Source organism: Pagrus pagrus, assembly GCF_965226575.1.
Source record: "Pagrus pagrus genome assembly, chromosome: 8".
Classification (NCBI taxonomy): Eukaryota; Metazoa; Chordata; class Actinopteri; order Spariformes; family Sparidae; genus Pagrus; species Pagrus pagrus.
In genome coordinates, this window is record NC_140192.1 from 32230522 (window position 1) to 32374700 (window position 144179).

General features: G+C 41.2%; 4 protein-coding genes and 2 long non-coding RNA genes across 6 annotated transcripts; 3 read left to right on the forward strand and 3 right to left on the reverse strand.

Annotated features, from left to right (window-relative positions):
• Window positions 1–4080: 4080 nt before the first annotated feature.
• On the forward strand, window positions 4081–5447 carry LOC311260850. The gene is made up of 3 exons (XR_014623059.1): window positions 4081–4383; window positions 4530–4712; window positions 4982–5447. It is a non-coding gene; the product is annotated as an uncharacterized lncRNA (long non-coding RNA).
• A 500-nt stretch (window positions 5448–5947) lies between these two features.
• On the reverse strand, window positions 5948–10890 carry LOC311261270 (uncharacterized protein). Its single transcript, XM_084359762.1, has 5 exons — window positions 9371–10890; window positions 8253–9111; window positions 7954–8128; window positions 7653–7803; window positions 5948–6581 (listed from the first exon to the last, which is right to left on the reverse strand). The coding sequence occupies exons 1-5, from the start codon at window positions 10074–10076 to the stop codon at window positions 6487–6489; spliced, it is 1986 nt and encodes a 661-aa protein (XP_084215888.1). The 5' UTR covers window positions 10077–10890; the 3' UTR covers window positions 5948–6486.
• A 3809-nt stretch (window positions 10891–14699) lies between these two features.
• LOC311261257 lies at window positions 14700–15141 on the forward strand. Its single transcript, XR_014623121.1, has 3 exons — window positions 14700–14766; window positions 14859–14939; window positions 15058–15141. It is a non-coding gene; the product is annotated as an uncharacterized lncRNA (long non-coding RNA).
• Window positions 15142–19995: 4854 nt separating this feature from the next.
• Window positions 19996–42686, reverse strand: ppm1f (protein phosphatase, Mg2+/Mn2+ dependent, 1F). The gene is made up of 8 exons (XM_084358851.1): window positions 42359–42686; window positions 40072–40305; window positions 36144–36274; window positions 32155–32357; window positions 31821–32009; window positions 30522–30665; window positions 27034–27127; window positions 19996–22119 (listed from the first exon to the last, which is right to left on the reverse strand). Exons 2-8 carry the CDS (start codon window positions 40233–40235, stop codon window positions 21728–21730), a joined length of 1317 nt encoding a protein of 438 aa, XP_084214977.1. The 5' UTR covers window positions 40236–40305; window positions 42359–42686; the 3' UTR covers window positions 19996–21727.
• Window positions 42687–46713: 4027 nt separating this feature from the next.
• Window positions 46714–102015, reverse strand: top3b (DNA topoisomerase III beta). The gene is made up of 18 exons (XM_084360187.1): window positions 101538–102015; window positions 92330–92461; window positions 88549–88655; window positions 88321–88395; window positions 87291–87487; window positions 85286–85442; window positions 85081–85194; window positions 84000–84090; window positions 82254–82408; window positions 82032–82137; window positions 81007–81153; window positions 80145–80318; window positions 78584–78712; window positions 77467–77616; window positions 76142–76242; window positions 63138–63339; window positions 59761–59948; window positions 46714–47107 (listed from the first exon to the last, which is right to left on the reverse strand). Exons 1-18 carry the CDS (start codon window positions 101605–101607, stop codon window positions 46832–46834), a joined length of 2571 nt encoding a protein of 856 aa, XP_084216313.1. The 5' UTR covers window positions 101608–102015; the 3' UTR covers window positions 46714–46831.
• On the forward strand, window positions 93337–97476 carry LOC311260871 (interleukin-25). Its single transcript, XM_084359134.1, has 3 exons — window positions 93337–93419; window positions 94765–94940; window positions 97035–97476. Exons 1-3 carry the CDS (start codon window positions 93405–93407, stop codon window positions 97261–97263), a joined length of 420 nt encoding a protein of 139 aa, XP_084215260.1. The 5' UTR covers window positions 93337–93404; the 3' UTR covers window positions 97264–97476.
• Window positions 102016–144179: the final 42164 nt, after the last annotated feature.

The window sequence follows — 144179 nt, forward strand, 5'->3', positions numbered from 1 at the left end:
CGGCACTAATGTTACAGGCATACATGCGAATGAACACAGGCCGAGATTCTTCTACCAACACTTACAAAATAAAAACAAAATAAAAAGGGAAGTCTTCGCTCTGTTGGCGGTATCCTTTTTCATGGGGAGCGGAAATACACCTCCTTTTCTTCATCGTACAGGTCACATTACTCATTAAACAAAAGGAGGCGGATTACATTAAATAACTCTGACTGTTACAGGCTCTTCCAGCCAGGTTGAAGACTGTGGCCTAGGCGAAGGTAGAATCCAAACATTTGGGTGCTTCCTTTCAGTAACTGCTTCCAGCAACGCGTTACGATGGGACTGGGACTTAGAGGATAACTACCGTTTTTTACAACCTGGACCTTATTTCTAGCATAAATATGATCATTTACTCACCCAGATAACTTTGGCGTCATTTGGCATCGTTCGGACGAAATTAGATCCAGTGGAGCGCTGCGTATATCCATATAATGTGAGTGATCCAGGCACCGAAGCGCAGCCTCTATGAGCATTATCTGCCACGAAACTAGTTCATTTCACCAATATTTTGTTACGATACGCTAGTGCTATTCCCCTCTGAGTCCGGGCTTGTCTGTTGTCAACATCCGGGGTCTGTAGGTTGACCTACTACCTCTGACCTGGAAGATGAAGAAGTCATCTCCGAGCTGCGCGCGCACCTGCGACAGCTGACTTGTTTACCTGTAGCTGCTACTGCTAGTTTGACCCCGGATGTTGATAACAGCCAACCCCGGACTCAGAGGGGAATAGCACTAGCGTATCGTGACGAAATATTGGTGAAATGAACTAGTTTCGTGGCAGATAATGTGTTATATAGAGGCTGTGTTTCGGTGCCCCGTCACTCGCATTATATGAATATATCGGCGCTACACTGGATCTAATTTCGTCCGAACGACTTCAAATGACACCAAAGTTATCTGGGTTAGTAAATGATCATATATTTTGCTAGAAATAAGGTCCAGGTTGTAAAAAACGGTAGTTATCCTTTAAGATATCTCTGTGCATCAGGCTGTCGCGCTGGAACTGATGGTGCGTTCAGGCACTTTCAAACCTGGGGAAATGTAACAGCCATGTATAACTGACTGGACACCAGGTTTGGCAAACTTTTCCTTTGTTTCCAGGCTTTGTTGGTGCACGGAGGCAGGATATTAGGCTTTGTTTTACATGCAGGCCACTCTATTGTTAGGAACACGTGGTGAGGTCCCAACAACTGCAAATGATAATGTGGATTCACCTTCACATAAATCAATGTCCGTATCCCCTGGGCTGTCCGAGTACTATGTGAATCGAGGGTCGAAGGACAGAGGGTGTCGTCTCTGTACAGATTGTAAAGCCCTCTGAGGCAAACTGTGATTTGTGAATTTGGGCTATACAAATAAAATTTGATTTGATTTGATTTGATTTGTGTGCAGTTAGAAAAGAAGCACTAGTCCGAGAGTAACTTTTAACACGTCTTTACTTCTCTCGCGCATTTCTACAACAACAACATTGCAACACCGCCTGGTGCTTTCTGGCTCTTCGTCTTCAATCATGTAACATCATCAACATAGCTGTGCCACCTAGTGACCTGGAATAGTAATAGCTTTTCAGAACACAACATTTCCCCCTTTCTTAAAAATGTTACTTCTATATGAAATCAAGTGGGGTAACAGCAAAAAGTTTCCAAACACAACTATTAACTGTAGTGATAACCCAGATGTCACTTCACCTATAACAATTAGCAGAACACATTTTTTCTTTTTTTTCAGAACACTACTACTGCAACAGCATATATTTGTCTTCCTATTTTCTGCTTTAAGCACTGTTACTACAACAGATTATAAGTCCCTCTACTCTCAAGTAACATAGTCTTTGAGCCACTCTGGCAGCTTCGCTGGCTCCTGTTTGGTACAGTGTCACTTGGAGCAGGCTCCTCGGGCCTCTGTTCAGCAGCTGGAAGAGTGAAGGTCTCAGGCAACACTGACAGGTGTGAAGCATCCCAAGTCTTCCCATCAGTGAGTGAGTAGCTGTGAGGTCCTTTCTGCCGTATCACTTTATGAGGCTCACTGAACTTGGACCTCCCTTTCTTGACATGCACAGGGTTTCTCACCATGCACAAGGCTTCCTGGGTGTAGCTTAGGAGCCTTGGCATGTCTCTTGGCATCGGTGTATGTTTTCATGTTTAGTTGTTTCTTTTTGACTCTGTCTCTCAGTTCATGGTCTCGAGCAGCTGTGACTTTGGGTTGGACAGAGAGTTTAGTTCTCATCTTTCTTCCATACATGAGCTTGAAGGGTGATATCCCCGTGGTTGCATGTGGTGTAGCTCTATAGACTTGAAGGAATTCAGTGATATGAGCTTTCCATGGAGCTTTCTCTCTCTCTGCAGTAAGGATGCTTTCCTTTAACACCCTATTCAGCCTCTCTATTGCCCCACTTCCTTCTGGATGATAGATCGTGGTCCTGATGTGTTGGATATCTCGTTCTTCCAGAAAAAAGGACAGTTCTGAGGAGGTAAACTGTGGGCCATTATCTGTCAACACAGTTATGGGGTTCCACTTTTGGCTAAACACAGTACTCATGAAGCGAATCAGTGTAGCAGTAGTGCACTGTGGAATAAAACACACTTCTGGCCACTTTGAGTAATAGTCCACAACAATCCTTTCCCCCTCGCCCGGAGCACTGTAAGCGCGCGGATTTAAAGTTTTGATATTAATGCTAAACGAACATGTCATACATTGAGTCATTGCAGCCCATTGACAGGGAGAGGTACGTTAAAAAAATAACTTTGATAGGATCGGATTCTTGTCCGTATCTTATTAAAGAGTGGACGAATGATCCGACTGAATGGCCTGAAGTGTCATTCCCTGACATCTTCTGCTACCTGGTTGAATCACCCGGTAAGAGGCAAAATCATGTTAACTGATGAATTAAACCTCACATAATTTCTATGTCTGACAAGGAAATTAGCACGTTTTAGTGAATTTGTTCACCAAACAATGGTTGTTATTGCTTAATAGCCATCATGAGCTGCATACATATTGGTTATTGACGACTCGGTATATCACGCAGGGATTTACACACGCAGCAGCCTAAAGAACTATCGGTCCCTGGAGGCACACAACTTTTTTTCGAGTGGCTTTGTTGGAGTTGTGCTTCACCATAAACCACCTTCCTCGGATACCTACCTGTTCCGAAGTGATGTAAAGCCGTCCTGGAGGGTGACAGAGAAGCCGCACCAGACGTGGGTCGCAGTTAAGGGAGAGGGTACTATCATCGCTGCCCACTGCAACTGCATGGCAGGGTACGTTTGTGAATGTGTTCATTGATTTGTTTCTCTCTCTCTCTCTCTCTCTCTCTGCATCACCTGGTGATCACCACCTGGTGACATTTCTTTTGGACGGGCAGTAGGCCTATATGTAAAATCTTAGTCCCAATATCTTTAGTGATCTAGAGCTAATGGATATTTTTTTCCTTCCTTTTCAGTCTTGGTGAAAGTTGTTCCCATGTGGCTGCTGTTCTTTTTAAATTAGAGGCTTGTGTCCGCATGGGGATCAACAAAGTGCCATGCACAAGCAAAGCCTGTGAGTGGAACAAGACGTGTGTTAAAAAGATTGAGCCTGCCCTTGTTGCAGAGACAACTTTTTACACAGAGGACAAGGCCTCAAAAAAAGGAAAAGGAAAGCCCCTATCCCAAAAGCCTCTTCATCACAGCAGCAGCAGTTCCTCACTATGCTGGCTGACAGATCACCTGACGCTGTGGTATTAAATAGTTTCATGGATTTTTCCAGGCCTTTTAAGAAGCCATGGTGTTTCAGCCAACATGAGGTGACTGAGGAGGAGATTGAAAATGTGGAGAGAGCAACCATCCTTCAGGCATCCTGTGTGCAATGGCATCAAGAGCGGGTTGGTCGTATTACAGGCTCCATAGCCCACTGTGTCTTAACAGCTACAGAACATCCTAGCAAGTCACTGATCAACACCATATGTGAACAAAGGCACAGGCCAATAATGAAGCCCTGGATTCAGTGGGGGAGACACCATGAGCAAGATGCCATTGGCACTTATCAATATACTCTTGGAGCTGGGAGTCCCACAGCCAACCTGTCCTCCACCATTTACATCTGTGCCCCAGTAGATGCACCACATCAGAACCTGGTCATCAGAAAGGCTGGCTTCCGCATCTGCCAAACTATGCCATACCTGGGGGTTTCATGTGATGGCTATGTTTCCTGTGACTGCTGTGGTGAGGGTGTTATAGAGGCTAAGTGTCCTTACAGGTGGGGGCAAGACACCTCTACTGGGTACCAACAGTGGCTTGAGGACAAAAGAGGACATCTGGAAAGCCTGACAAGCTTAAAGAGGAGCCATGCATATTTCACTCAGGTATTTCAATATTTCACCTGCATATACCTGCACACCTCTAATAAGTCTGCAACATTTTGTGCAATTATCCAAGATAATTATCCACAGATGGCATACTATCTATAATGTAAATATTAGTGTTATGATGATTGCATTGCATTTGATAGGTCCAAATGCAGATGTTTGTTACCAAACGGGTGTATGCAGACTTCATCACTTGGACTCCTCAGACCTGCCTGATATTCAGAGTACAAAGAGATGAGGACTTCATCAGTGGTGCCATTAATGTGATGCAAACATTTTGGTCACAACACATACTCCACAAACTTCAGGAGCTGAAAGATGCACAGGTAGGTGGTTGAATTTCATATCAGTGTAAAAATGGCAACAAATAAGTCACTGTGACTGAGAGTTACATATTTATTTATTTTTATTTATTTACCAATTCATTTTGAAGCATATTATAGCTATTTCATTCAGTATCAACATAGACTAGACTATATGTACAAAATCAAATATCACAAAGCCTATACATTTATTTACAACATGAAAACAGACATACTTTTCAAAGGGGGTGTACTCATTTATGCTAAGCACTGTATATGTTTCTGCTAAGTAGGCAGAACACAGTCCAGTCGAAAGCAGCACAGGGAGTGACCCATCAGGCAACACAAGTGGCAGCAGAACATCAGGCAACAGAGGCAGAGTGACAGGCAACAGAGGCAGAGTGACAGGCAACACAAGTGGCAGCAGAACATCAGGCAACAGAGGCAGAGTGTCAGGCAACAGAGGCAGAGTGACAGGCAACACAAGTGGCAGCAGAACATCAGGCAACAGAGGCAGAGTGTCAGGCAACAGAGGCAGAGTGACAGGCAACAGAGGCAGAGTGACAGGCATCAGAGGCAGAGTGACAGGCAACAGAGGCAGAGTGTCAGGCAACAGAGGCAGAGTGACAGGCAACACAAGTGGCAGCAGAACATCAGGCAACAGAGGCAGAGTGTCAGGCAACAGAGGCAGAGTGACAGGCAACAGAGGCAGAGTGTCAGGCAACAGAGGCAGAGTGACAGGCAACAGAGGCAGAGTGACAGGCAACACAAGTGGCAGCAGAACATCAGGCAACAGGCAGAGTGACAGGCAACAGAGGCAGAGTGACAGGCAACAGAGGCAGAGTGACAGGCATCAGAGGCAGAGTGACAGGCAACAGAGGCAGAGTGACAGGCAACAGAGGCAGAGTGACAGGCATCAGAGGCAGAGTGACAGGCAACAGAGGCAGAGTGTCAGGCAACAGAGGCAGAGTGACAGGCAACAGAGGCAGAGTGTCAGGCATCAGAGGCAGAGTGACAGGCAACAGAGGCAGAGTGACAGGCATCAGAGGCAGAGTGACAGGCATCAGAGGCAGAGTGACAGGCAACAGAGGCAGAGTGACAGGCATCAGAGGCAGAGTGACAGGCATCAGAGGCAGAGTGACAGGCATCAGAGGCAGAGTGACAGGCAACAGAGGCAGAGTGACAGGCATCAGAGGCAGAGTGACAGGCAACAGAGGCAGAGTGACAGGCAACAGAGGCAGAGTGACAGGCATCAGAGGCAGAGTGTCAGGCATCAGAGGCAGAGTGACAGGCATCAGAGGCAGAGTGACAGGCAACAGAGGCAGAGTGTCAGGCAACAGAGGCAGAGTGACAGGCAACAGAGGCAGAGTGTCAGGCAACAGAGGCAGAGTGACAGGCAACAGAGGCAGAGTGTCAGGCAACAGAGGCAGAGTGTCAGGCAACAGAGGCTGAGTGACAGGCAACAGAGGCAGAGTGACAGGCATCAGAGGCAGGGTGACAGGGTGTGCAGCAGCAGAGCAGCACTGAGAGAAGTTCAGGGACCTTTGGAAAGACAAACAACAGGTGGTTTTGATTAGAAAGATCCATTATGTCTCCACTGAAACCTGATAAATGGCACAATTGGAACAATAATGACTTCTTTGTTGTATAAAAAAGTTGCATAAAATATTGTTCTCTGATGCTCATTATTAAATTACTGCACATTGATTTTGTTCTTACTCTCAGATTCTGTAACGGTTGTACATAACACTGCCAGACAAGTTCATTAGTGCTGCACAGACATGCACAATTCTGTCAATCATGGCCTCTTCTCTCTTCTGTCTTTCATCCTGCGCAGAGGAAGTGGGCAATCCAGAATGTGGTACCGGCTCTTCAGGGCACCAATTACTCTCTCTGCAGACCACATATCACATATTTGTTGTTAAAATGCTGTTTATCTACATTGTTATGTTTGAGTTTCACAGGAGTAGCACAGTTGACCGTTATATCATATCATCATTGCATTGTGTCCTATAATTAGTGTTTCTTTTTCATGTTTAAGTGAAGAAAGATCCCTGTTAACTTCCTGTTATCCTGTTCTCTTGATATTGCACTAAATGTGAACAATAGTTCAATGTATTTAAATATAGAATGACATGTTTATAAGATAAAATGTTGTCTTAAAGGATAACTACCACTTTTTACAACCTGGACCTTATTTCTAGCAAAATATATGATCATTTACTCACCCAGATAACTTTGGTGTCAGTTGAAGTCATTCGGACGAAATTAGATCCAGTGTAGCGCCGTATATCCATATAATGCGAGTGACGGGGCAGCGACACACAGCCTCTATATAACACATTATCTGCCACGAAACTAGTTCATTTCACCAATATTTTGTTACGATACGCTAGTGCTATTCCCCTCTGAGTCCGGGCTCGTCTGTTATCAACATCCGGGGTCAAACTAGCAGTAGCAGCTACAGGTCAACAAGCCGGGCTGTCGTGGGTGCGCGCGCAGCTCAGAGACGACATCTTCCAGGTCAGAGGTAGTAGGTCAACCTACAGACCCCGGATGTTGACAATAGACGAGCCCGGACTCAGAGGGGAATAGCACTAGCGTATCGTAACAAAATATTGGTGAAATGAACTAGTTTCGTGGCAGATAATGCGTTATATAGAGGCTGTGCTTCGGTGCCCGGATCACTTGCATTAAATGGATATACGCGGCGCTAGTTATCTGGGTGAGTAAATGATCATATATTTTGCTAGAAATAAGGTCCAGGTTGTAAAAAACGGTAGTTATCCTTTAAGACACCCTACAAAGTAGGGATTACACATGTACCCATTGATGTGATTAATTGAAATCTGAACCATGTCAGCGGCAAGTAGCAACAGTGATTTGATGATGCAGCACACTCTGAATACCAAAAATATTCAAATGTACATACTGTATGAATCTGACTGCTGACTCTATACTTACCAATGTGAATTCTGATGTTCGAAGTCACACGAGAATTTGCAACATCTTCGGCTGACAGTTGTTTTCGGCCCCTCGTGAAAGACGGTGTGATGAGCTGTGCACCCAGAACAGCAAAGTCATCCTTCAAAGTGAAGCCCCTGTCGGCTAAAATCTGAAATAAACATAACAAATACTTAAAAAACACTACTTTACTTCACCAGCAACTCAAAAATGGTAACTATGGGTAAATAATAAACTCACAAATAAGACTTAAATTAGAAGAAAAAAAAACAGTTCATAAAGCATACAGTGAAATTGTTACCTGATCTCCTGCATGGTGGAACTTCTGGGATAAGAAGTCCGAGTTCCTTACAATATGCACATCTGAAGCCCTCCCTCCCCAGCCTTTGGAGAGATATTCGATTGAGCCAGATGGGTGACATGCAATGAAGTACTTCACTGTTGTCCAGTTTTTGTACTTTGAGTAGGTGATAGCTCTGTGAGAAGAGACAGTCTTTAGTAATACTGATCTATACATTGTGTACATATACACAGACAGCCAGGTAAGTATTACAAAACCCCAACATTTTATGCATGCTATCAAAAAGAAAAATATCTCACCTTGTTTTCAGCTTCTTTGAGTGTTCAATTCTGATCTCAAAGCAGTCGATAATGGCAGTCACTCTAGGGTACTGGAAGAGAACCTCTGCTGGTACTGTGCTTCTGATACACTCTCTATCAGGCCATTTAATCAAAAAAGAAATTTTGGCGTACATCAAATCCAACCATCGGGAGAATACATCAAGGAAAGTGCTATGTGCCAGGTCAAATATTCCACACATCAAATCGGTTGAGGGGTTCTGCCGCAGTTTCACCAGAGTCATAAAGAGCTGGTCTTGTGTTGACAGCTTGGATGTTTTCAGTGACTTTACAAACTGTACCAGGTACTGATGAAGAGTGTCAAATACTGTCCATGACAAGCCTGTCATGAGTTTACATTTAGTGTCATTTTCTCTCACAGTGTTTACCGAAAATTTCAACGTCTCCAATTCTCTGATGGCTTCATCTCGCTCCTTCATGGCCTCATCTCTTTCTCTTCTTAAATTATACATTTCTTCATGAAGTTGTTCTCTCTCTAAATCCTGAAGAGGTATGGGAGCTTCTGATGTTGGGGATTCTGGTGCCGGGGCTTCTGGTGCTGGGGTCTCTGATGTTGAGGATTCTGGTGCTGGGGCCTCTGATGTTGAGGATTCTGGGGCTGGGGCCTCTGATGTTGAGGATTCTGGTGCTGGGGCCTCTGATGTTGGGGACTCTGGTGCTGGGGCATCTGATGTTGGGGATTTTGATTGGGCAGACTGAACACCCTCACGCTTCCTCCTTCTCTCCAGCCTCTGAAGTACTGACCTGGGAGACTTTGTCTTTCTATGTGGGAACAGCGAAGGTATGTAGTCTGGGTGGGCTATGTCCTCGTTTTTTAAGCCTAGGGCAAGACAGTTCACAAACGAAATGAGAAGGGGATAGAAAGGGAGATAATGAAATACATTTTAACTGCAGAAAGCTCAGAAGCTACCACCAGTGTTGTTTGCATAGCTGTGTTTTTTTATACTCGTTAGCTTTTGTAACGAGGCAAGGTAGCCTGCATAAGTAGTTAGTTAACTTATATTAAAACTAGTAATTGAACATTCATGTTAACTGCGAAACAATCTAACACTGTTATTATGTGAATAACGTTGTCATACCTGTAACGAAGTGCTGACTACAGACGTACACATGTTTGGATTTTGGATCCCACAGGTGGCCAAACTCATCCTCCTGACGGATCGCTTGAAGCCACCGGGTTCTTCTCCTAGGCTCTGTGCTTCGGTTTGGCAAAATATAAAACTTAAGATGTTGGTTTTTTATCTTATTTGTTGTGCAAAAGGGCACACAGCAGCTCCTGGGCATTGTTGAAACTGGTTTGTTTTCCCCCTCGGCGCGAACCGGATGTGACGTTTTGTGGGCGTTCCCTTGCTTGCCGACTGTATCTATCGTAGGTGGAGGCGGAGCTGTGGTGGTAGGTGGAGGTGAGGCTGTAATGGCAGGCGGAGGTGTAAGGGTTATCTCCCTGACTTTCTGTTCTGCTTTGAGTATCACTCTGTTTCCCATGATGACAATGTCCAGTGCTTTGGTTAAGTCCAACCCCAGCAGTAGTGAACCTGACTCCACAATGTTAAAGGAGACTGGGGCAGATTGTCCATCATGATGTATCTGTGTGTCTAGTATACCCAGCACTGGAATTTTCTGTCTTGAGTATGTCACCAGGGGAATCTTTGCTTTTCTCAGGGACATGTGACTGAATGAGTTTTCATAAACATGAGCTGGCAATATTGAAACTGATGATCCATTATCCACTATCATCTGACATGGCAGCATATTTGGGGATGTGCCTAATTCCACTTCACACATTATTTTCTTCTCCACTGGTGCAGCATCCTGCAGAAATAATACAGTCAGCTCAGGTATAACAACCTCCCCCACTTCATGTTTTTGACATGAGCGACAGACTTTTGCAAAGTGTCCAGTCTTTCCACATGATTTGCATACTTTGTTTGTAGCAGGGCATATTGTAGAATTTGCCAGGTGTTTGTCTGAGTCACATCTGTAACATTTGCGTGTGTGTGCAGACTTTATTTCAGATTTTCCTTGGCCACCTGCGCTGTTGGGACACCCGCCTTCCCTCTTTGGCAGCTTTTTAATCTCCTGGACTGGCGTTTCACTGTTTGAGATTCCACTTGGTTTGCAATCTGTATGGCTTTGAAGTCACACAATGCCAGCATCTCACGTAGAGCGGAGACGTACTGCGCCATTGTTTCATCATGTCTCTGCGCTAGTTGGCGGAACTTATGTCTCTCAGCAATCACCTTTATTTTCTGCACAAAATGCGCTCGCAAGGCAGCTACAGCCTCGGCATATGAGGTACCTGTGTCAGGCAATGTGTAGAAAATCCTCTGTGCTTCAGTACCGACGCTGTGCAGCAGTACAGCTCGTTGTCGGGCCACTCATTTCCTTCCATGTCAATTACAAGCAGGTAATTTTCAAACATTTTTAGCAATGTTTCAAAAGGCATTGCAGGTTCTCCGGGACATTGGAGGAATGTAGGGGGCAAAGGTGTAGTAGCCACGGCCATCCTTGTTGCCAATTTGTTGTGTGCAGTTAGAAAAGAAGCACTAGTCCGAGAGTAACTTTTAACACATCTTTACTTCTCTCGCGCATTTCTACAACAACAACAACATTGCAACACTTCCTGGCTCTTCTTCAATCATGTAACATCATCAACATAGCTGTGCCACCTAGTGACCTGGGGGGTATTCCAGAAAGGAGGTTCAACAAACTCTGAGTCTATCCCTGAACTCTGAGTTGACTCACCCTGTGAAGTGAAACTCTGAGTTTTCAGTTCCAGAACAGCTGATCTGAGTTAGGTAAGTCGACTCTGAGTATGTTAACTCTGAGTTGAGCTCGTGCCTGACGACTAGTAAAAAGCCATCATCAATGGAGCTCCGATACTGTGATTCACCATGGCAACAGGGGAGAAAACAGGAAGCAGACATTTTCTGGGAAAAAAAGCAACACGGCTGCTGCCGTAATAAAAATCACTGACAGAGTGTTAGATGCGGTCTTCTTTTCATTTTGAAGTTAACATCACTTTCTTTTATATTAGCCTTTGAGGAAGTGGTTGAATGTTTTATTTTATTTTAGGCTATTTTATTTCATTTAAATCAGCTGAAAATGAAATATAAAAACAGTCTCACGATGGCTCCTCACTTTGGTTTTATTTCACATATTAAACAAAGTAAAAGTTTATTCAGTGGATATTGTAACTTGTAGTAGCTTTTACCACCAACACACATCTGTGACCTAACATCCTGCTGAATAGACTGTGATGAGTCAGGTCGCTGGGTGACCGGAGGCTGAGGAGCTGGTCCTGAGTCAGCTCGCTGGGTGACCAGAGGCTGAGGGCGTCACACTCCCCCAGGACCCAACATTAGAGGCAGACACACACTTACTGTCTACAGATTGAACTAGAAGTCATTTAATCTTACACTCAATGCGGCGGCAAACTAGAAACACGGACTTTGAAATTACGTTGTTGGAGAAAGTACAATACTACTGATGGTTACTTTTGTAGCTATCTGTGGGAAATACAGAAAGCCAAATGAAATGTGAGCTATTTCTCTTTTTCTGGCTGCTGGAAGGTGATTGATTAACCTGCGAAGTGATTAAAAAAACAAAATAAAAATGCAGAGGATTGTTCAGACCTAAGAGCACGTCAGCGATGACGTGTAGCCTGATATTCGCTGCGCGGCCGGAGAATATAAATGACGGACTGATGAGGAGCGTCTACTGTTCGGTTCAGTCCTCGTCAGGGAGTGAGAGCTCATCTAAATGAATCTAAATTATCCTCCTGGTGTAAAACTATGTGAATTATTTCTGCTTCAACATGATCGGACTGAGAAGGAAAGGACAGCCGCTGTCAGACAGCTCCGTCAGACTCAGGGTTTCTTCAGGTAAACCTGCCAGTGAGCAGGTTAGGTTCACAGAGTCAGTTACCGCAGTAACAGACCCAGAGTTTAAGTTACCTCTCTTTCTGGAACTGTAAACTCAGAGTTTCTCTCATCTCAGGGTTAACAAACTCAGAGTTTTCACAAAACCCGCTTTCTGGAATACCCCCCTGGAATAGTAATAGCTTTCAGAACACAACACTATGCCCACTGTCTGTCATATGTGGCAGAAAGCTAGAATTAACTTGAATTGGATTAGAAGTGGGGGTCTAACACCTCAAGACCAGAGGGATGTAGTGTGAGAATCGTGATGTGTTTTCATATGCACGCATGTGCATGGTTTCAGACTGGTATATTATTCTTTATTTTAAAATTGTAATCCTGTAGGTTATCCCTTTTCTTTTCACTAAATGTATCTATAATCTAAATTTCTGTACCTGCAACAGAATACAGTTTCTTTTTTTGTATACTAGTGACATAATCCTGTTACATATATTCCATTACTCCCAAAGCCTGACTTTATAAACATGCAGTAAGCTACTACGGTGGCCAAGGGAACTCAATGCCCTGTACCTTAAGACACATGCACATGCAAATAGACGAAGGACAACCAAATTAGAAAACATTATTTTTGAAAACACATGCACAGCATTTACAAAACACAATGCAAATACACACAACACAACCAAGTACCACATACCATATAAAGTGGCTTTCAAGAAATTGAAAACAACAATGTAAAAAAAATAACTTGATTATTAGACCATTTATTGGGGTTATAAATATAATATATAAATATGTATATATTGAGTTTATAAAGAAGCCACTCTATAGACTGAAACAATTCTCTGAGCCAAAGCTTCTAGAGAATAAGTGTGTCTGTTTCTTGTAAATAGTCTTACTGAAGGAAAAAGGAAGGGACAAAGAAAGTTAAAGTTACACTGGAAAGTGGAAGCATTGCATCATAATGCACAGCGTCATTGTTTGAGTGTTCTCCAGTGTATGAAGAGATCGATCCCTTGAGCTTTATACCATCAAGACTCCAGACTGAAGAAAGCCACAGTGGAGTGGGAGCCAGAACCTGTCAACAGCCACAACTATGAATTCAGTTGCCATTGTCTTTCTCACCTTCCTGCTGGTCTTCTATGCACAAGGTACTGTGAAAAGTTTAGTGTTGTGTGATTATCTTGTCCTTCCTTCTTGTCAAGACATTACAGTTTACTTGTAATAGAACTGTAAAGCTGCATCTTTGAGCTCATTGTTTCGAAGTCCACAACTCTATTGTTTTGGTTGATTCTCATCACTCTTATCAGTTGTTACTGGCTGTAACAGGCAGCTATTTTCAGGGAAAAAGCTCAGCTAAACCAAATGTACACTACCCGTTTAGAACCATCAGCAGATCGACACAGCTAGTGACTAGCTGGTGAACACAGTGGAGCATCTAGCAGCTAAAAAAACCCAGATATTTTTCTTAGGAGTGGCTGAAGACCAAACCACAGCTAAAAGGGGGAGTGAGTATTGGACTTACAGGTAGGTGCAAACATGATCCCTAATGAATGATAATAATAAAGTTGCTTTTTGTCTGCTGGAGGTGTAAATGGGCAACTGTTTGCTAACATGATCCCATAAAGACTTCATAAAGTAATATGTCACATGTTGTGTTAACAGGTTCTTCCACTGCCTCCTTCAACTGCTTTCATGTAAATATAGGGAATCATAGACTTGATTTGGCAAGTTCTCTATTATAGGTTCAGGTTGACCAAGCAATTTTTAAAAAATTCTGCCACAAAAAGTCTGACCTTGTTTCCCCACAGCTCACTGTTGAGAATTCCTTTCAGCTCAACTGAGTGGGAAATTATAAAATCAATCAATCAATCAATCCTAAACAGAAAAATGGCTCTGTCGAGCGTAATCCAAGACTCTTTGAGCCCAGAGATTCCAAACTGATTAGAAAAGATGTTATTTAAGCACTTCTTAAAGCTGAAATCTTCAATGGGTTAGCTTGCACCACGTCTGAAGTAGGAGCTTGACTGCCTTTCGAGGGTGCAAATTGTGCTGACAAACCAACCAACCAACAAACAAACAAACGGGTGAAAACATAACCTTCTTGGCAGCAGTAGAAAAAAAAAACTAAAACAACAACAATTTTGCATTTAGATATGTAAGAATTATAGAAAACAAATAACACACTAATACCAAGAATAATCATTACATATATTTCCAAATGGAAGAAAGCTTTTTTTGTTTTTTCAATTATCAACAAGACTGTCAGGCTTTATTACATTTTCACTTTATCTTTATCACTGGGCTGCAGTCTGTCAAAGCTGACTTTTAGCTCTATTCACTGTATTAAACAAGTGACAATAGTTCTGACTCCAGAGCAGTCCTGCCTCTGACAAAACATGAATTCATGCTCATCATTCATGCTGACTGATTTAAAAGGTGACAAGATTGTCTATTCTTCCCACAGGTCAATAAAGCAATGGATCTAAGTGCAAATGTTTAAATGGTTATATCGGCAAGGTGAACCCAAAGCTCATTAAGTCAGGGCCAGTCATACACGACCCAAGTATCTTCTGTCCACAAACAGAGATTATGTGAGTAAAGCTTTATTAAACTACATTTCCTAACATTGCATTTTCCTGCATTGTTCAACTTCTCTCTGACAAAGCACTTTCTTCTCTTACAGTATCACAACAACAGCAGACAAGGAGAAATGTGTGAATCCTGAGTCACCATTCGGAAAACTCATTCTAGAAATCAAAAACAGGTAAGATCAGTTGGACAACATGACGTAGTGTTCATGCTCATGCTCTTCAATATCAGGTATTACTGTGAAGGTTTCTGATCTCATTGCTTTTTACTCATTGTGTCATGTGTTGTTCCAGGCATGAGAAGAACGGAGCTGTGAGCACAACAACGGCTGCAAGCTTGACCGGCCTCCACACGACATCCAGGCTGTCAGACCCTCCACCACTGCGCCGAAGAGGATAGACCTGAAACACTGTTGTTGAAATTAAGGCGTTCATCATCATTGCCTTTGTCATGTAAACAGTATAAGTGGCTATAAGTAGTCAAAGTGTCAATGGCCAGTCCTCTGTTTGTTTCCTCTTAAGTTAAGTTGTGTTCACATGTTTGCATATCAAGTCAATCACCTGTATATACTTTTTAAATTCCAAAAATAAAACACACCTGATTGGACTGTCTGTGATTTGTTTGTTTTGGTTCATGCATGTAAAAAAACAAACAAACAACACACACACACACACACACACACACACACACACACACACACACAAACTGACCTTATCTTCACCTAAGCTTACCTTAACCAGCTAATATAATGTAGCATGCAGTCTATATGTTCCATACTGTGTATGGCCAAAAGTATGCAGACGCTAATAAAACATTGGGCATTAAAGGATAACTACCGTTTTTTACAACCTGGACCTTATTTCTGGCAAAATATATGATCATTTACTCACCCAGATAACTTTGGTGTCATTCGGCGTCGTTCGGACGAAATTAGATCCAGTGTAGCGGCGATATATCCATATAATGGGAGAGACGGGGCAGCGACACACAGCCTCTATATAACGCATTATCTGCCACGAAACTAGTTAATTTCATCAATATTTTGTTATGAAATGCTAGCGCTATTAGCCTCTGAGTCCGGGCTCGTCCGTTATCAACATCCGGGGTCAAACTAGCAGTAGCAGCTACAGGTAAACAAGCCGCGCTGTCGCAGGTGCGCGCTAGAGCATGACACGGGAGTGGATTTTCACTCCCGTCCCATCCCACTCCCAGAGAAAAAATCCCATCCCATCCCAATCCTGTAAAATGACCCCCGCTCCCATCCCGCTCCCACTCAAAATTACTCCCACTCCCATCCCACTCCGTTTTTTAGTGGCCGGCCCGGCCGGAAGTCAAAGCACTGCTGGATGTGTAGTTCTAACGCAAGTCAAAATAGTTTTGGCTCACTGAAAGATGACTACAAAAATGGAGGACGTGTCTGTCCTTTTGGTTGTTTAACACGGCTGAAAATCATCGTCTATTAATGGTGTTCCCGCTCCTGCCCGCTCCCGTTGATTTTTATTCCCATCCCGTCCCAATCACGGGATTAATAAAACTTTGACTCCCATCCCGCGGGAATCCCATGGGAATCACGTGACCCGCGGGAATTCCCGAAAAATGTCATGCTCTAGTGCGCGCGCAGCTCAGAGACGACATCTTCCAGGTCAGAGGTAGTAGATCAGCCTACAGACCCCGGATGTTGACAATAGACGAGCCCGGACTCAGAGGCTAATAGCGCTAGCATTTCATAACAAAATATTGATGAAATGAACTAGTTTCGTGGCAGATAATGCGTTATATAGAGGCTGTGTGTCGCTGCCCCGTCTCTCCCATTATATGGATATATCGCCGCTACACTGGATCTAATTTCGTCCGAACGACGCCGAATGACACCAAAGTTATCTGGGTGAGTAAATGACCATATATTTTGCCAGAAATGAGGTCCAGGTTGTAAAAAACGGTAGTTATCCTTTAATCAGCCAAGAGATAAGAACCTAGCTGCAGGGATTTCATTTCTTTCAGGCAGAAGAGCATCAGTAGCTGTGTTTACAATGTGCCTTCATAGACCAGAAATAATCAGGATAATAACCCAATCAGAATAAAACAGTTAGAAGAGACTTGCCTGAAAGGGGTGTTTTAAACCTTTGATAATCTGTTCAAATATTACAACCTAATAACCGTGTAAGCGTTAACAGAATAAATTCTCTCTGGTTGGAATATATATATATATATATATATATATATATATATATATATATATATATTCTGTGCATGTTCACCTCAAATGGGGCTCACATTGGGGGATTTCATTTCTGGGAAGGACAGAAACATGGCAGTAGCAAAACAGAAGTCATTCGTTGGCGATCTGAAAAGATTCAAGGATTTGTGAACGCATTGATGGTCAAAAGGCTCGAAACAAGTTGTTCAAACAAGTGTCTGGAAAGATGAATGAAGCTGGTATCCACAAGACCAGAAACGCAAATATTGTTCCCAGGACACAACGTGGGCCCATCTAAAGAAATTCTATTAACAGGCAGAGCGAATGAATAAATTGTATTTTCTCGATAAAGATCAAGATTAAGATTGTCTTTATTTATCCCACAACGGGGAAATTCACATGTTACAACAGCTCGAGGTGCAGCAGTACAAGTAGAATCAGAAAAATATGCATAGAAATATTAAATAGAAAATAAATAGAAAAAAACACAAGATATTTACAAAAAACAATAAGATATTTACAAAAGGAAACAAGTGGGTGGAAAGTGACTGTTCATGTAGTGCTTGAGTTGAACAGTCTGATGGCTGTGGGGATGAATGATCTGCGGTAGCGCTCCTTCTTACACAGTGGGTATAAGAGTCTGCTGCTGAAAGAGCTGCGCAATGCTTCAACAGTCTGGTTCAGGGGGTGAGAGGTGTTGTCCATGATTGACATCAGCTTGGCTGACATCCTTCTCTCACCCACCATCTCTATGGAGTCCAGTGGACAGTCCAGGACAGAGCTGGCCCTCCTAACCAGTTTGTTCAGTCTCTTCCTGTCCCTGTCTGTGCTGCTACCTCCCCAGCAGACCACTGCATAAAGGAGCGCTGATGCCACCACAGTGTCATAAAATGTTCGTAGTAATGTCCTCTGCACCCCAAAGGACCTCAGTCTCCTCAGCAGATGGAGGTGACCTTGACCCTTCTTGTACAGGGCATCTGTGTTGTCAGTCCAGTCCAGTTTATTGTTTAGGTGAACACCCAGGTATTTGTATTTTGCCACCATCTCTATGTCCAAACCCTGGATGTTCACTGGTGTGATATGTGGTGTCTTCCTCTGGAAGTTGATCACCATCTCCTTTGTTTTACTGATGTTTATATGCAGGTGGTTGCATTCACACAGTTAACAAAGTCGTTGATGACCCCCCTATATTCCTGTTCCTTCCCCTCAGAGCACCGTACCCTGAGGGGCCCCCGTACTGCATAGAAGCACATCTGAGACAGTCCTTGAGTCTCACATACTTTGGTCTGTTGGTGAGAAAGTCTGTGGTCCATGCAGCCAGGTGATGGTCAACTCCCGCCCCTCCACTCCCGTCCAGTGTCGTGCTCACCTGGGGACGGATGTGCCTGAGAATAATCCTCTCCATGGTCTTCATCAGGTGAGAAGTTAAGGCGACGGGGCGGAAGTGGCCAGGCTCCTTGGGGTGCACAGACTTTGGAACTGACACCACACAGGAAGTCTTCCACAGGACAGGGACTCTCTCCAGAGTAAGGCTCAGGTGGAAGATGTGCGTAACCACCTCACAGAGCTGGTCTGCACAGTCCTTTAACACTCTGGAGCTGATGCCATCAGGGCCTGTGGCTTTTCTCACCTTGATCCTCCTCATTTCCATTCTCACCTGCTCAGTTGTCAAGGAGAGGGGGAGATGGGGGGAGTGGGGGATTGTGTGGAGTCATGGGAGAGGGGTGTCGATGAAGAAGACAGGTTAGGGGGGAGAGTGGGGGTTGTTCTGGAGAGGTGTGAAGGGGGGTCAGGGTGGGTTGAGGGGGGAGAGGGGCTGGACTCAAAACGTCAAAAAAAGTCATTTAAAGAATTTGCCCAGTCCTGGTCTCCGATGTCTTGCTCTCTCCCTCCACCCTTTCCATGACCAGATATCTTCTTCAGTCCTCTCCAGACATCCCTGGTGTTGTTCTGCTCCAGCTGCTGCTCCAGCTTCCTCTTGTGGCTGTTTTTGCCCTTCCTTATTTCCTGCCTGACCTCCTTCTGGACTCTCCTCAGTTCCTCTTTGTCTCCTGATCTGAAAGTTGGTTCTTATGCTGCATTCCAGATACATGGGACACCACTCAAAGTTGCAAAGTGGGAAATCTCGCAGCTGTCTCGCGACATTTCACCGAGGCACGCCCCCCTTTTGGTCAGAATATCAACTTTCCAACTCGGTGTACTCTCAGGAGCCCCGAGTCAGCTGTTACATTTCCAGCTGATTAGACACTACACAGCACATGCAACCACTTTGTGCAAGTGTGTACATGCATCTTGTGTTAAGCGCGTCCTCCTCTTAATGTTTGAAATTACTTTATTAATTTGCTTTAATCTCAGTTTTGTTTTTGTTTTTTTATCCCTCCAGGAATCTGTGGTACATTTTGGACTGTTGCGGTCTGAAATACTTGATTTCACAGCAGCTTTTAAAAAAAAAAAAAAAATTAGTAGTGAAAATTGCAAAAATAGTTGCTAATATTTTGCTGTGGATGTGTTTGTCAATGACATTTGTTTGTGTTGTGTCCACCACAACATTGCAAAGCAGTTTACTCCTGCAGTCATGCAGAGCATCAGGGTAGTGCCTTGCACGGTCTTCAGCAGTAACTTTTTTTGGTAAATGAGATGTTTGTGTCATGTCTGCATCTTTACAACCAGAAACAAGCAAGAAAGTCTGGTGACATACCCGCACGGCTCATTGTTTTGCACAAGAGACGGCTAACTTGCAGGAAACCACAACGGTTGTCAAAATTGCAGAAACGTTGTGGTGATCCTACAAAATGGCAAGGTTGCGCAGAATTCACAGGGATTGACTGAATTTGCGTTACAGATCACAATACTGCAACATCCTGGAGGGACTGTTTTACGTTACAACATATTTTCCCACTATAAGTTAGTTTTATGTTCTATAGACCTAAGTAGTAACTGTAACCTTGTGCAAACAAACAAAAAATTAAATCCACATCCTTTTATGAATTCAGATCTATTCACTTTGCTTTAAATAAATAGCACACACATCCTCAACATTTTTATCCTCATTGCTTTAATTTCATCTGTTGATACCAAACATTACACACACATATCTTGTCAGCAAAACAAAATAGTTTTATTACATCGCAATATTTCTACAGCTAATATAAATGTTGTCAATAAGACATGATTAAGAACTGTTAATAAAATATATTTTAAAAAATCAAACACAGGAGTTAGAAATACTGTCAAGAGTTTGTGATCCACATCAATACTCCCTTAGCTCAGCATGCCAAGCTTTTGTATGTAGTTTTGGCAAAGTAGCACTACTTCAAAACAAAAACACTGACCACACTGTTGCCTAAAATTACGGCTCAGAACCAATTGCAAGATTTACTGACTTAATGGAAGTCCTTTCCTGCAAAGTGCACCCTGTAAAATACTGTTAGTGGTCGTAGTGTTTGGCATTAGAGATCAACTGATATCATTTCTTGAAGGCTCATTGGCATTTTTTAGACTGGAGTTAACAGTAGCTTCAATAAGAATTCAATTTCCCTCAGATAGCACTAAAACTATTCACTGCAGCAGAGAATAACAACTTTCCAAGGCATTTCATTGAGCCATCATGACTGTTGAAGGCACAGTTACAGTTGCATCTGAGTGCAATCCACAAAATACATTTAATACTGGTGATGCATTGAGAACATATGGATGAGATGTTATTGATGACAACTTAAGCTTGTCAGCAAAAACTTACACAGAGCAAAAAGACAGGAAAAGTAACAGACTTGTCAGAACAGTACAGAGGTCACGAGGAGGCAAGCTTTTCTGTCTGGCAGAGAGTTCGAAAGCAAAGAAAAGCTGTAATGATTTATTTTACAAGTCAGTAAAGCTAAGTGTAAAATATATCCACTATTGAATACGGTAATTAAAGTACCACTGAATCTATTAAATCCAAACACCTCTACATGTGTATACACGAACTCAGGCTTTCGTCTTTATGCTCTGTATGCGTTCAGTATGTCATTGACTCTACTACTGCAGAAATGTAAAAAATAGATCAATTGCTTCAGTTTACTCATGCCTCTGAAGAATGTGAAAACATTATCACAGCAAAAAAGCATTGATATAGCTGAAAAAAAAAGGCAGGAGTGCTGGTAGAAATGTACTTATTGTGTAAATACATAAGTTGATATACTTATTTTCATGGGTGTAGGAAGCATTTCAAATGTGGGTGGGGCAATCTAATGAGGTTCTGGGGGTTCTCCCCTAGAAAATTAGTAGAGGTAATTTCCTGTATTCTGGTTCCTTTTAACAGGTGGATTCACACATTCATCTAGACAAACTAGCATGAGAAAAATTATGGATACATTTTTGTCCAGATGCATATTGAAAACATTAAAAAGCTAGCGCTAGCAACGTTAGCTAGTGTAACAAATTAGCAACCACTTGAGGGAGCAGACAATTGGAACAACAGCAGTATTGTGGGATGTATGTAATGGTAGTGGGGGATGGAATGCCACATTTAGGGGCTGAATATTATAACACCTTTAATTTGGCCCTGCATCATCTAGTAGACCATTTTAGATGATCTGGTCTAAACACAGTCAAATCAACACTCCTCTAAAGCAGTGACAAACTGTGGCTACACACTGCTGTGTTTATGTGTTTTGTTTGCATCAAATGATGTCTGACAGCACCTGGGGGACAAAAACAGACTGAGAAAGAAATGCTGAGTCAGGCAGTAGCTTGGCACATAGGTGTCGGGGGGCAGACCTCCTCTTTCACTGCTGCAGTGCATCTTGGGAAGTGGAGTCCCGAGTTGCTTGTGCAGGTCCTGTGGTGGAGTCTTGAGCCAGAAGCTGCTCTGGTGGACGCAGGAACACCAGAATAACTGTGATGTTATCACTAGAACCGGCTGCCTTAGCGTGACCTACCAACTGTTGAGCGACTCTCAGTCCAACAGACTGCTCAGACTGTTCCTGCGGAGCGTCTCCCCTGCCCTCTGTGTCACCAGACTGTTGGAGTGCATCCAGGACTAAATGTGGGACCTCTGAAGGTTTGACTGCATCAAAGAAGCCATCGCACGCCAGAAGTATGTAGTCCTCGTCCCCAAACAGCTGGGTTACTGAGCAGTCAGCTTCTCCGGACACATAGGGCTTCTGGTCAAAGTCACCTGGAGGAGTGAGGCAGAATGTGGTCAGCAAATGCAGCTAAACACAGCAGTAACTCCTTACCTGTGGAACACTGTATATTATATGTATCATATTCTATAGACACAGACAATAAAACTGTGGTAAAACCCTGGTATGATGTCGATATGACTGTCTACAGGTATATACAGGACTATTTTTGCCAAGTCTGTGTGCGAGCTGCAGTAAAAATAGGCAAGACTACAGATCTCTAGATGATGCGTTGCTGCAGCTCACGCGCGTGAGCCGCACTACTCACGCAGGCAGTGTGTTCACCACGTTATGCTGACTCAGCCCACGCCTATTTTGTTTATTCACAGGTGAATTATTTGGTTAAAATAAAGATCAATAGTCATCACAGGCAATCTTACTAATCTTACTCCCATGAACCTCATCTGGTTGAAATTAAAGATTAGATTTTCACAGATATATAGGTGCCATAGTACACATTTTTGTACCTTTTATGCCCTTTAGAATATCAAGCTTTTACAACTTGTTCTTCTTTTCTTCATTACAATATTGAGCGTTTTCAGGTACCTCATTTGAACTTCCAGTTTTGACAGTATTACAGATACCTTACAGCTTTTCTAGCAATGATTATTCATCTCTTACCTTCTTAAGCTAATGAAATTCGACTTCAGGATTTTTCAGCAGTGTGGTGCAATGGATTTTCTTCAATTTCAGGCAGTCCATTCACATTTCGCATATTCTTTGATTCTTTTAGAATCACTTCAGCTGACAGCATTCACACTGGTTTTTCAGAGGAAATAGTTTTCTAGTGAGTGAGAATGCCGAGTCTGCATTCACACTATTCTGGAATTTATTGTTCTTCTGGAATGACGCTATCAGCATTACGCTCTCAGAATTGAGAGATCCTGACAGTTCCCAGGGTTAAAAAGAAGTCAGCTGGCTGCAGGGCTTTTTCCTATCATGCCCCCTTCCTCTGGAATAACCTCCCAGCTGACCAAACATAACTTAATTCTCTGATTTAGCCTTAGTCCTTGACTACGATTGCTAGCCTCTTCAGTTGGTCGGTCTCAGTCTCAATGAGTTGCCTATAGTATTGGAATTCACATTGTCCTGCCGACGAATGTGTTTATTCTGATAAACATCGCATTTCTCTAACTTTCCTCCTCCTCCTCCTCCTCCTCCTCCCTTTTCATTCAGGCTCCCTTTTTCTCAATATGGCAAGTTTTTCCTCACTTGAATCAAGGGTTTAAGGAGAGAGGATGTCATTCACTGTACAGTTTGTAAAGCCCACTGAGGCAATGTGATTGTGATTTTGGGCTATATAAATAAAATTGATGTGATCAGTGCTGCTGATGCAGCATTCACACTATTGTTCTTCCCGTTTATTATTATTCTGCCATCTGTAAATTTTTCGAAAAGTCCTCCTTCATACTTTCTCGTACAGAAACCGTTCAAATATCAAACCATTCAGCTCAAGGACATTAGGACTATGATATGCTTTTGGTATTTCTATCTATTATACTTTATGAAATATTCAGCTTTTTCTGCAAATCTTTCCCCATTCAGCCTTATGGGAAATGTTTCAACTTTCTTTCTGTTACTGCTTCAGTATATGTTCAGCTACAGAGACCATTCAACTATTGAAATGTTCAACTGTTTTCCTTTTGCTAACCTTCATACATTTTCAAATATTCAGCTTTTTCAAAAATAATTTTACAATGGAAGCAAATGGAGAAATCTTCATATCATCTTCAAACCCACCCTGCTGCTCCTCTATACTTTGAGCTACAGACACTGTTCAACATTTCAGCAGTTACAAGAACTTTTCAGCACGTATTTCAGCTTTTTACATTTTTTTACAGTTTAGAAATGAACACAGTTTTAGTTTATGTTTTTTTAGCTCGTCTTCAGATTTTATAATGGGTGTGTATTGCAACTTTCAACTACTTTTACTACTTCTCTTACAACTACTTCTACTACTACTACTACTACTACTACTACTACTAATTCTCTTACAACTACTTCTACTACTACTAATTATCTTACAACCACTTCTACTAGTTCTCTTACAACTACTTCTACTACTTCTCTTAAAATTACTTCTACTACTACTTCTACAACTACTACTACTACCAATTCTCTTACAACTACTTCTACTACTTCTTTTAAAACCACTACTATTCCTCTTACAACTATTTCTACTACTACTTCTCTTAAAGTTACTTCTACTACTTCTCTTACAACTACTTCTACTACTACCTCGGGCAGTTATTTTCTGGTATATTCAGTAGTTTTTTCAAAATCACTTGAGCTGCACTTAAGCATTCACACTGTATTTTTGCAGGAAATACAATTTTTCTAGTCATTATTCCCTCTTTCATACGGGCTCACTACTCCTGCATCTTTTGGGCTATAGAAACCATTCACCTATCAAAATGTGTAGCTCGTTAAGGAGATGATGGCTAAGGCTGGTATTTCTGCCTTTTATAATTTTTAAGTTTTTTCTCCAAACTTTTGCCCATTCATTCTTATGGAGAAATCTTCAAATCCTCTTCAAACCATTGCTAATTTGGAAATCTTCTGCTTCTTGATAGATTGAGCTACAGACACCCTTCCAACTTGAAAGCAGTTACAAGACTTTAAAATATTTTTCTTGTTTTTCAGCTTTTAAAAATCTCACATATATTTTTTTTTAATTTGTGCTTATATAATAAGGGATGGGTCGATATCACTTTTTCATGCTCGATACCGATCAGACAACATGTGTCTGCTGATACCGATATCAATCCGATACAGCCTTTCCCCCTCTCTTAAACAACAAAGCTATAGATATTACATGTATGCAAGCACTTTGCTTAACCTAGCCATTTAAAAACATGCTTAAACTGTAGAAACAAATATTCTACTTCTCTAAAGGAAGAAATACATAGACATCATGAATCAGTTTTGCAGTAGTGCTGCTTCTTGTAATTTTGACTTCTTTATGCACAGAACTTTACAGCTTTTACTACTTTTACCACCAATACTATTTACACTACTAGGCTTACTACTACTACTACTACTACTACTACTACTACAGCAATAGGAATTCAAGTTTTAGATTGTTCGGCTTTTAAGCAAAAGGGAGCCCTTCTTCCTTCATCCTGTTATGGCTTTTAAAATTTTTAGCTTTTTTCAACCTACCTGTTCTTCTTTCCTCTTCTTCTACTGTCAAATATCACAACGTTCAGCTCTTTCATGAGAATTCTGCCACTTACACATTTTTTCTTCCCCTTATGCCTTTTCAAATATTGCACTTTTTTCAACTTATTACCGTTATCTCACAGCTTTTTAACTAATGCTTATTCATCTCTCACCTTCTTAAGCTAAAGCAGTTTGACATGAGGGTTTTTCAGTAGTGTAATGCAATGCATTATAGTTTTATGACATTTCAGGCAATTATTGTTCACATTTCTCCCTTTTAAGCTTGTTTCAATCTCAGTCAGCACTCACATTGTATGATCTGCATACTGTGAGAAGCTGATTTCCTTTTCCAGCAAGACTAGTAACTGGTTTGCTGACCATGACATTACTGTGCTTGATTGGCGAGCCAACTCGCCTAACCTGAACCCCATAAAGAATCTATGGGGTATTGTCAAGAGGAAGATAAGCGACACCAGACCCAGCAAAACAGACGAGCAGAATGTTCTTTGTAGCATGGCCTCTTCTTGTGAGTGATTATGATTGAGAACAGCTGATGACTTTTCTGGGCCCATTTTAAAAGGGCTTGTTTGACACACCCACTAGACACAGCCACAAATACTACAATGGGAAAGTCTAAGGAGCTCAGCATTGATCTGAAAGAGTGCATTATTGATTTGAACAATTCAGCAAAGTCCCTTGGAGCCATTTCAAAGCAGTTACAGGTCCCAAGATCAACTGTACAAACAACTGTTTGTAAATACTGTATATCTGTACACTTACAATAAGTTGCTAAAAATCAAGACTCAAGACTGTGTTGGTAAAAATAAAACAAACTGTCCCTAGTCTGGCAGCTAGAGAATTTAACACACAGTGGGTGGAGCAGCCTGAAATAAGACGCTATGTTGGTTGGCTTGGTATTTGAATTGAACTCAGAGCTCTTAAAAAGGGACAGAAATTTCATTTAATATAATTTATTTTGAAGGCATCTCTGAAGTAAATCTAATTAGACGTTAGTCAAACTGTAAGGGAGGTTTCCAGTATATTCCTCAAAAAAGAAAGCTATGTTTTCAGTAAGTCTCTCCTTATAGAAGTTAGATAGGGGTATTTTACTATTTCATTCATCTAGTAGCTACAATATGATAAAACTCAAGCATGAGCATGAGCACGAGCACAAGCACAAGCTTTCTGAATATACCCCACAGTTCACTATAAATAGCTCTAAACATGCCCCCAATTACCTGGTTTGCATAAAAAGAAAGGCCAGCGTTTAGTTTAGTGTTGATGAGAAATGTTAGAAGCAAAGAAGTTGAATAACAGGAAGTGTAATCTTGCAGACCGTGAACAGAACCTCTGTTAAATAGCAGTAAAAGTCTAGTCTAAAAATGGCAGCAACCTGTGCTTTAAAAAAAATAAATGTAAAAATCGAGAATCAAATCGAACCGTGACCTAAGAATCGAAAATTGAATCGAATCGAGGATTTGGAGAATCGTGACAGCCCTAATTTTTATACATTCAGAAATCTGTTTGGAAAGTGGCGGTGTGAAAGATATGTATCAGCACGCACGGTCACACCGCCCATAGACTTTTATACATTTGGAGACCTGCGTGGAAAGTGGGATACGTACATTGTTTGTGTCAATGCATGGTTTATACATTTGGCCCCTTAGTGTATTCAGCCCACAAAAACAACAGGAATGCCACACAAATGCATTTTGCGCTGTTCTTGTTGCTCGTAATTAACTCACCTATAGCTCTGGATACAGCATAGGTTCCATTAACACGCCAGCATCCCATGAAGGTGATACAGCCACCAAGGTCCTCAATTCTCTGTTTCTCATCCTGTACAGTGGAGGACAAAAGAGACCTTACCATTTTTTATATGCAGTAATTTTTTAAAACTATCTTCACTGTTAGGTGAATTCTAACTCCACATGTGCCATGTAGCCGTCATTGGTCATGTACAGATGCTCAAATTTATCAACTGTTTAACGGGGTAAAGTTTGACCACCGGGAAGTGCTGAAGGAAACAACATGAAGTCTTTAAAATGAAAAGGGTAATTCCTTTATGCCGTGTTCAGACGAAACGCGAAGAGGCAGCTCCTTATTTGTCCTGTCTTGGTGAGAGTAGATGTGTTATTGTACATCTCTGGGTGTCCACAAATGGCCATGATTAGTGATGATCTCCTCCATTGTTGTTCATGAATGTCCAGATAATCAGCAACATTAACATCATGACTTCAGCGTGAGCTCCAACAGTGATAGGGTTTGGCGACACAGCTCCATGCGAAAAAAATTTCAAATCACACCCATTATAAAATCTGAAGAGGAGCTAAAAACCCATAAAACTAAAACTGTAATATTTCAAAAACTATAAAAGACTTTAAAAATCTGAATGCAAGTTTAATAGTTCAAAGTATTGTAAACTGTTTAAAGTTTAAATGACACCTGTAGCTCAAACTATGAAGATGCAGAAGCATTACAAAGTAGCATGGGTTTGAAGAATTTGGAGATTTCTCCATTTCTCCTACTCCTACATTTTGATTATTTAATGGTTTCTGTCGCTGTGGCAATTAAACTGTTTTACATTCAGAAATCAATGTATGGATTGAACATATCAGTATGTGAGAGAATGGGAGAACCAGGGTGGGAGTTGTCAGGGCTAGAACAGGTCAGGAATTCATATGAGGGGCAGTTGTTTTTGCCTAAGAATTAGTAACCTTTCAAACTTCAACGAGGAGAATTTCCCTAACGTAGCCTGAAAGATGCAGAAGTAGTTAAAGATAACAAAACAATGTCTTAACTCGCTCCGGTGATTGACACATCTCTGGATGATCTAATGTGCATTTGCATGTTCAACCTGTTTAAACTCACATACAACTGTCCAACAACACCAACACACCGCCCTCATCCGATCCACAACTCTTTCTCCAATACTTTGCCACACAGCTGATATGAAAGAAGCAGGTGGGTCTGGTGTCTCATTTGAAGTTGGCATAAGTCACGCTGTCTTCTTCTTTGGCTCGTTTTATTGGGTCTTCTTCTGTATTGATTGCTTAACAGCAGTTGAAAAACAGCTTTTAGGTGCATTACTGCCTTTTACTGGGTTGGAGGCTCTACAGTGTTTCCTGTATATGCATCTAGCAGCGGTGCACCTCCGCTGCTGAAATGTGACCGCGACTGCTGAATTTTTATTTTTTTCATGAGAGGAGAGGAGAGGAGACGAGGAGGAAAGGGGAGGAGAGGGGAAGAGAGGAGTGGAGAGTGGAGAGGACTGTGTTTTATCTTAGGCTATATCATTTTGCGCTATGGATGCTTCATATAGCTACAGGTCAATTAACACACCTGCAGGTAGAAGCATGTAAGTGGAAAAGAGGGGACACATTCTTATAACTTTAGAAACTAACGTTACATCATTTTGCACCGTCACACACTTGTCAGTAAAGCAGAGAAACGGAGAGGACTCGGCCTTATAACTTCAGAAAGTTGTATTTTTTCTCACTAGTGGCGCTTCATATCCAGACATGTTGATGAAGGTTGAAATGCTGTATCGTAGGCAACTGGACGAGTTATAGTTTCTTGATGTGTTTCAAGGAACTGAAACACGTCCAGTTGCCTACGATACAGCATTTAGAATTCCTATCCAGACATTTCGCACACACAAGTAAAACATTAAAAGCATATAAACAAGAAACTTTACGCGGGTAAATGTCAACAACAAGGAATGTTGAGTCAGGATCGTTATTGTCGCAAAAGGGAAAAAAACTGTCCTGCACCTTCTTGTGAGTGTCGCACAGTAACATTACAGCGAATGCAGTAATGTTTTGGGAAAACGTAAGTTAACATCATTTTGTGAAATAAAAAACATTTGTTTAATCCAGGTTGATGTAAAGACAGTAGGTATTCCACATGAACCAATCGTTTTCTTCATCCTTCAGGCCGGCCTACTGTGTGCAAGGGGCACCGTGATGCGCGACAGCTGACAATCAAAGACAGTTGACAGATTCTCTCACAGATAATGATTATTTACACAGGATTAATAAAGGATTGTCAAATTTTTTTGTTATTATATCACTGAAAATTTTGGGTGATAGGGGTTACACATAAAATAATAGGCTAGCTTGTTTGTCCAATCACATAGGCATAAATCGCTGGGGGGCAGGGGGGGCACTACCCCCCATCCTGGAAAAACATATGATTTGCGTCTGAGTATATCACTGTAAACACAACGCAGTAGCAATGTAGCAATGTAGTTTTTCTTAGCTGGCAGGGTGACAGGTTGACCAGCACTACATTTGGTGTCCCCTTCAGGAATTGCTCTTGAGAAAATGTCATGTAAATGTCCCTGCATGTTTGAATTTTCAGATGAATTTTAAAAACTGGCTCTTCACACCTCATACATACTTATAGCCCTAATGCTGTAAAAATTACTTTCAGAATGGGATAATTCACTTGAACGCCACCTCATGTCAGAAAAACAACGCGGCAACTCGGATCTTCCGACACCACATTAATGCAGCAAAAAAGTTTAGCGTGCTTTGCGGGCGCAGGGGGCGAGGCTGCAGAAGGACACATTCGCTCACAGCCTCTAAATGAGCAAACAGGTGGGAGATCAGGATAACATACCTGTCCTATTACAACGATTGGGGTGCACAACTGCACATCTTTTTTTGATGTAGTTCTCAAATATGGCTTATGAATTAACTTTACTTTCAGCTCCGCCATTTTGTGAAAGACTCGTTGGAAATTTTGTGTGAAGCTGCCAGTTCCAATACGCGCACACTTTGAATTGCGCTCTACATAGTAATTATGAACTATATGTACCGTGTTGAATTCTGTGGAGGCAGACTATCAATTAAGCAAAATAAAATGACAAAAATCGCCCAAAAAATCGCCAAAAATGAAACCAACCGTGATGGACTCAGCCGATGGGCGATATATTCGTCCAATCGCCCAAGCCTAGTAGAAACAATCCAACATCGTACTTTGCAAATGTACAAAAAATCTTTGCACATGTGACACCACTGCTGCTACTCCATGCTAGGGGAAACGCTGATCAGTATCGTGATGGTTCATTTATCCGATATTTTGGAAAATACATATTCCTGGGAGGTGACCTTTGTTTTGTATCTTGACCTTCCCTATTTTGAATACAAAACACACTGAAATTCCAGGCAGCATAGAGCTGTGTGTGTGTGTGCGCATCAGTCCGTGTATGTTTATGAGATCTCCCTACCTCTCTGTCTGGTTTATGGGGGTCCATAAGTGTTACAACTTGTCCCTTTCTGACCAGTATTGCTTGAGAGTCTCCCAGCCAGGACACAGTAAGCTCCTGATCCTGGATCAGGACTGCCACACCTGTAGTGCCACTCCGCAGACGCTGACAACAAATAAACACATCTTCAATTAAGGTTTGTCTGCAGCAGTGTACATAGGACAACCAGAAAACACCAGAAGCCCACAAAACAGTGGTAGGACCTCTGTACGGCAACACATAGCAGCTGTACAGTCAGCTCTGTGGGTTGTACTTTAGTGAATTTCTTAACTTAAGGAGCCACACTGCTTACATGTCTTTCAATAAGAGCATACACAAAATGGAAAGTGTAAATGTTGAAGCAGGACACAAGTACAACTGTTAGATGTGATATGAAGCAGACAATAAGTGTAAAAACAAAAAGTTATATCTAAAAGCCTTTTAAATTAATTAATTAAATAAATAATTAATTAATTAAACAAACAAATTATCAAACAAATAATTCAACATTTAGATTGTCTAAAGTTAAATTCAATACTAATTACTTTTTGTACTTTGAGATTATGACACATCGTTACAATTTTAATCACTTGATTTATAGAATTTTTTTGTAATTGGTTGACACATTCCTGGATTATAATTCAACACTGAACATCTGTGATTATAGCAGTGACTAATGTTTGTAATATGGATGCACGATATGGATTTTTTCAGCCGATACCGTTAACAATTAATTACCTGCTTCTAATGGCGATACTGTTGCGATAAATAATAATTTCACATTATTGTATTAAAAAAGAGGATAGGAAAGGCTAAGATGTAGTGAGCAAAGATGGTTAATATAATATGTTCCATAACTACACTAACATTTGTTGACTTTTTCCCTCCTCTGGGAACCCTTGTGGCACATTTTCTGCAATTTACAATCATGTAGTGAAACCTCTGAAACTGTAAAAAAACATCCACAAAGGCAACATGTTTGGCTCTCCTGTCTACACTGCCAGGCTTGACCCAGCAGCAGAACCTTGATGTTATGAGCGAGACAACATCACGCAGCTCTTTTTCTCTTTATTGGTGGATCACAAAAAAACTCTCAAAGTGCATATCATCATCTACTATATTGAAGCATGTAGATGCTGGGATTGTGAAGTTAAAAGAAAGTAAGTTGGCTACATATTATTGGTTCTAGCCATAATTAAAATCAGCCAGATATACTATACATCCCTAGTGTGTAACGATGCATATGTCAGAAGAAACCTGTGTGTTCAGGATGCTCAGTACCTCTCTTTTGGCTTTGGCCTTGAACATGTCATCTGTGTGTTTGAAGGCAGTTTTAAAGGCTGTGGCAGCATCATTCTGCAGTGTCTCCTGTTTACTCAGAACAACATGGAGGTGAGTGGCTGCGTAGGTGGCGGAGTCCACCCCACCATGGCCATCGAACACAGCATAGTAGGCACGCTCCAATCCGTCCTGGACCATGGTATAGAGACAAAAACAGACATGAAGTTAGTGATATATTTTCATTCTGTTTTTCTTCAACCTTTTGGAATTATGAACAACAAGACAGGAAAACCAGTGTCAGGCAGTGTTTGGTGGTGCAGTGAAAGTCTTGGACCTGGATTCCAAAGAGATGGTTGAACTCAGCCAGGGCCAAGTATTTGTCCTCCATCTTTCTCCTCGTGTTCTTGATGGCATGAACAGAGCAGTGGAGGAACCGAGAGGGGGCGGGTGGAAGCTTGGGGAAGTTTTGATGCCAGGCAAGTGCCACATCTATCAGCTTGTTGAGGAAGAGACGTTGAACTCTGGCTGACTGAAGTACTGATGATAAGATAAAATAAACAGGAAATCAATCACAGCTTTCTGGTTGTTACTACTTTTTCCTCTTACTGTACAATACATGACAGAGTATACAGAACGAAACAGACAACAAGACAGACAATCAACCTGGTTTCCAGAAGGTACAGTCATGGTGAAAAGTTTATATACACAACTCTCATTTTTTTGTGATGCAATAAGTGGAACACAAACTACTTTGTCACAAAAAACATTTATGAAGTTTGGTTCAATAATTAATTTATTATAGGTCTTCTGAAAATGTGACCAAATCTGCTCTTTGTAGCCTTTTAACGTCCTCTGAGTGATTATGATTGATAACAGCGGATTACTTTTCTGGGCCCATTTTAATTAGGCTTGTTTGATACACCTTTCAGAATCAGTCACAAATACTACAATGGGAAAGTCTAAGGACCTCAGCATTGATCTGAAAGAGCACATTATTGATTTGAACAAGTCACTTGGAGCCATTTCAAAGCAGTTACAGGTCCCAAGATCAACTTAACAAACAAGTAATTCTAATGTTGCCTCCCAGAATATCAATATGTAAAAGACATAGGGAGATGCAATATAATATTCTATATAATGTCTATATATCTCCATGCGTTCATAGTAAGTATACAGGAGTTCTCCAAAAGTCTCCAAACTGTCCTAGCAAGATTTGAAAGTGGCACCTCGTCTAAGCTCCACCCCCTTCTCCCCCTCCCGTCAGTGCTCCGTCCAAAGCCCCGCCCCCACAAACTTGAACGCGCATCAGACAGTCCGTCAGCAGGGCAGAGGAGAGCCGTTAGCACTGGGCTAATACAAGCTACAAAAGTAGCTAAGTTGGCTAACGTTACATATTTCATGAAAAAAACAAATCCCCCCGAAGCAAAACAAATAATTACCTGTCCAACAGAAAGACAGCAACCTCTGCATCACTTCTGGAAGTGCTACTTTAGCTGCATTTTCTCTACCACTGTTATCTCCTGCTAACTGTGCTAGCTCTTCTTCTTCTGTTGTTTTATGGCTGTTGGCAAACAACTGTTAGGTGTGCATTACCGCCACCCTCTGACCTGGAGTGTGTATCTCCTGCTTACTCCATATGGAGTGTGCTGAATATATCCGGCAACGGTGACACGAGGAGGGGGGGACAGAGGGGGGTGCAGGCAGGACGAGACATGAAGGCATCTGATTGGTTCTTTCAACTCGGACCGAGAGGGAGGGATTGGTCAGAGTTTTTACAGGCCTGCAGCTGCCACAGAGGTCTGATTTATTTTGTTCCTTTTTCTGAACACATTACAGGGTTCTTACACTTTTTCACCAATGATTTTCCATGAATTCTCCATGACTTCAAAATGACCAAAAGAAATTATTTTATCTCAATGGGACCACCGAAAACTAATTATCGTAACACTAAGTAAAATTAGTAGGGGTGTCACGATTCTCCAAATCCTCGATTCGATTCAATTTTCGATTCTAAGGTCACGGTTCGATTCGATTATCGATTTTTTACATTTATTTTTACATTTACAGGTTGCTATGCCATTTTTAGACTAGACTTTTATGCAATATAATATCTGACCTTTGTTCGCAATGTACCACACTACATTGTCAAATGGAAAACATTTATTAACAACATAATGTAACAATAACTTATATCTTCAGTCAATTGGAAACTTAAACAAAATAACCTGCCATCTAGTTTCTCCTTTGTAAGTGCAGTCTTCTTCACAGAAGATGACATTCAAGTTCACAACAAACAAACAAAAAAATAAAACAGCCATGTCCATAGTCTTCTCTGAACAATTAAGTGTCTTAACAAACTATTTGCGAACAGTTGGACATATACAAGGTGCGTAAGGTGTGAGTGGGCGAGCGAGAGTGAGGGAGCGTGCGTACGTGCGGACGGTGAATGAATGGGAGAGGAAGGAGAAGCGAAAGAAGTAGCAGTAGTAGCGACAGCAGCAACAAAGTGTACAATATAGGCTGCGGTTTGGCTGAATAAAGGCGACGGCTCCTCAAGATACAGCAAAGCTCCCTGGTATTATTTCCCGACCAGCTTAACACGTGAAAGGGGGTTCACCCCGAAGGTAAACAGAAACTTCGGCCCTGGAGGAAATCATCTCCCCTGTGCTTCCCGACCACGGTCCGGGAGCCGAACAGGAATGGTGTAACACCATGCTATCGTTTGACTGGCTGTAGCTAATAGCTACTGGCTTAGCTAGTAGCTAAGTTAGAGGAGGTTGACTGGCAGCACTTCAACACGTGTGTGTTTTTTTCCCCTTGGCAAGCCGACCGGACGTGACGTGGGGGCGTGGCAGCATCGACGATTCTATTTTTTAATTCGAAGTTCGAGAGTGTGAATTAATTTCGATCGATTTCGATCTAAAATCGAAATCGTGACACCCTTAAAAATTAGGTTTACATTTGAAATGTATGGTGCCTCTCTAAAACAAAAACACACCAGACAGGCACACTTAGATACATTTTCTCATATTTTAATTCCAACGGTTTTTTGTCAATGTCTCAAAAGACAAAAATGCCATCACATTTTCTGTCAGAGATAAACAGAGAGAAATAGTGCATTGGGGTAGGAATGCCAGTGCTAACTACTCATTACCCAGCAATCAGTACGTCATGGGTCAGTGTCTTTTGCCAGCCATAATTGGTAATTATCCTTAAAAAGCCATGTATTATTGAAGCTGCACTTCCCTGGCATTTTGTCGACATTGTCCGTTTGCTAGCAGAAGCAACTCCAGGCTAGTGGGTGGGCCTGCAGTTCCTACACGCTTGCACGCCGCATGCCCAGTAACACAGACTGAGCCAGATTTAATAAACTTTACACAGCACCAAAATATCATGACGGTCCGTGGCAATTTACATTTTATTACGACACATCGATTTTGTTTGGACTAATTGATGAAACTTTAGATATATTTCCATGACTTTTCCAAAACTTATGAAAAAATATTATTTTCCATAACTTTTCCAGGGCCTGGAACTTGCATTTTAAAATTCCATGACTTTTCCAGGTTTTTCATGACCGTAAGAACCCTGACATTATGTATGGACTACTCTCAGGATGGAAAGACCATTTCACCCAGTATAACAAAAAGTGTATACCTTTAATTACGCTTCAACACACGCTTTTCAATGAGAAAATAAAACAGCTGTCTGGTTCCAGAAGGAGGAGAGGGAAGCTCAGGGCCCCAATGTGTTCACTGTAGTCTGGACTGCTACATGTGCCACCTGGTGGTTGTTGGTGTGCACTGCAGCTAATGCGAAATCAGCTGGATAAATTAAAAGTCTCCCCCTTTTCTGCCGTGTCTCGGCACCTCTACCTCTGTCTACAATAAATTCTTAACTATTTGGCCCTTCTTGTTAAGTCAGCAAATGTTATACATAATTGGCATTTCTTATTTGTGTAAAAAACATTTAGTCCACTTGTCCCAGTGATGTACGCATTTATTTGCATACAGAGCAGGGTATTGAGATCTGATCACAAGTGGTCACTTGTGTGAACTGATGGGTCTATCTGTCCACTTGTGATCAGATCACTCAGGATCAATGTTAATAACAGGTCTGAATTCCACCAATGTTGTGGTCATAGCTCGTTACCCTTAAGTGGCAGTGGAGATATATTCCTGATGCTTCATCCTGGCAACAGACCTCCCATTTGGATTAATGAGGGTAGAGTAAATATTATAGACACGCCTCAGTATAACACAATAAATTTTAACAGCACCACAACCTACAGCCTCCAATTTAAGCATCAAGTCAAATACTTACTGACTACTTGCTGCTCCTCTTCCTGGTTGGCCTCAGCTTCCTGAGGGCAGTGGAAAGGTGAAAGGTCATTCTGCAGTAGCTCAGATAGCGCTGCCTGGCACAGGAGGGAACTGAGTTCCGCAGGAGCCCCCCTGAAACAACAAAGACAAGCAGGAATACATAATGTGTTGTTTGTTAAGACCTGAATACATGATTGACCATACAGCCAGAGGTGATCCACCTCAGCTAACAAGCCCAACACTAGCAAATAGAAATTGCCAAAATAAAACTGGAGCATGATCAATGCTCCAGTTATTATTTTTTTTACAGTACATACAATGAATATCAACACCTTACATATTAAAGTTTCAAGGAAATTCAAATAATCCTTCTTGGGGAACTCTACAGTCAAATGAACCCAAAAAGTGGGTTTTTTGGCATCTGAAGCTATGTTTAACAAGATCTGTGGCGCGAGGTACCAATTAACTTCCAAATGCGAACTACATTAAGGCTACACAAAACCAAAATGTGGTTAAAAGAAGGAGAAAACTAGTGGAGATATGAATTTTTGAAAATGACAGATTCTTAGTTCTGGTAATAAAATTACTTCCTGTTATTAATTTGATTACTGTTACTTTTCAACAACAACTATTTGAAGGAATGAATGTTGCTAAGTTCCATTAGGGTCTAATTTAGGGGACACATTTCAATCCAGTTTCAACATGATTTTTTTCAAGGAAATCCATGACATGAACTGGGAAAAGTTCTGGATTTTGTATGAGTTTGGCATGGAATGAACTTTCTGTCAACCTTCACTCCTTTTCCTTTTCAGAATTACACTTCTATTGCAGGGACGATTGGGCTTATGAAACAGGAAGTGGGGAGAACAATGGTATTTCTACAAACAGGATATTGAGTTTCCTGACAGGGCAGACTAACCAAAAAAAAAAAAAAAACATGAGTGGATGAGATAGCACTCAGAGCAATGATTCTCATTTGTTGAATGTTTCATCTCTAACTTTAGCTAAGCTTGAAGGTTCACTAATAGCTGTTCTAAGGCTCGTCACTACATTTAAGGAATACTAACGCCCTCAGATGCTGAAAAGCCTGCTAATGCAAGTTAAATGTTTGCTACGTCAGAAGTTATTCGGGAAAAGGCGCTTCCATCTATTCCATCCATCTATTAAGTGCATTAGCAGTTTTGCAAATACATTGATGAAAACACGGTTTATCTTTATCAGGACTTTCCAGAGGAGTGACCAGACTGCATGACTTAGAAAAAGTTGATCCTTCCTGGTTTATAATGATTGGCATTTGCCCTGAAACCATGATGTCATGAGAATGTGTAAAACATGTTCATAAGACTCTTTCACACATCCATCTTGTTACATAATCTCAATAGTCTTAATAGTCTCATATCTGAATAAATGGCTGAAACACTTAATGTAACATCTCCAAAACACTTTCAATACAGCACTAGTCGAAATTGAATGCTGTCATATTTATGTTAAGGCTGCCTCAGTAAAGAGAGATATTAAATGCACATCTTGTTCGGCTTATTATGTGCATAGTTTAGCACTTTATTTCCACCCGCTGTGAGGGGCAAATGATTTACCCATGATTCTTTCAAGGAATCATTTGAGAACAGTGAAATGCATATCTCAAGAGTCCAACGTAATTCACTTTGTTTGACTAACAGCTAGACAACACAAACCTATGATGACATTATAATGATAAAACAGAATAACAGGCAAATGTTTAGTATTGTACTTAATAAATAATATTTATTACAGCATGAGTATGATTATTTTTCTGTCAGTGGACTAAAGCTACTACTATCGTTTGAATTTTATCGATTCCAATTTCTGTTTTGCTTATAGATTCCAAATTTCTATTACAATATTGCAGGTGCTTGCAATGTGCCGGTGCTGGCTGGGGCTGACACACTGGGGATCGGAGACCGCTAGACATCAAACGTGATACACTAGTTTGCATCGATGCCATACTGCCTTAAATGTTTCGTCAGATTGGATGTGCAACGTGACTTGTCGTGTTTTTCTTTTACAAGGTGAAGCCACACTTTGGACCGTTTTCCACAGTCCATCTTTTGCACTGTGACTGCTGCTTTAACACGCTAGTCATGCACACCAGCTCTCCAGCTCCAGCGAGAGTGTAATTTAATAAATTAGTGTCAACAACTTGAACAACAATTCTGTTGACCAGGATGCATTGATTCTGTGTCTACTTTTCACCACAGGGCCATTAACCCTTTCGGCAACCCCTGCTGTCCTCATCGCTACTGCCTAAATGCACTACTCTCATTTGGAAATAAAAGAAACATCTTAATTGCGCAGCGATTTCTCTATTTAGTTAGGTAAGTTTATGACACATGGACACAATTGGATTTAACTTTCAATCTCAAGGCCACGATTGTATTCAGTTTTCACTTTAACCTTTTTTTGTTGGCATCTAAAAATGAAATAACATTTCAGCAGTCAATTGGGAACAAACTGTTTAAAACAAAACAAAAACTCTCTAGATGTCAGAAAGGTGCTTACAACAACAGTGTTGATTTTGTTATTCATTGGACATGCCTTGTGACACAAGAAGGTGTGGGTGGAGAGAAAAAAATGGGAGAATTGCTGATCATGCTTTTGATAATTAAAACTGAATACTACTTTCGAAATTAAAAGGAATTTAAGAATTAAAATTATGACACCCCTATTGATCTGTAACAGGCTGTGAGGGGATGGAAAAAAATTAAAGAAGCCCTTTTCACACATGGAATTCTGGCCTTATCTGTCGGTTAAAGTGGTGGCTTTTTGTCATTCAGGCAGAGCTGTCTGTTATTTAAATGTTTGTTGTTACTTTATTCGGACATGACAGGACGTTTTCAGAAAGAGCTAGAATGCTCATATAATATTCGTCATTTGGTCCACAGAGGGAGCAGTGTCATTCCTAGAGAACAGTGGTGAGTTGGAAAATAGTGATATGATGGTAGAAAACTGTTGTCAGTTCTCTCAAAAGCTGCAGAACTGATGGATTTTAAAACTCAATTTACAATTAAGGAATTCATGACCACCATGACACTAAGGGACACCCACTTCCTCTTTTCAGTGAATGCCCAAACATGTTCTCACGCATGTTATAATATTTTTTAAAGAATTCTGATGCTTGATTTATAAAGCACATCAGTACACAAATAGAGAGATAGCCATAAAGAGAAAAGCTTTATGTTAAGATTTATGTTGTGATTTAATATAATACTAAAGTATGTACATTTTTGAAATTGAAAATAATTGATATTAGATATCACAGTGATGGGCCTTCAGTCTCACTCTGTCGGTATTTAATCCAAGTGTAAACCCACCATGACAAGTTTGGCATTAGTCATCGCTTCTTTGTTTTTGTTTTTCAGGTACAACTTACCACTATTTGGATGAGAGGTTGGAGCAGGGGAGGGTATCCTGATTGGATCTGACTGAGATCCTGAGGACACACCATGGACTTGTCAATCACAAGGTAGCCACGCCCTAAAACATACCATGCTTGTTGGTCTATTTAACTCTAAATGGATCGATAATTTACAAAAGAATCATCATGTTGTATTGAAGAGAACTTCAAACTAGTGATTGAGACCATAAAATCAATAGGAAACTGTTAACTAAGGTAATAAATGAAGTGAGAAGTAGGTTCATTTTCTCATAAGCTTAAATGTGATCAGACTTCCTTATGAAACAGGTGGAGTCGCCACCCTGCTGGTCATTAGAAAGAATGCAGTTTTAAGGCACTTTCATACTGGCTTCACTTTTCAGACTGAAAAGCTGTGTCTGTATTTTCTACAGACAATATTTTAATCTTGCACTGCTGAGGCTTTCATCTATCCTTTAGGCCTGTCAAACACATTAAATCAATTTTGTTTGTTTATCCCCCCCCCTCCCATTCGTACCTGGCAGCCAGCAACCTCAGGCCTAGCTCCAAACTCTCTCCATGCAGCTCTTCCAGCGACACGTTTTGGCTCAGGGAGCTGACTGGCAGCGGACTGTCTTCCTCTAGAGCAGCTGGGAACTCCTCTACAAACCTCCCCAGGAAGCACCTGGCCTCCTTCTCCATCCTACTGACTCTGACTGCAGTAAGCTCTCAGGTGAACAGGGGGACAGGTCTCACAGGTCACAAATGGAGACTTAAAGGGTAGACAAAAAGATAGACTTGCAGTGACACTGTGATGGAAAATGAATGCAGTGTACACAACACAGAGGGACATTTGAATTCACCTTGTTAACACCTGTGAGTGTATTTACTCACAAATCAAATCAATATTTTTACATTTCTATCATAATTTTGTTTCAGCACACTTTGCAATACAACCTATCTTGACTCACTATCTCAAACTTGCCAGATTTTATACCAAACTTTGATTTATTATGTTAAATTCTAGAGGCTGAGTCAAAATTAATGTGTAACGTTAAATTACACGCTCAATTGAATGACACGACAACTAACCAGCAGCATTCAGCTTTTAATATCATGGCAGCTGGCTCATCTTACATTTACACTGCGTGCAAAATTATAAGGCAAGTGAGTGCTGTGACCTTATTATTTCTACGCACATTTTACAACTCCAAACCATATTATCTTGAATGCTTATTGGATTTAAAACATTGTCAGGTGATATGTATTTGTGTATTTAGGGAAGGCGTAGCCTGAACTTATTCACACCCGGTATTAAAGGAATAGTTCACTCTAGAAGGAAATTCAGTCATTATCGACTCACCCTCATGCTGATGAGAAGTCCAGTGTAGTTTTTTATTCCTCAGCCGTGCCGGACAAGATCAATGAGAACTCGGGATAGATACACACCGGTATTTACATCCAGCTGTGAGCAACCGAGCAACACACAAACACAAGAGGGATCTGCTGCACTAGTGATTTGAAACTTTGAAACTCACTGCTGGATGTAAATACCGGTGTGTATCTATCGCAAGTTCTGTTGATCTTGTCCGGCACGACTTCCGTAGTGCAATCGGCTGTGAGGGAGACTCACGTGCATGCGGGAGCGTGCCTCCAGGCAGATATAGCATAGTGACTGTTTAGGCTAGAAAAATGTACTAAATGACGTCGTTTCGAGTAAACTCTGGATGTCGCCACTTCAGGACACTTGGATTGCAGCGGACGAGTAGTATTGAGGAATATTACAAAGTTTTTGTGTAGTTTTATGGACCTTTTCATCTCGGACACCATTTACGCCCGTTATATGGATTTTTGCTGCAGCAGGGTACCCCCGCGGGTCTCCAGCTGCACTTTGAGGCCATCTGTAGGCTACCTGTAGTTTGCAGAACACGTTCGGATAGCTATGGCTATTATTATATAATCACAAATATATATATCTCTATATATAGATATACATTTGTAATTATATACAGTATATATGTGGGAATATGTGTGTATCTGGCATTGTATTCTATCCTTTATTCTTTTTGTCTGCCTTGTAAAGCACTGATTGCTCGTTTTGATAAGTGTTATATAAATAACCTTTATTATTATTATTATTATTATTATTATTATTATTATTATTATCATCATCAACCACACAAAATATGTTTGGTAACAGATTAAACCTTCATTGCATAACATGAGATTCATATAATCTAGCATTAAATATAACAATTACACAGAAAATTAGGAATTTCGACAAAACGTAGTGTTTGTAGTCCATACTAAGAGCCAATCAGCTCTTTGATCAGGCGACAGCCAGGCGTTTCCCATCATGCCCTGAGGTCTTGCAGTCGGTGGAGAGCAACTGCGGCCGCCTTGATCTCGTGAGGTTATCGTTGCCGGCGCGTGCATGATGTCAGAGTAAGTCGGGATCAAGTCGGACACAAATCTAACCGGCATTCATTGTACGGTGGTCGCCGGTGATCGATTCTGCGCAGGCCTGGCTCATCTCGAACGAGCCTAACGCGTACTCCAAGTTGTCTTCCCTTGTGTTACTCTATCATGCATACGGGCAGCAGCATAAGTTATTACGTTAAGGCCATTGCTGGCAAGATTAGTTTATAAATTAAAATTACCGACGAGCAAAAAGCTGTATCTTCATCTTATCTGGGGCTAGCTAAATTGTAACAATCTCTTAGCATAGTAACATTACGCCACACAAACTACAGACCGACAGCTGAGGGAAACACAGCTTTTAGCGAGACTAAAGAGATGCATTGATAAAGAACACAAATACAAACCTGTGCTAGTAGACCTGTTGGCAGATCAACTGATGTTGATATCAGTGTCCAATCAGTAACGTTAGGAGATCAGCCGTATGCTGAACACACCAATGGACCACCCTCCTATACGTCATCACACTTCCTTCCTCCGTCTACTAGTGGTGGGCGGATCGATCCAAATATCGATAATATCGATACCAACGTTGGTATTGATATTGATGAATACCAGTGTAATGAGATCAATACTTTAGTTTCAGTGTCTCTCCTGTATGCACTGCTGCAGTTTCATCAAAGAGGCGACCTGGCTGTCTGTGTCTTCTTCTTCTTCTTCTTGATGTTTTATGCTGGTTGACAAACAACGTTTTGGTGCATTACCGCCACCTACTGGCATGGAGTGTGGATCGGGACTTTATACATTCCTGATTTCTATTAATAAATAAATAAAAATAAAAAGTTATATTCTTTCTATCAAGTTTGTTCTCCTCAGATACTGAAACAAAAAAGGATAAGGCTGTCTGTGTAAGTGTCGCTGCTTTCAAGTGCTGCTCCTCACAGCGCGGAGCAGGGACACTCTGCTCCTCCTCGCCCTCTTGTGATTTGACGTTGTACCGTCACGTGACTCAGGCAAACAAGCAAGCAAACAGGCTCAGCCATCAGTACACACACACACACACACACACACACGCAGCACAGAGACGGAGCAGAAGAATGTCAGAGAGGAAGAGGAGTGCCGCGTGGCTGTATTTTCTGGCCGAAAATGAAACAACGGCAAGCTGTAGCTATAATTTGTAAAAAGGCTAAAAAGATACAGTGGTAACACAACAAATTTATACAAGCATATGAAAAATCATGCAAAAGAAAACAAAAAATAAAATCATTTGTTTTAAATGTTTTATAACATTTGTTGTGGAGTGATAATTGTGTACTCTTTGTTTATTTAAGACAGAATTCCAGAAAAGAAGTGCAATGAAGGGAGACATTTTATTTAACTATTGTATTGTAGTTTCTGAACACTATAAAATCATTTGTTTTAATTTGTTCTCGAGTGATAATTTTGTGCACTTTATTTAAGAAACAAATCCAGACATGACGATGTATGGGGAAAAATTGTTTTGTTACTGTTCTATTGTTTCTGAAAAAAAACTTTTATTATGATAATAAAGTATTTTTTATTTACCTATAAACTTTACCCAAATTCTGTCCTGGCTTTAAAGGAACTTGGGGCAGGATCAAGAAATAAGACTCAATAGTGACACGACGGCCGTTGTGGCCGTTAGGGTAACTGCAGCCATCAGCCAAGCCGGCGGGGGAGCACGCATGAACTCTTCACAGCAGTGCAGCTGATGCCTTATCCCCTACACACATGAAGCAGCCGGGAAGCTGGTTGCTGTGTGTAGCGACACACAAGCACGGCGACTGCTGCGTTCCAGTTACATGGGAGACCACTCACCGAGAACGTGACGTAATTTCCTGGCTTGTAGCACAAATAGCATTCCCGTTTGTCATTGCTACATGACGAGTCGGAAGAACATGGACGCCATCAGGGCAGTAGCAGGCTAGTCATTGTTATTGTTATTGTTATTATTAGCTACATTAGCCTCTTTAGCAAACCAGCTCGAAAACAAAACTTTACATTGTATTGCACGCACAGCAAGACCGTGCAATGCATAAATTGGTGACCGGATTAAAGCAGCAATGTAATCAAGTGTGTAAGAGCATTTAAAATCTAAATTTAAAACGACCAACGTGGTACAAATACAAAGAAAATACATCAATTACGGGCGCAGCCATCTTTGTTTGTCCAGTCGTTTGTCTATCCTCACTCTACTCGGTGTACTCTCAGGAGCACCGAGTCGGATAGTGGATATTCCGACCAAAAGGGGGTGTGCCTCGGTGAAATGTCGCGAGACAGCTGCGAGATTTCCCACTTTGCAACTCGGGCGAGTGGTCTCCCATGTAACTGGAATGCAGCCTTATCCCCTACACACACGCAGCACCTGGGAAGCCGGCTCACTGTGTGTAGTGACGCACAAGCGCGGCGATTTACCGTTATGGTCTGAAAGGCACAGGCGAAAGCAAAGACGGCATATTGGGGGACAGAAATATCGTCTCTGATACGGGATTGCTGTGTGTGACCTGTAATGTTTTCTTACCTGGTTACTAGGCAGTGTTGGGGAAGCTACTTTGCAAGCGTAGCTTGTAAAACTACATGTAGTTCAGCCTGGCAGTAGTTTGAACAAACTACATTTCTACCCCTGGAGAAATGTAGTTTGTAAAACTACTGCTAAAAAAAGTAGCTTTAGCAACTACTTATACTCATTATACTCATTTAACTCAGTGTTAAATACATCAACATATGGTATATATGAAACAAAATATAATAGCCTACAAAAAATTCACATGCCAGCAGAAATATGCCTCTCAACTCAAGTTTTATTTTTTAAAGAACAAAAGCTGACATTTTTGGTCAACATCACAGGAACTTCAGAGGCACTAACACTTAGGCACTAGAACTAGATGCCAGGGCAGAATCGCTTGTTGACACGACACATGAGCAGTCTCTCAAAGTTTTTATCAGACAGCCAGTTCCGTTTGGCACTAAAAACATCTTTACCAACACTAAAAAGCATCTATATCCAACATGTACAAGCTCAAATATGGCCATGGTTGGGCTGGCGCGTTGGGGGCGCATCGGGGGTAGCGGGAGGGTTGTCCATGACGTGCTTGTGCCATATGAGCACTGCCTTCCTTGGCATAAAGACCCACCCACTCTGTGAAGCATTTGAGTGCTGCCAGGGCAAGCCAATCAGAGGCAGCGTTGGCTTAGCATGTCATGACATGTTTCATACTTTTTTTCAAAGAAAAATAAAATAAAATTTATTCTTTTTATTAAAAAAATATTTCATGTTATTGGCCAAAATTGTAGTTTGTAAATTAAGTAGTTTAACTACAAAAAATGACCCAAAAAGTAGTTGAAATACTTGGTGCAGCACAAAACATGAATGTAGTTTAACTACCAGCAAGTTACAGCAAATTGTAGTTAAGCTATGTAGTTCAACTACATGTAGTTTAAGTCTCCCCAACACTGTTACTAGGAAACGAGCCATGTCAGCATCTGTTTTCAGTCCCAATTCAAGTTGAAGCTGCCTCCATGAGTCGAACGCGTATCTGATGTGTATTCAGGTGCCAGCCCGGCTTTGTTCGTAATTTCGTTTCGACTCAAGAACATGCCGCTGATAAAACCTTTGTTTTCTTCTTAGTATGACTTTTTAGTGGACTTTGTGTGGTGTTGGGTCGTTTGCTGGCCGTAGCAGAATCCATTACTACCCAAACACTAGTTTGGGTCCACCGCGCTTGTCTTCTTCCCGTATCCAAGGACGCGCATTCAGCGTCATCTGACGTCACGTCCGCAAGACTGCGCGGGAAATTCGGACACTGAATTGCAGTACATTATGCAGCACACAGCCTGTTCAAGGCAATGGAGAGATACGTGGGTGTGCTCATTCTTTTTGGTTTTGAACGCTTCATCACCCATTAGCATTAAAAAACTTAAAATGCATGTTTATTTTTTCACAAATCCTGCCCCAAGTTTCTTTAACTAATTAATAATCCAAAGGAAAAAATCACAAAAACACTTTAAAGTCATGAAAATTCATTCAGATTTAGCAATTTGATGATGCATCCACCTTAATTATTAAAAAGTATCAGTATCGGTATCTGCGATACTGGCCCTGTATTTACTTGGTATTGGATCGATACCAAATCTTGCAGTATAGCACACCACTACCGTCTACTGCCAAGGAACCGAAGAACCACACCCACATTTATGTGTTTCTATATGGCATGATTTCACACACAAAATAGGAAATGAAGACAGAAAAAAGTAAATAAAATATGATTAGCGACAAAGGCTTATCATGCTATCAATAAAGGCTACAAGAAAGAGGAAACTGAAATACTTATTTGATAGGGCTGCAACCCATTTAAGCAGTTGATTAATCTGCTGATTATTTTCTCTAAATCTCTTTACCAACTAAATGTAAGAAAAATGTGTATGGATTGCATGGATTGAAAAACTTATATCGGAGAGTTTAGACTAAATGTAATTATTTGTCCTGGAAATGTAAAATTAAACTTATTGCATGCCAACTTACTAAACGTTGCATTGACCTTCATACAAATGGAGCAGTTGTGTCTTGTTATGGCATGGTACAAGTTTATGTTAAAAAGCTGTGTATGTGTGCTAGCAAGTGTGGCACTGCAAAAACAATTTGGACTGGATTATTTCTACATAGTTTTGTTGTAAACAGTATTTACAAGTTGACAACATATATTAACTCTTTTTTTAAAATGGTGAAGAAACACACAGCAAATGTCTTTTAATACCTATTTTACTAAGCAATTAATTAAGCACATGTAAAAAGAGAAATCCCTTTAATGACATATTCATACTACGTGTCCAGCACTAACAGGGCACACTAAACACAGATTCTATACAAAGTAAGCTGCCAAGGCAGCCATTTTGTCTTTAGGTTTTTTAGGATTGCCACGGCGTCCCCTGCCTCGTCCCCTTCCTCCTCGTCTAGCCCCCCCACCCCTAGGGTGCCTCATGGTTGCATGTTTGAGCTCCACCAGATCCTGGAAGACTGGATCACAGAAAACACAGCCGGTGTGTTGGGTCTCACCGACAGGAAGTGGAGTACGAGTCTTGTTGAAGTCCACTGCAACGAGAGAGGCGTCACAGGCATCACAGCTCTCCTGAGCAACCTACAAGAGGAGAAAGGGTCCTTAGAGTCAGCATAGAGGATCAAGAGAAATTGTAAGAGCTGACAAAATGACAAAACCTTAAGGAAAAAAACAAGATATATTAGAAACAGGGGAGGGGGAATAATGAGCTGAGTTGACATCACCCCGCAGTTGACAGTGGAGCTTTGGGTAACTGAATCTTCTAGAAAGTGTTCAAAATCATGTTGAGGAGATGAGGACTGAGGACACTTCAGAGAAAGGAATATGCTCGGTGCTATGTATAAGTGATTTAAAGGAGACAAATTATGCTAATTTTCTGGTTCATTATTTATTTTTGTGTTACGACTACAATAGGTTTACATACTTTGGTGCTCAAAAAACATTCCGTTTTCTCAAACTTTCCAGTGCTGCAGCACTGTATTCCCCCTCTGTCTGAAAAGCTGTGTTTTAGCTCCTGTCTCTTTAAGGCCCTTTTCAACAACATACTATGCACTGTATTTGGTTTATACATACTGTAGTTCCCTTGTCAACATAAGTATATCTATCAGTGTTATTTCCAATCAGTAATGGTCTCCCATCAAATCAAAGATCTTTTTTCCAATTTTCTCTCGAAGAAAAAGGTCTTCATGGCAGGGCACAATGACCACACTTTGACTACGCCCCTCCTCTATTCCCCTCAGCCCACCATTCTCACAGGGATGGACTGATACCTAGACCAGGTAGAAGTCACTCCCCGAACACCCCTCTCTGCTCTCTTTGAGAGGCTGGTTCTACAGCACCTAAGGCCCCTGGTATGTGACTGCCCGGACCCGCTGCAGTTTGCCTACATGGCTGACATTGGTGTGGAAGATGCCATCATCTCCCTGCTTGACCGAGCGTACACACACCTGGAGAAGCCTCGGACCACTGTCAGGATCATGTTCTGGTCGGACAACACTGATGCCCGTTACAGGAAAGGACAGAGCAGGCTGTTCTTTCTAAGGAGGCTCAGCTCCTTCAATGTGTACACTAGGCTACTACAGATCTCCCACCAGTCTGTGATGGCCAGTGTTATGGTCCTCCATACCATCAGTCATCAGAATGCACCTCAGCCTCCGGTCCCTCCTAATCCACTAAGACTCATATCACACACGACTTACAGTTAATGACAGATATTGCACCTGTATATACACAAACTGCCTGTATGAGTGTATACTTTGCTACTACTGTATGTTTAGCTTCGGAAGTTTTTGCACATCGCAAATTTACATGAACATTGCACAGGTATATGTACACAGATCCATCTAGTGTATATAGCATTTCTATTCTATTGTACTTTATCTACACTGCAAAAAAAAAAAAAAAATAAGTAAGGGAACACTTAATCATCACAGTACAACACCAAGTCAGTTAAACTTTAGGGATATAAATCTGTCCATTTAGGAAGCACAAATGATTGTGAATCAGGTTCAGTTTTCTGCTTTGGTGCAAATAAAAGTGACAACAGGTACAATGGAGAGGCAAAAGCAAGACAACCCCAAAAAAGGGAATGGAGGTGACCAGGCATGTGGTGACCTCAGATAATTCCTCTTCCATTCTCCATCCTGACTGATTCTTCTCTCGTTTTGTGTTCTGCTAGTGACCTTGTCACTACTGGTAGCATGAGGCAGTACACAGAACAGGAGGAGCACTACCAGAGCCCTACAAAATGACCTCCAGCAGGCTACTGATGTGCATGTTTCTGACCAAACTGTCAGAAACAGACTCCATAAGGGTGGCATGAGGGCCCGATGTCCTCTAGTGGGACCTGTGCTCACAGCCCAGCACCGAGCAGCTCGATTGGCATTCACGACAGATCACCAAAATTGGCAGGTCGTTCTCTCCACAGATGAGAGCAGGTTCACACTGAGCACATGTTACAGGCGTGAAAGAGTCTGGAAACATCATCCAGCATGACCCGTTTGGCAGTGGGTCAGTGATGTTCTGGACAGGCATACCCTTGGAGGGTCGCATAGACCTCCATGTCATAGCCAATGGTACCCTCACTGCGGTCAGGTACCAGGATTAAATCCTCAGAGTAATTGCCAGACCCTACGCTGGTGCAGTGGGCCTTGGGTTCCTCCTGGTGCAGGAAAATCCCCGGCCTCATGCGGCCAGAGTGTGTAGGCAGTTCCTGGATGACGAAGGCATTGATGCCATTGACTGGCACTCTCATTCCCCTGACCTAAATCCAATTGAGCACCTATGGGATGTTATGTATCAGAGCATCTGATGCCCTGATTTAGGTCTGGGAGGAGATCCCACAGGACACCATCCGCCGACTCATCAGGAGCATGCCCAGATGTTGTCATGCATTCAGGCATGCGGGGGCCATACACACTACTGAGTCACATTATGAGTTGCAGTGATAAAATTCACGCAAGTTGGATCAGCCTGTGACTTTGGTTTCCATTGACCATTGTTACGTCATTTTGTTCTCAACAAATTATACAATGTACATCTGTAAAGATTTTCAACTTGAATAATTTGTTCATCAAGATCTGATGTGTGATTAAAGTGTTCCCTTAATTTTTTGAGCAGTGTATATGCTCCAAATGAGGACAAGCCATGGTTCATACGTATGATCTTCTCCACAATGCGACAGCACAGCTCTGGAATTTTACTGCTAGGATGGGATTTTAATTATGTCCATACATACAGTATGGATAGACAACCTGCTTCAAAAACTCCACTTCTAGAGTTCCCTTATTTTTTTTTTAATATTCTTTTTTCTATTCTATTTTATACTCCTACCTCGTGCTGCTACTTTTTGTATTGTATTGCATTGTTTGCGCACTGCTTGTTCCCTTTTGCTGCTGTGCCAAATTGAATTTCTCCTACGGGGGATCAATAAAGGTACATCTCATCTTATCTTGTGTTTTAAAGCAACATAATGTAGAAATTGGACTTTTGTGCGATTTGGCACCCCTTACAATTTCTGACTGCAGTTTTCCTAGGTCTGTTACAATTTGTCTGACGTAATGTAGGTACCAACTACAAAAAAAACTGATTACATCATAACAATGTTGTGTCTTGAAAAATTGTATCTTGAAGTTAAGATTTATGTAATGCTGTGATCATACACTCTCAGTGAGGGGCAGAGTGATTGTAAACCTCCTATTTGTAATAGCCTCGTATTTGCGCTTATAGTGAAGTGTAATAATTATTCCACAAACACCTTTCAGTTGTAAAAATATCAGCCAACACAAACCTTAAATCAATATTTCCCCATTGAGCGCTGTGCCATCATTCCCTGTCTATTTGGTAACTTACTGGAATAAGTATTACACTTCACTATAAGCGCAAATACGAGGCTATTACAAAAACAGGTTTATGAAAACGCTCATGAGAAGTTTTGTGAGCACGTTTTCATAAACATTCAAACCAGCAGTGTTACTCCCGTACTTGCACTTCCGTATTTAAGCTTATTGTTAAGTGTAATAATTATGAACACCTTTCAATTAAATCAATATTTCCCCATTGAGCGCTGTGCCATCATCACATTCCCTGTCCTGGAGCGCAGTGGAGTTTTCCTAGGTCTGTTACAGCCACCCTTCACCACTGACGATTTCCACAAACTCATGCAGAAGATTACTTTGTTGGAAACCAAAATCCACAGATTAGAAGTTAATGTGGAGGTTAACGGACTGTGTGGAAATGAAACCACTCTTCCTTTCAGCGGACAAGAGAACGCTAACACACAGCTACCTAGCACTGATAAGAAACGGGAGAGCTGTGATCTCCGCAGTAAATCTTCACATGGAAGTCCTCCCTGGAACACTCTTGGGGCAAAGCCAAAGAAGAATTCTGCTCCTTGGAACATGGATGGAAGAATAACAGGAAGAACCGTCCACCCGGAGATCTCTGATGCTACCGGCTGGCCAGCACTACCATCCTCTTCCTCCTCTACTCCAATGCAGAGCAGGACACAGCCGTGGTCAGTTGCTAAAGGAAAGACCAACAGCAAACATCCCGTACAACAAACTGTCAAAATGCAAAACAGATTTGCCCCACTATGCCGAGATTCTGCATCTCCATCTGATGACCTGTACCACTCACCGCCACAGAGAAGTGTAAGGTCTGAACGTAAATCAGAAGCTAACAGGCCGCAGGCAAAGCTAACGACTGGGCCCCAAACTCTGATTGTGGGAGATGCCAATGTTAAAGATGTGAGATTCATGTGCGGTGAAAACATGAAGGTTCTCTGTTTTCCAAAGGATATGGTTCCTGACATGACAGCGAGAATCCCTGGTATTGTTGCAGCAAATCCAACTGTCAAAAAGATCATTTTGCATACGGGGATGAATGATATTGTGTAGCAGCAGTCTGAAATGCTCAAACAAGATTTTACTGATCTGTTGAACACAGTCAGCTCCCTGGATGTTGAGGTTTTGATCAGTGGCCCCCTTCCACCAGTCAGAAGAGGTGCTGAGAGATTCAGCAGATTGATGGCACTAAACACATGGCTTTGCAAAGAATGTAATGTCCATTCTATGCACTTTTTGGACAACTTCAATTTCTTTTGGGACCGCAGACATCTTTTTAAGCAAGATGGACTCTTCCTAAATAGGTCAGGAGTCAAACTGTTTATGTCCAACATATCTTTCTGCCTGCGTCACCAATCTGTTCCCTCCACCAAGGACAAGAGGCAAGACAAGCTGAAACAAACAGGAGATAATCACGAAGGAAACCAAGCACAACCCCCAGCTGAAGTGAGCTCCACTCATGACAGACGTCAGGACAAACAGGAGGAGGATTCTCTCTGTGAGGTTCCACTGTCTACACCATCCCAAACCCCACCCAGTTCACCATCTACTGTGGGCATGTTGTCGCCTTCGTCCCCCCTCATGGAGTTCACTGACCAAATGAACAAGCTGGTCATCGCTGGGACATAGTTTACCCCTCGCCCTACTGCAATTTTCTCTCCTCTCATTCCCCTGAAACACCCTCAGCCTTCGGTAAAGTTAAATGTATTAAATGTCAGTTTATTAGCATGTAAATCATTTTTAATTAATGATTACATTGTACAGAACCACCTTGACTTTATGTTCTTAACTGAAACCTGGTTGGGCCAAGATAACTGTGCAGCAGTTCTTATTGAATCAACGCCTCCTAACTTCAGTTTCATGAGTGAAGCTAGAGTGGATAAGAAAGGAGGTGGAGTCGCCATTTTGTTTAATGAAACTTTCCAATGCATGAAAATGTCGTATGGTAACTTCAACTCCTTTGAATACATTGCTGCTCAGTTGAGAGTCTCCTGTCGTGCAGTATTACTAACCATCTACAGGCCCCCGAGATACAATGCACTGTTTTTTGATGATTTTTCCAAATTACTGTCTATTATCTGCATTGAGTTTGACTGTGTGGTTATAGTGGGTGATTTTAACATTCATGTTGATAATGTGAAAGATGGATGTGCAAAAGAACTCTTAAATACTCTGGATATCTTTGGACTTTCTCAGCATGTGACAGATCCAACACATAACAAGGGCCACATTTTAGATCTAGTTATTTCCAAGGGTCTAAACATCTCTGATGTTGTGGTGAGTGATGTTGCTCTTTCTGATCATTACTGTGTTCAGTTTAAAATGACCATCCCTGCAAATTATAGCAAAGGAGAAGCAGAGGTGATAAAAAAGTGGTCTATTAACAATAGCACCGGTGCACTATTCACATTCGCATCATTTTACATCATCACCAACTCTGCCCTCAGACTCTGTCGATGACCTTGTTGATAACTTCAGCTCCAATGTTATAACTGTTATGGATGCCATTGCTCCGATTAGGCCAAAGTTATATCTGGAAGAAAAAAGTCACCATGGAGGAACGCCACTCTGGTGAAAGCTCAAAAAAGAGTGTGTAGGCAGGCTGAACGCAGATGGCGAAAAACCAAACTCCAGGTACATTATGACATTTATAAAGAGTCTTCACATCTATAACCAAGAATTCAAAAAGGCAAGGCAGTCTTTTTTCTCTGAAATTATTAAAAATGACACCAACAATGCCCGCACCCTATTCACTCTTGTCGACAGACTGACAAACCCCTCAGTATCTGTTCCTCTTGAACTGCTGTCCAACAAATCGTGCAATGACTTTGCAGCCTTTTTTACAGATAAAATTCAGAGGATAAGACAAACAGTAAGTGGCTCCTTCTCAGGAAACTTGGTTATGTCACCAGTTCCTCCTCAATCTTCTAGACATCTAGAAAAGTTTCAACTCGTAGAGCATGCATCTCTGACAGTAACAGTTAAGAATTTAAAATCCACGACCTGCTGCCTTGATATGCTGCCTACAAATTTGTTGAAAAATGTTTTTAATTGTCTTGCACCAGAAATATTGAGGATAGTAAATACTTCTCTTTTAGCAGGACTATTTCCCAAGGCCTTGAAAACTGCAGTAATTAAACCTCTTTTAAAAAAGCCTAATCTGGATGCTTCAGTATTAAGTAACTACAGACCCATATCAAACCTTGCATTTTTGTCAAAGATCATTGAGAGAGTTGTTTATCAACAAATTCACTCTTTCTTGACCCAAAACAATCTCTTCAACAATTTCCAGTCTGGTTTTCGACCACACCACAGCACTGAAACTGCACTTATTAAGGTGTTAAATGATATACGCCTTAACACTGATGCATCAAAAACGTCAGTGTTGGCATTACTGGATCTTACTGCTGCATTTGACACAGTTGATCACAACATGTTGCCCGACAGACTAGAGAAGTGGGTCGGAGTTTCTGGTACGGTGCTAAACTGGCTCAAATCTTATTTAGAAGATCAAGACTTCTTTGTGTCGCTAGGTAATTGTGAATCTGAGCGAACAAAGATGACATGTGGAGTCCCCCAAGGCTCTATTCTCGGGCCACTTTTGTTTAATATCTATATGATCCCACTGGCCCAGATCATGGAGTATCATAACATCTCTTACCACTCATATGCTGATGACACACAGCTCTACATCACAGTGTCACCATATGACTACAGTCCATTACAGTCGCTGAGTGAATGTATCCAACAAGTGACTCAGTGGATGGGCCAGAACTTTCTCCAGCTCAATGCTGAAAAGACAGAAATCATTGTTTTTGGTCCCAAAAGCGCAAGGCTTGAGGTCAGTGGCCAACTTCACTCAATTACACTAAAAACCACTGACCAAGCCAGAAATCTGGGTGTAGTTATGGACTCAGACCTGAATTTTAACAGCCACATAAAGACTATCACTAAATCAGCCTATTATCATCTCAAAAACATTGCACGAATTAAAGGACTTCTGTCAAAACAAGACATGGAAAAACTAGTTCATGCATTTATTCTTAGTAGGTTGTATTATTGTAATGGCGTCTTTACAGGTCTCAGTAAAAAATCAATCAAGCAGCTGTAGCTCATCCAGAATGCTCCTGCCAGAGTCCTGACCAACAGCAGGAAAATGGACCATATCACACCTGTCCTTAAATCCCTGCACTGGCTCCCTGTGAGCCAAAGGATAGAGTTTAAAATCCTGTTACTGGTCTACAAATCACTAAATGGTCTTGGGCCTAAATACATGTCAGAGCTGCTGGTTGGGTATGAAGCACCCAGAGCCCTCAGGTCATCAGGGACAGGTCTACTCAGTGTCCCCAGGGTCAGAACCAAGCAGGGTGAAGCTGCATTTAGCTTCCATGGTCCTCACCTGTGGAATAAACTCCCTGAACACCTGAGATGTGCACAAACTGTTAGCTCATTTAAATCAGGGCTGAAAACATTACTGTTTACTGCAGCTTTCCTATAGTGTCAACTTCTACTTTGATATCTGCGGTTGTGTCAATTTTTACTGTTTTAATTATTTTAAATTCATAATTTAAAATAATTTGAATTTGAAAATGCTTTGAATTACACCGTGACTTTTATTCTCTCTGACTTTTATTTTCTTAATGTTTTGTTTTAATGTATTTTAAATGCTTTTAATGTAATTTTTCCATTTTAGCCTGCTTTCCTATTTCTTAACCTGTTTTAAAATGCTTTTAATGTAATTTTTATGCGCCTGTAAAGCACTTTGAGTTGCCTTGTGTCTGAATTGTGCTATACAAATAAACTTGCCTTGCCTTGCCTTGCCTAGTTTGTGTGTGAAATCGCTGCAGTGGATACGACTATCAGGTGCACTCGGTGCGGTCTGCCGCACAAAGCGCACTGGAGACAGCCTAGTCTCAGCACACACACTCTGCCTTCTCCAGTCAGTTCATCTGGATCATCCTCAACACCTGCGAATATGGATTGTATGATTTATGAGTGACAGCTCTCACAGAATCGTTACACTCCATATCCTCATTGTGAGTCCTGATCATGATGCAAGCTGAGTTCACCATAACTACACTTAAATGAATAAATAGTGTTCACCTATCAAACTTCCATTTTCAAACGATATCCCAGGCTGTGGGATACCACTGATTGTCGCGCATAATTTGGGCACGTGAAGAAAAAAAACGTAAAAGTTTCTCGTGCTCACAAGAAACTTTCTCGCGCTTACAAGAAAAGTATCTCGTGCTCTGACTCTGTTGAGAGGTGTTATAAAGTTTTGCTCATTCTAGAAGTGGGAGTTTTTGAAGCAGGTTCCTAGCAGTAAAATTCCAGAGCTGTGCTGTCACATTGTTGAGAAGATCATACGTATGAACCATGGCTTGTCCTCATTGGAGCATATACACAACTTATTCAAGTTTAAAATCTATGTACATTGTATCATTTGTTGAGAACAAATATGTAACAACAGTCAATGGAAACCAAAATCATCAACCCATTGAGAGGTGGATACAAAATCACACTAAATTTCAAAGTCAAAATTTGAAACACAGGCTGATCCAAATTGCGTGAATTTTATCACGGGATCTCATAATGTGACTCAGTAGTGTGTATGACCCCCGCGTGCCTAAATGCACTCCTGAAAACGTCTCGGCATGCTCCTGATGAGTCAGCGTATGGTGTCCTGTAGGATCCCGCCAGACGTGGATCAGGGCATCAGTGAGCTCTTTGACAGTCTGAAGTGGTACTTGGCATTGGACGCACCGATACATAGTGTTGCACGGTAAACCGATACCAGAAAGGTACCGCGGTACCCAGCCGTTAAAAACAATACTTTTTACGTTTTATTAGTATCGGTACTTTATGAACTTTGTGCGACAGCGGGGCAGCGTGTCTGTGTGTGCAGCTTCTCTCTGCTTCCTCACTGCCTGCAGCCAATGTGGGCGTGGTTTCACAGTGACAGACAGTCACAGAGCAGAGCGAGACAGACATGGCTGAAAGTGGCATGAGTGCTCCTGCCGACCGTCCTAGGCTTGTTGAAAAAGCAGACGCACGGAGCGAAATATGGAAATATTTCGCTTACGTTGCCGACAGTAAGGGCAAGCCCACGGACACCACAAAGCCCGTCTGTAAACGATGCTTTAAATCCGTAATGACCAAGGGAGCCAACACGTCCAACTTGGCGAAACATCTAGCTGACAGACATGCGGACTTGTTCAAAGAGTCCAAAGAGCAGGTTAGCAATAGATAACATAAGTATTCCCCGGATGTAAGTCAAGCAAGTTTTTTTTTTTGTGACAAGCGAACTTTTAGCACGAGGCAGTCAGGGGTAAAGCTAACTGTTTAACAGTCCGATATGGTTCCACATAACAAACATGTTCTGCTTTTCATATGTCCATGTTCTGTGACAAATCTTTTTATTTTTTAAACAGCTGCATAATCATTTCATTGTTGTTATAACAGGTTAAGTAGCTATAAAGCTCAGCAGCTTTTACAAATAAATAGATTTTTATTTTGACTTTTTACACGCTTGTTTTCCTGGCCAAGAACCTTAAATTGGCCAAAGAACTGTCCAGATAATAACGAACATGTTCTGGTTTTCATATGTCGATGTTCTGTGACAAATCTTTTTATTTTTATTTTTTAAACAGCTGCATAATCATTTCACTGTTGTTGCTATAAAGTAGCTATAAAGCTCAGCAGCTTTTACAAAAATATATATTTTTATTTTGACTTTTTAAGTTTAAGTGTTTTAATTAATAAAAAGAAATAAATAATTTTAAGTTCCACATTCTGTCATCTAATATTTTATTCCATTACTTTTGATGATGTTTTAGTTTTCCGCCGTGGTAAAGTTTCAGTATTGGTATCGAGATATTTTAGGCAGGTATCGTATCGAAGTCATAATTTTGGTATCGTGACAACACTACCGATACATCATGTCCCATAGATGCTCAATTGGATTTAGGTCAGGGGAACAAGAGGGCCAGTCAATGACATCAAAGCCTTCGTCATCCAGGAACTGCCCTCACACTCTGGCCACATGAGACCGGGCATTGTCCTGCACCAGGAGGAACCCAGGACCCACTGCACCAGCGTAAGGTCTGACAACCGGCCAATTCTGCTGTTCTCTCGCGAATGCCAGTCGAGCTGCATGGTGCTGGGCTGTGAGCACAGGTCCCACTAGAGGACGTTGAGCCTAGGGGTGGGGGAAAAAATCGATTCACATAAGAATCGCGAGTCTAATCATCCACGATTCTGAATCGATTCATAAACTTCAAAAATCAATTTAAAAAAAAAAATATATATATATATATATTTTTTTTTCTATTTTGAAAAATCACACAAAACACCAATTTGTGTTATTTGTGTACAGTTTATTTTTGTAACTTCTGGGAGAAAAAGGCAGCTGGCCTAAGCTTTTATTTAGGCAATTTTATTTATGCAAGTTATTTCTTGTACAGTAAGTAAGTTTTTATTCGTTTAGCATGTTACCTTTTTTTAATGTTTGCCTTTGTGTGATTACATCATTGGAACCAGTTTGTTTAAAAATCACATTATCTTATACAAACTGTATTGTTTTGATGCCATAATTTGCCTTAACACACTATGCACTGTATCAATTTTTGAATCGAGAATCGTTTGAATCGAGAATCGATTCTGAATCGAATCGTGACCCTAAGAATCGGAATCGGAATCGGAATCGAATCGAATCGTGAGACACCCAAAGATCCACACCCCTAGTTGGGCCCTTATGTCACCCTCATGGAGTCTGGTTCTGACAGTTTGGTCAGAAACATGCACACCAGTAGCCTGCTGGAGGTCATTTTGTAGGGCTCTGGTAGTGCACCTCCAGTTCCTGCTGCTGAGCTGATGCCCTTCTACAGCCCTGTCCAGCTCTCCGTGACAGCCAGTCTACTGGTATCTCCTCCATGCTCTTGAGACAGTGCTGAGAGACACAGCAAACACACTTGGGACCACACGTATGGATATGCCATACTAGAGGAGATGGACTACCTGTGCAACCTGATTGGGCTGCAGTTACCAGCTAATGCTACCAGTAGTGACAGGGACACGAGCAGAACACAAAACGAGAGAAGAATCAGTCAGGAAGGATAAGGAGAGAGCAATTGTCTTGCTTTTGCCTCTCCACTGCACCTGTTGTCACTTTCATTTGCACCAAAGCTTTATTTATTTATTTTTTAATTGTATTTTATCTTTTGCATTGAAATTGTTTATCTTTTCTGTATTTGCTTGTGCTTTTTGCTTTTTAACCTCTGTAAAGCACTTTGATGGAAAGTGCTCTATAAATAAATTTATTATTATTATTAAAGCAGGTGAAACTGATTCACAAGCACTCCTGCTTCCTAAATGGACAGAATTGATATCCCTGAAGTTTAACTGACTTGGTGTTATACTGTGATGTTGAAGTGTTCCCTTATTTTTTTTAAGCAGTGTATATCCATAAAACAGACTTCTATTCCATCAATCAATCAATCCATTCACCATTACAAATCTCCTTTCAGAGGCCCTGTGGACGTTAATTGGGGTAAAGTTAACCTGTCTGTGTATCATAACAGATACCCCTCTCCTTCTGCCTGATTGGTGTGACAAGTGAAATACTTTGCTCAAAATCTTTCTGTCTGATAAGTGGTTCTCTTGCAAAAATGCTATCTGACAATTGGCTCTTTTTAATTTTTTTTTATGGGACTATTGAAACCTTTGACATTGTAGCTTATCACCTAAAGTGATCCCATGACTCAAAGGCAGGACCAGAAAAATATTAATATTGCCCTTCAATAAGGTGATGGAGGGAGAAGATGAATGCAGAGAAAGAAGTTGAAGGTGGAGTATGAAGTATCTGGATGTAATGGAGTGAGTGTGGGTGAGTGAGTGTGAGCCATGTTTGTGAGGCATGTTTTAAGATTGACGTTTTAAGACATTGTATGTGACATTGTGCCATATACATAATGGTGGGTTCAGACAGAAAGCAAAGCAGTGTGTAGATTACATACTAAGTCAATGCAAAGACACAAATAGACAACAATCCATATCTATTCATGCTGGCTCAGGAAAATGGTACAAATTACGCCAATATGCCAAATTTGGGCCAGGTGGAGTGGGGAGGGACAGTTGTGTCTCAGTTTCTCAAAGCAGGGCAACTCTGGAGAAGAGTTATCTGCAGAGCCAAATTTTCTGAAGCAATAAAGACAAACACTCTTGGTGTGTGCCGTTGCTCACTAGCTTATGACTAATGTATATTAAAGTATTCTGGCGGTTTCGGCCGCATAAACTAAAATGATCCCAATATCAAACTCAATTCGCTTCACGTTTGGTCCAAACACACCTTAAGAATATATAGACAAAAGATGTAGTACTATTTCTTACCTGCACTCTGTGTGCATGTTCAAAGAAGTGCACCACCACATTGCATTTATTACAGGCCATCCTCCATTTTGGTCCAGAGGTGGGATCCAGGACCAAAACCCCACTCTCACACTCCACACACTGTCCAATGCCATAAGAGTTCAGAGAGTGCTGACAAGACGGATGGGTACATTCATTGCATCCCATACCTGGGAAAAAACACATTAAAAGAAGGGGTCAGAAGGCTATATGGACCAAAACTAAGGGCCAGATTTACTTGCAAGGAAGTTGACCCTGCCAGATAATGGGCTGTTTCATTTTTTGATATGCTGGTTATTCTAGCAGCTAGTTGACTGTGATGAAGAAAATAACATCTAGATCAAAAGACAAGCCATTTCTCCATGGAGATCCACTAATCCTGCTGAAATAAAGACTTTGAAGTCATTACTCTGGTTCTGCTTTTTTACACTGAACAAAAGAATTCCGACAAAATGTCATCTCATCGTATAATTTTATGTCAAACAATATCGCGTCTGTGACGGCGCCATCAACAGCAGACACCATACAGTGCTAGTATTTTCTTTGCATTTCATAAATTAAGACAAATAATCTCACAACACTGTTTTGGGTAAGATTTATCATTTTATTATTAACTGTGGTTATCATTATGAACGTTTTCAATTTTAGTGCACACATTTTGGTTAACTTTAAGTGGTCATAAGTTTATTAGTAGTTAGATTTGTTGGTATATTGTTTGTATCTTGTTTTCTTTTATGCATCTGCCCCGAAGAGGGACTTGCAGTCAGAGACAGCCTTTTATCCTGAGAAACAGGAAGTGGAAGTATATATATATGTATATATATGTATACACAGTTGCAATCAAAATTATTCAACCCCCATTGCATTTTAGGTTTATTGGCAAAATTAAAATTTTTTCAGGTGTTTGCAATAAACAAATCACACAAGAACAGTTTAAATAGTTAAATAAAACTAATATTACAAGGATTGCCCATTCCTCATGGGCAAAGGCCTTCAGTTCACAAAAATTCTTGGGTTTGCGTGCTGCAGCAGCCTTTTTTAAATCCACCAGAGATTTTCAATGGGGTTCAAGTCAGGCGACTGTGATGGCCACTCTAGTATCTTCCAGGACTTCTTCTGAAACCAAGCCTTGGTGGACTTTGAGGTTTGCTTGGAATCATTATCCTGTTGGAAGGTCCAATGACGCCCAAGCTTCAGCTTCCTCACAGACGGCATGACATTTTCTCCCAGGATTTCCTGATTCTTGATTGAATCATCTTGCCCTCCACACACTGCAGGTTTCCAGTGCCAGAGGAAGCGAAGCAGCCCCAGAGCATCACTGAGCCACCGCCATGCTACACTGTAGGCAGGGTGTTCTTTTCAGCGTATGCTTCATTCTTCCTCCTCCAGACATACCGCTGATCCATAGGCCCAAAAAGTTCCAGTTTTGTTTCATCGCTCCACAGAACAGAATCCCAAAACCTCTTTGGCTTATTTATATAGTTTTGAGCAAATTGGAGCAGACTTTTCTTGTGCTTTTGGGTCAGTAGTGGTGTACGTCTTGGAGTTCGGGCATGGAGCCCTATAGCGTTTAGTATGCGCCTTACTGTGGAAATTGAAACCTCAGTGCCCGCTGCCACCAAGTCTTGCTGCAGGTCTTTTGCAGTCAGTCGAGGGTTTTTGACCACTTGCCACCTCAGGACTCTGGTGGCAGCCGTTGATAGCCTTCTCTTTCTGCCACTTCCAGGTAGCGTAGCCACTGTTCCTTTAACTTTAAACTTGAGAACTATGCTTCCAACTGTACCTCTAGGATCATTCAGTGCCTTTGCTATCTTTTTGCATCCTTGTCCTTGTTTGTGTAAGGCAATGATCTCTTGTTTTGGACAATTCTCTTGACTTAGCCATATTTCTAACATGCAATGAAACGTCACCGTCAACAGTCCAACAGTGTGCTTGAGCCCACACCTGATTTGCAAATGTGTGCTCTTATGAGGAATTCTATTCAGGGGGTTGAATATTTCTGCAGTAGTCATTGAAAGTAGGATTTAGTGTTGAATTTGGATAAAATCCTTGTAATATTAGTTTTATTTAACTATTTAAACTGCTCTTGTGTAATGTGTTTATTGCAAACACCATTCTGCCATGGTTGTGTGCAGTACCAGGCAGGATTGAATGATAGCAATGTTGTCCCAAATGCACGCTTTGGTTAGCTACCCAATATTGGCTGAGATGACGTATTGACAGCCTAGAAAGTGGGCTGCTTTGGGGCAGCGCTTGCTGGGGAGGGTACAAGAGAAGCAGTGCTTGTGGATGGTATAGGAGTAGTAAGGTTAGCTGTGATGCTGCTACTGCTATTACTACAGGCATGAACAGCTCTAGGCTTTTTAATAGGTCTGAAAAAAAAACTGATGCATCCCACAGTATCAAGTGGAACAGTAACTTGTGTTTTTTCGGCAGACTTGGCAACTACTGCGATTAATTGCATTCATTTTTAACGCATTAATTTTGTGGGTAATCTATTACATTGTGATTTTTGATTTAAAGGGGCAAAACACTTATTTGAGGAAGCTCTGCCCCCTCTTGCCCCTGCATAGAGCCAGCCCCGCTTCCCAGACACATATTGGAAAAAGTCAAATCTACTGTATTCCTAAAATACACATTGTTTTTGGGGCTTTTAAAAAAAGCTTTTTGGGCTTTTTGAAACATGTGTGGGCCCAGCATGACTGAGCTTGACTCAGCCCAGTGCTGCAGGGCTTTGCATCTCCTTCACAACAAGGCTACCTGCTTGAAAGTGTGTCTGTAACTAGTGACACACTTGTCTTGAGTAGTGGTCAACTGAGTGGCTGTAAATACTCTCCTTCGTTGCGGTATTATCGAAGAATCAGCTTACAAGGCTGATCTGATCCGATTTCAATTCCTATAAAATATATCCCTATAATAAAGTATATATTATTCACAATAGAAGTCACAAAACATGTTTGTTTAAGGAGGAGAAAGGGGGGTTCCAGTGGTTGGCCACAATTGTGAGATGTCGCAGCAGTCTGCTTGGAGGCGGAGTGGGCTCCCTTTGGCCCCTTTCCAGGGATGGTCCATCCTGCGCGTCTGAACTTGTGCATTAAAACTGGTAGTGAAAAAGCAAGTCAGCAAGGCCCGGCTTGTCGCGACACAGCCCTAAAAGGGCCTTAGAAAGGATTTTGAAAAAGGCTTTGATTTTTCTAGATAATTTATCATCATCTAACAAACTTTTACAAAATAACAATGAATTACTAGTGTTTGGGCTGGTTACAGGTTTGCTGTCGGGATCACAAGGCTCCAGCTAATTAACCACTACGTAACAACCACTAGATTTACAACAAGTTAACATTCAGGTTTACTCCTACCTTTCTTCATGTCCCTGAAAGGCGGATTGCTGAAGCAGTAGGGGCACAGGGGGTAGCTCTTGCCCCGGGCCCCAGATGTCCACAGCACAAGCTCAAAGTCATCCAGTGGACAGCGGAGCTCCTTGTAGAGCTTGATGGCTCCATTCTGGGGAAGACTATAGGTCTCATCACAGTGGGAGCAGTGGAGCCTGCTGGGCTTGGCCTGCAGATACACATTAGAATTAGATCAAGTGCATTTTTCACTATGGGAACTTAAAATACCCAAACCAGGAACCTTCCATGACCTGAACTTTGAACCTGCAAGCCTTTGGTTCCAGGTTTTGTGATAAATGTGATAAGTGTGATAAGTGTCTGTGATAAGTGATAAATGACTTCTACTTACTATGGACTCAAACTCTACCTCAGTGCATCTATTACTGGATCTCAGCGCTTTTGATACCATAGATCACCACAGAGCAAACTGTCAGGCTGACTTGAATGTCAATTTGGCATCTCTGTCCTGGCTCTTACTTGGCTAAAGTCTGACCTATTGGAAAGAACACAATGTGTTTCTTATAATAATACTTCTTCAATATTTATGTGAAGTTTGGAGTTCCCCAGGGCTCTGTTCTTTGCCCTTTGCTCTTCTCTTTATACATCTTAACTCTTGGCCAAATTATTCAGAGTTATGGAATACATTTCCACTGCTATGCTGTATGTGCCCATGATGATAAATCTCAAATAATTAAAATAGAGACCTGCTTGTTTGTGGTGAAGAAATTGATGTCAGAAAACGTCCTGCTGATTCTCTTCAATCTCTTTTCATCAGCACAAAGAAATCACCAAGATTGCATTTTACCATCTACGCAACAAAGCTACAATAAGGTCTTTCCTGTCCACAGCCAACGCAAAGATCCTAATTCATGCCTTTGTTTCATCTAGACTGGATTACTGCTATGCTTTATTTTTGGGTCTGCTGCGCAAGAGCACTGAAAGTCTTCAAATGGTTCAGAATGCTGCAGCTACAGTCTCAAAATGCACAATAAAATTTGATCATATTACACCAATCCTAGCCTCACTGCATTGGCTCCCAATTCATGTCAGATCAGACTTTAAGGTACTGCTGATGACATACAAAACTGTAAACGGCCTTGCCCCATTGTACCTGTCTGATACCATATATTCCACCTTGCGAGTCTCTTACCTATAGTATTAGAATTCACATTGTCCTGCAGACGAGAAACAACATGTTTATTTCTGATTAACACTGTATTTCTCAAACTTGTTTTTGTTCTCTGTTCCCTCAAGCTGCAAGCTGTGTCACTCTCTCACTGTTCTCTCTCTACAGCTTTCTCCTCCTCCTCACATGAGGGAGGTGTGACTCGGGCACCACTTGGCGATGCCTTGACCTGCTCATCCTCCTGGATCCACACACTTCACATATATCATAAAATCATTTGTATCAGATATTCTGTTAATGCTATTTGTAAAGAATTGTTATTGTTGTTCTGTTTTGTACTTGCGACATCTACTACATGTCTGTCCGTCCTGGGAGAGGGATCCCTCCTCTGTGGCTCTTCCTGAGGTTTCTTCCATCTTTTTTTTTCTCCCCGTTAAAAGTTTTTTTTTTCTCAATATGGCAAGTTTTTCCTCACTCGAACTGAGGGTCTAAGGACAGAAGATGTTGTTCACTGTACAGTTTGTAAAGCCCACTAAGGCAACGTGACTGTGATTTTGGGCTATAGAAATAAAATCAGTTTGATTTGCTTTGATTGCTCGATGTAAATTCCCCTTTAAACACACCAACCCCTTTGGCTCACAGCTGTGTCTCTGGGCTAGAGACAGTTGATAGGCAGAGGGCTGCCTCTCCATACAAACCTAGCTTGAACAACTTGGTTTCAGCAAGCCAGCGTTTGCCACTGGATTGCTCGGTGAGGGGCACCCCGCCTTTTGGAAATCTGGCCTGTCCATTGTCTCTGGCTCAGAGACACTCTGGCAGTGAATACCGGCTCCAGGGGAGGAGTATATACCAAGAAGAGCAGCAGCCTGCCGGTGGACCTGTCTGGTCCTAAGAGAGACTTTGAGTTTGGGATTTCTCCTCCTCCTGCAAGTTTTCAATCACGCGTAGGGATGTTTCAAGATCTTCCTGGCTGATGTTGAGCTGGGTTGACTCAGTGCAGCCTGCTTCTTGCTAGGGTGTTGTGGTTGGGAATGATGCACCTTTGGATCATAGAAGTGATTGCAATGTGCTCATTAAGCTGAGCATCGGGGGCAGATATTTGAGGTTGATGTGCAAGACAGATTTGGGCTCTGTTGTTTTAGTCAAGGTTTGTTTGCACTCAACAACACATCTCATGGCCAACACGCGTAGCTTTCGACCGTCTTGTGACCGGGACAGGCCAGAATACCTTGATTATAACTGATTGTGGGATGGAGGTTCTCAATGAAAAGATTTTTGAAATTCATGTCTTCTTACATTCCAAGTTAATTTCTTGAACCAAAGTAGCCTTGCAAGTGATGTAAGTGCTCGTTGGGAGACTCTTGGCATTGTTGTTTGACTGCCAAAGCAGCTGTCAAACCTGTTTGTCGTTCAAGGTCTGAAAACTCCTGTATTAGGGCTTGTCGCAGCAGCTGATAGTCAGCTCAGATGTAGTCAGTCTGGCGTTCCATGAATTTGCTGGCTTTAAATTTGGTCAGTAAAGCCAGAACACCCCAATGTTACATTCCTCTAAAAATTGTGACTTTTCATCAAATGATGTTGCCATGGCAACAAACTATTTGCCATGAAACAGGAAGTTGTTGTTGAGGGGCTAGCAATACCCGAAAACCTACAAAGCTTGGCACACATGTCAAAAGTAGCAAAACGTGATATTTGTTATGGGTATCAGGATTACGGGTGGAAAAAGGGCTCAAAAACACCCCTTAAAAAACTTCCTCTACATTTCACAGAGGTGTATGAAATTTGGAAGGCAGGCAGATTGAACAGCTTCAGACATAAAAAAGCAAATGTGTGAACCAAACAGGAAGTCTGCCATTTTGTGAAATGTGAGTGTATTCTTGGCCATTTATAGGGGGGGGTCATACTTTAAATGGCAAATGGACTGTATTTATATAGCGCAAGTCTAGTCTTAGTGACCACTTAAAGCGCATTACAACACAAGTCAGCATTCACAATATCATATTCATACATTCATAAACTGGTGTCAGGGTGCCACCTGCTCATCACCCCCCCACTACCATCCTGTCATTTCTCCTAGTGAGTCAGAAGCCGTTAAATATTCCACCGTTGTTCCGTCTCGACGTTTGTATGATTGTTACAGAGGCAGAATGGGGCCGTTCACTTTTTGACAACTAAGCAGATCCTTCATTGGATGCTCAAAAGACATTCAAAATACAGAGGGATGTCTGACTCTTCAACCCACTTAAGCAACGTTATAAGCCCAAATAACAGTTATGTAGTAGCAGGCTTTTCTTTGGCATCTTATCTGAGGAAAAATTACACGTGGAAAAAATCACTGTCACACTGTCTAGTTAGATTCATTATATTTAGATTTTAACCTTTGTGGGAATTTTTGGGGGATTTGCTAAACTATACATTTTTGGAAAGGTTATTGTATAAGGAGTCAGAAAATCAATGTTTGCATTTGCCCAGATGTCTATGTGGTGGCCATATTGAATTTTTAAAAATGGCCACCGTAAAACTTTAATTTGTAATACCTCGGCTTATGAATAAGCTGGAATGTTGATTTTAACTGCTAAACCCACATTTTCAGAGTCAGGGAATCCAATGGCACTAGTAACAAAGCTACAAAACTTTACCACATTAACCCATAGATGCATAAGTGGGTCAAAAATGACCCAGTGTGGTTGTTTTCTTGCAATATCATTGTAATGACAAGCTGTTCGCATTTAATATTCCATGTTCCTCAAAAAACATGTTTTTTTTTATCATCCCATTGAAATACATCCACAATATGGGTAAAAAAACTACACATCACAAGCAGTTGGTCAGATAATAACTCAGAGTTCCTTTTATTGAAGAGTTTTTTCTTTGAGTTTAAAATTAGCTAATGTAAAACTTGGATGTTCTGGAACTATCGACATGCACATTTAGACCACAGTATGATTTAGCAACCTTTTTAATTAGACAGTTTCTATACATCATCATAATCATCATCGCTTTCATGCATCACGGCTTGGGAATTGTCATCGTTCTGGCACTGGCTGCTGCACTGACACATGTCAGTACAGGCTAAGTCCTTAGCTCTGCAGGAGCACCTCCCAGAAGAGCAGTCAGATTTACACTTGCATTGGACCAACTCAAGGATGGCCTTTTGGGCTGGAAGGACCTCTGTGGTCACTGGTTTGAGCATGCCATCCGAGTGTTTGAAGTATCCGTTTTGCAGAGGATCCAGCTGTGGATCCTGCAGAGCAATGGCTGCCTGTGCCCATACTCTTGTTTGGACATGGACTCTCAAGATGTGCTGCTTCAGAGCTCCAAGTGTTGGAGGGAGCTTGTCACTTTCTGCCCTATGTTTGCAGAAGAGATGCCATCACAGTTGAGGGATTGCCTTGATGTTGATCCCCTTGGGTGAGTAAGCTGCACATATAAAGGATTCCAGGGCTGACAGCATTCCTTCTGTCAACGATGTCATTCGGCGAGGAGGAGTACATAACTTCTTAAAAAATGTAATTTCCTGCTGCCAGTAGGGAGCAATATGAAGAAAACTAACTTTTAATGACTTTGAATCACAAAGTTGTGATGATTGCCCTAGCAAAATGTCAAGTTGAACAGGTTAAAGCTGTAGGATGAGTTTGTGCAAATTTTCAAGAGTTTTTGAGCATGTTTAGGCCCTCAAAAACACGGAAAGAATAATAATTCCTTCAGTTTCAATAGGGTCCTTGCACCAGTCCATGCTAGGGCCCAAATAATTCCCTGGATGTTAAAAGGGTCCTCAGACTGGTTTCAGTCATCTGTGAACTTAATTGCATTTTTCATGGGCTAAAGATGCTCGAAAAAAAATTAAAGCCTTACGTGGGTCTCAGCCACAGGCATAGAGAATTGGTTCAATAGCGCCCCTTAAGCGTTTTCAAACTGAAGCCCCCATCTTTAACTTTGAATGACATTCACGAAATATGGTAGGCAGATGGAGAATCTCCAGACTTAGAATAAAGCCTGTTGGGCTTATGCCGTGAACCCAACAGGAAGTCAGCCATGTTTAATTTATTATGAAAATTCAGTGCATTTTTGGCCATTTCCAGGGGTCAAACTTCTGAGCTTACTGACAAAAAGTTATCAAAAGCTTGCATTTTTGGCAAACGGCATAGTTTTGGCAAGGTGTCAAATTAGATTATGTCACAGGAAGACAAATATGAAACAGTAAGTGGTGTTTAACTCTACAAAACATGTTCGAATCTGCACGGAACTTTCCATGGTTGTTGAGAGTATAGGTCTGAACACCGCCATATGCAAATATTTAGTAATAGTCATGACGCCACCTACTGGCAACAGGAAATTACATGCTTCAAACACTGATGTACTTCACCTCCTGGGTTGAACAGATCCACTTCAAATTTGGTCAGAAAAGCCTGAAGACCTCAATGATGCATCATTGCATCATAATTTATCCAATCTGCCCCAAACTGCATGTGTTTGATAAGAGACATAGCTTGAAGACATCTACATGCTATTTTTCAGTAATAGTTTTAGTGCAATTTGGTATACATGTGTAAAACAACTAGACCTTCAAAAAAGTTTCTTGTTGACATGACCTAAACCCAACAGGAAGTCGTCAATTTTCTGCTCATTTTTGGCTAACTTCACGTGTTGTTCTTTTATAAACTTTTCCTAGAGCTTTAATCACACCAATTTCAAAATTTGTCAGGGCAATCTTAACACGTTTGTAATGAAAAGTAATTAGTTTTCATTGAAGATTGTTGTCATGGCGACACGGCAACTATCCATTATTTGTCAATGAACACAAGTTGCTGGAACTTGTACATGGTCGAATCTGAACCAATATTCACACGTTTTGTATGCGTACCGGCCTGAACACATTTATGTGCAATTATTCAGTTTGGTCATAGCGCCCCCCAGTGGCAGCAGAAAATGTAATTTTTTAAAAAGTGAGATCCTCCATCTAGCTGGATGACCACATCAACCTCAAACATGCTGAGGAAACACTTAAGACCTTGATTATGCTATATTGTAAACATTGTGAGATCTGTTGAAGGGCCTGGTCTAACCCTAACCCTAACCCATGAAACACACAATTGCTGTATAGTCAGCTGCAAATATGGTTTGACCCCCAAAAAATTCTAACAAAAGGTATATCAGTGGTTTTCAGTAGTATCAGATGTACTTAAAAACATACTAAAAGTTTACCAAAGTTTGACTCCAAGAAAGGCCCCATTTTCAAAATGGAAGCCGTCAGGTCCTTAAAATGACCATTACTCCTTTGTATTCCTCCTAGACCAGGAACACTGGTGCCTGATACATGTTTTGGCCATGTATTATTCTAATTAGCATAGTTGCATGATAGATAAGTGATTGCAAGTACAATTATATATTAAAGCAATTGGTTACAAGCATATTTATGTGAAAAATAAGTACAATTTCCCTTAAGTAATTGCATATTTCTCCTTTCTCATATCATTTTGCCTAGTGTTGGTGGTTTCTGTGGTTCATAACCATTCTTTTGATTCCAATAAAGAATAAATTCATTAGAACTGTGTGGTACTGTAAAATTAGTCAAAACAGGGCTGCCATGTAAAGGCTCAATACCGCTAACCCCTTTTATTTTTTTGTGTTTTATTTTTTTATGTATTTTTTTATATTTTTTATGTGTTTTGTTTTTTTTGCCTATTGTTTTTTTTTTTTTTCATACTTTTCTTATTTATACATATCTCTTTCTATTGTCTTCAGTTGTTTCCTCTTATTCTGGTTTAATTTTTTTTATACTTTTTTGCACTGTGACCTATACTAGATTTACCATTAGTCGTCACACTCTTCCTCCAATAGGTTGATTATGGTGATTCTCACAATTCCCAACTTGACATGGTCCACAAGCAGGCATGCATGGTAGTCCATATGCCCTGCAACTGCACCGTTGTGTTCGGCAGGCAGTTGTGCAATTACAGTGGATCATCTGCAGGAGGCTTTCTGGGGCAGCAGTCTTACTGGTCATAACTGGCAGGAACCGGTTGTCCACCAGTTTCCATCCCAATCCACTGTGTTCATGTCACCTTCCTTTCCAATCCACACCATGATCTGGAAGTTAACTCTTTGGCAGTGGTATTTGGTTGAGGACTCAGTTGGAGGCAGATGTTCTGGGGTAACAAATGATTTGGGGGTAACGATTTTCTTGCTAAAAAGGTTGTAGCACAAAGAGGCAAGTGAATCGGTACTCTTTCCGCCAAACAACACCGCCATTGCCTTGGTCCCATGGTCCTCTATGACATTCCTTGCTTGATGTGGGAGCAGAAACACATTTGCACAGGACTGGATGGTTTATTCACCATTCACAAGTTTCTGGAATGCTGTCTGTTTGCCAACACTAAAAATGCATTAAGTTGTACCACATCCTGTGACGGCGTGAATAAACACCAACTGGGAACACAAGTCACTACCCAGGACTTGTTTCATCTCACTGATGTTGTACACTTTAGTAGCTTTGGACTTGTCTGAACAAAAATAGAGGCCTCTATTGTTCGTCCCAGCATAGTAGAGGAGAAGAATGAGTAAGTCTGTATCCTCCCCTATCGAGGTTGTGGGCTGATGTTCTGAGGCCTTGACTGCAGCCTTGACAATGTTCACGTCTGCATCACCTGATGCATTGATAACAGTGCAGCCCTTCTTCTCCAGCTCCTCGGTCATAAGATTGATAAGTCCTTGTTTGTTGCAAGATCTGGAAAGGAAATCATCCTTTCTTCCCACAAACTCAGTCTCTGCATTGAAGTTAACGATGGGGTGAGTGTTTTCACCACGTCTCTGATGCGTATTGTCTTTGATGGAAGGACCTTCGCTATAACCATCAAAAATGACATCTTGGACGCCATCTTGAAAATTACACCTTTCTAGTGATCAAACTTTGGTAAACTTTTAGTATGTTATTAAGGACACCTAATACTACAAAAAACAGTTGAGAAACCTTTTGTTAGAATTTTTTCAGGGTTAGGTGATTGGACAACACAGATCGGACAACACAGGCTAGGCCTTACTCCCTACTCGCATCAATGAGCCGAGCGCGTCTATGACCTTGTTGGCAGTTCACTCGTTGTCCTTCCTTTGGTAGGTATCAACCACTGCAGACCGGGAACACCCAACAAGACCTGCAGTTTTGGAGATGCTCTGACCCAACCGTCTAGCCATCACAATTTGGCCCTTGTCAAAGTTGCTCAGATCCTCATACTTTCCCATCTTTCCTGCTTCCAACACAACAACTTCGAGAACAAAATATTTACTTGCAGCCTTATATATCCCACCTACTGACAGGTGCCATTGTAACAAAATACTAAATGTTATTCACTTCACCTATCAGTGGTTATAACGTTATAACTAGGGCCGGGACTTTAACGCGTTAATTAAGATTAATTAATTACACAAAAATTAACGCGTTAAAAAAATTTACGCATTTTAATCGCACTTACTTTTGCACCGCGGAACGTTTCTCACTGGATGAGTTTCAGGCGTACCGATTATACTGGAGCACAATTATTTAACGAGTTAAAAAGCCGCCGACACTGATCACTGCCCATGGATCTATGAAGTTTTAATGTAGCCTGAACGCAGCTCAAACCGACCCGGTGCCTCAGCACTGCGACCAAGCTTTGATAAACACACCGGATCTGCGTTGCACTGTTTAAAAAGCGCTCGTCGCAGTGGAGCTGAGAACAGCGGAGTTTCCTCTGCTGCAGCTGAACAGCTGACATGTGGTCAAGACGTAGGTAGCCTACAGACCTGTCACTGTCTCACGGTGCATAAGACATCACACAGGGAAAACATAGAGCTGCCTGTGTTTTATTAATGTTTATATCAGGCTGAGTTTAACAAATCAGTTTATGCTACTGTAATTTAAGTAGTTAAGTACAGTAATCATCATAGTGTAGTGGCAGGAAAGACCATTTACCAAATAACGTGTTACTTAAACATTTTTCATTGTGCTGTGCTCTAAAAATAAACCAACAAACTAGTGTAGAGTCCTGTATAAGGAGTGTTCAGCTCAAATCTTCCCCTTAAATTTAGGTTCTCAGGAAAATCACATCTTATCAGGTAATCGTTAATCGATCGATAAGGTCCATCAACTAACGATTAATGAATTAATCGATAATTTGCATCCCTAGTCTGTTGGTCTTGGTTTAAGTACCACCTTGAAAAAAAATAAACAATGTTTTGTTGCTTAAGCTTCTGTAGTCAGTCATTATTCAATGGTATACTAAAACCCATATGAAAAAAATTGCTTCTCACTGTTCTCAGGTCAAATATTTATATGCGATTAAAAATGTGATTAGGTTCGATTAATTAATTACAAAGCCTCTAATTAATTAGACTAATTTTTTTAATCGAGTCCCGGCCCTAGTTATAACTGATCAGTGTATATCAAAAGGCCAGAGGTCATCACTGACATCTTTAAGGCATCAGCATACCCATGCCTCAGAGGCATTATGGGTTACTGTGTGTACAGATAGTGGATGAAAAATTGAATTTATACCATAAGTAAAAAAAATGTCATACATTACACAATGAAGGGTGCTAGAAGTGATTGGGTTTGCATACTTTTTCTAGCCATTTTATGTCTGAAGAAAATGAAGTATTACTAAAGGACATTACACCACCATGTGAATCCCAATAGCTACTGTACATGTGCTGGATTCCTAATACAAACTTTCATGACAAAGTTCCTTGAAACTCTTAAAAGGCCAAACCAGCCAAATGTACACCTCCATTGCATATGACGCAATCAAAACACGTGAGTTCCTCAGCCTACATTGCATTCAGAGGACTTCATACAAGGTCCTTGTGGTTTCCACCTGAACACGGTACTTAACCGTCATACGCAACCTACTAAGCATGTATTCAGAAACTATGACAATGAATCATGCATCTACAGCCTCATGATTTATTCATGAATTTAAAAGGGGTTCTGACATCAGATGGAAATAATAATAAAGGGATCAGTCCACTTTGGCATTTTTGACTTTGAAGGCCAGAGCTCAACAGCCAGACATCACATGATCCAGAAAGGAAGGTAAATGGAACTTTCGTGATTTAAAAAAAAAAAAAAAAAAAAAAAAAAAGTTTTTTTTTTTATGCAAAGATTTTTGATTTGATGACAGATGCTAGAGACAGTCATATTTGTGGGGAGAATGGGGATATACTAGGAATCCTAGGAACACTGGGAACCCACTATTGAGGTTATTCCCCTGTTTTTTCAACAGTTTATAAAACTCAAATAATAGAAGATTTGAAGAATCCTACAAGAAACTGATAATGGGGAGGTCAGCTCAGAAATTTCCGTGGGACATACTGTTGTCAGGGGGAAATTTATACCTATTTGTGCGTGTAAAAAGAAAGACTATTAAGATGAGCAGAACTAAACAGAAAAATCAAACAGCTTGAGCCAAAACAACTAGAATTACCACCTTGCGGCTGTATGCAGGGTATGCCAGGGTGATCAGTGGACAGATGTATAAATGATATCTACACACAAAAAACATGTGCACGCCTTTCCCCACACATGAACTGATATTTATAAAGGGAAGATGTGCGGAGAGAATTTTCTAGAGACAGCTGCAGGTGAAATGAAAAGGTGGACATGAAATATAAAAGTGAGAGATGTAACATTACAGTAAAACATTGTTTAGGTTTTTTGCCAGTGATTGGATGGTTATTGTCAGGCTACACAGTATTGTATAAAATGCCATTCAGAGGCATACTTATAAACTTAATTTTACATTATTTATGAGTGATGAATGTTATCACTTATGGTGGAGCCATTACTTCTCAGTTAATCATCTTTTTATTTGATCCTGAACTGTGGACCACGTTTCTGTTTCAATATGAGCTCTACTGATCAGTCTTGGATCATTCTTCTGACATCTAATAATGATACCTGAAATATAACCATGATGATGGTTTATAGGTACATTTGTGGGAGCTGTAATTAGCTACAGTTGTGTGTAATGACAGTTGTTCTGCTGCTGTTGGAGAACCTTACTGATCAAACATGATGAGTCGGACTAATTCTTCTTTGCTGTTCTTCTCATTGACAGGTCTAATGAAGCTACAAATTGTATAATGTGGATGCTTTCACTCAGGCAGCGCAGATCTCTACAATCAGCACAGTTTCGAGGTGGATACCAAAGTTTAGGTTCATCAATTCAGTTCCTGACCAAATGTGAAATATGGTCAGATCTCCCCTTCTGTTCCTGAGTTATGGCATTGAAAAATGGCCTCTGTTACTACAGAACAGATGCAGATGTCAGTTGACCTTTGACATTTTGGATATAAAATGTCATCACGTCATATTCATCATCAAAATCAAAGTGCCTCTGGCCACAGCAATTGCTGTTGCAGAGTCATACAAAGGAGCCAAATTCAAATCCTTAAGTACAGTATAAAGATAATGTAATGATGATAAATGATGATAAATGTAATAAACACAATTTATGTCAAACAACAATATTACAAATCTGGTTCAAAATTTGCAAAGCTTCTGGCAAGGAATCTGGAAAAGTACCACACCAAGAATGCAACATGCGGTCTGTTGCACAATTGGTTATGGTATCCCACAAGGGTGTCACGATTTCGATTTTAAATCGAAATCGATCGAAATTAATTCACAATCGCGAACTTCGAATTAAAAAATAGAATCGTCGATGCTGCCACGCCCCCATGTCACGTCCGGTCGGCTTGCCAAGGGGAAAAAAACACACACGTGTTGAAGTGCTTCACGTCAACCTCCTCTAACTTAGCTACTAGCTAAGCCAGTAGCTATTAGCTACAGCCAGTCAAACGATAGCATGGTGTTACACCATTCCTGTTCGGCTCCCGGACCGTGGACGGGAAGCACAGGGGAGATGATTTCCTCCAGGGCCGAAGTTTCTGTTTACCTTCGGGGTGAACCCCCTTTCACGTGTTAAGCTGGTCGGGAAATAATACCAGGGAGCTTTGCTGTATCTTGAGGAGCCGTCGCCTTTATTCAGCCAAACTGCAGCCTGTATTGTACACTTTGTTGCTGCTGTCGCTACTACTGCTACTCCTTTCGCTTCTCCTTCCTCTCTCATTCATTCACTGTCCGCACGTACGCACGCTCCCTCACTCTCGCTCGCCCACTCACACCTTACGCACCTTGTATATGTCCAACTGTTCGCAAATAGTTTGTTAAGACACTTAATTGTTCAGAGAAGACTATGGACACGGCTGTTTTATTTTTTTGTTTGTTTTGTTGTGAACTTGAATGTCATCTTCTGTGAAGAAGACTGCAGTTACAAAGGAGAGACTAGATGGCAGGTTATTTTGTTTAAGTTTCCGATTGACTGAAGATATAAGTTATTGTTACATTATGTTGTTAATAAATGTTTTCAATTTGACAATGTAGTGTGGTACATTGCGAACAAAAGTCAGATATTATATTGCATAAAAGTCTAGTCTAAAAATGGCATAGCAACCTGTGCTTTAAAAAAAATAAATGTAAAAATCGAGAATCGAATCGAATCGTGACCTTAGAATCGAAAATTGAATCAAATCGAGGATTTGGAGAATCGTGACAGCCCTAGTATCCCATTGTCTTGTCTTGCGATGTTAATTGTCTCGGTCTGGAATGGTGATAATAACAACAATAATAACGGCCTGAGCCACAGAACATGTCATTGTGGCATATCTACTGATGGCTCCACACTTTGTTCTATTGTGTATTGTTCACCTTTGACACTACCCTTTTTATAAATGTATAATAATCTTGATGATAACATCTACAATCATGCTTTCTTCAAATTCTAACAGTAATTTCAACTGTTCTGCTGACCTGTATGTACTTCATGAAGCGGTGGCACTTGCCACAGCGGGACAGGGGCTTCCCAGTGGCAGCAATGGGTGAAAAGGAGACCTCCATCAACTCATCCATGCCTGTAAAACACAACAGACAGAACTGTGGGCTGGAGTTGTGTAGGAAAAAACTACAAGATATGTCAGACAGATACTTCCTTAAAATCTTTAACCCTTTGCTGTATCTCCACTTGCATCACTTTTACTTTTCAAACCTTGCTACTGAATTATCCCACATCCTTTTATTGACAGTTACATGAACAAACAACAGTAACGTAGTAACTGGTAGTGTCTTTGGCAACTTATATGAGGAAAAATATACAGGATCTCAATCACAACACATCATAACAGCATCCATATGATTATAAACAGTCAGCAGGTACATGTTTAGATTAACAGGTAGACACCGGGGGAAACACGTTGAAAAAAAACACACAGACGTCAACATCATGATGTGTACCGTCAAGCAACTTTTGGATCCGCAGCGCCGGCATGCTGTATGAATTGAGACACTGGTGTGGCTTTATACCATGCTGATTGGTTTTTGTGTGAACAACAGAAGGCGGAGATAATGCAGAGTCTGTGTGAAAAGGTCTAGTGAGAAATGTTGCAAAGCTTAAGGTGATGTTATCAAATTGTTCTTTGTTTCGTTTTACAGAGATCTGAGATTTTCAATATACTGTATGTTAATGTAATGACTTGGTTACCAAATGGTTGCAGATGAATTCCTTTTTACTTGATTTATCAATTAATCAACTAAACGCTGCATCTCTACATTTCAGCAGTGAATAGAGCTCACGTCCAACATAGTCTCATGATCACAGGTTGTCATTTCTCATTTTTGATTGGTTGCCAAGCTTACAGAAAACGGGTCTAGCACTGCTGTCAAATACCAAGCGAGAGCAGAGAAAGGAGAGTGGTGAGTGGCATGCTGCTGATGGTGCAACTCTGATGGATCGTGATGGACAATGATAATAACCCTCATTCCGAAACTACTTTGGTTTAGTCTCTGCCTGTTTTGTTGACCTAAATAACCTGAAAAAGTCCAAAATTAGTGGCTGGCACTGCTATTTGTGGTGTGACAATAGCAAGTCATGAATTAGTTGTATTTATAGTCTCTGTATTAAAAACATTGAGCCAATTCTTATGATTGCATGAAGATTTCATTTATGATTGAATCTTTGTTATAAATTTTAAAATGTCAAAAGCCATTGTCACAATGATGTACACACAATACCACCATTTTGCAGACAACCCCTTAAAGGAGTTTGTGACACTGTGCTCCTGGGGCTCCAGAGAACTTACTGGGGATGGAATCCACGAAGTAGTGAAACTTCCTCTTGAAAATATCCAGCGTGTGCTGCAGGACCTGTTGAAAGTTGGCTTTACCCAGCGCAATGAGGTTCAACTGCTTCTCAACAGCGCTGCGTATGGTGGGCAGCACCAGCTCTGCATCTGCAAAATACACACACACACAGCAAATCCGCGGTGTTTTAAAGATATAATATGTAAGAATTCTGCATAATTCTGCTAAACTAAAACCCACTAGAGCTTTGCTATATATTTCGTTGAGTTTTGTACTTACATTATCCCAAAGTTTTCCAACAACTTTCAAACCCAGAGAAATCCACTAGTTAACTCAACGTAATGGTACGTTTCATTTGGTTGCCTGTCGTTTCTTATAGGGTTTTTAGTGGTGGTTCACCACTGGCCAAGCAAGTCTGACTGCAGGATCATTTTTCATTAGCCGTAAGCTAACTTTAGCTGGCAAAGGCACACATGTACATGTTTGAAATTCAGTTCAACTCTCAGTAAATTCAGCACTGACAAGAAACTCTGATTCTTTTTCTTCCTTTCCCCTCTACTCTCTTTGTGTCCATGAAAGAAAGTACATTTACCCTCCAGGTCCAGCCAGCAGTCAACATTACAGTACATACACACCAGAAAAATGGAGGTCATCTCTGCAGTCAATGCTGCAGTCAGGTTGATAAACAAGAGTGAAGATAAATCCATACTCAATCCCAAAAGTTAAAAACCCCTCCATGGGTAAACAGCTCCAGATCTGAGCAGAATCCAATGTTTCTGCAAATGTTATTCCTCAGGTCTGGCTTTGTCCCTGACTTGCTAAATGGCTCTGAGCAGCTAAGCAGCAGCTCCTCCAAACAAAACACTTGTAAAGGTCTTTGGTTTTGTTTTTGATGAACAGTCAATTACAAGCAGAAATTGCAAGTTGTGCATTTAATGGCAGTCTACAAAAGCCACCTTTAATGAATTGGACTATTCTGTCTGGTTCAATATCCTGAAAGGTTTATTATAACTACCTGTATAATTTGACATCATGTGCAACAATAATTCAGTGATTTTCAAGAAACCTGCAATCAATGCACAGCTACAAATCCCCAAAAGAATGTACAATAATAACCTGTCTTGTAGTAGCCATGTACCAGGACAATACCCAGGTTAGTTGGCTTCAACTTGCGCCCATTTTCTACTGTCACATAGTTCCTCTGGCAGATGTTGTTGATGTGAACAGGGATGCTTGCATCAGTACCTGGAAGGCAGAGGACAGAAGAAAACGTGAAAACTGTGCATACATTCATATTATTCTTCCTTGGCAGATGAATGCTGCCATGCCTGTCCTGTATGTTATGTGGTGCTTTATAAAGAGCATCATTAAGAAGTGAGTATTGACTTATATTCATTTACATAAACAAAATAAAAAAGGCAGAATCAGCTGATAGTGTCTTAGCAGACCAATGCCATTTTTACAACAAAAGTAGGGCATATAGACAGGTTTTTTTAAACACAGGTAAACTCGCTAAAAATAGGCGATGGACTCTTTTCCCATTGTGAGTAGAGAAGTCTGGCTTTCATGAACGCACTGGAAAAAAGGGTTGGTAAATGGTAGAAAGCAGCATGAATGCCAGTGACAATGTTGCAGTGGTTACCATTTTAAATGCTTTACTTCCGTCTCTCTTGCAAACTCAATGCCCACTGAACGATGCTCATTGTATATACAGTGCCTATAAAAATATTCACCCCCTTGGATGTTTTCCCTTTTATTGCTTTTATAATGGAATCATGGTCAATATAATCTGGCTTTTTTGACAAGAATGTAAAAAAAACTCTTAATGTCACAGTGAAAACAGATTTCTACAAATTAATGTTAATTTATTGGTTCGTGCTTAGACCCTCACAGGGCGTTTGATGAAGACCATGAAAAAAGAACTGAAAGTTTTACAACACCCACTTAATGGACATAGTGTTGAGATTATTTTCGCAAAGGAAATTTGATAATTTGATTCCAATGATTAAAATTCACCTAAAAAGGAAATGTCAGACTGTCCACTGGACGATTGCCCAGTGATTCAATATCCATATGTTGTATCGTTACAGGAAATAACCTATAACATACTGACGGTATGTGAAAGCAACTGGCGACATAAATGTGTAAATCCCAATACACATGCAACTATACTGTATTATATATTGATATCCCATGTAGAGTACTGGATCAAGGAGGAGACTGTCCTACAGTTTTTGATAATATGTGAATTAAGAGTTTTACACTTGTCAGGTATTCCAAATTAATTTTAAAGCTGCACTGATCAATATATTTATATTGAACAATGGATTGAATTAATTTGAATTAAGATGAATAATGTGGAGATACATAATCATTGCAAGGAACCTGCAAGAATGATCATTAACTATGCACTTCTAAAGCATGTTATTGCCTTTTTTTATCTCATTGTTTTGGTTTTCTGGCCACAAGCTCCATTCTCATCCACCTCGTGTGTTTGATGTTTTTAGAGAGAGCGTAAACATGGACTTCTATCCATCAGATGGACATACATGACTCCAAAAGAACGATAATGCTGCTCAGTGTCTGCTCAATAAGTAAACAGGCAACAGGATGCTTCCTCTCTTCTAAATAAGTTCAGTTAAAAGATATAAACAGCAATTATGTCCAACAGGTGTACCAATGCCATGTTTCTCCATGAGGGTGATGAGTTCAGCCTCAGTCAGGTAGTCTGGAGGGCTGGTCTGCTTTTCCACCAGCTTGATCTCGTCAACTGTGAAAGTTTCTCCACGCTCGCAAGCTGGCAAGGCCTCTTCCAGAGGGATGCCCTGCCACGGCATCACTGCTGTGTAACCTGTGAAACACCAGCTATTCATAAATCCATCACTAGGTTTTTCTAAGTACAAGCTAATTTTAAACTACTGATTTATTAAATCAGGGTTCAACATGAAAACTTGAAAACTAATGTGTTAATCAGTTGTGAACAAATATCTGTAGCATTCAAAACCAATTAACTATGTATACAAGAGGTCACTGTAGCATGACAAAGCTGTGATGGGGGAACAACACACTGACCTTAACTTACCACAATTGGTATTCAGACGTTTTTTTGGTTTATGTATTTAAGCATACATGGAGAAATATGTTTGTATCAGAGTTATTAGTATTCATGCATTTCAGAATGAGAGGTACGATTAGATTATGCAAACCTTGTTGACGTTAGGTCAACTAGCAAAACTCTAGACCTGAAAACGAAACTACGGTAAATCTTAAAAGTGGCTTTTTCGTCCTAATTATGCTTTCACACAAAGGTTTGACTCGGGTACATTCACGAAAAAAGCCTAGGTTGCATTTTGGCGAGAGTTGCACTTTAACCTCTCCATTCAATAACTATAGCACAAGATTAATCAAAATAGTTTTACTTATAACTCACAGTAACCTGAGCTATTGACAACTTCTGAAGGGACTGAAACATGCAAAGTGCAAACTGCAGCTTGGTACTCTGCAAGAAGTGAGCTGAACATGCGACCAGCTGGCTTTACCTGCTGATATCAGGGTTTTGCCACTACATGAGAAGGCCTCCGTTCCAATCTTGAAGTCTATGGTGGTCTGTAGGTACATGCAGTCCTGACTCAGAGTGGCAATGAAATGCCGCGTGATGTACTCATACAGCCGCCAGCCATCACTTCCTGTGGAAGTGCAGAGAAGGAAAAACATGGGTTAGAGCCTGAATACAAAGGGGTCCGTGTTGGAATCTAAAGATTGTGGTGTGACATTGCCCACACACGCTGGACAGCCAAATTGTATATGAGTGTTCCGTATATCACACTCGAGCCTGGAGCCAAAAGCCAGCTGTCACAAAGAGGGGGGACTAGCCTAACCTAATAACTCAAATATGCAGATAACACACACCCCAAGTGTGTACATCTGATGAGTACTACAATTACTACTAGTATTACTACTACTAGTACTACGTCTTTTGCTGCTTATAATAATAACAGTAATTGTAATCATAATGATTATGATAATAATAATAATAATAATAATAATAATAATAATGAACAGCCAAAACATGAACTATCCATTACAAATAATTTGATTAAGCGTAGCGATTAATTACTAATATAATTAATAACACATTGTTTTGTTTTGGTTTCTTTTTTTCTGTGAATCCAGAATCCATTTTTTTCACCCACAAGAAACTTTGAATTGCATTTTGATTTGCTTGAAAGGTGCTAAATGAATAAAGACTGATCGATCGATTGATTACCGGGGGGGGACACTGTTTCTGCTAAGATATTGACGACATTGCTGCTAATATTTTGTTATCAGCGAGAGATACCAAGAGGTAAAATGCATTAAAATGTTTAATCACACACTTTAATCAATTAGATTAAGGAGTGTGCGCTGTTGATCAGTGTAAGGTTTTTAAAAACACTCCTTCATTCACTGTTGGTAAACAATGAATCACCAATCAGTCCATCATCAGTACATCATATACAATAAAAAAAGGCTACTTTGACAGCTGATGATTATCGATGATAATCTATTTAGTTGTATGACTCACCCAGTTCCACTTCTGAGGCAGCACGCATGGGAGTTATTGGTGGATGATCTCCAGCATCTGTTCCTTTCCTGGGTCGATTTAATCCAATTGAAAGCAGTGCCTTCACCTAATGAAGTAAAGGTAAAACATCTTTTAAGAGACATACAGATATGTGTATTCATCAAGCATCATAATTCAACTGCCCGCCCGTGAGTACAATACAGTCAGTCTGTTGGCCCTCACCTCCTCTGCCCAGATGCGATTGTTGGTCTGCTGCTTCAGTGCTCCCTTCAGGTCGAAGTTCTCTGGGTAGTGGGTCGTCTCAGTACGTGGGTAGCTGATGTAGCCCTGTGTATACAGGCGCTCTGCAATCTGCATGGTATGCTGGGGACCCATGCCTGAACACAAGTTGATTCAGAATCAGAATCAGAATTCCTTTATTTGTCCCACAAATTTCTTAGTCACAGCAGCCAAAGGACAGTGTCACACTAAACAATAATAAAAAGTAAAAAAAATAACAATATAATTAGATAAGAAATAGAATTAACTCGTATATACATAGTATTTACAATATGAAGTTAGTATTTACAATATGACAAATTATTTATAATATGAACAGTGAACAGTTTGCTATTTTTATTTACAAACAATAAATAACAAATATGAGTATTAAAAATTGTCCAACTAGTGCAAACCAAAAAGATGTGGATATGTGTATAGTTTTGTATGTCACAGTGCACAGTGAGATCTACTGGGAGCAGTGCTGGTTGTAGACCCTGACAGCAGCAGGAAGGAAGGACCTGCGATACCTCTCTTTCACACACTTGGGGTGTATCAGCCTGTCGCTGAAGGAGCTGATCAGTGCTGTGATAGTGTCCTGCAGAGGGTGGGACTCCTTCACCAGCAGCGATGAACTCAAACTTTGGACTCAAACCAACATAGACCCACCTGCTGCCCCAAATACTCACTAAATGCACAATTTCCTGTTTGACTTAAGTTAGCTAAAAACTCCAATGACCATCTGCTATAGGACATTAATGAGTGACTTACGTGGTCCTAGCTTCGCTACTTGCTACTAGGGCTACGAAGCTCCAGAAGCGAGACTGATGAAGACTGTCTTGACTTGCAAAATTCAATCAACAATCAACATGTGTATTTCATGACACAATTTAAAGGGATCAAAAAATGATCTGTCTCTCACCTTAGGCTCTGGAAAATTGTGATGGGGTGTTTTCACTATTTTCTTACATTTCAATTTTGTGTCTTAAGTACGTAATTTAAAAAACATAACCATAAACAGAAGTGACGCTATTTCCCATAATGGGGAATTGAAATTCCAGGAGATGAGTGGTAAGAGGAGCAGGAAAATAAAATTTGGGAAGCACAGCAATATTCATTTCATATAATTTACATCATTTATATAATTTATAATACATAATCAGTGTGATTTCCTTACAGATTTTCTCACGGCAAACAATAGAAAATAGAACAGACCATGAAACTTTTGTGCTCTGTCTTCAGCCCAGTTGTTTTAACATGGGTGTCGTAGTTACGTAGGCAGTACTTGCGTTGCTTTCGTCTTCTTTGTGTCCGAGGTGTCCACTGATTGCATTGGCCAAACAACAGAGCTTGCGGAATTTATGTCCACTGCGCGTTGCATCAATGTTGCCAAGGGGAGAGAAACAACTTTCAACACAAGTCAGCCCCTCACCACCTTGCAACTACTTAAGTGCTGTTGAAATTGAGGATGAGCGACTGTGCAGGGTCTTCTGTAGCCCCACAATGAGGCAGGACTCTGGCACCAATCTCATTGGCCTTGACAGGCGTTTTGAAAGAGTTTCTTCAGGTTGGTCTCGCAAGCTCACAATCCCCTGTACTTACATGTTGTACCTCTTTTGCCTCTCTCAAGGAACACTGCTTATATGCCTTACGTCCAGTTATAGGAAAATAACAACTGATGAAATGCTGCTTATGTTGATGTGAACATACCTAAGGCAGAGCTGGCCACTCTCAACATTTCCACTGTGTTCAAGGCCTGGGGTCTCTGCTTGGCCTTCTCTTTCTTACTCACTGACTCCACCTGTATTAAGAAAGATCAACTAAGGTGAGCTCTAATTTCGGTTTACTGTGACCTGGGTGAATCAGTCAGGTAGTGGAATATGACTTATGTAATACAAATTCTCTTGACAGCTGAAGTTCTCTTCTTGGGTAATTTAAAATACTGAAACATACACCGGTACAAGATCCATACAACCGGATCCTAGTCTAACCACCGCAGGAATTTTGAGACCAATGACATCAACACTTGACACATTCAAAAGCTTGGGGTCATTTAGAGCTCCTTTGGTTAGTTGAGCATCTGGAGGATCAGCATGCAGGATAAAATGTGATGGTGTGGGGGCACTTTGATGCTGATAAAGTATGAGATTTGTACAGGGTTAAAGGAATTCTAAATTGGCTGTAACTGCTACAAATGATTCTTTAAGGAAAGGCAAAGTTTAACAACATTATCATTTCAAGTAAAAATCATTATTTCTTAACTTGTCAGTGTCTCGAGTATATTTCTTATTCAGTTGGCAGGGTGAGTTTTCATGGAAAATATCAAAGAAACATGGCCTTTCAGGCAGGCTGTTTCATGTTCCAGTGAATGCTTTCTGGTGGAAATGCAGTGCTACTGAGGTCTTCCTGCTGGTGGGCAAGGACTTACACTGTTACTGAAAATGTGACATGCCCTTCCCCAGGTATTGACAAACAAAGAAATTGACAGACAAGTCAAATATGCTTATTAACAGTCTGATTGCTAAATAAGAAGCTACAGACAGTCATCAACTTACCTACATAAGTACAAAGACTGGAACCAGGGGGGGATTGGCTTAGTCAAGTAAGAAAATTCACATACCAGCAAGCTCTAAAGCTTACTAATGAACAACTTATATCTCTTTTATTTTTAAATCCAAATAAAAAGTGACCTGAAAAACAATTATCATTGTAAGATTAAAAACATAGTATCAGTCTGGCTGCAGACACATTCTGTTAAATGTAAATAAGTAAATAAAATAATAATAAATACCTGGGCCTCCCTAGATGTCTTGGCCAGGTTGACAAACATCTGACCCACCTCCCTGTCGAAGACCCTCACCCTGTGCCAGTCCAGTGTCAGTGGGCTGTCCTTCCCTTTGAAGACCTGACCAAAACACCAAAACATGTCCATTAGTGGAGCATGGAAGGAATTGATTATTGATACTGTGTGGGGGTAAGTGAAACCAGAGCTTTACCTTTGCCTGGAGGACCCAGTACGTCTCTGGTTTAAAGGACTGGATCTTGTCATGGCGTTCCACACAGAAGCCTAGTGTTGGGGTCTGGCATGGGCCGAATGAGATCAAGGAGGAGTCTAGATTGCCATATTTGCCCTGGAAGTACTTGGTCTGGAACCTGATAATTGGACAACAAAAGACAGTCAAAAGACAGGCTACATAAACTCTTACCTTAGGTCAGTTGTAGTCAAAGTTGTAGAGCATGGAATGAAACATGTATCATCCTGGACAAAGCATCTGATCTCATCTGATTATCATTTTAATTTAATATGGAGTTAAAATCTCATATACCTGAAGTTTTAGATGAGGGTGCAATTGGACAATAAATACTGTTTGACCCCCACACCTGCTTCACATGGTGATGAGTCAGCTGTGTGGAGGTGAGACTGTTGACAGGGTTTGAACTTATCTCAACATTATGAAGGCTTATGAAATTGTGCTTTGTTATCCTGTTGTATTTAAACAATTACTGCACTTATTATTATAACAATTATTAATACTGCATCTCGTCTTTCTCTTTTACGGCTGGCTTTTCACACATCCTTCAGTGTGGCTGCACAGAAAAATGATGAACACTTCTGTCTTCAGAAGTAGTTTAACAACACATCATACAAACTAGTTCTTTATGAGCCTTTAGTCTTGTTTCCTAACTAATTGTGAAATGGCCAAGATTGATATTTATATACCATACTATTGGCCAGGTTTATATACTATATATTAGAAACCCTGATTTCTTGTTTCTGCAGTTTTCTTGATTTTATTTTCATTTTATTGTAATTTCCTTTCCGTCCTTACTTCTGGACTTCTAAGAGAAAATTCAGAAATAACTAGTGATTTGGAGCTGTTATTTGATGATTTCTGTAACTTCAAATGCTTTGCACAGTACATCACATGTACAATATGTCTGTCTACAAACAAAAAGGAGAGAGACATGATTCTACATAAGTTTCCAGTGCCTTTCAGATTCTGATATTACGCTCCAACCTCTGTAGCAAGACATGAGGTATTTAATCCAACCACCAAAAAACCTTAGCCACCTGCCGGCTAGATGGTAGAATTAAAGTGACTGAGTGTTGTGTTATGATGTGCATTATACTTAGAGGTCATGAGGCATCCCCATGACACCAAGTATTAAAGTTCTTGGGTGTTAAGGTGGACAATTAAAGCAATTCCAAAGAAATATTGTTGATTTTTGAGTCTCAATCTCAGGTCGTCAAATATGGACACTTCTGGTTGGTGGCTCACGTCCGATAAATCCAACCCCCAACCAATGCCAAAGTTAGAGGATCATTCTGTGGGAAACATTGTTTGGAACCAATATACAGTACATTTGCATAAAAAATAAAAATCTTCAAAATTTTGAATAAGCAGTGATGGAATGTAACTTCAAGTACTGTACTTAAAGCAACACTTGTACATTTTTTGACCTTTAAACAACAACTTCAAAATCGTTTTGATGGTACAGTCAGTGTCTTGTAAATGGGTGAATGGTGTCTCTGTCTCAGCCACTGTAACTTAAGTGAGAGGGTAGGATAACAGCATTACAAACATGTTTAATTCAACATACAAGTTTTCGTGGCTATGACGTAATGACTTTTGTTTGTAGTTAGCACCTTCATTACATTTGACAAACTGTTGCAGACCTGGGATTTGTATTTATTTAAGTCAGTGGCGTTGCACTCAGACACTGTGGGGGTCACACACAGTTTCTGAGTGCTGAGAGTATTTCCATTTTCTGCTGCTTTAAACTTCCACTACACAACAATTGATCATTTTACATACTAGTTAGTTTGCAAACTTAGACTAGTTGATAGACTATTACTGTTGACGTGTAACCAATCAACTAGTGTAGTGGGTGGGACATTGAGTGAGACCACAGAGCGGTGACTATCAGAAAATGCTCAATATCTACCCCGATAATTTGCCAGACCAACAATTGATCTATCCCTAGTAGAAAGCAGTGTACCTGGTGAAGGCACAGCCAATGCGCAGATCCAGCTCCTGACGTGCATCCACTGACAGGGCCTCATTGCGGTTGGGCTCTCCCAGGCGGTTCATGGCGTTCCAGATGTCAGTGTCAGTAATAGAGCTGAACTTGGCACGGTAAACACTCTGCTCCCTGACACTCCCTTTGTTCATCACTGGCTGGATCGCATCCAGTACCTGGGAGGCAAGAGAAGCTGTGACTGAGCAACAGATCAAACTATAAATAACTACATTTAAAGGAACAGTCACCGCTTTCCATATGATCTATCACCCCTAGGAAAAACATAGCTGCAATGGCCTCTACGGGTGGAGAGGTAAAATTACAATATTAAAGAAGAAAGTGTATAATTTCAAAGTAAGGTGGTTTTATTCCAAATTAAGTGGTTCGATTCAACTTTTATCTATCAGACTTTATTTTAAAAAAGGCATTAAAAAGTATCAATAATTATCAATGATAACTGAAATGAAGCATTTCATCATGCTAAATCCCCTAGCCTTAGGACAAACAGAATGACATTTGGTACCCATGGTACACCTGGCATTTATATGTGATCTATATCTGGATACAGTATCGGATTAGGCAAAAAACCATGTTCATGCCAGGTGTAAATGCTGACAGAGCATGTCGAGATTGAAATGCAATCAGATCAGCCGGACACTTTTGGGGGTGGTCAGTAACCACAACAAAAAACAGCAGTGACCACAAGAAAAAAAACACCTGACAAGTTGAAAGTTAACTCAACCTCCTCCTCATCAAAGGAAGAAATAGTATAGCCCATACAGCAGCATTATTTCCCTTGACCTTGGATGTGGCATGTTTGTTGTATAGTCAGCCAACCCTGCAGAACTAATTTGCATGCTGAGATCGGATCACAATTGGATCTCAATCGGCACAATTCGAGAATTAATTTTACAACCAGGTGTGAATGCAAAGACCCATGGACTGGGTATCATTATCCAGATAACATATTCAGAGACAGTTCGGCAGGTGTAAATGGAGCCGGATTTACCTCAAAACAGATGTTCTCTCCTTCTTTATCGCAGTCCAACCATAAAACCACATAGTCACAGCCTCTGGCTTCAACCTGACATGACACCAGAAACTTTGGGTGAACACCAACGATACAAGACATGACACGGTGACAACCAGCTGATTATCCAGAATGCAGTAACCATCAATGTCATGTGATTAAAAAAAAAAAAAAAAAAACTACTTGGTCAATCTCTCTAAGGCCTACCTGGAGGAACTTGACCATGTTGAGTTTGGGGTTGGCCTCCTTCTTTTCTGTGGGAGCTTGGCTGAACAGTTCTGCAGGGTCCACCTTATCCCAGTTGTTGTACTTCCCTTGAAAGAGAAGAACCACACTCTTAAATAGTTCCTTTCCAGTCCATTTACTTGATACAACACATATAATATGGAAAGTCCCTGTGTGGAACTTCCATAAGTGTTATTTTTAGTGACACCCGTGGTTGTTAAGTGAACTGCTGTCAGCATGCTGCTGCTAGCTCTCGCAGGCATGCTCACATGCTTCGTATTTATTATTATGCTCAAGTAATGTAACGTTACTGGTCTAGTCAGGATAAACACCTGCACTGCTCCAAAACCTGTACAGTGTAACCCAGTAGTGACAAGCATCATAAACAACTCCGACACTCACAAACTTTATTTTTTGCAAAAACACAATAGATCAGTAGCAAAAAATAAGACTTGAGTACCAGAGTTTTGCTTGTTTGCAAGTAACGTTACTGTACTCATTGTGTCTGGCAGTAGGATGAGACAACGAAAATCTAACCTTGCTGTATCACTACAGCTTTTACTTGTTTATTTCACTGTTAGTGTCAATCAGAATACCTCGAGTATGGAATTTATCACAATAAAAGTAGTCACAGGGAAGCAGCACCAGGGACTCTAGAGGGGGGAGGGGGAGGGGGAGAGGCAGAGCTGCAGGTGGAATGCAGGGCAGGCGAAGAGCAAGAGCTGGATCTGTTATAAGAGGACAGACTTCAGTGGCTCGGTTGACTGCTGCCAGGACAGCAGAGATGCAGGTTGGTCTCATGTACAAAAATGTGTACACGCCCACTTGAATGTAATCTAGGTATTCTAAACAATGTTTTTTTGCTTAACTACAACAGTTGCCACCCAAGGAGAGGGATGAAGAGCTGCTGTGGTGGTCACTCGTCTGCCAGAGGTGTTTCTGGACATGATAGATGACAGGTGAGCAACACCAGGAGTTAACGTATCAAACAGGGGACAGCCCGCAGAGAACAGCAGCTCAGGAGGTAGAGTCGGTCGTCCTGTAATTGGAAGGTCACTGGTTCAAAACCCAGGCTACCCCAGCTGCATTTCGCAGTATCCTTGAGCAAAATACTGAACCCCAAATTGCTCCTGATGAGCAGCTGGCACCTTGCATGGCAGCCTCTGCCATCAGTGTATGAATGTGTGTGTGTGAATGGTTGAAGGGTAAGGGTTAAAAGTGTTGTAAAGCGCTTTGAGTAGGCTGGAAAATATCTATAGAAATGTAAGTCCATTTAACTGCCGGGGTAATGCCAACTGATAATAAGTGTTGTCTACCAAACCACTGCGTGTGGCAAATTAACACTTTTGAGAGTAAATTAAATTCTGTTTATAGTGTTCATTTACTACCTCAAAAAAACATAACAATAGATAACATAAAAATGAATCTGTTTGTTATGCAAGGTCTTTTATTTCATTTTATTTTTTCAATGTGTTATCACTTTTTTTTTATTTGTACTGTCTTTACATACATATACACATAATTTATTTTCAAGTTTATGTGAAGACAAAATAAACAAACAATGTTACTCTAAACCTGACTCTCACTTCTTTTCCTGCTCCCATTTGCTTATGTGACCGAAGTCATGTCTTGTATGGAGAGGGGGAGAAAAAAATAAAATAAAATACTACACTTGTGTTTCCAACCACAATTCTACACGGCACTTGTGTCAAAAAGAACTTGTTCCAGTGCTACTCTTGTAGATCTTGATATAAGTAAGATCTTTATGCTTACTGTTTGAGCAATAGAAATAGACAGGTGTGTCTATTTCAGGTGTGCAGGAGCAAAAATCAACACCATTTACCGTATTACAACTTAGTATCATGGCTCATGTTATCTGGGAAAGTAATTTGGCACACTAGCCAGCAAACAGATCAGATAGTAATTTGTAAGCAATGTCAGCAAACCAGCAAGCTACTGGCTAGCTGTAACTTTACTGCACTGCATGGATCTAACATTAGTTCTTTGGTTGCTTGTTGCTGATAAAGTGATAAAACACAGCCGATTTAACAGCTATTGTCATAGCAGCCCCGGGATTCTGGATTATTATACATTCATAGTCCAAATGAACATTATCCATCCAAGACAGTATTTTGCTACATTACTGTTAGCTAGCTTGCATCAGTATTAGCAGGCACGCTATCATCATCTTACATTAGACAACTAAAAACAAAACATGATATATTTCACATGGTTTGCAGTAATATCTCACCTTTTTGATAGAAAGAAAGGCAGCTCGGGGAGTCTGTGTTGTGCTGGAAGCCTTTCGTTTGTTTTTGTTAGCAGACTCCATTTCTGCTACCGGAGCGGAGAGCAGGAATGGACATCTGGACACTGGAGGTGGAGCCCTATTCATGCCTTTAAAAGCTGCTTGGTGGCATTTCGAAGCCAAAAAAGCTTGACTTCCTAGGTATGGAAAATACCTGGACCTTCCATGTCGTGCGGCCAATAGAGTGTGCACACTAGAGACTTCCGGCAACCGTTTTAGCACCTTGCTAACTTGACAAGGATAAAATAATTCAATCGTGCGGCCCTTCTAGACTTTCCAAATTTTATTACACCAAATGGCTCCAGTAATGACAGTCAACGAGTCATATCGCCGGGGGTTGTGATGTAAAAAGAAATGTGTCCACCGTTTTACAGGCGCTTCTTTCACAATGTGAGCTTAAGTGTTTTTGGGCCACAGTGCATCACATAACGATGTTATTGGCCAATACGAAATCTGGCTTCAAAGTCAGGCGCTCTTCCTGGGGGCTTGTCAGAGAGAGACACGGGCTGTGTCCCAGTTCAGGGGCTGCATCCTTCGAAGGATGCATTTGAAGGCCAATTACATCACAACGCCGCGTGAAGGCCATCCCAATTCGAAGGCTCCTCCAAATGCACCCCACAAATGCAGCCTTCATTTCCCTCTTTTTGGAGGACGCGCCACTACTATCCTTCGCGGCCTCCCATATCCCAAGATCCTTTGCGCGCCCGAAAAAGAAGAAAGAAAGAAAGAAAATGGCCACATCAAGTGGTGTAGACCGTCACTTACGTGGGCCTGGGCGGCAGAAGGTAGAAGGCCGCAAAGGCCGGGTCCTCGAAGGATGCAGCCCCTGAATTGGGACACAGCCACGGAGACTCCGCAGTCGAGAATGTGCATAATGTTGCTTCCATGGGGAGTTCACGGAAAATCCGTCCTGAGGGCTTCACAAAGAAATGAGCCCAGAGGCTTATATGGCACCCCAGTGGTGGAATGGACTTCCGACCAACGTCAGGACAGCAGAATCGCTTGCCATCTTTCGCAAAAGACTCAAGACTCACTTGTTCAGACTTCACCTCGACCCTGCATAGCCCCTTATACTTATATGCACTTGTATGTTCCTACCTTCAGCACTTACATCATAGCACTTATCGAAGGTATCCTTGATGAATAAGCAACTACTTTGCTCTGACGAGGGCTTGAATATTGTTTCTATCCTTTCTACTTTATCAACAGAGATATGTTGTGGTTTCTTTCTTGTGACAAATGTACTTATTATAAGTCGCTTTGGACAAAAGCGTCTGCTAAATGCCCTAAATGTAAATGTAAATGTAAATGAAACCTAGTGAGACCGCAAAAAGATCTCATTTTTTACTTCAGGTTGCAATCTGCTCATACAATATAATGGCAATAAATTAGTGATTAATACATGTACATTGCTACAAGTTGTTGCATAGAGGGCCTAATATGGATGATACCCACCAATGAAATCCAGACTCATCACATGTCCACAGACAGACGTCATCTTGAAGCGTACGTTTTGGCCCTCGAAGCTGCCGGTGTATTCCAGCACTGAGCATGCTCCATTGAGTCCCTTGCGGCTTGTACAGTTACCTTAAGTCCAAAGAGAACAGATAGGTTACAGGTAATAATTTAAAGGTGCAGGATTTTATAAGCCTCTGACCACAAGGGAGTTAAAACATTTCAATGCCCATTTTTCTACTAAATCTTACAGGGTAACTCCACCATCTTACACATTAAAGTGTGTCTACAGGGCTTAGGGAGTACTATTGCATATGTGAAAAAAGTAGTATTAAGCCTTTTGTGGCTCCAGAGGAAGCTTCATGTAATCTTATAAATTGCCTCCAGTGATGTCACTCAGTGACATTTTGGGTGATGTTTGCATCAAGTTTGATAACAGCTTTCATGAGGACAAACTTCTGTGTTACACAAAGACGTCTTGTTATATTTTCCATGCTAACATACAGTGGTGTAGGGTGGAACAAATGTTTGGCATGACACAGAAATAAAGAAATAGCTAACTACAGAATGATGGCAGCCTTTTTTCTATTACATTTTCCTCAAGAGAATCAAGTCTCATCTCACTGAAATACAACTTTCATGAAGACAAACTTTTATAGTCAGACATGGAGAGGGTGAGCATGGTGGTGGGTGAGGCAGGAACATGAGACCTCTGATAGCTGTGTCCCTTTTCCACTAAGTGAAGGGGTAGCTAGGTTGAGCCCTTGGTTACCTGGACTCAATGCTACATGCTGACGTCTGCTCTGAATTAAATGATTCTCTCAAGGCTGAATGCTAATGACAGAGACAAAGGATGTAACTATTATGACGGCAAACAGAGTGACCAATATGACCAATATGACCAATACCCCCCCAATACACACACACACACACACACACACACACACACACACACACACACAAACAGCCATAAATAGAGGGCGGTTTAGATACAGGTCGCAGATCGACTTCAAGCCAAGGGCCACACAGAACACAGAACACAGAAGACACCAATCTCCTGTCATAAACTTCAGCCATGGAACAGCTCCAGGTAAGAAACTTGCATGATGTTGATAGTGATGATTCCGCTGGCCTCTAGAGGTGACAAGTTATGGTTTAAGGACATAACACACACAGATGAGCGACAATCTTTCACTGTAAGCTAACTGGTTGATTGGTATATCGTTGTTTTTTTATCAAACAAAATGAAATGGGATCTGCAGAGGCCGCTAGATAAAAGGTCAGGGGATCACCAAAATTATTAAATGTATCTTTGGGGATCATGAATTTCTGTACCAACTTTCATGGTGCCATTTGTATGACTTTTTTTTACAAAGTCCCTGAAGTCACACAGATAGATCTAATATATTGTGCATTCAATTATCTTTGCCCTATAGGTCTATGAACAAGATATAAAAAGTATCCTCTTTCAGGACTTTGAGGCTCCGTACATTACACCGTCTACAGATGGCCAAAGTCACACCACTTCCAGCGGACCTCATGGGACCTTATTTCGGAAAAAAAAATGTACAGTAGTCAATGGGGAGAGACAAATAAAAGTTTGATCCTGTTTTTAAATTTTGTTTTGTGAATTTAAAATAATTTTTTTTAAGTCAATAAAGTCATTGTTTTTCATCTTTCATCTAGTTTTGTGTTAAACCACTCAGCTAACTACATCGTCTCGCTCAGCACACGTCACCAACACGGCCACCAACTCGACCCAGAAAAGGTACTAAAAAACAACTGTAGTTACGTGACAGAGTAGTTCATCAGTTTTGTGAGTTGCTAATATACAGGACCAGCTATATAATGTTTCAGTTATGGATTTAGGTGAACGTTCAACGAGACAGTGTCACCAACGCGACTGTTAGCTGTAGTCTTAGATAATAATAATTACATATTTTCATAGTCTTGTATTTCATTAGTTTTATGATTAACTGTGACTTTCTCAAGTTGAAAAACTATCTTTTAAATTGACATTATATGTGTAATTCATGGCACAATTCAAATGGGATCAAAAAATAATGTCTCTCTCCATTCACTACCATACAAAGTTTTTCCGAAAAATAAGGTCCCCTGAGGGAAACTAAAAAAGGGCCGTGACTTCGGCTCTCTATTAGCCATTATTGACTCAAATATATGCACAGTGTCTGCAGAGCAAGCCCACCTAGACCAGATCTTTTTCAAACAAACTGACAGTTATATCAAGCCAAAAGTAGGGCCAGGTATACTTATTTAATTATTCAGAAGTAGTGACAATGATGTCCAAGGTTTGGTACTGACACCTAACAAAACTGTTTCTGATACTTTACTTCAAGTAAAATTTCATGTTAAGCATGTGGAATTACCAAGCACAGTGAATCAGTCCACACAATCCAGTTATTCTGTGTGTCTAGCTGCTGCGTGTCTTTCTGCTGTGCCTGCTGGCCCTCCACCAGTGTCTGGCCATGCCTCTGGGCAGCCAGTGTGTGGACGAATCTTTCTGTACATACAGCCTGCAGGACTACTACAGTCAGCTGGTTAACCTGCCCAGCCGTATCAACGAGCGCAGCATTGCAACCTGGAGCTATGTGTGAGTATACATGCAAATATATCTTTTGTTATAATGTTAATACAGATTAATGCTGAAAGGTTCGCTGATAAATCCATTAGCTCATTGACATAAAATTCGAAAATGCTGGTCAAATGTTGATTTTAAGAATTTTTGGCATTGATATAATTTCAAATGTATTATTTACATCAACTGATACCTCAATTATGAAAATAATCATTAGTGGCTGCCCTACATAAGATTCAACATTTGACAGTGTACGGATATCGGAGTTTACACTAGCAACAGCTGACTAAAGGGAGCACAAGAAAACAAAGGACAAAACACCACGTTGATATATCGTGGCCTGCAACTTACAATTATTTTCATTAACAATTCATCTGCAAATTAGTTTCTCAATAAGTTGATTCATTGTCTGTGCAATAAAACACCTGTCAAATTTTAAGTGTTTTAGCAGAAGACATTAATTTAGGCAAACTGCATTTAAACACTAATAAAAGGAGATCAAACATGTAGGGCTGCCCCCAAATAGTCGACCAAGCACTGGTCGACCAAAAAATCATTAGCAGACTAAAATTTCATTGGTCGATTGGTCTCAGAAAAAAAGCCAAAAACATTTGGAGCCGTGTCTTGTCAAATTTAAGTCAAAATCTATGTGACTGGCGGCTGGTCTGTGTATAAAAGGCTGGAGGGCTTTTAGTTTGAAGGGCCAGACACAGGAAGTCGTGACACTCACTCACTGTCAGTGTTTTTTTTACACGGCAGGTCCCTTCGACATTGCGGTTAGACAGTTTACAAGTAATAGCCAACCATGTCGGGAAAGACGTCTAAAATATGGGCTCATTTTGAAAAGAAGAAGGATGACCCCCCCGAGTGCGGCGTAACATGAAGGAGAAAGCTCCATGTTACGCCGCACTCGGGGATCGACGCAGGACTGGCAGGACTGCTACTGCTAGGCTACTGCTAACGTGAGTTGTTGAAAAACCTTTTTAGCAAACTTTGTGTACACAAACGATGTTCTCAATGCTCGTGTTCATGTGTAGAGACCCTGGTGATGCTACGAGCAAAGTTTCATGTTGTGTCGAGTCTTCTTAGTGTTTTAAAAATAGCGATTTTGATGCTACAGAAAAGTTGCCCGTGCACCTCCATTGTAAATGAGTTTGACCTGGAAACCAAACTACGGTGAATCTTAACAGTGGCTTTTTCCTCGTAATTAATAGAAATGTAAGTGAATTTGCATAAATCTGCAATATTGTCATACTGATTACCATCTATTCATATTGTTTAATGTCATATTGTTTCGACTATGTCATCAAACCCCCCCAGACACAAACACATCTCATATATATCTCTTATCACGAAAATGTATATATTATGTTAATACAATTTATGTACTATTGAATTTTAATTAGTTATTGTTAATTAGTGATGTTTAACAACCTTTACATCACTTGCATGCTCAAACCAGGAACTGTCAAATACTGTGTTGTACTAAACTAACGTTAGCTGCTATTGCTCTTTATTAGCTGAATGGAGGGAGGTCTTGAGACAAGGCACTCGAAAATGTGCATAAAGTCACATCCTTAGGACTGTCGTGGAAAATCGGACCTGAGTCCTTCGTGAAGAAATCCACACTCCAGCAGCATTAATCAACTTTAAAAAATTGTCCATAGGTTTGTATAAGCAACCAAGAGAGACGGAGAATGTGTCATTTTTCAGGACACGTTACAATCCGCTCATATATGACCGGGAAAATAGATATTCATACATGTAAATTGCTACAAGTTACTACATATAGCCCTTTAAGAGCAACCGTTTTTTTGGTCTTTGGGATGGGACTGGGATGTGGGATGGTCAATTAGCCTGAAATTTGAAGAAATCCCTCTGAGCACATCTGCTGACTGACAGAGCATAATGCATTTAATAGACCAGACTGCTTAATGAATCCTTGGATGAAGAAATCCTGTGACTTCCAGTCAATGAAGAAAACAAGAATATTAAATAAATATTTTCAAGTTTTGAGTATAAGCCTGCTTTGCCTAACACTTTCACAAAATTAGCAAATGACTGAATGAACGCCTGTCTCTTATCCCCCTGCTCCTCATCTCTCATCAGGGAAAACATTGACTTGAACCGAGTACCCCAGGTCATCCACCAGGCCAGTTGCCACACCGGCCATTCCTGCAGGGGACTCGACAATGCTTTCGGTCTAGAGACCATCCCCGTGTCCCTGAGAATGCCTGTCCTCAAGAAAAACCCTGGCTGCTTCCCCACGTCCAGCTACTCTCTGGAATTTGAGCTCATCACCATAGCGTGTATATGTGCTATCTCCAGGCACAGCTGAACAGGACTGACTTCTATCATGTCAAGGACCTTAGGACCTTGATGACCATCAAAAATAAGTGTTGTTCTGAAAAAGGACAGCGTGAAGATGGGGGTTTCTGAAAAATAGTCCATTTCAGTCATTGTTAATGTTTACCATTAGACATTGAAAATGTTACCATTCCAGACATGTCTGTTAACATCGTAGCATAGTAATTAAAGACATTTTACATTACTGGTATCATTATTGTGTCCATATGGTGTATTCTGATAGCATCTTTGTCACAATATTTTCCTGAATTACTTGACATCCAGCAACATAGATGTTATCTCGTCAACAGTGCCTCCCAGATTCCACCAAGACGGGCCCGATTAAAAAAATTACTTCAGAGAGTCAAGTCAACATCAAGCGTCATAACGGAGTTTGGCGTACGTCCACATAAAAGAAACAACGCACCAAGGTTAACTGTCCCAAATAATTATAACTCTCGTAGCTCTCCAGTTCTTACTTTTCAAACTTCTGACAAAAGTCAGGGGTCAGCAACCTTTACTACCAAAGAGCCATTCTTGCCCCCCTGCCTTGCCAAAAAAATCTGTTCAGCTTCAAATGTCTAAATTGGCCCATCAAGGTTATTGATGGGCCCGAATGAGCATTAATGAATATTTTCACTTGTGGCTACTCTGTAGTGGGCTATTAATTCTAATTACGTACTTGGCATTTCCAATACAATAATACCACAACTTGTGCAACAGTTTAAATTTATGTCGCTTATATTTGAAGATGCCATAACCAACAAAACACAAAACTGAACACTTGTGCAGGCGACTTGAATCCTCCCTGTGTTTGTGAAAATGAATCAAATCTAAAATAGCCTACTTTATGATACATTAAACATATAGCAGCATCCTAGCTTTAAAACAGTTCAAGTAAAAAAACTAAACAAAAAAAAGGCCAGTTTCTATTTAATTTTGACTAAATTTCATCTCAATGTGAGGTAATCCTCTTGTCTTTTTTCCTCAGCCACATACAGCGTTCAACCCTCAGGCCTGAGCATAAAGCACAACAATATCAGTCCAGGTTCATTCAATTCACTGACAGAAATTACAACTTGCTAAAACAGATATTTTATAAAAATAACCATCATTCATTTTCTTGTCATTGTTTATCAAAGTCACAGGGAACCATTGCAGAGAAGCATAAGAGCCACATGTGGCTCCAGAGGTTCACCACACTACACACGTTGCGTAGGGCCCCGCAAACTAATAGAGGCCCTGTGAAAAAAATAATAATAAACATGACGACGTGACCGTCCGTCGCGCACATGTCCCAGATTCCCAGCGCATCAGCCTAGCAAGACAGCGTTTAGCACTCCACGATGAAGCGGAGTTATCCCTCAGGGAATGAAAAAAGGAGGAAGAAACAGCATGACAATGAACTGCGGGAACAGCAGTCAGGTAACTCATCCGTGTTTGACCTACATTAACAGGGCGGTGAGCCCTGGGTGAGCCCCGGTCTCCGTGTGCGTCTTGCTGGCTTCTATCATTTTAGTTGTAGTGTAGTGACCTGCACTTATACAAAATGGAAAGTAATGGATAAATATTGACTAAGATTGAATTTTGTTTGCTTGGATAGCCCACAGGCAAATATAGATGTAGATATTTTAGTGAATAAATACAACTCGTGAAATATTATGACAATGGTGCTAAATAAATAATAATTATATAATAAATAATAATAAAAAATAATTACCTACATTTGAAGTATATGAAAGTTAAACAAGTGCAGCCAATTTGATGGTAAAAAAAAAATGATCAAAAACTGTCTGAGATCTTCCATGTCCCAGGAACGTCTGAGTGGTTTGGCCATCATGAGCATCAACCATGATGTGGGGAAGCAAATATCATAGGACGACATTATTGATGATTTTGCATCCAGAAAGTGCAGAAAGGGACACTTTTAATTCAAAACATTAACATGTTTACATGCCCAACATTTAAGACTATATGATTGTTTGTTTACACATTTAGTTTGATTTGATTTGTTCTGATTTGGTCTGAATTTATTCTTAGTTAGACCAACAGCTGGCGACAGTGCAATATGTTTAAAGGGGGGGTGAGAAGCACTGGGTGTCAGGTGCAACTGTTGAACATTTTTGGAGGTCAGTTAGGAGGGCCCCTTAGCAGAATTTTGCCTAGGGCCCCATGGAGGTCTGAACTGGCTCTGCCCCTGTATGGAGGACTAAACATGACTTAAGTATAAATAAATGTTGAAATAAATAAATTAATACATAAATAAATAAATAAATGTATAAATGCGTAAATAAATAAATAAATACATACATGTATAAATAAATACAGGAATAAATAAATAAATGCATAAATAAATAAATAAATAAGTAAATGCTGAAATAAATGTATAAATAAATAAATAAAAGAATAAATAAATATATAAATGCTTTATATTTATTTCTACATTTCTGTTCACCTACATTTATTTATTTCTGTATTTCTGTGTCCATATGTCAATGAAGTAGGAGGTCCTAACCTCAGTCAACAGCATGATTGGTTACAGGAGTGTGCTCGATTCGGGTCGACTACTTCTGCCTTACTAGCGGCGCTGATGTTGTTAGCTACCAGCCCGCCCGCTCAGCTAACCCTTAGCTGCAGTTCTGGTTTAGTAATGGCAGTTTTTGTACGAGCGATTGCGAATGAATTACCATCATTAGCGAATATGCAAAAGCCCATCCATCCAAAACAGCTGTTGTAGTATGACCATGAGGAGACCCTTGGTGTGTGTAGTGATTTTGGAGTCTCAATACTGTATAACAGTGAAGCTATTGATTAATATTGGAAGTTTTTAATGATTAATACCAATAAAAAAATCACCAAAAATATGCAAAAGCCCATCCATCCAAAACAGCTGTTGTAGTATGATCATGAGGAGACATTTGGTGTGTGTAGTGATTTTGGAGTCTCAATACTGTATAACAGTGAAGCTATAGATTAATTTTGGTAGATATTAATGATTAATACCAATAAAAAAATCACCAAAAATATGCAAAAGGCACATTTATCCAAAACAGCTGTTGTAGTATGACCATGAGGAGACTCTTGGTGTGTGTAGTGATTTTGGAGTCTCAATACTGTATAACAGTGGAGTTATTGATTTTTGTTTGCAGCGTCTTGCTCTTGTATTGCAATTTGCAGACGGTCCCTGCGCACTCGGCCGGCTGCCGGCTGTGCATAGCGATCAATGTTGTCCGTCCAGCTCGGAGGACGGCTTATTTTTGTAAAAATCAGGGTTTTGGTCCTTGTAGCTCGTAGTCTATGCTATCACGGTGGGATAGAGGACGTCCAAGGGTCCCTTCTTCTGTCTCTGACAGGATGTAAAGTTGGCGGGCGACTTCTTCCAGACCGTCTAACACTGCTAGCTCAGTTTGCACATCCATATCGGTGTTGAGCTGAGCCAAGTCATCCATCAATCTATCCAGACGAAACTGAACATAGTAGTTGGTTGCATGGTTCTCTAAATCATTCGCTAATGATCGTAATTCATTCGCAATCACTCGTACAAAAACTGCCATTACTAAACCAGAACTGCAGCTAAGGGTTAGCTGAGCGGGCGGGCTGGTAGCTAACAACATCAGCGCCACTAGTAAGGCAGAAGTAGTCGACCTGAATCGAACACACTCCTGTAACCAATCATGCTGTTGACTGAGGTTAGGACCTCCTACTTCATTAACATATGGACACAGAAATACAGAAATAAATGAATGTAGGTGAACAGAAATGTAGAAATAAATATAAAGCATTTATATATTTATTTATTCTTTTATTTATTCTTTTATTTATTTATACATTTATTTATTTATTCATTTATTTCAGCATTTATTTAGTTATGCACTTATTTATTTATACATTTATTTATTTATTTATTTATGCATTTATTTATTTATTCCTGTATTTATTTATACATTTATTTATTTATTTATGCATTTATACATTTATTCCTGTATTTATTTATACATTTATTTATTTATGATTTAATTTATTTATTTCAGCATTTATTTATACATTTATTTATGCATTTATTTATTTATTTATACTTAAGTCATGTTTAGTCCTCCATACCCCTGACCTAGTATTGTAACTTTAATAAAGGAACGTATGCAACCACAAAGCGAAATGATATCATTACTCCTTCCTGTTGCTATTAGCCTGGATGTGCTTTCGTACTAAAAATGAAAGTCTCCCTTTACATCATATTCAATATCTATAAGTTAAATTTGTACTCACCTTTAGAGAGGATTTTGGCAATCGACTGAGCCAAGGATGGTTTTTCTGCCACCATCAAAACAGTTTTCATTTTGAATGAAGTGCTAACAGCCTCTCTATCCAATTACTCAGTCAGCGCTAAGTATGACAGAATGTACTGAAAGCGCACTATTGTTGACTCAAACCTGATCAACAAGTGCCGACAATCAGCACTCCTCCGTAAAGAATGTTAATTTTGCATTTAACAGCTCGCTTATATGCTATGTTGTGAGTGCGGACAGTGAACAAATGATTCCCTTCCGGGGTAACATCGACTAACGTGACGCATTTCCGGTGTGTGTCTTCCGGACTTCGGAGGTTCTTCTGGTGCCTCTCATTTGTCTTATTTGACGTTTCCTCGCTCCTCGCTCGAACTGGACATGGTTCCTGTACGCCATCTTGCAGGCCATCCTAATTATCTTATTTGTGCCCCAAGGATTAAAAATAAATAAATAAAAAAAAAATTGTGCTCCAAGGAGCGAGGAGGAACGACAGCTGCCTTCACGGAAGTCTTTGACCGGCTGACACGCCCCCTCAGTCACTGATTGGACGCTGCAGCGGATCAGACTGATCTGATACATCACAACGTGACTGGAGTTTCATACCGGAGTGAAGACAGATAACAGATTCAACTCAAGTGTGTCACCATCAAGTTTTATATCTAGTTTGTTTTCTGGTGCAGCAGCGAGTTAAAATGTGTCAGCCCGACTGTAGGAGAACTAAAGGACCACAAACAACTTTCTTCATTTGTTACAAACATTTTTCTCTTCATGGTCTGTTTTAAACACGTCAGGCTGATCATTCCTGAGCGTCAGGTTTCATGTTACATCATTTCAGTTTTCCCTGAAACGTTAAGTTTAAAGATAGTTTCCAGTGTCCAGAAGACACCACAATCACAGTTCACAGTTTAAATACACAGTTAACGGTATACATACACAGTACACAGTATAAATACAGACAGCAGGTTGTTCTTCATGTGCAGCTGTTTGTTAAACAGGCAACAGACAGAAAATCACAGGTGCAGTTTGAACTTTAAGGTTGTGGCTTCACAAAAAAAATTCAGAAGAAGTTTAATGTGTTTAACAGAGGCTTTGTTTGTATGAAAATAAATAATCAGGATATCAGCAGGTGCATCACATCCTGACATGTCCAATGAGAGATAAAACTATGAGAATGAAACAGGAACTGAACTTAAACCACAAAACCAGACAGCAAAGCAGATGCAGATCCAGCTGTTAGAGTTTCTCCAGAGATCAGCCTTTGAAAAAATAAAGTGATCATCCAGCAAAGATATTTAAAAATATATAAAGAACAGGATTGGTTAATGTAGGGGACAGACAGCAGCTGAAATAATGCAGAGTACTAACTGCAAAAGAAATCTGATCTTTATTTTAACCCTCCCATTAATGGAGTTCATCACAGTCTAATTTCCAAGTGTAGGTCTAAACTATATTCACTGTAACTTTAATCACGTAAATGTCTGAACTGATTACACTTAAACTGCAGACACACATTTGATTTTAACACTTTAGTAATGCACGGATCACAGGTTTATCCATGGACACCGCAGGAAATCTGTGTATTGGGCGGTCCAGGTCATAAAACTAAACACTGTAATTAATATCAGATGGGCTGCTGGTGGGTGAAATAATACATGTCATTAATGAAGAAAACATTACATTACCTGCACTATAAGAAACGATATACGTGTGCGTCTCTCTGTTAACAGAGCTGTGCGCAATTACGTACGTGGCACATCAATTTAACTTGTAACTGTTGATTATTTACTTATCTCGACAAGTTTTAGTTCTGTGTTATAATTTGAATATATATAGATAATGGCAACTTGGCACAAATTCATCTGAAGTCTCTACAGCTGTTAAAGCCGACTGACAGATGATCCAGCTGTGATCAACTGCCGCCATTACCAGAAGCGGACGTCGCTTCACGTGTCGCTGCAGAGGACACGACGTCTCATTTGTCTCAAACAGATTTCCTTGGTTTTGTTGGTGCAACCTCATAGGTGTTAAGTGTCTTATAGAACTCCTTAAATCTGTCGATAATGGATTTTGGAGTTTTCAGAGTTTCTCCATTCTTAGATAGAAAAGCAGGGATCATACGTGAAGCTCTAGCTTTCTGTAGATGGTGGGCTAAAAGGCAGCCTGCTTTATCTCCAACTTCAAAATATTTGCTTTTCAATCGATATAACTCTGTCTTTTTGTTTAATAATTCTGACTTCTGTTTTTGTTTTAAGCAACTTTGTATAGATCTGGTAATTTTTGGGTCAGCTTTACTGTGCAAGCTCCAAATCAGACAGATCCTTGTTAAGGCTTGTTTAGTTTTTCTGTTCTCTTTTTCTTCTGGTTTGATGTTAAACTAATAAGCCAGCCTCTACAAGTGGCCTTATTGGCTTCCCAGACTGTTGCATAGGAGTTTACAGACTCACTATTAATGTTGGAGAAGCTTTCCTTTTTTATCTTTTTTCTGATGTGATTAATAGAGGAACAGAATGACAATTTCATAGGACAGTGGTCACTATAATTGAGAATCTGTATTTTTGTATCCCATATGGTGGACAGAATATGTTGAGTGACCCAGAAGGCATCTATTCTAGAGTACGTCTTATGGGGATTTGAGGAAAAAGTATAGTCTTTAAGGGTTGGGTTCAATAGCCTCCAGACGTCTGACAAACCTGCGTCTCTGCAAATCTCAATGAAAGCAGCTGAATTGCTCAGTCTAATGGAAGGGGTTTCCTGAATCTGTCGATAATGGGGTAAAATCTCCTCCTGTAATAATTGGTTCCCCTGAATATTGAGACAGTTCAGAGCTTAATTTACCAAAGAAGGGGATGGGGTTATTGTTAGGACCATATACACTAAAAATAACCACTCGTTCATTATATACAAGTCTTTCTAAAATAATGTACGTAACGTAACTCTGTGTCTGTCTTTGAGTTCTGTTATACAATACAAATGGGGTTTTTTTGTGTATGAGGATGGCGGCTCCCCCTGCAGCCATTGTGAGAGGAATGGAATACCTGGTCAACCCACTTCTGTTTCAATTTACTGGCCTCTGAGTCAGATAGATGAGTTTCACTTAAGTAATGGTGTTTCTGTTGTCATGAGTCAGTGTCTTGTTCTTTTGTTTCCTGTTTTATTTTGATATTATGCCCTCATGTGTCACTTCTTGCTTTTCAGTTCCTCCTGTGTGTTTTTTCCCTCCCAGTGTTTTTCCACTCGTTTCCTCACCTGTTCCTCTTCCCTCCTCACTCCACCTGTTCCTGATCCCCTCGTTAGTGTGTCTGTATATAAAGTCTTTGTTCTCCCTCCTGTGTTTGTCAGTTCATTCCGTGATGTTCCACGTTACGCCTTCTTGGTCCTTCTTCCCCTGTGGTGCCTCCCAGCATTCTTCTCCAGTGTCTCCTCCTGTGTCTCCTCATTGGTATGTTTGGATTTTGATTCATAATTCCCCCCCCCCCCCCCCCATTTGATTTGTACTTTGCTTTTTGGTTGAACTTTGTTTAAGCTTTTGTTGCAACTTTGTTTTTGTCCTCCTGACTCGTTTTGGTTTGTCTAGATTTCTCGTTTTGTATTTCGACTTTAGTAATTAAAGTTCGCTTTTGGTTCCCCTATTTCCTGCCTCCTGTGTGTTGTCTGCATTTGGGTCCTCACCTCATTTTCCCCTTAAATCGTTTAGACAAGTGTAACATCTATCTCTAATTTTAGGAGATGGGCCAGTATTCTAGAGTGCTTCACTGGTCCGTTAATCCCGCCTACATTCAATGCTGTGACTGTGACCTTTTTGCTATGCTTTTTCTGGTATAATTATTGGCTCCAAGAGTAGTTATTTTTGAGCTCTGTAGAATGGAAACAAGAACAGAAAGCTTGAACAAAAAAGAAATAAACACTTGGAAGCAGCTACCTTTTCTCAAAATGAACTATGGACTCTATGGAACAAAACGTCTTTATTCTGCATGTAATAAAATGTGAATCTTCTGTAAATTGCTTTGGCAAAAACAATTTTGTAATGCCAATAAAGCTATTTAAATGGTATGAAATGAATGGTATTGAATAGCCCATCTCTCTACTTACACTATGGCCTGTGCAGTCCTTGTTGTCACCATATGCTCCACTCCAGTGTGGTCCTATTGCTCCAGACCATTTTTTTTTTTTTCAGTGGTCTGTGGAGTACTGTTACATTCTTTTACTTAAGTATTCTGTGTAAGTATAAGCAGAATGTACTTAAAGCATCAGAAGCTAAGCTCATTTTAACTAATCTATATGGGCTACTGTTGGGTAGTTTAATCTACAGCAATGCATTATCTATAGGTCACCATATGTTTGTAGTGTGGCTGTCCTGTGAGAATCCAGTGTCTCTAAAGTTTACTTTTCATAGTCCACATGGACCACAGCTGGTCTGGACCTCAAAAAAGCAGGTCTTGACCACATGGGCCATACCACGACCACTCACTTACTGGTCAAGACCACATAAACCACTCCACAAACTGTGCTAAAGCTACGTGGTCTGGATCATGCCACTGACCACTTTAGTGCTCCTAGCATTAGTGACCACTGGTCTGTGTACAGACCACTGAATGTAGTTTCCCCAGTAAACACACTACACTATTGCAGTCCCTCCTGACCGGCTGGCTGCTACTCTTCTTAGATTATACTCCTACTCAGGAGCCTCTCTTTGCTGCTGGAGTATCTCTTGGCTAGAGAAAAAAAAAAAAGATAGGGCGGCTGTAGTTCAGGAGGTAGAGCAGGTCGTCCAGCAATTTGAAGGTCGCTAGCTCGAATCCCCGACTCCCCTGCCTACATGTTGAAGCATCCTTGAGCAAGATACTGAACCCCAAATTACTCCTGATGAGCGGGTCAGCACTTTGTGTGTGTGTGTGAGAAAGAGACTGTTAAGTGTGATTAAGTGCTTTGGGCGTTCAGTAGACTGGAAAAGCGCTATAGAAATGCAAGTCCATTTACCATCAATCCAACAGTTTGACATGTGTGTTCTCAAAACTGCAAAAGAGATTCCCTGCTGGACAGTAAAATGGCACCTGCCTGTCAGACAGACTGGACACTGTTCCTAATTTTGGCCACTAGATGGCAATAGAGGACATGAAATAACTCGAGGTCCATTCATCTCAACATCAAACTTTCTCGGCAGATCAGATTTTCTTTGTCAAGCATCTTTTTTTGTATTTTTTTGGCCTTTCATGGCTGTATTCATAGGACAGCTTGGAGAGATGACAGAAAATAGGATGAGGGAGAGGGGGAATGGCAGGGGGCTGCAGGTTGGACCTGAGCTCTGGGCCGGTGTGGTGAGAGCAATGCCCTCTGTGCAAAGAACCCATGCTCTACCAACTGAGCTACCAGGGCACCCCTTGTCAAACCTCTTTTTGCCTTTATCACAATCAGATGGAAGCTCACCTGGATGGAAAAATTACATATTCTTATTTTGAATATCTTAAAAAGTGGTGCCATGCTTTCAGTCTGTAATTTGCCACTTACTTACTGTGAAAATCACAGCTGTGGGTGACATTCATTGGGTCTAGGGTAGGTCACTGAAGGCAAGAGGGTGAGTTGGAAAAGATGGAGAGAGCTGTATGTGAGGCTATGGGGGGGGGGCTTGTCTTTTGGGATGGTGATGGGATGAGGAGCCCTAGGCAGATGGCTTGAGGAGAGAGCACGTGTGCATGGTTGTGTGTGTGTTGCTCTATCCATCCCCTCCTCCACACTTCAAAGTGGGTAATCAATTAATGCATCTTAACCTCCCACGCGCCCTCGCCCCTCCCTGCCATCCATTGTGTGAGCAGATCCCCCAGAGCAGATGCAGGCCTGCGGTTATGACTCTGTGGGGATGTTTTGCATAACCTAGGGAGGGGTGAATTTAGCTGTGGTTTGAGGGTGGTGGGTATAGATAAGCCTCAGGGCCTCAAGATATGGCTATATCTTTACATGTCTGTGTACAATGGACTGATTTATTATGTTTGGGAAGGCCTAAAAAAGTGCTTAAACCGTCATTTGGCACTGAATTGGCAAATTAAGTTATTGTTTCTACAACCTCCATTCTCTTACCACATATTTGTAGTTTACAGTGATAACTGGTGAAATTTACCACTGGTGCTAGCTAATTAATATTAGCTCTGTGAATTAGGTGGTAACACTCTCAGCAGACTAGTTTTGAAATGAGGGGCCGATTAAAGGGCCTTAAATATGTAATTCATGGTTCCATACATGATTTGCCAATAATGACGTTAAATTGCAAGTCTTAGACAATCAGCAGCCTGTTTGGATGCTAACTTTAGAAAAGCATACTTGGACAGGCAACACAAACATTACACTTTATAGACTGCTGCAGGGATGGGAGCCTGTGGGAGTATTAATTTGGGTTATACCACCTAACTTCCCACCATCCCCCACAACAATATGGTACAAGGTAAATTTATTGTTAATGTTTAAATTAAGTCCTGCTACATTTTTTTTTTGACCATAGTGTGTTGAGGACGAGTTCAGGAGTCTCATGGCCTTGGGAGTGAAGCTGCCCTGTAGTCTGGTGGTACAACAGCAGATACTTCTGTATCTTTATCCTGATGGCAGCAGGGTGAATGGACTGTGTCTGGGGTGGGTATTTTAGTATCCTTTGGGCTCTGTGCAGACATCTCACTTCACCGATGTCACAGATGCTCTGTAGTTGGGTACCAGTAATGTTCTGGGCGGTTTTGATCACCCGCTGTAGAGCCTTCCTGTCCTGGGCCGTGCATCAACCATGCATGTTTGTGATTTGGCTTACTTCAACATATATTACAAATTACAGCCTAATTAGATGACAATCTTACAAAAAAAGCATAGCTCACTCATCGTCTCTTTTGCAATCTTAATGGGAAGAATTGTGCTGCTCACTAGTCCCACAAAACTCATGGTATTGATAAATATAATAAAAAAATCGTAACCATACCGACCTACTTTTGTTACAGTGTCACAAAAACGGCCACAATATGGTCAGCTACGTTGTTGAAGCCTGACAACACAGAAAAACAGCCAATTCAAATAATATTGGTTTAATTTACATATGAGTTGATTCAGTACGAAAAAAACACATCTATCCTACTCACTACAAGGCTTGGGAGTTAATCAAAGTCACAGACAGTTTGAGAAACAGTTAGGGGACCGCTCTCGTCTATAAAGACGGACTAGTCAGAGACTCCATGTTCAATATAATGATGTATAATGTCCCTGACAACTTCTGTAGTCTCATTTAGTGTTGGCCACTACTACTGTTATTACTAGTAATCACATTTCCATGTGCATTTCATTGTTGTTGCTGTGATGCCTCTTTATGTGCTTTCATTCCTGTCAACCATCCATTATAATTGAATACATTGTGATCTCGTTGATCTGCTCTGTACATGCGACATCTATTGCACGTCTGTCCGTCCTGGGAGAGGGATCCCTCCTCTGTGGCTCTCCCTGAGGTTTCTTCCGCATTTTTTTTTCCCTGTTAAAAGGGCTTTTTTTGGGGGGCAAGTTTTTCCTCACTCGAATCGAGGGTCGAAGGACAGAGGGTGTCGTCTCTGTACAGATTGTAAAGCCCTCTGAGGCAAACTGTGATTTCCTGAATTTGGGCTATACAAATAAAATTTGATTTGAATTTGATTTAGCCAGTCGAGGTTGCGTGGCTTCAACGTTACTACCTATAAACTCCATACTACAGTATACTGTAAACGATTTACTATGAATTAATCAATCTACCAGTTGTAAAGTGAGAGTTTAGTTTTTAAACCACTGGTGGCAATACCTTAAAGCTGCTGTAAGTGTTGTTGTCGTTTTAGCTAGCCAATTGTCCGTTTAGCAGTTAGCAATCGCCTCTCTCCTCTCTCCTCTCTACATCACCACATTTCAAGCATTTTTCTTCATTTGGCCTGTGTGGCAGTCAGTGTTGGGGAGACTTAAACTACATGTAGTTGAACTACATAGCTTAACTACAATTTGCTGAAACTTGCTGGTAGTTAAACTACATTCATATTTTGTGCTGCGTCAAGTATTTCAACTACTTTTTGGGTCATTTTTTGTAGTTAAACAACTCAATTTACCAACTACAATTTTGGCCAATAACATGAAATATTTTTTTATAAAAAGGGTTAGGGTTATACAATATAAATTTTATTTTACTTTTCTTTGAAAAACGGCATGAAACATGTCATGACATGCTAAGCCAACGCTGCCTCTGATTGGCTTGCCCTGGCAGCACTCAAATGCTTCACAGAGTGGGTGGGTCTTTATGCCAAGGAAGGCAGTGCTCATATGGCACAAGCACGTCATGGACAACCCTCCCGCTACCCCCGATGCGCCCCCAACGCGCCAGCCCAACCATGGCCATATTTGAGCTTGTACATGTTGGATATAGGTGCTTTTTAGTGTTGGTAAAGATGTTTTTAGTGCCAATCGGAACCGGCTGTCTGATAAAAACTTTGAGAGACTGCTCATGTGTCGTGTCAACAAGCGATTCTGCCCTGGCATCTAGTTCTAGTGCCTAAGTGTTAGTGCCTCTGAAGTTCCTGTGATGTTGACCAAAAATGTCAGCTTTTGTTCTTTAAAAAATAAAACTTGAGTTGAGAGGCATATTTCTGCTGGCATGTGATTTTTTTGTAGGGTATTATATTTAGTTTCTTAAACACCATATGTTGATTTATTTAACGATGAGTTAAATGAGTATAATGAGCATAAGTAGTTGCTAAAGCTACTTTTTTTAGCAGTAGTTTTACAAACTACATTTCTCCAGGGGTAGAAATGTAGTTTGTTCAAACTACTGCCAGGCTGAACTACATATAGTTTTACAAGCTACGCTTGCAAAGTAGCTTCCCCAACACTGGTGGCGGTAGCCTTCACAAGCAGGACAAGCATTGGCAGCTCTTCCTGTTCAGCCATTGCTGTTGTAGCAACCAGAACAGGAGGATCCTGTTCACTGCATATTCCCTGTTCTGATTGGATAAAGTGGGCAGGGATACCGTACCATTTATTTTCCCCTTTAAACTATAGTCAAGCGTATGCAAATTCAGTGCTGAATATGCACAATGCAGGATGCATGACAGACTGAACTCATTGTGCTGGTTTGTAGTCTGTGGGGTCAACCACTCACACATCTTTGCTATTGGTTGTGGCTGCAATATTGCCAGTCAAAGTTCACCAATGTCGAACTCCATGTGAAGCAGAGATGCAGATTTGCTCTGCAACCGGATGCAAATGTTTTTTTCTTGCCCCTTCGCTTGCATACAATGGGAGTGAACAGGAAGTAAAAATTTCATTTGCATGTGTGTGGCCACAACCTTACTTCAAGAGCAGGGGGAGGAGAGACATGAGTTACTGACCAAACACTGTATTTAGAGCTATTTAACACTGTTTTTGAGAAGAAAGTAACACTTACAGCAGCTTTAAATGCTTTTCAATTCAAATGTGGGGTATTTACTGATGTGTTGTATGTCATAGAACAAAACATGAAAATCTCTAAAAGCTTGTGTTAACTACAGACCTTATTTCAGGCATTTAACCAAAAACCCAAGAAACACTCTGGGACAAAAGTCTCCAAAGAGGTTGGATGTGAGGACTGAAACAATCATGAGGGCAAGATTCAAATGAGATAACATCACATTTACAGAGTTGAGATATCCAATACATCAAGCTGCCATTGGTTTATACCATATGCATGCATGTCCCATAAGACAGTACCTGGAAAACCCAGAAGGAAGGGGGGGGTTCACTTGTGATTTCTCGTCCGTATCCAATGTACACCTTCCTGCCGATCCAAATACTCACTAGAACTCCACTCCATTCCCCTCAACTCATGGGGACTATTTTCTGGAGCCACTGAAAATAGTCCCCAACAAATGCACTGTTTCCTCATGTGGGAGTAAAATTTACTAACAAATCACTGCCCATAAAGATGGAAATAAAGTGCTTTGAATGATTCATAATCAGCTTTATTGGCCAAGTATGTGTACACATACAAGGAATTTGACTCTTACTGGTTCAAACTGTCATGTTTAGTTAACAAAAATAGGATTGTATAAGCTGGTGGTCTTTCATGGTTATTTGTTTAGCTGATGACAAGGAAGTAACATAATGTATACTTATATAAGCTATAACTAACAGTGCTTTCCATCATAAGAGAGGTTGATCATAATAACAGAAGACAGCCGTTTTGGGATTGTGGGGGCTGATTGGTCACATTAAAACTGTGACAAATAGTTACTGAGATATCAAAAGAGCTAGGGAGCAAAGTTCAAACCCTGGCTTCTTTTTCACTTCCGCACAACTGACCAATCACTGTGTGTCATGGGTTTGAATGTTGGATTGTTTTGGAAAGAATGGTTGACACATCCCAAAGAAAGTCAGAAAAAGTGTTGAGGCAGGGGTTTTTCAGTGGGTATTCAACCATGCAGTTCTGATAGAGTATATGGTCATTTTACTATGCATGGCAAGCAAACTTTAGTCTAGTTCCATTTGGGACGAAGTGAAAAAGGTTCAATTACCTCACTGCGCTTTTTTTGTTTTTTGGAAAATGTGTTTGACATTTTAGTTTGGAACTATATACTGAAACTGGCAAAATTAACAAATAACGTGAATAATGAATAAAATAAGCAGAAAAAAAACAGAAATGACTTTCAACCCCAATACCAGATGCCTAAATGGATGTGTATTCTGTTCTCCAACTCACAGCAAATTAATAAAGTAATACAAAAAATAAATTCCATAATTTTGTGACAAATGAAAATCAATGAATGTTTTTTCATATTACACCATAGTAGAACTTTAAACCTAACCCTAACTCTACAAGAAATAAAACCAGAAAAAAAAACATTAGATTAACCCTAACATTGACCAAAATCAATTACCCTCACCAACTGTTTTAACATACTCAGTCCCAAACTAGGTCATTCATGTTTTTTGTTGAATATGTGAATTTTTTTTGCTCATAATATTCAAAATGTAAACACATTGAGTGTGTGACTGAATCTTAATGTGTGTCTAGCACAGAGGTTACTGCAGCAACATCAATAAAACTATTTTCTACGTTCACTTGTACCTCACTGAGACTTCAGCAAAAACATGTCCCACTAAGAAAAGTGCTAATTCTGTTGGAATTGACATTTAAACATTTTCATGTTTAAATAATCATGATTGATCATATGTGGGTCCTGTGCTCAAGTGTAACATTTTTACATGTTTGTTTTGTAATTTGTGTAATTTATGTGATTATATGTCAGCCCAGTAACCACAAAAAGTTGGAAACAAGAGAATTACATTTCAAGTTGATAGACACTGTGAAAAAATCATGTAAAAATGTATAATACATATTCCAGATGAAAGAGTAGATTGTAAAACATCTTTCAAACTAAAAGCAGTGAATTTTCAACATTATTTATTCTTATATTGTTTAGCTGCTGACAGGCTTGTCTTCCTGTATCTTCTTGGGTGCAGACGCTTTTCTGCTTGCTCTCACTTCTGCTTGCCTTTTTTTCCACTGTTATTCTTTTTCTTCACTGAGACATTACAGGCAGCGACTCCTGTATATATAATTAATTGGAGATAAAGAAGGCTGCTGCCTTATTTCAACATTTTTTACAAACTCTTCAGTACTTTATGAACGAGGCCTAAGAAGTAGCACAAGCCTGTTAGCAGCTAAAGCTAACTAGCATCAAAATACCTCCCTTTACCGTGGACGACTTTCAGAAGATCCGTCAGAAAATTGCTGTGCTGGAAACCAAGGTCCACCAGATAAAAGGAGCCTAAATGTGGAAGTGAATGGACTATGTGGGAACAGAAACTACTCTTCCATGGAATCAGAACAGCAGACAAGAGCCTGCTAACACACGGCTAATTAGCCCCAACAATGCTACAATTAAACAGGAGTACTGTGGACTGGATAATAAACCCAGGAATATTCCTCCTTGCTGGAACACTCTTGGCACAAAGTCTCAAGATAAATTGTTTCCCTCAGATATGGGAGAACGAGCATCTGGCAAAGCCCAGCGCCCTGAGATTTGTGATTCGAATGGTTGGCCTGCACTATCATCTGAAAGGAGTGCCTCTTCATCCCCCGTACCAAGCAGGAAACAGCCATGGACAGCAGCGAAAACAAACAGTAAGAGCAAACCTACCCAAATAACAAAAATACATCTGAAGAACAGATTTGCTCCACTTTCACAAGACCTCGCAAGCTCTCCATCCCATGACCTGACAAACACCAGGAAAAACCATGAAAAATATGAGACCAAATCTAGAAGTAAAGGGCAACAGTGACTATGACTGGGCCTCAAACACTGATTGTGGGTGATGTTGCTATGAAGGAGCTTTTGCAGCAAGAAGAACACCAAAGTACTCTGATTTACCAACGATATGGTCTCTGACATCGCAGAAAAAATTCTGGACATCGTTGCTGGACATCCAACAGCGAAATCTCAACACACTGGGACCTGTGATGTTGTGAAGCAACAATCTGAGGTTTTGAAACAAGACTTTATTGATCTGTTGAGCAAAGTCAGATCTCTTGATATGTGGTGTTTGTCAGTGGCCCTCTACCGACTGTCCGAAGAGGTGATGAGAGATTCAGCAGGTTAACATTTTCTGGGAACGCAGACGCCTTTTTAAAGCGATGTGAACCAATACAACTGATAAGACAGCCCTCGGGAGGACAACTACTACTGCCTGAGATCGTCTCAAAGAGCTACATCACTGAAAACACCAGTGGCATCTTCATTGAGGCTTTCTCTTCCACACCTCCCCTCTCCAGGTTCTCTGTTAATGACCTTGTACATCATTTAAGTTCTAAAATTACAAATGTCATTGATGCCATTGCATCCACTTAAGCTTACCAAGAAGAAAAAATCTCCTTGGAGAAATGCCACACTGGTCAAATCCTTCTTCACTGATAAAATCCAGAAAATTAGACAAGCGGTCAGTGCCACTGTACCAGGTAGGTTGTCCATGTGTCCACCTAAAACCAACTCTAACACCATGACAGTTTGATCCAATCAATGACAAAAACCTGCAAGAGATAATACGGCATTTGAAATCTTCCTCCTGCTGCCTTGATACTATACCAGCAGGGTTCTTCAAAAAGACTGCATGACTCCAGATCATCTACAGATTGTCAACATGTCTCTTCTCTCAGGCGTCTTCCCCCAAGCCATGAAAACTGCAGTTATTAAACCACTCCTGAAGAAGAACAATCTAGACACATCAGTAATGAATAATTATAGGCAATATCAAACCTCCCTATTTTAAGTAAAATCATTGAAAAAGCTGTTTTTCAACAGCTAAACAATTACTAAAAAATAAATGGCTGTTTTGATATCTTCAAATCAGGATTTCGACTACATCACAGCACTGAGACCGCTCTAGTCAAGGTCCTCAATGACATTCATTTAAACACAGACAGTGGCAAAATTTCAGTCTTAGTATTACTGGATCTCAGTGCTGCATTTGACACGGTCGACCACAATGTACTACTGGACTGAAAACTGGGTGGGACTCTCTGGCACAGCACTAAACTGGTTTAAATCCTATCTAAATGATAGAGACTACTTTGTGTCGATTGGTAATTACACATCTGAGTGGATGAAAATGACAAGCGGAGTACCCCAGGGCTCCATTCTGGGGCCTCTACTATTCAAAATTTACATGCTTCCTCTAGCTCAGATAATGGAAAACAACAAAATATGTTACCATAGTTATGCAGATGACACACACATTTACATAACCATAACACCAGGGGACTATGATCACATACAAACGCTGATTAGAGCGTGTAATGTTGAAAACTACAAACCAAGCCAGGAACCTCGGTGTAATCATGGACTCAGACCTGAATTTCAGCAGCCACACTAACCCGCAGATTCCACTGGATACGGTACGGCTGCGTTACGGCTCCGCCCCGGCGGTGGAGCTGATCCGTAGCACTCTAGTCTACGTGTAAACTTCCACCAGGTCCGCTGCGCTGCGTGTCTGCTGCGTCCCAGCTCTGGCAGTCCGCAGCCCTGCAGATCATATACGCAGGACTTCTATTCTGGCAGACGCCGCAACACAACGCAGCAATTCAGCCGAAAAGACAGACACGAAACAACAACAAGACATCCGGTTGATTTTCAAAATAAAACACTCCGTGTTGATACAAACACAAAAACCTCAAAAAAGAGACAAATACGAGCTCTTCTTCTAATCCGTCGGTCGGGAACACTTGGTGTTGTTGTGTTTATAACACATACATATAACTGTGGTCGTGTGTGATTATGTAATTATCTAGGGAATTCCTCGGTTTCGTTTCTCCAGCTGATCGGCGGAGCTGCGCCGTGGCGGAATCAAAACGCAACTGGTGGGGGTTGCTGGACGAGGACGACGGAGCACAATCGTACCAGAGCCGTAACGCAGCCGTACCATAGCTGTACCGTATCCAGTGGAATCTTAGTAGGCCGACTTTGTAATTGTCTTACACTGTCACCTTAAGCATATATCCAGGATAAAAGGACTTATGTCTTGGCAGGATTTGGTTAAACTTATCCATGCATTTATCTTCAGCAGACTCGACTACTGTAACGGTGTCTTTACAGGACTCTCTAAAAAAATTCTTCTTAGATCTTTACACTGGCTTCCTGTCAGTCAAAAAATAGATTTCAAAATCTGTTGGTTTATAAAGCACTGAATGGTTTCGGGCCAAAATACATTTCTGATCTGCTGCCACGTTATGAACCATCCAGACCTCTGAGGTCGTCAGGTACAGGTCTGCTTTTAGTCCCTAGAGTCAAAACTAAACATGGAGAAGCAGCGTTCAGTTATTATGCTCCACATATCTGGAACAAACTCCCAGAAAACTGCAGGTCCGCTTCAACTCTTTCCTCTTTTAAATCAAGCACTTTGAGTTGCCTTGTGTCTGAATTGTTCTATACAAATAGACTTGCCTTGCCTTGCCTTGCCTTGCCTTGCGTATTTTGTGGTTTGTCATATTGTGTCTGAAGTTTTTGTCAACACCGTCAGATATTTATGAAAAAGCAATAAAGTCAGGCATCCATGTGGTCAACTATATTCCCGAGGATCTCCATTCCACCATCCATGTTTGCTCAATGCAACAAGTTCAAAAAAGCTGCTAGAAGTAATTTTTCAGTAATTTTTACATATTTATTGATGTGTCTACTGTCACAACCATGACATGTCAACACCGTCTCTTTTGTATAGAAAGGATTATTTTAAATTATGACATAAATGTATGCATTTTAAGATGAAGACAGAGGCAACATGCAAACAGACAAAAAAAACTGGTTGGTTGATAGTCTGAAAGGATTCAGAAGCACCTTGATAACAATAATTATTAAAATCCTTAATGAAAACATGGATAAACCAACATGTTTCAAGTCAAAGATTCCATATCAGGGCAGTTATGCCGATGATGCTGATGAGGGGCATGAATGGACTCAGGGCATCAGAGCATTTATTGTTACAGCAAATTTTGTTGATACTTACAGAACGATAAAATGTGCATGAAAAAATTGTGATTTGTAGTACCAAACTGTTATATAAAGTTGACTTGAGTGGTGAAATTGTGTGAAATTTGAGTTGTAAAAAGGCCATAGCTCCATGTCACCACTGTCAGGCCTGAGTCAACACCGTCAGATGGACCCCCCCCTTTTTTATGAATATGTTTACATATCTGTTCCTCCAGTGCAGTTGATTTATTTAAGTAATTCTCTCATTAAAATTAAAAATGTTGTTTTTATGTCCAAAATTCTTATTTTCTACATTTTATGCTAATTAAAAAAGTTGCACGATGTAAGAGTTTCTAAAGGAGTACATGTGAAGTAGTATAAAAACATTAACAAAAGTAAATATTCAATATTTAACAGAATCAGTGTTCAGAAAAGAAAAGTGTTCTTATGGTACAGACATGATACTTTATAAGCTCAGAATCTATGTAAGACTACATAAATAGGAATAATTAGCTTTTATGCTGTCTGACGGTGTTGACAAAAACTGAGTCATGACAGAAAAAAGGATATATAGAAAAAAGTACAAACTCTGGAGGTTGCCCCAAAATATTGCATGATTGCTGAGACCTTGTTCTATCAACATATAACTTGAGATTTCTTAATTCTTTCTTAAAACCTGTTTTTATCCAAATTCTCAAGAATCAGTGACCTACACCCATAGCTCACAAATCTCAGCACTTTCTAAGCAATTAGTATTGACTGACAAACCCTGCAAATACAGTAAGAGCCCATTGTACTGTATTTGCAGGGTTTGTCAGTCAATCTTGTGCTATGGAAATGAGAAACCATACATATTGCCTCTAATTTCTGCACTTTCATGACATTAAGGCTCCTGACACCCAACAAAAGCAGCTTCTTTCAGACACCGTAGCTACTAACCGGAGGAGTCGCTCAGAGTGAGTGAACCTTGTACTGCATGTACATTAGCCTGCACCGCTCGTCTCTCCCTATACCATCCGAATGGCCGTGGCATGTGGCGTTGCTATGACAACATGCTCCCATTTTCCTCCCCGATGCCAAATCCATCTGGAATGGTGCTTAGATAGCATGCTCAGATACGTAGCTGCAGGTGGATGGTATATTATGGATCCCATGCAGACCGAGGTCGGGGAGGTTTCCAGTGACGTTGCAGTGCAGACAGGAAAGCAGTGATTTCTATGCAACATATGTATACACACAAGACTTATTACAGCAGCATGCAGGGCAAAACATGCATTAAAGATATCAATTAGAAGGCATTAATGTGTCTGTAAGATGGAGGCTGGAACTGAAGGGGAACTTGAAGTCCTTTTCCAACATGTTCAATTTTATTTTTGGAACTTTGGCCATCATTTCTTTCAGTAATAACAACACTGTACTTACCAGGTTATTTGCTGACATCTGGGAACATGGTGACATCACAAAAATAATTCAGATAACAAAAACAAGAACGTAAAAAGAAACGTAAGCAGTCAGGCATTCAGACAGGTTGGAGACCTGAGGTTAATCAAACATATTTGGAAGATAAAAGGAAAACAGAAGGTAAAATTACCATCCGAACTATCCAACATTTCAGGTGTGCTCACGTCAAGTTTTCACTGCAGATAAAGTGTTTTGGACATACAGATTATGGGGGTTATTGGAGGTCAGACACAGGTAATTGTGGGCATGAGTGGGATATTGGTACTCAAGGACTATATCAGGAGATTAGAAATGTCTTCACTCCGTGACAAATACAGGATTAGACATGATGTCATGAATAAACATGATTGTAAATCTGCTCTGATTAACAACGGATCAAATCATTTCATTCAATATGAGACAAGCTGTTTGTGGTGATGAACCCACAGAGAATTAGAACCAGTTGTGCAGTTCTCCTCAGTTCATTGAGGCTTTTTTCCTATCTTTCAGCTCACTATTTTGGTTGTATGGCCTGCAGCCTTACTGAAGTTTTGGTTCAGTCTCACTCTCTTCAACCTACTTCACAGCAGCAGGAGGCAAATTGAGTGACTTGCTGGTGAATACAGTGAAGCATTTAGCAGCTTAAGAGCCAGACATTTTTGTTGGTGATGACAAAAATGAGCTAAAAGGAGAGTGAATATTGGATTTACATTCATCAGATGGACACAAACATAACAAATGAAAGTTAATGTTGCACTGTGTTTGCTGGATGTGTAAATATGAAAATGATTGCTAACATGTTCAGCAGAACAACTCATCAGGTGACAGATAATATTACAGATGTTGTCTTTTTTAGCTTGTTCTCCTGCCCCAAAATGAATTAAAGCAGGTTTAACTCTCTTAGTGTCAACAGAGTGAGAGTGTTTTTACATCTTAACTTTAGCTCTGATCAAATGCTGTAGTAGTCAATTTACTTGCTTGGCATCAGTCTGGTTACCCATTTGGTGATGAGGTAGTTGAGGTGGTACCTGTAAGTTGATGATTTGTCATTTTTTCTCTCCTGATCATGTCAGCCCGTTGTGGATGGGGAGAGTGATAGAGTGTGAGTGAAGAGAGGTAACCAGAGAGTTACGGTGAGTACTGCAGCAGCAGGATCATGACCGGTGTTGTAGCCAATTTTGATTTGTTAATATGTTATGTTGTGTATGTCTTTGGTGAGTTGTGTAAATAGCAGTGTTGCTCCTCCACCTGCGCACCAGGGGGCATAGACAGGAAATCACGGTGGGAATATAGTCTATAGGGAGTCACAGGTGAACAGATGGAGGGGAATTAGGATCAAGGAAGCCACACAGTTTTTCAACCATTCGTTTGTGTGTGTGTTTGTCCGAGATGATTTCCGTTATATCGTAACGTTAGTCTATTTGGTTTTCTTTCATATTTACACGTTGGTTTCAGTTCATTCAACACAGCCGGTTTTCTGTAAAAAATGGTAAAACGCATACGTCATGCCGACCTCATCTTTTACACAACGACGCGTTGGAAATGACTACAAATTCCCTCAAGTGGCAGTTTGGTGGTTAGATTGCCACTACATTAAAGGAACTTGGGCAGGATTTGTGAAAAAATGAACATGGATTTTAAGTTTTTTAATGCTAATGGGTGATGAAGCGTTCAAAACCAAAAAGAATGAGCCCACCCACGTATCTCTCCATTGCCTTGAACAGGCTGTGTGCTGCATAATGTACTGCAATTCGTGGTCCGAATTTCCTGCGCAGTCCTGCGGATGTGACATCAGATGACGCTGACGTAAAGACAAGCGCGGTGGACCCAAACTAGTGTTTGGGTAGTAATGGATTCTGCTACGGCCAGCAAACGACCCAACACCACACAAAGTCCACTAAAAAGTCATACTAGGAAGAAAACAAAGGTTTTATCAGCGGCATGTCGTGAGTCAAAACGAAATTACGACCAAAGCCGGGCTGGCACCTGAATACACATCAGATACGCGTTCGACTCATGGAGGTAGCTTCAACTTGAATTGGGACTGAAAACAGATGCTAACATGGCTCGTTTCCTAGTAACCAGGTAAGAAAACATTACAGGTCATGTTTAGAGCTTGATTTGAAATTCGGAGTGACTTAACGTGCAAAGTAGCGTTAGCTGCAAACATGTAACTTAGTCCACCGCTGTGCAACACTGAATAGTTACAGACTGCGCATTTTCCACGGTTAGTCTGAAGCTGAATAGTTAGAAATATGTCCCTTTATATATGGGACCGAAAGCCCAACCTGTTATCTGGGAGGTGATGTTAGCAGCTGGCTGTAGCCACGGGCTAACGGTTTGTTTGTGTCTGTGTAGTAACATTAGCCGCTTACACACAGCAATCCCGTATCAGAGACGATATTTCTGTCCCCCAATATGCCGTCTTCGCTTTCGCCTGTGCCTTTCAGACCATAACGGTAAATCGCCGTGCTTGTGTGTTGCTACACACAGCGAGTCAGCTTCCCGGCTGCTTCATGTGTGTAGGGGATAAGGCAACAGCTGCACTGCTGCGAAGGGTTCATGCGTGCTCCCACACCGGCTTGGCTGATGGCTGCAGTTACCCTAACGGCATGAATGACTACAACCACAGTGGATTTTAACGTAATGTGGCATGTGTTTTCAGTCAGTTTGGCATTGTGCACTAGTTAAAACACATCTGTGGATGCCGACGATCACTGTAGGGCCAGCATGCTTAACCTACTGTGGCAGAGGCATGACAGCAGATCAGAGGCAGAGTAGAATGGGGTCAGTAGCGGGGTAGGTTATTTATCATGGCTAAATGCTACAGAGGGAAAACAACATACATTTGGAGTTATGTTTCACTTGTGATCACTCGGTTTGGTCTTGTGCCCCAGTTTAAACACACAGTAATGATCTGACTTGCATCCTGGTTTAGAGTTTAGATTCTCTGCCCAAGCCCGAGCCGGACTTGACCCAAACCGGCCCGCGGCCGGGTCGGGTCGATATTTCCCACCACTATCCTCGGGCCGGGCCGGGCCCTCGATCAAGCATTTGTGTATTTTTTTAATCATTACTTTATACATTTGCGATCCATTCCATCCTGAATAAACAAACAATGCAGTGTACATGCTTCGTCCTTGTTGCATTATTCATTAAGAAATTGTAAACATACTAGTTCAAACAACTGGGAGTTGTAGTTGAGAGCATCAGTTATAACAGCCCACTGTAACGTGGGCTGGTGAAGGGGAAGGTGACGGTCCACTTTAGTGCAGGTACCTCCTGTTACTCAAGAGACGGCAGGCAACATGTAGGGGTTTCCGCACGGCACTTTTATTCATAACACTGACCACACCAGGTCTCTACGACACTAATGTTACAGGCATACATGCAAACGAACACAGGCCGAGGTTCTTGCACCAACACTTTACAAAGTAAAGACAAAATAAAATGGGGAGTCTTCGCTCTGTCGGCAGTATCCTTTCTCACGGGGAGCGAAAGTACACCTGCTCTTCTTCATCGTACAGGTTACATTACCCACTAAACAAAAGGAGGCGCCACCTAGTGATGTTACGTAACGCGGCTATGATTAGCATAAACCCCGCCCTGCTGCGGAAGCGGTATAAATACGTTCAGCGCATTAGCTTCGGTGGTTTTCCGCTAGCTCGAGTCTCGGATAGCAACGCTTATGATAGTTTGCAGCTAGCTAACCAGTCATGTCTCCTCCACGTAGCTCATGCATCTTTCCTGGATGCCACAGTGCGCAGGCCAGGGGAACGGCTCAGTTAGCTTATTTAAGTCTCCTACCGAGACAACGTAAGGAAATGGTGGATCGATGTTGTCAAGAGGAGCTACTGTGGAGAGTTCAAAATCACCACCAACACCCATCTCTGCAGTGTCCACCTTACCCCCGATAGTTACAGCACGGCCACCGGCATTATGTGCCCGCCACCGATTCCCTCAGTCCCACCGACAGCGGCTGCTACCATCTCGGCCACCGGCATTATGTGCCCGCCACCGGAGATGAGAGCACCTGCTGTCGGTGGCGGGCACATAATGCCGGTGGCCGTGATGGTAGCAGCCGCTGTCGGCGGGACAGAGAGGATCGGTGGCGGGCACATAATGCCGGTGGCCGTGATGGTAGCAGCCGCTGTCGGCGGGACGGGAGGATGCAAGCCGGGGACGGAGAAGATCCTCTCTGTTCCGCCGACAGCAGGTGATCTCATCTCCGCCACCGGCATTACGTGCCCACCAGTGTAAGTGTGTGCTTATGTTATAAATATTGTATTTGTTTAATTAAATGCATTTTGCTGAAGGTGCAAATCCTGAAAGTGATTTTACATCGTGCATCCTGTCATGCACATGTAATGTTAGCAAATGTTATTGCATTTAATCATGACATGATTTGGCCTGATTCCCTGAGCGGAGTCTATCTGACAGCACAATGATAATATTTTATCTGCACCAATATAGCTATGACAAGGAATTATATGTAAACTGGGGTTTAAATTACTGGGAAATAAATTACCTTTCTGATGAAGACTGTGAGGAACGAGGCTGAGCACTATCAGTGTCGGACTCAGAGTCAGTTTCTGGCTCTGATGGCTCAAACAGGTAGTGCTGGGTCCTTCAGTTCAGACGATGCTGCTAGCACTAGCTTCCATTGTTGCTAGGCTACGTCCTTGTGCAGTACACAGAGGGCTCCCCTCCCGCACGTGGGCGTGGTTTCAGCGCCTCTAACTGACACGCCCCCAGCGTTTCACAGCAGAGAGAAGTGCTTGTTTTTCCATGATTTTGAGACCTAATTTTATATACTTAGCAACTTTTTTAATCTTTCAAATTTGGCTCAGTGGTCAATGATACATGTTACTGTGGTGTGACAAACTCATAAAACAATTTTTTTGCTGCTTTACAAGCACTTTAAGCTTTTTAGTTGCTACTTAGTTGTTGGTCCTTGTGACTCATTTATGGTTTCTCCTGGTTGGTATAGATTTCTTGTGTTTTGTATTTTCAGCTTTTATTTTATTAAAGCTCACTTTTGGTTCCCCTATTTTCCTGCCTCCTGTGTGTGTCTTCTCCTGTGACAAAGTGTAACATAAGTATCATAAACTTCTGTTTGCCACAGAGCTTATTTTCTGCAATAATCCAAAATCCAACTGAAAAATCCTATTATATCAATTTTATTAAGTCATTAATTAAGAGTACTTACAACAGTCCATCAGGTCTGCAGATGTTACATGTCAATCAATATGAAAGGATTTTGGTCCAGATTCTCTGCAGCTCAAGGAAAGTGAATGATGGTTGGATAGTTATAAGTTGTTTACATTCTTTCTCAGATCAATCTTCTGATTTGGCACAGGGCTCATGCAGAATTTGTCTTATGGACTTCTACATTATGGTTCAATTTCTCAGTGGTGCAAATTTCATCTTTTTGGATTCTAGAGTTTCTTGTTCTTCTTGTTCTTCTTCTTCAGTTGTGGTGAAAATGTATTCCTTATATGGGTCTTATGCAGGGGTGTGGACCACAATCCTTAAACAGCAGCTCCCCAGCCCTGTTTGACCTACTTGCGCAAAAAGAGCCATTGACTAAACCCAACAGGAAGTTAGCCATTTTGAATTTTGTGCTAATTTTTGCCGATTTGCACGTGTTCTACTTTAATGAACTTCCACAACTTTAATCTAATTGGCTTCAAATTTTGTCTGGCCAAACTTAACACCTTTGGTCTGCAAAGATATTAAAAGTCTCAACTTTCATCGAAGGGCCTGGCCGTGGCGGTGTGGCAATTTTTGATGATTCACCATGAAACAGGAAGGTACTGTAAAGCCACTGTACATGGTCAGATTTCCACCAAACATTACAAATTTGGTAAAAGTTCTGCTTTGAACACATTTAAATGCAAATATTGAGTTACAATCATAGCGCCCTCTACTGGCAGCAGGAAATAACATTTATAAAGGAGTGATGGCCTCCTGGCCGGATGACCAAATCTGCCTCAAACATTGTGAGAAAACCCTTACGAACAAAAGCTTGAGTTTTTGTTGAATGGAGCAGCTGTGGCGGCACAACAAAAATCATTTATTTGCCATAAAACAGAAGGAGGTTGTGCACCAAACTTCACACGTTTTATATGAGTTCCATTCTGAACACATTTACTGTACATGTCAATAAAGTCACAGCATGGCTGCAGGAAATTACATTTTTGATGTACTCCCAGACGAATGATCACAGCCATCTCAAACATGCTTGTTGATTAACCATAAAACATGAAGATGTTGTAACTGTACACAGTCGAATCTGCCCATAACTTCACGTTTGTCCCTGCCTGAACACATGAATATGCTAGCATTCGCCTGCAGTCATAGTGCCCCCTTCTGGCAGCAGGAAATGATATGTTACATGTAATTATACTCAATGTACTATGTCATCCGCCTCAGATTTCATGAGAAAATCATTAAGGCCTTGATGGTATAAAGTGAAGGGATTATTTGCCATGAAACAGGAAGCACTTATTACTTCTGTGTAAATGGACCAATCTTTTCCAGCTTTCACATGTTAGAGCAGAGGTCCACCTATAACACTTGTACATGCCAATTAGCAGGTAGTCACTGTGCCACCTTTATTTCATTTATGTGACATTTTCAAGGTGTGGTCTATCCTTGACATCCATAAATCTAACGTGTAATTATAGAGTTTTCTCTAGTGCCACATAGCGGACACAGGAAGTTACATTGACCTGTTTTCGTGCAGTATCCAAAACACAAACGGTCAAGGTCTGTCATATACACTACCAGTCAAAAGTTTGGACACACCTTCTCATTCAATGTTTTTTCTTTATGTTTATTATTTTCTACATTGTCGATCAATACTGAAGACATCCAAACTATGAAGGAACATATATGGAATTATGCAGTAAACAAAAATGTGTTGAACAAACCAGAATATGTTTTATATTCTAGATTCTTCAAAGTAGCCACGTTTTGCTTTGATGAGAGCTTTGCACACTCTTGGCATTCTCTCAGTCAGATTCATGAGGTAGTCACTTGGAATGGTTTTCCAGTCTTGAAGGAGTTTCCAGAGGTGCTGAGCACTTGTTGGCTGCTTTGCCTTCACTCTCAATTGGGTTTAGGTTGGGTGATTGTGGAGGACAGGTCATCTGACGAAGCACTCCATCACTCTCCTTCTTGGTCAGATAGCCATTACAAAGCCTGGAGGTGTGTTTGGGGACCACTGTCCTGTAGAAAAACAAATGATGGTTCCACTAAGCACAAACCAGATGGGGTGGCATGTCGCTGCAGAATGCTGTGGTCGCCATGTTGGTTTAGTTTGCCTTGAATCAGGCCTATCTCCTTGCTTAATCTTGACCACAAAATGTTTACAAAGGTATTAGCCTTAGCTTGAATGATCCTAGGAGCTATGTTGTCCGGGGCTTAATGCCCCTGGTAGGGTCTCCCAAGGCAAACAGGTCCTAGGTGACAGGTCAGACTAAGAGCGGTTCAAAAAGCCCTTATGATTGAAAATACATCGAGGAAGTTCACGTCGCCCGGAATGGCGTCACCGGGGCCCCACCCTGGAGCCAGGCCCGGGGTTGGGGCTCGCAGGCGAGCGCCTGGTGGCCGGGTCTTTGCCTACGGGAGGGCGGGCCCACGTCGCTCTTTCGGGCTGTGCCTGGCTGGGTTCCTCCCAATCACACCCCTCCAGGTATCACTGTCATCGCCCACGTGAGTGTTGAAGTCCCCCAGCAGAACGATCAGAAGGGGCAGGTGCGGTGTGTTTTGGGTGGCTGTCCTGGGCGGGTGCCCCGGCGACCAAATCCCCGGACGGTGACTCTAGCCATGGGGACATGGAATGTCACCTCGCTGGGGGGGGGAAGAGCCTGAGCTGGTGCGGGAGGTTGAGCGCTACCGACTAGAGATAGTCGGGCTCACCTCCACGCACAGTCTGGGTTCTGGAACCCAACATCTAGAGAGAGGCTGGACTCTCTTCTACTCTGGAGTTGCCCGCGGCGAGAGGCGGCGAGCTGGTGTGGGCTTGCTCATAGCTCCCCAGCTCAGCCGCCTTGTGTTGGAGTTTTCCCCGGTGAACGAGAGGGTCGTTTCCCTGCGCCTTCGGGTCGGGGATAGGTCTCTCACTGTTGTTTCGGCCTATGGGCCAAACGGCAGTGCAGAGTACCCAGCCTTCTTGGAGTCCCTGGGAGGAGTACTGGAGAGTGCTCCAACCGGGGACTCCATCGTTCTGCTGGGGGACTTCAACGCTCACGTGGGCGACGACAGTGATACCTGGAGGGGTGTGATTGGGAGGAACGGCCTCCCTGACCTGAACCCGAGCGGTGTTCTGTTGTTGGACTTCTGTGCTAGTCATAGTTTGTCCATAACGAACACCATGTTCAAACATAAGGGTGTCCATCAGTGCACGTGGCACCAGGACACCCTAGGCCGGAGGTCAATGATCGACTTTGTGGTCGTATCATCTGATCTCAGGCCGTATGTCTTGGACACTCGGGTGAAGAGAGGGGCTGAGCTGTCAACTGATCACCACCTGGTGGTGAGTTGGATCCGCTGGCGGGGGAGGAAGCCTGATAGACTTGGCAGACCTAAACGTACTGTGAGGGTCTGCTGGGAACGTCTGGCGGAATCCTCTGTTGGGGAGGTCTTCAACTCCCACCTCCGGGAGAGCTTTGACCAGATCCTGAGGGAGGCTTGGGACATTGAGTCTGAATGGACTTTGTTCTCCACTTCCATTGTTGACGCGGCTGTCCAAAGCTGTGGCCGTAAGATCTCCGGTGCCTGTCGTGGCGGCAATCCCCGAACTCGGTGGTGGACACCAAAAGTAAGGGATGATGTCAAGCTGAAGAAGGAGTCCTATCGAGCCTGGTTGGCCCGGGGGACTCCTGAGGCAGCTGACAGGTATCGGCAGTTCAGGCGTGCTGCAGCGCGGGCGGTCGCGGAAGCAAAGGTTCGGGCCTGGGAAAGGTTCGGGGAGGCCATGGAGGAGGACTACCGGTCGGCCTCGAGGAGATTCTGGCAAACCATCCGGCGCCTCAGGAAGGGGAAGCAGCCCTCCACCAACACTGTCTACGGTGGAGGTGGAGAGCTGTTGACCTTGACTGGGGATATCGTCGGGCGGTGGAAGGAGTACTTCGAGGATCTCCTCAATCCCACTGACATGCCTTCCATAGAGGAAGCAGAGGCTGGGGACTCGGAGGTGGATTCATGCATCACCCAAGCTGAAGTCACTGAGGTAGTTCGGAAGCTGCCCAGTGGCAAAGCACTGGGGGTGGATGAGATCCACCCTGCGTACCTCAAGTCTCTGGATGTTGTGGGGCTGTCTTGGCTGACACGTCTCTGCAACATCGCGTGGCAGTCGGGGACAGTGCCTCTGGACTGGCAGACCGGGGTGGTGGTCCCTCTATTCAAAAAGGGGGACCGGAGGGTGTGTTCCAACTATCGGGGGATCACACTCCTCAGCCTCCCTGGTAAAGTCTATTCTAGGGTACTGGAGAGGAGAATTCGGCCGATAGTCGAACCTCGGATTCAGGAGGAACAATGCGGTTTTCGTCCTGGCCGCGGAACGCTGGACCAGCTCTATACCCTCTGCAGGGTGCTCGAGGGTTCATGGGAGTTTGCCCAACCAGTCCACATGTGTTTTGTGGACTTGGAGAAGGCATTCGACCGTGTCCCCTGTGGCATTCTGTGGGAGGTGCTCCGGGAGTACGGGGTCGGCGGCCCTCTGCTAAGGGCTGTGCGGTCCCTGTACGACCGGAGCAGGAGTCTGGTTCGCATTGCCGGCAGTAAGTCAGACCTGTTTCCAGTGCATGTTGGACTCCGGCAGGGCTGCCCTTTGTCACCGGTTCTGTTCATTATATTTATGGACAGAATTACTAGGCGCAGTCATGGGCCGGAGGGGATCTGGTTCGGGAGCCACAGGATTTCATCCCTGCTTTTTGCGGACGATGTTGTCTTGTTGGCTCCTTCGGGCCAGGACCTCCAGCATGTTCTGGGGCGGTTTGCAGCCGAGTGTGAAGCAGCTGGGATGAGAATCAGCACCTCCAAGTCTGAGGCCATGGTTCTCGACCGGAAAAAGGTGGCTTGCTCCCTCCGGGTTGGGGGAAAGATCCTGCCTCAAGTGGAGGAGTTCAAGTATCTTGGGGTCTTGTTCACGAGTGAGGGAAGGATGGAGCGTGAGGTTGATAGGCGGATCGGTGCGGCGGCCGCAGTAATGCGGTCGTTGTATCGGTCCGTCGTGGTGAAGAGAGAGCTGAGCCGCAAGGCGAGGCTCTCGATCTATGTTCCTATGTTCCTACCCTCACCTATGGTCACGAACTTTGGGTCGTGACCGAAAGAATAAGATCCCGGATACAAGCGGCCGAGGAAGACCCAGGACACGCTGGAGTGACTATGTCGCCCGGCTGGCCTGGGAACGCCTTGGGATCCTCCCGGAAGAGCTGGAGGAAGTGTCCGGGGAGAGGGAAGTCTGGGTGTCCCTGCTCAGGCAGCTGCCCCCGTGACCCGGCCCCGGATAAGCGGAAGAAAATGGATGGATGGATGGATGGAAGGTATTAGCCACGAGATTAAACAAACACATAGAAACAATTATCCATCCAGATCAAGTTGGCTTTACACCTGGTAGACACTCTTTTTTTAATGTGCGATGCTTGATGAACATTTTGTATTCTGACAGAAGGGACTATATCAATGGAGCTGTCCTGACACTGGACGTCCAGAAAGCCTTTGATTCTATTGAATGGCCATATTTATTTGAAACTATGAGGAGGTTTGGTTTTGGGGAAACTTTTGTAAATTGGATTAAAATGATCTATCACTCTCCTAAATCCTCTGTTATAACAAATAACATGAAATCAGGGCCATTTAGTCTACACCGAGGAATACGACAAGGAGACTGTCTGTCTCTCTTGTTATTTAATATAAAACTAGAACCCCTGGCAATAGGGATAAGAAGTCATCCTTGCATTAGAGCTATCCCAGTTGGTACATCTGAAGCTCTCGTCAGCTTGTACGCTGATGATTTAATTGTCACTCTTACGAACCCCAAGGAGGATATCTCTCACCTTTTTCAATATATTAGCTCTTTTGGTAAAATTTCTGGTTACACCATAAATTGGGCCAAAAGTGAGATTATGTTTATTGGTGAAAATATTGACTTACTTGATGAACTGCCCAGTGAAAATTGTACATTATTACATTACATATCTCGGACTCAAAATATCTAAGAGTCCAAAAGCCTTGTTAAAACTGAACCTTCTTGAGGCTATTGACAAACTGAAATCCAACATAGACTACTGGAGAACCCTACCACTATCTATGATAGGCAGAGTGAATGCCATAAAGATGGTATCTTTACCAAAATTTTTATATCGCTTTCAAAATCTACCAATATTTATGTCAAATCATTACTTTAAGAAAATAGATAAAATCATTTTGGATTTTATTTGGGGATATAAAAAACATCTATTCAGATCTACCCGAGATGGGGGTTTGGGTCTTCCGGTATTCAAACATTATTACTGGGCAGCAAACGCTCGGGTACTGGCATATTGGCAATGGGGGTCACCAGACCACGAATCATTCAACTCTGTCCCTTTGTGGATAAAATTTGAACTGATGTCTTTGTTAAAGCCATATGCCTCCTTGACATCTTTACTTTTCACTAATGTTACATCTATCAAGTCAGTAAGTCATACACAGCAAAATCAGCAGTCAAATTAACTCTATGGGAGTTAATTTCAACACTATTCCTGGTGTCCCATACGTTCAACACCAGAGAGTGTTAGTTTAACACTTAGTAAGAGAGTTAGCATTTTAACACAATGTTTGGAGTTAAGTATTGACTATGTGGGGAGTTGGGATTTTACACTTACGGATACTTGCTTTACACCCACCAGGTGTTTCTCAACACCAATGCAGTGTCACTTAACTCTCAAGCAGGGGTTAGTCGATGACTCCTGCAGGTGTTGACTCCATAATAACTAGTACAATAAAAATGAAAGCATTTGACTTTAGTCATTTTTATTTTAAGAATACATTAACAATTTGACCAGTTGGAAGGTGCGCCACAACACATTGGAATTTCATTTCATTGGAGGATTTTAAACAAAATAGGACCAGCGACTCAAATAGGCTGTACCACACCACCGTGATGCTAGCACAGTCATCAGGTGTGGTATCAGACAATAGAGGCAATACTGGCCTCTATAGACAACACTTTGAAGCATATACAAGTATATAAAAACAGTTTGAAACATACAACTGCATTACATATCCAATATAAAACAATATGGAACAAGGTATCTGTGGTCTCTGTTCTCATTTGAATACTGTCCATCAAACGGTTTGAAGTAGGTAAGCTGCTCCATTTGTACAAGAGAGAAGTCCTCTTTTACTTCTTCAATACAATATGCATACAAATGTTCATCAAAATACAGGGTGTCAACTTTACAACACAACAAAAGAGCACTCCCTTCATGTATTACAATGTCACAGATCTTTTTGAAGACAGGGAGCTCACTATGGGTTCCTGTACAAACAAACAAATGTATCTGCTACTCTGTACCAAAAACTTTGACCCATTTGGTGGTGGAGATACATGAGTGGTTCTAGATTAAGTGTCTCCTTAAGAAAATCTCCTCCCTCTAAGTAACAAATAGCTATTGTTTTTATTGGACCAACTTGTAATCTTTTAAAGTCATAATTTTCATACTCTAGGGCTAAATGGCGTTGATGCTGTTTGACTAATGTTTTAGTGATGTGTTTGAAATTTTTAATACATTTTTTAAAATATCTGTGTTTGGCCTCAAACCTCATACACCAAACATGCAGAAGAGGACCAATTTTACGAATACATCTCGGATAATGTAACATAAAGTGATGCTTAGGAATTAGATTTTTATCCGGAAATAATGATTTAAAAAGAGCGTGATGATCACATATCAAGTGCTTTAAATAACATACCAAACCATCTGACAAAACGGGGGAGAACACCATATTAACAATCTGAAGCAAAATGAGAAGAAGGCTCCAGTGACGGTTACCCCTTTCAATAACATCCCCAAATATAAGAGGGGTGTTGCGCAACACACACCATGACTGGGTGGCATTTAATCCTAAACTTTTGGAGTTCTCATCCATTAATAAACCACTTGGTCTATTTTTACGGTTTGTATAGCCATAATTAAATGTCTGAATTCTGTCAGATAACAAACGCATGGAAACATAACCCTGTTTAACTAGATAAAGGAAAACCAACTTGAGTTCATACTGCACTACGCCCTCTAATAAATCATGCATTATGTCAACTGCATAGTTGTCAGTACTGTGGTAATACTTGAAGAGAATTGAATACACATGGTTTTTTGACACCATACACTGACTGGAGGGTGGGGTTTTCAAAAAGTTCCTCCCAATGTTCTGTATACAGAGCTTTTGAACGTAAAATTAAATGAGGATGATCCTCTGAAAAAAAGGATTGAATTTGTTCCTTGCTAGCCAAACAAAATCTACAACAATGTGTTGCGCTAAATGATTCAACGTAACCCAAAGCAGCATGTAGAGCAAGATTATCTCCAGTTGTCTGAAAAACAGTACCAAGCAAAGGCTCATCAAAAAAAGGCAGTTGTATTCCTTGAGTTTCTAAAATTTTTAAATCTCTAATAAGAGGCTTCAGTATCTCATGAAAACCCTAAGTCTTTACATCTGCAGTATGAAAAAGAGAAACTAGATGTACATTCATAAGTACAGAATTGAACTTGGATGGAAGATTTTGTAAAATAAAATAAAGACAGCCCAATTTGTGGATACCCCGTTTAGAACCCAAAGGGTTAGAAGTTTCGAAATCATCGTAGTAGATTAGAAGCTGAAGAGCATGCCGCTGTTGAGCGAATAGTGGGTGGTTTTGAAAATATGAACCATCATGAGTACCTCTGTAAATTCCTTTCTCACTTAGTTTGTCTTGTAAAAAGGCTACCTTTAAGTCGTCATTTTTGAACATAGATTTAAGAGAAGACATAATCGGAACATACATATATTTGTCCGTTATTGGAACTTCGCGATAGACGCCGGTAATTCTATCTTTACGCACATCTAATCTGACTCCCAGGACATACTCTTCGGGCTCAACTACTTCCCATTTGTCGTCGTAATATTTCTGCCTTTTGGCCTCTGAATTAAACATAGAAAATGGATTGTCCAAACTATTCAAAGAATCCTCTACTATTTGAGTAAGGTCTGAACTCGAACTACGAACTACTTTCAGCACAGCTTCTCGTGCTTGATCTTGAACATCATTAACAATTTCCTCCATGGAATTAACAATTGTCTGAACTGTAGTTTCAGAGAGACCTGACCCTTGCAAATGTGCAACAACTGAACCACACATGGTTGTCAATTGTGGTGCAACAGGAATCTGGTAGGAGGCAATAGCACTACCTGGCAAGCCAGTACTACTTGATGGCATATCATTTGAGAATCCACATCAGTCAGGCTTTGCAGGGTGACATCCTGGTCGTGATCAACTGAATGCTCGGGTTTACTGAGGTGTCTTTTAAATCCAGAATAAGTTGAAAAAGATGATAAACATCCTGGCTGTCCACATTTTAACCTCAAGTTCTTATACCCAGGGTAGAGTCCATGTTGAAACTTTAAATGTCGACATAAAATATAAATTGTGTTCTGGTACTCCTTACAAACAAAACATTGGTACATGCTTTACCCAAACAGCCTTTTGGGAAGTTCATTTTCTCGCTGCAACTCTGTCAACTTTGTTTTCCCGCTGCAGCAGGCGCGTACGAAGTTCCTTCACACGCGGGGTCTCCTTAGTGGTCTCAGCATCGATGTAGTAGACTGTTGTCTGAAGGAATGTATAAAAGCTGTGGAGCATGTCATCGTAGTTGAGCCCGAAGACATAATGAGCCTTGAATAACTCATCAAAGGCTGCCACAGCTGTCTGGCCTTTGCAGGGGATCGCCTTGTGATCCAGGACGATGTAGAACCTGTGATGGAAATAACCATTACTAAAATTGAAGATCTGAAGTCAAGCCATAGTTCTCAGGATTTCATGTGTAAAGTACCCCAGCATATGAACAGAGGGAATCAATCACTTCAAGGTTGGAGGGAGAGGGGGTGTGTAGTTTTCTCTACACACCTTTGGATCTTGTTTTTTTGCTGTCCAAGAGCAAGGAGGAAGGGTTGTCTGGTTTGCGCTCCCATCGCATCAGTCCTCCCAAGGAAGGTTGAAAGACTGGCTCCTTCCTGTTGGCAATTGAATGTTATGTTAGTGATTGTTTGTTAAAAAGGTATTCCTTTTTTTTTTTTACTTTTACAGACTGCAACTTTTTACTGGGCAAGACAAAAGTTATTTTTGTTTTATCATAAGGCACCACAGGATAAACATATACCTGAAGATATCTCACAACACGATTGGCCGCTTGAGCTGAGCTGATTTTGGCACCCTTCTTCTGGCCTTGTGAGGTTGGGGGGAGGAGGTGCAGTAGCAACAGTATTGCTGACATATCAGCATCCCATCCTAGAGACAAGATGATATTTCAATGAAAAGTTTTTTAATTCGTTACAAATTCATTTCATTGGACATGCACATAATGAAATTGAAGCAAGCATTTTTACAATACAATACTCTGTTGGCCACAGACAATAGTCAATTTAACTATCACATGATGGAAGACAATAACAATCAATCAATAACAGAAAAAGCTGCTGTCCATAACAGACATAGGCTTAGCTTCTGTCGCCTATCCTCAACATAGCATATTCAGTTGATTAGACATGCACATAGCAAATTTTATACGAACCATAAGGTACTTCTGGTTGTGGCTCCAATGCTGACATCAACTCCTCGACATGCAGATTTGGGGGAAGACTCTTGCATTCCGCTATGACCTTGGGCTTGAAACGTGTAGGCCACCTGGCGAGGAAGTTCCTGGACACCTCATCGCCAAAGATCATTGAGAAATCCTGGTCAATCTGGAGAAAAAGAACAAAGAACAATTTCCAAATTTAATGTTTACTTCAAACAAAATGTCACATATATTGTCTAGACTAAAGTTATTAGCATTACAAAAACTTGCCAGTAAGCACTTCAGTCATGTTGGTTGAATTTGGCTGTCAGTACACTTCTCATTAAGGTGAGGGGTCAAGTATTGAAGGCCCAGTTGAAAAAGGCCTTACCAATCCAGCAACATCAAGGAAACGTGGGAATTCATCCAGGAGTGAGGATGATGCAGCCTCATCATGGACCAGCTTCTGTCGATAACTGAAAGTCACCCTCATCCTGTCTTTGACCACGGATTCATCATTGGAGTGTCTCATTGTGGATAGAGCCTCCTTGCACTCATCACCAGAGAGCTGTTCATCAGTTGATCGAGGTTCTCGGATGGTTTTGGTGCTGTTTTGATGGGTGGATGTTGAGGGCCTCTGAGACTCACGAGGAGTAGAGCGTTGAGGTGTGTTGCGTTGAGTCGTCTTGATCTTCCACTGAAGATAGCCAGTACTGCATGTTGGATCATAGAAGTGCTCCTGTTGAGAAACAAAATGAAGAGGTGCATGTTCAGTGTACCATTTTAACAGCCAATCAGCTTACTTGATCACACAGACATCAGCTATGCTAAAAAAAACACATCTTTACGCAAACAAAGTAGAACTTACAAATCCATGTTTTGAAAAGGGATCTCGGAGGTTTGGGAATAGACTCATGATGCCAAGAGCATAGTTGACTCGCACATTTTTTGCCGGAGTCCTCCTGTAAAAACAAGGCCTTGGTTATTCGTAAGCCCATTTTTAAATGCAAGTAAGAAGCAACAGCTACTATGACTTGCCATTACAGACATGAATTTAGACTGTGCACATCTGTAGTCTTGCTCAAGTACTTCCTGCCCTACACCATTGGATGCAGTGATTGATCAGGTTTCATCAAACAAGCATGCATTGACCCCTCTTCATTATTTTGCCTCTCTTCATGACTTTGTATTTGTTAGGTCAGAAAAAGAAGTGGGTATTCCTGTGTTTCAGGATAAAGAGTAACAAAATTCTAAGCTACACCAGAAAATAAAACCTTCCTTTAGTCCCCAGTTTTAATACATTCACCTGTCCCTTGTTGATTTCACTGTCTCACACTTCCCCCTCTAGAGGTGAGGAGGACAAAGACAAAAGTTTCTCTTACCCATGTGTTTGAGTCATATCTGCCACCAAGATGTTCACCATCAGTTTACGCCGAGCATCTGTCAGTGTTTTCGTTCTGCCATATTCCATGTAGATTTGTTCTCCCTCTGGACTGGCTTTCAGAGTGTCATCAACCATCTGCCAAAACAGGTCATTGCATATACAGTAAGCTTACACATGCTTTCTTGATGCTAATGTCAGCTATTGGACAAAAGCGGTAGTTTTGACGTACAGCGTCTATTATAATGTATTACGTGTGTGTCCTACTGCGGTTCAAACCAAACCAGTTAACCAAACTCAAGAAAATGACTACTAATATAAATAAAACTTGGGAACGGCCGCATTTGCATGGGTGCTAACATTGAACAGATAGTTCACCTTTCAACCCCATGCCAGTGGATGGTGCTGTGAAAATTTAAAGACTGTCGTTTCACCAAACGCTGCTTTAAGACATAGAAAGTGTACAATACAATACAGTAATGAATATCATATCAAATGTACTATCTCTTCTAACATTTACCTTTTTTGCTTCATCCCGATCCATTAATTCGATGCACCCCCTCTTTCTCTGTAAGGTGGAAGGGGGGATGGACCCCGAAGTAGAAAGGGGGGAAGTGAAAGACTCATCTGTGACTGCTGAGGACGATGACTCAACTGAGGACTGTGACACGTCTGTGACGATCTGCAGATTAAACTCTGTAACATATCCAACAAAAAAGTCTTAATAGCCTAGACACAGGATAACAAAATGAGCAGGTGAATCTACAATATGATCAACTATAAATTGTGGTAGTAAGTACGCTGTGTGTGGCAAATATATACAATGAGCTTCAGGCTGAACACTTGACTCCTCCAAAACACATTCCATTATTTACCGGTAAATTTCCTCCTGCTCCGCGGTACCCACAGCACCAAAATTGTAAGACTTGCTCTGGCCAGACACACCCTAATGAACTCCAAGTTGGCATGCAGTAAATCAGGAAGACATCCAAAACATGTAGTGCTATGGGGGTAGGATCAGAACTGAATGTATAATATAACTGCTCTATCATGTGCCCAGTTGCTCTATTCTTACCTGTAACTGGTGGTCCCTGACGAACTATGAATGTCTGTAGACCTGACAGAACAAGTTCCTCAAAGACATCGGCATCTATCACTGTTCCTGACTCATCACTCAAGGTGAGCTCACCTTCAGCCGGCAGTGACAATTTTTCTCTTACTAAGTAAAGCAAAAGTCAAAAATAAAGGTTTCAGTAAGGCATTGGTTTGTGAGGGGAGGTTCAGCATGTTAAAGGGTAAGTATGGCTTTTTGCACCCTGGAAGTATGGCTTTTTGCACCCTGGGCCCTACTTTCCCATCTACTTTTATCTAGCTGAGTGGTGGGATTTTGAATATTTGCACTTGCTACAGTACGAAGCGAGGGACTGCAGCTGCAAACCTTGTTTCAATGTATTCCAATGGGGCAGTTGGCTTTATGCACAGCTCCACTACTTCCTGAACTTAAGCCAACTCCTTTATTTCCTGTCTTACATTATTGGACAAACTGATTAATCCAGGTGTGTCTGACCATTGTGACTACTGAGGTCAGACACACCTGGGTTAAGTTTGTCCAATAATAATAATAATAATAATAATAATAATAATAATAATAACGGGCTGCTCACTGTAGTCCCTAGCTTTGTACTGGAGCAACTGCAAGTTTTTAACATCCCACCACTCATTCAGATAAAAGTAGATGGGAAAATAGAGTCCAGACTGCTTAAAACCATATTAAGCGCTATACATCACTTCCCATTAGCCTAAAGCATAGGAATGATCACTGGACATTCTTTCAGCATGAGGGTGAGTAGATGGGAGAATTAACATTTTAAAGTGAAAAAGCCCTTTAATTAAAAAAAGTATCCTTTAAACCCCACATTACTGACAGGAAATTCAAGAGGGATGTACATTTCAAATATTCACAAGTTAAGGCTACTTACTTGCTTGGAGAAAGTCAAAGAAGAAAAACTTCCCATCGGATTCTGGAACTTTTACATATTTCTGCAGTCCTTCGTTGTACACCTTAGCCAGCATTTCCTGTTGAGTAAATGATAAATCAGTCTGTGTCGTTTTAAAAAAAAAAAAAAAAAAAAAAACAGCCCTTCACCGTCTCTCATAGCCACTCCACCTGCTGTCTCTCCATGTGTGTACGCGCCAACCCCCCCTCGTGCATTTTTTAAATTTTAACCTTAGCTCTCCCTGCTGCGGTGTCGCAAACGTCACCGTTGAAACACACACCACCAGCCCGCTGCGGTGTCGGAGATAAACAACAGCAATTCAAAACCGAACGACCCGGAGGAAAAGCAGTAAAAGCACCGTTAAAACACATCACTGCCAACCCCACGGAGCAAGGCTGGCGCCAGGGAGATAACCAGCAACAATATAAAAGGCAGCACCATTAAAACACTCACCACCAGCAGCCCCACTTTACCCTTACCTCTCCCTGCCATGGTGTCGGGAGAACTAACGGTAACTGTAAAGCCAGCGAGGTAACTTAACCAGCAGCAATTAAAAACCACAGGACCCGGAGAAAAAGTACCGTTAAAACGAACCACCGCCAGCCAGCCCGACCCTCTCCACAGTTCAAAACAAGCAATTCAAAACCGAAGGAAAACACCGACCTGTGCTTGATAGTTAATGGCTCAAAACAGTCTCCTTTCCTAAACTAAACTCCGAGGTGCACCTGCATCAAAATGGCGGTTAATGCTAACAGCTACACATTGAAATGTGCTAGTTACCTGACATTAATGTTAAAATTCACCAGTCTCGTGCCTAGTTTAGACGAGCGACTGTTTAAAGTTACAAATTCAATTTTAAGTTGTGTTCGGTAATATGGTTTAAAGAAATAACGTTAAACTTCAAAACCACAATAGACGTTTGCCTTTTGCCAGCTAGCTAGCTCACAAGCAGCCCTGCTGAACAAAGCTAAAATTTATCATGAATTCCGTTAAAAATATGATTGAGTTGGTTTACATTCCAAATTTACCCTGATGCTTTACAGTTTGATGAGGCACATTAAGATAATATATTAATACTTACCAATTGTCGTGGTGCACACCGGGTGATGTGACCTGCACCTTCTGTCCTTCTTTGCCAAATGTGGCGCGAAGGGAGAACAATGAAAAAGGGACGGCCCTTCCTGCACAAGCCTGCCTTGCACGGGTTTACCTGGGTGGAAACGCAAGGACAGGGGCCTTAACACTGCCATCCAGAGTTGATTTGCAGAAAATGACACACTCACATTTGACACCCAATTCTATCACCATCAACACACTGGACACAGTGTTACAATAAAGAGATAAGACACTGCATGGAGTTAAATTGACTCAAATGAGTAACACTTTATACTCCCAACACATTGACACCGAGAAATCAACTCTGCCGGTTTTGCTGTGTAGTTTTGTAGTAAGAAATTCTCTTAAGATCTTAATCCAAATAAAAAATACCTATAAAGCTCCCAATATTTCGATCTATACACTGGTCTGCCATAATCATGCCTTTACCCCAGCATTATTGGACGGGACATTTGCAGCATGGTATACGAAAGGGCTAAGATGTCTACAGGACTTTTATATTGATGATAGTTTTGCTTCCTTTGGCCAATTACGAGAAAAGTATAATTCATCTAACTCTCATTTTTTCAGATATATGCAATTTAGACATTTTGTAAGGGAGAACACCCCTCATTTTGAAACCAAAGGGAAAGGACATGCTCTCTTGGAATTATTTTCGATTTCCCCGAACAGAAAAAAACTCATGTCTAAGTTTACAACTTTTTTTAACAAAGAGTCCGAGTTGGTACCATCTATTAAGAGGGTATGGGAAAGAGAAATGAGTGATGGTCTCCCCAATGAGGTGTGGTTGACTGCACTCTCATACATTCATAAATGACCAATAAACAGCAGACACAAGTTAATTCAATTTGAAGTTATACATAGGTTTCATTATTCTAAGGTTATGTTGCATAAATTCTATCCTTCTGTGTCCCCAACCTGTGACAAATGCAAAGTAAACAATGGTACATTGCTACATTTATTTTGGAGTTGTCCAGTCATCTGTACATTCTGGTCAAAGATTTTTTCTTTTTTTCTGAGGTATTCCACAGTTCATTTTTACCCGACAGAGACTTAGCCCCTTTTCCGTTCTACACCCAATCTGCACTATTAATGGGTACAGTGCTGGCCAAGAAACTCATACTGGCAGAATGGAAGACATCAAATCCACCATCTTTTCAAAACTGGCTGCATGAACTTGTCTCAGTTATACATATGAAGAAATTGCGATACAACGGACAATCCAATCAATGCAAATGGGAGGATTCCTGGGGCCCTGTGATGAAATATCTTGGCTGCAAAAGTCAATAGGCTGGTTTGGACAGTTGGTGAATGTATGAATTGTCGTTATTATTATTATTATTATTGTTATTTTTATTAATTTTTTTATTTTTTTATTATTTAAATTTTCTTCTTTCTTTTTCTTTTTTTTGGGGGATTTTCTTTAGTTCATGTAAACTTCTCTCCATAGATGTGTGAATGTGTGTGTGAGTGTAAAATGTGGGGGGCCTTTGTTTGTCTGTTGTCACATGTTCTGGTCGGTGTTATTTTTGAATGAAAAATAATTAATAAAAATGAATATATTAATTTAAGATATATATAATATTAAAAAAAAGTGTGCCTTGAATTTTGAATTAATCGCCAACAGCATCAACCGGCAAAGCACCCCCAAACCATCACACCTCCTCCTCCATGCTTCATGGTGCGAACCACACATGTAGAAACCATCCACTCACCTCTTCTGTGTCTCACAAAGACACAGCGGGTGGAACCAAAAATCTCAAATTTGGACACATCAGACCAAAGTACAGATTTCCACTGGTCTTATGTCCATTCCTTGTGTTTCTTGGCCCAAACACCTCTCTTCTTCTTCTTGTTCTTCCTCAGTAGTGGCTTCTTTCGGCAATTTGATCATGAAGGCCTGATTCATGCAGTCTCCTCTGAACAGTTGATGTTGAGATGTGTCTTCTACTTGAACTCTGTGAAGCATTTATGTGGGCTCTAATCTGAGGTGTTAATTTGTGGTTTCTGAGTCTTATCCTCTGCAGCAGAGGTAACTCTTGGTCTTGCTTTCCTGAGGTGGTACTCATGAGAGCCAGTTTCAGCATGTGTTTGATGGTTTTTGCAACTGCACTTGAGGATACATTCAAAGTTCTTGATATTTTCCGATATTTGACCTTCATGTCTTAAAGCAGGGGTCCCCAAACTACGGCCCCCAGGCCACATCCGGCCCGCCTAAACAAATGGAGTGGCCCGCTTAACGATCCCAAGCTCTATTATAAAATATCCCCATTTAATGATTAAGGTAACTATTTACAGTAGTAGCTAATTTTCACCCCCTCACACAATGGTATATTCCGACGTGACTCGGGGTCAAGCGTCAAGTGCGCGCTCGTGATCAAGCATCAAGTGCGCGCTCGTGATCAAGCGCCAAGTGTTCGCGGGCGAGGAGAACGGAAGAACAAAATGTCGAAACTGTTGGGGAAACGGAAAATAGATTCAGAGTGCAGTTTTTAAACAGCAGTGGACAGATGACTATTTTTTGTCCAGTGCAAGGAGAAGGCAGTTTGTCTAATCTGCAAAGAGACAGTGGCGGTGTTGGCTTGCTGGGCCAAGTGAGGAGAGACAAGGTGGCTAGGCTAAAAAGTGGATTTGCTGCCCAGCAGAGTACAATGCTACGCCAAACACAGATGAACCTGTCATCCGTTCGAGCGTTCAGCTTCAAGGTAGCTAAACTGATTGCAAGCTGTGGAAAGTCGTTCAGTCATGGGGAGTTTGTTAAAAAGTGTTTGAGCGGAGGAGGTGTGTCCGGACAAGAAAGATGCCCTGAACGCGGTGAGTCTGTCCGCGTCTACAGTTACCAGGCGAATTGAAGAAATGGGGCACAATGTACATGTCCAGCTGAAGGAGAAAGCTAAAGATTTTGAGTGTTTTGCATTGGCAATGGATGAGAGCAATGACGTGCAGGACACAGCACAACTGCTGATTTTTATTCGGGGAGTTAATTCAATGTTTGAAGTGTCCGAGGAGACTACAAAGTCTCACGGATACTACGACAGGAGAGGATATTTTTTGTAAAGTACGCCAAACGATGGAAGAGTTGGATTTAGACTGGTCTAAGCTGGCTAGCATCACAACGGACGGTGCTCCGAGTATGATTGGTGCGTCGCGGGGGCTAGTGGGGCGCATAAAAAGAGAAATGGAGGAACGAGGTCTCACCCCCCCACTACAAGTCCACTGCCTGATTCACCAGCAAGCACTGTGCTGCAAAGTTCTGAAGTGGGAATCTGTCATGAAGTTGGTTGTGTCTTGCATAAACTTCATCAGACCAAACGGACTAAAACACAGGCAGTTCCAAGCTTTTCTATCCGAGCTGGAGTCTGCCCATGGAGACGTGCTTTACCACACTGAAGTCAGATGGTTCAGCCGGGCAGAGTTTTGAAGCGCTTTTACGAGCTGCTCCCTGAAATCAACGCCTTTCTCCTGACAAAGGGAAAAACTGTCCCAGAGCTGATCGACACAGAATGGAAATGGGACCTCGCCTTTTTAACAGATGTGACAGAAATTTTAAACGGCCTCAATTTACAGCTCCAAGGCAAGGGAAAATTAATCTGTGACATGTATTCCCACGTCAAAGCATTTGAGGTTAAACTGGCACTGCTTGTTGGACAAGTGCAAAAAGAAGACTTCACCCAAGACTTCACCAAGAAGTGCAAGGACGCACTGGAAACGCTGAGAGTGGAGTTCAGTGTGCGGTTCCATGAGCTTCATGCCCATGTTAAAGAAATTTGCATATTCCAGAACCCTTTTGCTGCTGACATTAATGACACCCTGCCTTCTCTTCAATTTGAACTGGCTGAGTTGCAGACCTGCGATGTGCTGAAAGACGCATTCAACCCCAACGGTCTCATAGAGTACTATGCTTCCCTCCCAAACGAGACCTACCCCAACATAAGAAAGCATGCAATGAAGATGTCCACAGTTTTTGGGAGCACATATATCTATGAGCAAACTTTTTCACGCTTGAAGCTGATAAAAAATCCAACGAGATCAAGACTCTCAGATCAACACCTGCATCAGTCTCTGAGACAGGCTGTAACTGGAATGGAACCTGACATCAATCTCCTCACCAGTCAGAAGCAAGCCCACAGCCCACACTGATATGGTAAGCCTGCTGATTTCAATAACTATAATAATATGAAATCTTTTTATAGGCAACAGGTTTCTTGAACAGTGATGTCACAGACAAAATGAGACTGCAGCATGTCATCTGCTGATGGGCTGCTTGTGTTTTTTATCTGCCATTCCTGAAGGGCCTGCATGCTTCCAGGACCACCCTGAGGTCAGGAGGAGAGATTGTGGTTGACCGCTCCTACCCTGGAGCCAGGATCCTCATCATCACAGCACACAAACCTCATTGAAGAGTCATGTAAATACAAAACCAGATCACCTTATATACCTGTTTATTACAATTATTCTGTATTAATGTTATTTCACTCTAGCCTTAGTAAACATACCTGTTAGACAAAATAATTGACTATTGTTAACTCACCTTTTATCTGAGAATACAAAATCAGCTCACCAAGATAAGACTACCTGATTCTTACCATTATTCTGTATTAATATTATTTCACTGTGTGGCCTTAAGAAACAAACAAACCTGTAAATACAAAATACTTACCTGTTGTTAACTCCCCTTTATTTTACTCTGTACATACAAAGCCAGCTCACCTAGATAAGACTACTTCACCTGATTTTTTTTACTAGTATTCTGTATTAATATTATTTCACTACCTGTAAAGACAAAATACCTACCAATTGTTAACTCACCTGTACCTGTTACAAAATCACATCACCTCATTGTTACCTGGCATCAGCTTGTGTTTTTATTTTCTATAAAATAAAAGGAGTATCTGTGGTACTTCAAATAAACATGTGAAGACTTTCTATTACTTTTTTTGCAAACCAACAGGTGGTGCCAAGGCCAAGCGAAGGGCAGCTGCAAAAAAATGATCATTATAATCTCCACAATAATACTGGTTGTCACTTTGGCCCATATCATTTCTTGTTATAGACTGACCCCGGCCCCCCATCACAGAAAGGAAAGTTGATGTGGCCCCCACCGAAAAAAATTTGGGGACCCCTGTCTTAAAGTAATGATGGACTGTTGTTTCTCTTTACTTAGCTGAGTGGTTCTTGCCATATTATGGATTAGAACAGTAGTCAAATAGGGCTATTCACTGTATTGAACTGTGTACCAACCCTAGCTCTGCACAACACAACTGATGGTCTCAAACACATTAAGAAGGCAAGAAATTCCACAAATTAGCTCTTGACAAGGCACACCTGTTAATTGAAAACCATTCCAGGTGACTACCTCATGAATCTGATTGAGAGAATGCCAGAAGTGTGCAAAGCTGTCATCAAAGCAAAAGG

Excerpts from the sequence above, each read along its gene's own strand:
- top3b (XM_084360187.1), bottom strand. The coding sequence starts at position 101,607 with ATGAAAACTGTTTTGATGGTGGCAGAAAAACCATCCTTGGCTCAGTCG. Across the intron at positions 78,713-80,144 it reads CATGGAGAAACATGGCATTG|GTACTGATGCAAGCATCCCT; the intron begins GTACACCTGTTG and ends TCTGCCTTCCAG. Across the intron at positions 77,617-78,583 it reads ACATGGCTACTACAAGACAG|ATGCAGAGCTGGTGCTGCCC; the intron begins GTTATTATTGTA and ends TGTATTTTGCAG.
- LOC311261270 (XM_084359762.1), bottom strand. The coding sequence starts at position 10,076 with ATGTGTGAAGTGGAATTAGGCACATCCCCAAATATGCTGCCATGTCAG. Across the intron at positions 9,112-9,370 it reads TAGTCAGCACTTCGTTACAG|GCTTAAAAAACGAGGACATA; the intron begins GTATGACAACGT and ends GTCTTGCCCTAG. Across the intron at positions 7,804-7,953 it reads TCCACCATGCAGGAGATCAG|ATTTTAGCCGACAGGGGCTT; the intron begins GTAACAATTTCA and ends TGTTTATTTCAG.
- ppm1f (XM_084358851.1), bottom strand. The coding sequence starts at position 40,235 with ATGGAGAAGGAGGCCAGGTGCTTCCTGGGGAGGTTTGTAGAGGAGTTC. Across the intron at positions 32,010-32,154 it reads ACCATCTCTTTGGAATCCAG|GACGGATTGGAGCGTGCCTA; the intron begins GTCCAAGACTTT and ends ACCATGGTCCAG. Across the intron at positions 22,120-27,033 it reads TGCTGTATCCAGAGCTATAG|GTGACTTTGACCAGAAGCCC; the intron begins GTGAGTTAATTA and ends TCACTCCTCCAG.
- LOC311260871 (XM_084359134.1), top strand. Across the intron at positions 94,941-97,034 it reads ATTGCAACCTGGAGCTATGT|GGAAAACATTGACTTGAACC; the intron begins GTGAGTATACAT and ends ATCTCTCATCAG.